Below are 144,179 nucleotides of genomic sequence, written 5' to 3' on the forward strand. Positions count from 1 at the left end.
ACAGTATCTTGTGTATAATATTGGGTATGACATGTCGATGGCCTTGTCGGCACCTATGTATTTATATAAAAAAAATGAATTAGTTATGCGAGTTAAGTTCTAATATTATTACTTATATATATAGATATGGCCTGTAATGGCCCGTGATAAATTTAATAATAAACAAGGATAAGGTACGTGGCGCTCGATTGAGTAGAGCCTGGGTACCAGTCGTGGCCCTCCGGTTTGGGTCATGACAAACTTGGTAATGTTGCATCAATACACAACCCAATACAACGCCCGAAGCGTCACAATAGATATCATAACCATCGGTTCCCTCTGGGAGTGCCAAAATCGGTGCTGAAGCCAGTCTGTCCTTCAATGCCTAGGAACTCCGCTCACAAGCATCAGTCTACTGAAACTTAGCTCCCTTCTAAGTCAACTTTGTCGATGGTGCTGAAAGAGAAGAAAATCCCTCTACAAATCTCCTGTAATAACCTTCCAAACCCAAGAAGCTACGAACAACAGTTGGTGTCGTGGGTCTAGGCCAAGTCTCCACTGCCTCAATCTTCTGTGTATCAACCCGAATACCTTCACCTGAAATAATAATGCCCAAGGAAACCTACAGAATTCAACCAACCTACAATTTAGAATTAACTGCGGTGATTTATGCACTAAAGATGTGGATGCACTATTTGTATGGTATTCATGTTGATATCTATACGGATCATAAGAGCATTCAGTATATCTTCAAGCAAAAGGAATTGAATTTACATTAGAGGAGATGGTTAGAGCTACTAAAAGACTATGACATTGATATTTTATACCATCTGAGGAAGGCGAATGTAGTAGCCGACTCCCTCAGCCGTAGATCTATGGGTAGCCTGTCATATTTACAGCCAGGGAAGAGTGGAATAGCCCATGAGATTCATCAGCTGGCTAGTCTTGGAGTTCGATTACTGGACTCAGGTCATACTGGAGTTACTATTCACGACACGTCAACATCCTCTTTTGTAACTGAAGTAAAGGAATGCCAGTACGAGGATCCTGTGTTAGATCATTACAAAGATGCAGGCCCTCAAAATGAGAAGACACCATTTGATATTTCAGGAGATGGAGTCCTCAGATATCAAGGACGATTTTGTGTCCCTAATGTTACAGGGCTGCGCCAGCAGGACATGGGAGAAACTCACTATTTTCGTTATTCTATTCACCCTAGAGCGACAAAGATGTATCATGATATTAGGAAAATATACTGGTGGGACTAAATGAAGAAGGATATAGCAGCGTTTGTTTCTCAATGTCCTAATTGTCAGCAGGTTAAGATTGAGCATCAAAAACCCGGTAGAGTATTGCAGGCTATAGAGATTCCGACTTGGAAATGGGAAGTAATTAATAAAGATTTCGTCATAGGCTTACCTCGTACCCAACGACTACGTATTCAGCAGAGGATTATGCAAGGCTCTACGTTAAGGAGATGGTGCAACTTCATGGTGTCCCTATATCTATTATCTAAGATAGATGTGCTCAGTTTACAGTTAATTTTTGGAGGTCCTTCCAAAAAGGATTGGGGATTCAGGTAAGTCTTAGTACATCATTTCATCCCTAGACAGATGGTCAGGTTGAGCGTACTATTCAGACTCTGGAAGATATGTTACGGGCTTGTGTAATAGACTTCAGGGGTAGCTGGGATGATCATCTTTCGCTGATTGAGTTCACATATAATAATAGTTATCATTCCAGTATTCAGATGGCTCCATACGAAACTCTCTATGGATGGAAGTGTAGGTCACCTATAAAATGGTTCTAGATTGGGGATACTAAGTTAGTAGGAGCAGAGTTGGTACAATAGGCAATCGAGAAGACTAAGCTTATACAGGAAAGGTTTTTAGCAGCTCAAAGCCGTTAGAAGTCTTATGCGGATAATCGATGACAAGACTTGGAGTTTTAGGTTGATGACTGGGTATTCCTAAAGGTATCACCGATGAGAGGCGTTATGAGGTTCGGTAAGAAAATGAAAACTTAGCCTCGGTACAGTGGACTATATGAGATCATACGTAGAGTAGGCCAGGTAGCGTATGAGTTAGACTTGCCTTCTAACTTGGAGTCTGTACATCTAGTATTTCATGTGTCTATGCTCCGTAAGTGTATCATAGATCCTTCTAAAGTCATGGCAGTTGATGATGTTCAGGTCACAGAGCAGTTATTATATGAGGAAGCTCCCATTGCTATACTAGATAGACAAGTTCGGAGATTGAGAACTAAGGACGTAGTTTCGGTTAAAGCATTTTGGAGAAATAATAATGTGGAATAGATGACTTGGGAAGCAGAAGAAGACATGAAGTTTATGTATTCTTACTTATTTCCGCTTCCATAGGAGGATCACACTGAGACATCACAACCTTTAGGTACGTGTATGGATTCTTGTGTTAGTTACTGTCATTGGTCGTGTGAGGCCATTGTTATGATTGATGATTGTGGTCCTATGTGGCATTGTATTATTGGGGGTTTTTATGTGAAAGGTTGGTAATAGTACTGTTACAAAGGGGACTCTGCCAAAATTTAGGAGTTTAACATTCGAGGACTAAGGGATGAGAGATGAGTGACCTAGGATATTAAGAAGTTAGAACTCTGATGGCTCTAATGCCCTAGGGAGGAAACCGCGGATAGTACGTGATATTTTGGGGAAGTTAGTATAGTGAAATAGAAAGTTAAAAATCCGGTTAATAAGTTTACAACCAGAAGGTGCCAGTGCCTAAAAGATTGATTAACAGACTCGTAGGTGATGAATGAAATAGGAAGTAGTTTTAAGGAGGGAGGGTGTCTTAACCCCGTGAGAGCCCACTAGTTGTTCCATTGGAGTATAGTCGGGAAGGTATATTCATTTAGAATTGTTGAGTATTTCATGCAGGTCTTGCAAGTTTAAACATTCGAGAACGAATGTTTCTAAGAGGGGAAGGACGTTACATCCCGCGTTTTCGTACGTTAAAGTTTCGTCTTAAGTTAATCGACGTAAGCTCGAGAATAAGATTATTTTTGAGTATATAAGTATTTATGTTATTATAACAGGTGTTAAGTAAGTGTCGTGAAGGTTAGAGGTTAAACAAATCGAAGAAAATGAGTTTTGTTGAAGTTTGACAATTTGGGATAAAATACGGTCCAAGCTATAATACCCCATATTTATAGACTAGTGCCATACAATATACCACATGACCATGATAGTAAGGTATATAAAGTATGTTAAAAGTGATTAGTATTTTAAGTAATTTGAGATAATTCCTAATTATATTGGTAATGGATTAATTATTGATTTTAGTGGGAAGTTAAGTAATTAATTAGAAATTGGTGGATAAGTATTTGGTGGAAACATCCTCCCAAACGTGGCAGCAAGTGAGATTCTTAATCAAGCCTAATAGTGACTAGGTAATCTATGTAGCTAGGTGGCATATTTAGGGGATTCTTTGGCAAAGTAATCACATAAAGTGGGGCCCACACCCATGATGATAAAGACATCTCCCTACATAATTAAAGTGAGATGTATTTACTTGCTAGTAACGGATGGAAAGCCTCAAAAAGCATACATACGACCCACAAAATGCTATAAGCAGCAAGACTTGAAATTCTAAGGAAGCACGGTACAACTTTTCTCAAAGAAATCATACAAATTTTCCTTACTTCGATCCCGTCGTTACGTGTTTTGTCACGATTGACGTGTGTTAGAGGGATTGTCAATAGAATCAGCTCAGGTATGTTAAGGTTATCCCTCCTTTCCTTTTGGCATGATCCATACGATACAAATGAAACGAGCAAACGCACAATTTTCATAAATGCCACTATTCTTAAAAGTACTAGAGGTTCCTATGTTCTTGATTCCCCATGTGTACTATTATTCTATCGTTTGTTCATGGGTCTCAAAAAATACGTAAGTTGATAAAGCTTATTTCATGATATTAATCGAAGGCATAATCATTTTATGACATTCCGTGAGATCTTATTAACTTACTTGTTATGCATTGCATTCTTTTATACATATACATTGACCCATGATCAGATGACGTTATATACGTGTATATTATATGTATATGGGATATGGGAAAAGGTTACAGCGTTATATATGCACCACCACCTGATCAGTTGGTATACGTTGATGATTTCGCCCAATGAGGCCAAGATAATATGATGGGATGCCCTCAAAGGCCTGATGACGTTATGTACGTATATACCTATACATGATATGACATTTTTACGCATGTGCATGACATTATAAATATTTCATGATTCACACAACTATTCAGACTTACAGGTTGGGTCCTTTATTCCATGTTTCATTCACATCTTTTGTATACTCATTTTCATGCCTTACATACTCGGTATATTATTCGTACTGACGCCCCTATTGTCTGGGGCCTGCATTTCATGCCCGCAGGTGCAAGTAGACAGGCTGACGGTCCCCCTTCTTAGGATCCTAGCTCAGTGAGAGTTGGTGTGCTCCACTTGATCCGGAGCTGCTATTGATTTTGGTACGCTATTTGTGTATGTAGATATGGGTATAACGGGGCCCAGTCCCGTCCTTTATACAATTGTACACTCTATTAGAGGTCTGTAGACAGTTATATATAGTCGAATAGTGTGTGGCCTTGTCAGCTTGCCCTACTGTATTTCGTATATATATGTACATATGTCTTTTGGGCACGTTTTCTCGCGTATGTTATTCACATAATTCAGTAGTTTACTGCCAGACGTTATGCATTTTCTACACTTATTTCATGTTTTATCTTAGACGTATGCTTAGGAGTGATATACAGGTAGGCTCGGGCACTTGTCATGGCCCATCGATTTGGGTCGTGACAGTATATTTTCTAGATTGCTCATGCACTTGTGACGCCAGATTTTGGGAGATCTTTGGCATTTATGTACTGCTGTATTTATCATTTCTTTCACCACCATAGATGTTCTTATTATGATGGTACTTTGTTTCAAAGAGATGTTACAGTTGCATAAAATCTAATTTAAATTGTTCTTTAAAAAGGAAAACCTCCATTTTAACAATGTTTAAAAGGGGTAAGTAAACAGTAGTTTCACTTGTGGGCTTGCCTAACGGCGGTGTTAGGTGCAATCATGACCTATTACAAAATTGGGTCGTGACAAGAAGCTATTATGGTTAGAAGTTATTGTTGTGAACATCTGAGTTATGTGGTATATCATGTGATTACATTATGGGTTATGGTTCTGACTTATACAGTGTGTAGGTGCGATATTCGGGTCTTGAAAGGAATTCCGTGTCATGACCCAAACCGATAGGCCGTGACGAGTGCCCGAGTTCTACCTATCGAACACCCCTAAGAATTCATCTAAGATATAAACATGAAATAAGTGTAGGTCATACATAAAGTCTGGAATTAAACTACTAATTCATATGAACAACCTACGTGAGAAAACATGCCCAAAAGATATATATATATATATATATATACACACACAAAAGACATATATATATATATATATATATACGGAATACGGTAGGGCTAGCCGACAAGGCCACATACTATCTAACTATACATGACTATCTACAGACCTCTATTAGAGTATACAATTGTATAAAGGATGGGACTGGGCCCTGTCGTACCCATATATGTATGCAAACACATCATATCAAAACTCAAAGCAGCTCCGGATCAAATGGAACACACCAACTCTCGTTGATCAAGGATCCTAAGAAGGGGGACCGTTAGCCTGTCTACCTGCACCTGCGGGCATGAAACGCAGCGTCCCCAGGCAAAAAGGGACGTTAGTACGAATAATATACTGAATATGTAAAACATGAAAATCAGTACATAAAAGACATAGATGAAACATGGGGTAAAGAATTCTACGTGTGAGTCTAAATAACTTTGTGAATCCTGAAATATTTATAATGTCATGCACGTGCGTGTAAATGTCGTATCATGCATAGGTATAGGAGTACATAATATCATCAAGCCTCTGAGGGCATCCCATCATATCATCTCGTCCACTGTGGGTAAAATCATCAACATATACCAGCTGATCAGGTGGTGGTGTGTATATAACGCCTTAACCTTTTCTCATATCCCATATACATATAATATATGCGTATTTAACGAATTCTGGTCATGGGTCAATGAACATGTACAAATGCATGAAATGCGTGAGAAATACGTTAATAAGATTTCTCGAATATCATAAAATTAATATTCCTTTCAGACAAACTTTATCAAATACGTATTTTTCCGGGACCCATGAACAGAGGATATAATAATAATTCACATGGGTAATCAAGAATATAGACACCCCTAGTATTTCTATGAATAGAGTCATTTATGAAAGTTGCGTATTTTGCTTGTATCGTTTGTATCATTTGGATCATGCCAAAAGGAAAGAAAGGATGGCCTTAACATACCTCAAGTCGTCAATGCAACTCAACAACAAGCTTATGAAAACTAGTGCGACAACCCTATAACAAAGAAATACGTGTACAATTTAGATGGCGGTAGTATATTGCGTATCTCAAACGATAACTCGATTCTAAAATAAAACGAGCAGCATTTTCCCTGATTTTACTGCTCCCTCAAGCCTACTATAGGCGAGATACAAACATAATACAATCAGCAACTCAAAACCAACCTAATTACAATCAGGGACCTTCAATACAACAAAACCCCCAAATATACCATAATACACCCAACCAACAAGTTATCAATCAGCTTGTAACTACAACGACGAGCGACCAACCTACTACCCTACCACATGTGGCATTTCTCCACGCCCTTTTTATCCTTCCAAACTCTATAAATCAGCAATACAATAGACAACCCAAAAGCAACACGAAACATCCCACAAAACAGTTCACTATAAGTCAAATAACTCGAACTCACGGCTTCCAATCACCGTCCCATGAGGTATAACTATTAGGAAACGAATTTGTCAACTTTTCTTGATATTTTAAAGCTTAAATATAGAAATTAGGAATTTTTATTAACTATTAAATACATTCCAAAACTCAAACTACAAATAAAAAGAGAGGCGATATAGCGATACTTACGTCATAGGGATCGTTTTAATGTTATCGCTTCTTGATTTGGTGTCCGAGATGATAGTCTTGTTTGAAGCAATATTAGAGAGCTCAAGGATCGTTTATGGTGCCCTCTAGTTAGATTCTATGTAAAATGAAGAGAGAGAGAGAGAGAGAGAGAGAGAGAGAGAGAGAGAGAGAGAGAGAGAGAGAGAGAGACCATTTAAAAAATATATATCAACTTTTGAAAAGTCAAAAGGTGCTAGCTTGGCACTCTCTGATTCACCCATCTTCCAATACTTATATCTTTTTATCCAGATATTGTATAAACAAACGGTTAATAACATTGGAAACTACTTTTCAAGACCTTCAATTTGGTATATAATATGTCCCAAAAGACCTCATATAGCACACTAAATTTATTTCTCAAATAGCTCTGTTATAGGGCAAATTCTTAGTTGGTTTTTCCGCAACTTTAATCCGATTTTTCCCAAACTTTATGTGTTTTATCCAAACACCATATATAGTCATATTATGACTTTAAACTCATTTAAATCATAATTAATAAGTCTCATATTCATTATATGTCACCTTGGGACATACAGGGTGTAACAATCTTCCCCTCTTAGAAACATTCGTCCTCGAATGTTAAACTCCTAGAGATTTATAGAAATTTTGGTAGAGTCTCCTCTGTAACGGTACCACTACCAACATGTCAGACAGAAAACCCAACAATACAAAGCGACACAGGTCCACAATCATCAATAACACTAATGGTCTCGCACGACCAATGACAATAACTAACATAAGAATCAAGTACCATATACGTACCTAAGGTTGTGATGTCTCAGTCCGATCCTCCTACGGAGGCGGAAACAAGTGAGGATACCAAGACTTCCTGTCTTCTTCAGCTTCCCAAGTCATCTCTTCCGCATTATTGTTCCTCCAAACTACTTTAACCGAAGATACGTCTTTAGTTCTCAATCTCCGAACTTGTCTATCTAGTATAGCAATGGGAGCCTCCTAATATGATAGATGCTCTGTTACCTGAATATCGTCAATTGGAACGACTCTAGAAATATCTCTAATACACTTTTGGAGCATAGACACATGAAAAACTGGATGTACTGACTCCAAGTTGGAAGGCAAGTCTAACTCATATGCTACCTGGCCTACTCTGCGTATGATCTTATAAGGACCAATGTACCGAGGGCTAAGATTTTATTTCTTACCGAATCTCATAATGCCTTTCATCGGTGATACCTTTAGGAATACCCAGTCATCTATCTGAAACTCCAAGTATCGTCGTCGATTATCTGCATATGACTTCTGACGACTCTGAGCTGCTAATAGCCTTTCCCGTATAAGCTTAATCTTCTCAACTGCCTGTTGTACCAACTCTGGTCCTACTAACTTAGTTTCCCCAACCTCGAACCATCTGATAGGTGACCTACACTTTCGTCCGTAAAGAGCTTCGTATGGAGCCATCTGAATGTTAGAATGATAACTATTATTATATGTGTACTCAATAAATTGAAGATGATCATCCCAGTTACCCTTGAAGTCCATCACACAAGCCCGTAGCATATCCTCTAGTGTCTGAATAGTACGCTCAGCCTGACCGTTTGTTTGGGGATGAAATGATGTACTAAGACTTATTTGAGTCCCCAATCCTTTTTGGAAGGACCTCCATAAATTAGCTGTAAATTGAGCACCTCTATCTGAGATAATAGATATAGGGACACCATGAAGTCGTATTATCTACTTAATGTAGATCCTTGTATAATCCTCTGCTGAATACGTAGTGTTGACAAGCAGAAAATGGGCTGATTTTGCAAGTCTATCAATAATAACCCATATAGAATCGAACTTACGCTGGGTACGGGGTAAGCCTATGATGAAATCCATGTAAATCACTTCCCAATTCCAAGTCGGAATCTCTATAGCCTGAAAAAATCCACCAGGTTTCTGATGCTCAATCTTAACCTACTGACAATTTGGGCACTGAACAACAAACTCTACTATATCCTTCTTCATTCCGTCCCACCAGTATATTCCCCTGATATCATGATACATCTTCGTCGTTCCTGGATGAATGGAATAACGAGAATAGTGAGCTTCTCCCATAACCTGCTGGTACAACCTTACTACATTAGGAACACATAATCGACCTCGATATCTGAGGACTCAATCTCCTGTAATCTCCAATGGTGTCTTCTCTTTTTTAGGGGTTGTATCTCTGTAGTGAGCTAGCACATGATCTTCATACTGGTGTTCCTTCACTTCAGTTACTAGAGAAGATGTTGTCGTGTCCTGAATAGTAACTCCGGTACCACCTGAATCTAATAATCGAACTCCAAAATTAGCTAGCTGATGAATCTCACAAGTTATCTCACTCTTCTCTGGCTGTAAATGTGATAAGTTACCCATAGATCTACGACTAAGGGCGTCGGCTACTACATTCGCCTTTCCTGGATGGTATAAAATATCAACATCATAGTCTTTTAGTAGCTCCAACCATTGCCTCTGACGTAAATTCAATTCCTTTTACTTGAATATATACTGAAGGCTCTTATGGTCCGTATAGATATCAACATGAATGCCATACAAATAGTGCCTCCACATCTTTAGTACATGAATCACTGCGGCTAACTCTAAATCGTGGGTGGGGTAATTCTTCTCGTGGTTTCTTAGTTGTCTAGAAGCATAATCGATAACCTTACCATGTTGCATCAATACACAACCCAATCTAATGCCTGAAGTGTCACAATAGATAACATAACCATCGGTCACTTCTGGAAGTGTCAGAACCGGTGCTGAAGTCAATATGTCCTTCAATGCCTGGAAACTCCGCTCACAAGCATCAGTCCACTAAAACTTGGTTGCCTTTTGAGTCAACTTTGTCAATGGTGCTGAAAGGGAAGAAAACCCCTCAACAAATCTCCTATAATAACCTGCCAAACCCAGGAAGCTATGAACCTATGTTGGTGTCGTGGGTCTAGGCAAAGTCTTAACTGCCTCAATCTTCTGTGTATCGACCCGGATACCCTCACCCGAAATAATATGACCAAGGAAGGCTACAAAATTCAACCAGAATTCACATTTAGAGAATTTTGCATACAACTTCCTTTCTTGTAGATCTCTGAGCACAGTACGCAAATGATCTGCATGCTCAGTCTCTGAACGAGAATAAACCAAAATATCATCTATAAATACAATCACAAACAGATCTAGAAAGGGTCCGAACACACGGTTCATCAAGTCCATGAATACCGCTGGGGCATTAGTCAAACCGAATGACATAACACGAAACTCAGAGTGTCTGTATCTGGTCCTGAATGCTATCTTCGAAATATCCTTTTCTCCAACCCTTATTTAATGGTACCCCAACCTCAAGTCTATCTTTGAGAAACACCTGGCACCCTGCAACTGATCAAATAAATCATCAATCCTCCGGAGTGGGTACTTATTCTTGATCGTCTCCTTATTCAAATGTCTGTAATCAATACACATTCGCAAGGAACCATCTTTCTTTCTCACAAATAACACAGGTGCTTCCCACGGTGATGTACTGGGTCTGATAAAGCCTTTTTCAAGAAAATCCCTCAGTTGTTCTTTCAACTCTCTCAGCTCTGCAAGTGTCATTCTATAAGGAGGAATAGATATCGGCTGAGTATCTGGTAATGTGTCAATAGCAAACTCAATCTCCCGCTCTGATGGAAGGCCTGGAAGCTCATCGGGAAAAACATCGGGAAACTCATTAACCACCGGAATAGATTGAAGGGTCGGTGACTCTGCTTTCACATCTTGTACCCGAACTAAGTGATAAATATAGCCTTTTCTGATCATCTTCCTTGCCTTGAGATAGGAAATAAACCTACCTCTCGGCGATGCAGTATTACCTTTCCAATCTAGAACTGGCTTCCCTGGAAACTGGAACCGAACCATCTTTGATCTATAATCAACGTTAGCATAACAAGAAGCCAACCAATCCATACTTATTATAACATCAAATTCTATCATATCTAGCTCAATCAGGTCCGTTACTGTAGAACGACTAAGAACTCCTACTATATAATCTCAATATACCCCTCTAGCTATCATTGGATCTCTAGCAGGTGTAGACACATCAAAAGGTTTAATCAACTCAGGTTCTATCCCAAACTTTCTAGCAACCAACAGAGAGACATACGATAAGGTGGAACCTGGATCAATCAATGCATATACATCATATGAAGAAACTGATAATATACCTGTAACAACATTAGGTGACGACTCCTGATCCTGTCGACCCGCTAATGCATAAATGCGGTTCTGAGGACCGCTCGAGCTAGATGCTCCACCTCTGCCTCTACCACGATCGGCTGGTACTTGTGATACTTCCCCAGTGGGGCATACTGATGATGATGAACCAGCTATAGATCACGCTAGCTGAACTATACCTGCACCACCTCTCATCGAATAATCTCTCATAACGTGGCCTGGATAACCACAAGTATAACAAACACTCAACCCCACGAGGCACTGCCCGACATGATGCTTACCACACTGAGCACATCATGGCAAGGGTGGCCTCATCTGACTTGACTCACCCTTATACTGAGAACGAGAGGCCCTGGAACTCTAACTGGGCCCTGAATATGTGGAACGATCAAATCTCCTACCGGAAAACTGATGGGGTGCACTAGTTGATGGCTGAGATGGATACCTCGGGTAATGCTGTCTCTGACCACCTCGAAACTCACCAGAAGGACCTGAAGATCTCGCTCTCTTACTCTGGTCCCTATCATGCTCACGATCGGCCCTCTGCTTCTGCTTGCTCTCCTCTACATCCTGAGCGTATGCCTGAATATGAGAAATATCAATGCCTGGATGAAGTGAGATCGACATACAGTCATCGAGCAGGTGCGGCTCCAACCCCATCACGAACCGGTGACCCCGATCCTCCATCTTAGCTACAATAGTGGGAGCATACCTAGCCAAAGAATCAAACTGAAGGCTGCACTCCCGAACACTTATATTACCATGTCGAAGGGTCAAGAACCTATCAACTCTGGCCCGTCTAAGCTCTGGTGGCAAATAATGATGAAGAAAAGCCTCTGTAAAATCCTGCCATACTGCTGGAAGGGCATCCTCACCTCTGGACAACTCCCAAGACTCGTACCAATTAATTGCAACGTCCCGAAGTCTATAGGAAGCTAGCTCAACTGACTCAGTCGCAGTGGCCTTCATTACCCTCAAAGTTCTCTGCATCCTATCGATAAATACCTGAGGGTCCTCGTTTGGATCTACTCCAGTGAATATCGTAGGGTCCAAATTAATGAAAACACGAACCCTCGCACTAATGGCCTTATCTGTATGAACAATACCTACCTCCTAGCGCCGAGCCTGTACGGCCACTAATCGAGTCAATAGCTAAATAATATCTCTCATCTCCTGACCCGGTGCATCTGAATGAAGAGCTGGGGGTACTAAAGTGGGTGCTGGAGCTGGTGCCCCTCGGATCTCCTCTGGAGAGGGCAGGGTATGTGAAGTCTGAGACGGAGTCTCACTATGCGACTCTCCCCGAGACCTGGTAACTCGTGGCGCTCTACTTGTAGTCTCATCATCCACGGGCTTGCCCTTCTGGGCGGCTGTAGCCTTCTTGGGCATCGCTGAAAACATAACATATTGTTAGGAAAATGAATTCTTATATTGCACGATCTAAGATAAGAAAGAAAAGTAACCATCCTAAATATCTTGTAGCCTCATGTCTATAAGTGTGGTGCACAACACACCCATAAACAAGACTCTACTAGACACGGTATGTAGACAATCCTAGGACAGAACTGCTCTGATACCACTTTTGTCACGACCCAAACCGATGGGCCGTGATGAGTGCCCGAGTTCTACCTATCGAACACCCTCTAAGCATTCGTCTAAGATATAAACATGAAATAAGTGTACGTCATGCATAAAGTCTGAAATTAAACTACTAATTCATATGAACAACCTACGTGAGAAAACATGCCCAAAAGATATATATATATATATATATATACACACACGTCATGCATAAAGTCTGAAATTAAACTACTAATTCATATGAACAACCTACGTGAGAAAACATGCCCAAAAGACATATATATATATATATATATATATATATATATATATGTATATATAGGGCTAGCCGACAAGGCCACATACTATCTAACTATACATGACTGTATACAGACCTCTATTAGAGTGTACAACTGTATAAAGGACGGGACTGGGACCCATCGTACCCATATATGTATGCAAACACATCATATCAAAACTCAAAGCAGCTCCGGATCAAATGGAGTACATCAACTCTCGTTGATCAAGGATCCTAAGAAGAGGGACCGTTAGCCTGTCTACCGGCACCTGCGGGCATGAAACACAGCGTCCCCAGGCAAAAAGGGATGTCAGTACGAATAATGTACTGAGTATGTAAAGCATGAAAATCAGTACATAAAAGACATAGATGAAACATGGGGTAAAGAATTCTACGTGTGAGTCTAAATAACTTTGTGAATCCTAAAATATTTATAATGTCATGCACGTGCGTGTAAATATCGTATCATGCATAGGTATAGGTGTACATAACATCATCAAGCCTCTAAGGGCATCCCACCATATCATCTCGGCCACTGTGGGTAAAATCATCAACATATACTAGCTGATCAGGTAGTGGTGTGTATATAACGCCTTAACCTTTTCTCATATCCCATATACATATAATATACGCGTATATAACGCCTTCTGGTCATGGGTCAATGTACATGTATTAATGCATGAAATGCATAAGAAATACGTTAATAAGATTTCTCGAATATCATAAAATTAATATTCCTTTCGGACAAACTTTATCAAATACGTATTTTTCCGGGACCCATGAACAGAGGATATAATAATAATTCACATGGGTAATCAAGAATATAGACACCCCTAGTATTTATATGGATAGAGTCATTTATGAAAGTTGGGTATTTTGCTTGTATCATTTGTATCATTTGGATCATGCCAAAAGGAAAGAAGGGATGGCTTTAACATACCTCAAGTAGTCAATGCAACTCAACAACAAGCTTATGACAACTAGCGCGACAACCCTATAACAAAAAAATGCGTGTACAATTTAGATGGCGGTAATATATTACGTATCTCAAACGATAACTCGATTCTAAAATAAAACGAGCAGCATTTCCCCTGATTTTATTGCTCCCTCAAGCCTATTATAGGTGAGATACAAACATAATATAATCAGCAACTCAAAACCAACCTAATTACAATCCGGGACTTTCAATACAACAAAACCCCCAAATATACCATAGTACATCCAACCAACAAGTTATCAATCAGCCTGTAACTACAACGACAAGCAGCCAACCTACTACCCTACCACATGTGGCGTTTCTCCACGCCCTTTTTATCCTTCCAAACTCCATAAATCAGCAGCACAATAGACAACCCAAAAGCAACACGAAACATCCCACAAAACAGTCCACTATAAGTCAAATAACTCGAACTCACGGCTTCTGATCACCGTCCCGTGAGGTCTAACTATTAGGAAACGAATTTATCAACTTTTCTTGATATTTTAAAGCTTAAATACAGAAATTAGGAATTTTTATTAACTATTAAATACATTCTAAAACTCAAACTACAAAGAAAAAGAGAGGCGATATAGCGATACTTACATCATAGGGATCGTTTTAATGTTATCGCTTCTTGATTTGGTGTCCGAGATGATAGTCTTGTTTGAAGTAATATTAGAGAGCTCAAGAACCTTTTATGGTGTCCTATGGTCAGATGCTATGTAAAATTAAGAGAGAGAGAGAGAGACGAGTTTAAAAAAATACATCAACTTTTGAAAAGTCAAAAGGTGCTAGCTTGGCACCCTCTGATTCGTCCATCTTCCGACGCTTATATCTTTTTATTCGGATATCGTATGAATAAACGGTTAAGAGTGTTAGAAACTAATTTCCAAGACCTTCAATTTGGTATATAATATATCCCAAAAGACCTCATATAGTACACTAAATTTATTTCTCAAAAATCTTTGTTATATGGCAAATTCTTAGTTGGTTTTTCCGCAACTTTAATCTGATTTTTCCCAAACTTTATATGTTTTATCCAAAAATCATATATAGTCATATTATGACTTTAAACTCATTTAAATCATTATTAACAAGTTTCATATTCATTATAAGTCACCTTGGGACGTACAGGGTGTAACATTCCGAATGTTGGAAATTGGGTTTTAAGGTTAATGGACTAAGGTTAAAGTAAGGATCCTCTGTTAAGTGGTGTTGTTGGGCTTATATAGATTGGAGTGACGTGGTATCACCCATGGTTATGTGTATGATGAGGGTATTTGGCGATTTGATGGCTTTGGAATGACTCTTGGTACGTTCGAGGACGAACATATGTTTAAGTGGGGGAGAATGTAACGACCCGGCCTGTCATTTTGAGATTTAGCGTTCCATTTGGTGGTTTAAGACTTTGAGTAACTTCATATTATGTATTATGACTTGCGTGTACAGTTGGTTTCGGTTTTTGAGCGATTCGAGATTAATTTGGAAGAATGATTCTCGTTTTAGAAGTTTTAAGTTGGAAGAGTTGACCAAGGTTTGACTTTTGGGTAAACGGACTCGAAATTGAGTTTTAATTATTCTTGTAGGTTTGTATGATGATTTTAGATATGTTCATGAAGTTTGGTTAAATTCCGATAAGTTTTGGATAAGTTTGGGTTGTATGGTGATTGTTTTCGGTTTCAATGTCGATTTGAGCATAAAGGTTACTCTATCGAGAAAACGGCCTTTGATTCGTGTTTCGACTAAATCATTATATATGTATCGTAATTTTGGAACCATATCAACTGAAATCATCAAGTTTCGATATAGTATGAGGAATTGATGGTCATTTACTAAGAATTAGGTTGCTAGATTTTTAAGATTAATTATGAAATTGCCACTGAATTCGTATTTAAAAATCTACATTATTTTTAAATATTGAAACCAACATATCTCCTTCATTATAAGATTAAATGGAGTGATTCAAAAGCCTAACTTGACTGGAATTTCATGAAGAATCCATGTTAGGCATCAAAACCGAGTTTTGGGGATCATTTTGCACAGCAAAAATAAGGCAGAACAGTTGTGCATAAGCATATAATATCGAGGGTTTGTTCATTTGGTCATATTTTGAGTTGGGGAGCTCGGAATTGGGCAAATGTGGAGGTTATTTTCACCACATGGATTGGGGTAAGTGTTCTATACTCAATTTTTGTTATATTTTATGAATTCATATTTACTCGGTTTTTGTTATTAGCTTGAAAGCTGTGATTGATGTTCATTTGGAATATTCATTTAATCACTCTCCGTGATGTTATTCATGCTTCTTACTCTGCTGTCATTGATACGCATATGCTTGGTGAGGAAGAGTGTAAAGCACGAAGGGTAATGCCATGCCATTTCATTTACATTATCATTATCTTATTTACATTATCACGTGAGGGTGAGAGTAAAAGCACAAAGGGTGATATCGTGCCACTTCATTTATATTATATTGTGAGGATGAGAGTAAAAGCATAAATGGTGATGTCGTGACATTTCATTTACATTATCATGATCTCATATATATTATCATGTGAGGATGAGAGTAAAAGCATGAAGGGTGATGCCGTGCCATTTTATTTACATTAACATGTGAGGATGAGAGTAAAAGCACGAAGGGTGATGCCGTGCCATTTCATTTACATTATCATGTTTTTATATTATCATGCGTTCATGACACGAAGGATGTTTCCGTGCAGGCGAGGACGAAAGACATGCATTATGTTGTGATATCTTTTCCTTGTGTATATATATTCAAGCCTTTTATCTTGAGTTATTATTGTTGCACCTATGTTTTCTATGTGACTTGTCATTGTTGTTCTATCTTTGTCCTCCACCTCAAATTGTAGTTGTATTATCTATGCCTTTTATCTGCTTAACTTGCAAATATCATGTTTTTCCTTCTTGTTTGTCATACTTACATCTATGCCATTCCTCACTCGTTGCACTTTCGTATAAGCCTTCTACCATGTTATATTCATGCCTTTTATTTGTTAGCTTATAAAGATCATGTTTTTCCTCTTTTTGTTATATCTACATTTAGGCCTTCTACCATGCGAGTTAGTAAAATTTATGTTCTTCTTTCCTAATTGCTGTCATTACTTCTATGCCTTCTACCTAGTTTGTTACCGTTGTCTATATGTACTGCATTGTTCATTATTTCTACCTGTATATTTCTACTTTGTCATTATTGTTATTAGTATTTCATTCACCTGATTAGTCCCGTTATACGAATATTTGATGAGAATGAGATAAATGCACGGAGGGTGTTGCTGTGCCATTTGATTTGATATCTTGAGTACATTTCTCACACTATGAAAGTTATGGATTTACTGTCGTGGTTTGTTGGTTATTGCTATAATGAAAGGATTGGTCGTGATATTGAGGAATGTAAATTGTGATTTCTTCTAGCAATCATTTATTGCTTCACATATTTGTTTCTTGTACTCTTTTCGGTTATGTTCTAGTATTGTTTTATTGCTAGTCTTCTGCACATGTTATATCAGTGAATATTTTTTAACTAAAAAGCCTCGTCACTACTTCACCGAGGTTAATCAAGATACTTATTGAGTACATGGGGTCGGTTGTACTCATACTACACTTCTGCACCTTGCGTGCAGATCTTGGAGCGGGGCTGCGGTGGATGGCGGGAGCTGACTCTGAAGATGTTCATGCCTTCTGAGTATGACCGCCACTTGTCCTTGGGTAGTTTTAGAGTTGAATTCGGTTTATGTATATTTCAAATAGAAGTTGTATTTATTTCATATCAGTTTTTACAATAATCCAGTCTTAGTAGCTCATGACTTGTACTATCAATCCTTGGGATATTATATGGAATCTAGATATATCATTTGTTAGTCACCTTTATTTTATTGGAATTGTGTTAACTGTTAATTGGCTGACATAACTGGTTGGGTTAAGAGCCATCACAACTAGTGGATTTTGGGTCGTGACAAGTAACAGTCAAAAGTATTAAAAATATTAATAATTGAACTAGCCGTTGAACCGGCCAGGTCTTGTTAACATATTCAAGATTGACATACCTTACCGGGTTGGACCGGTCCGGTTACCCGATAGTAAAATCTTCCCTGGCACAGGCCGGTTCACGTCCAAAACCCAGCCCTGCCCGCCCCTTACCACCGGGCCGGCCCGAGCCGGTCTAAAATCTGTCCGGGCCGGTTCGACCCCTTTGACAGGTTTAATATAACATCATAGATTGAGTGAACGCATTAGGTGTTTATACCAAATCGACCAATTTAACTTTAATAGTTAAAAGTTAAGGCGAGAATACGCAGGGCAGATCTAGCCTTTGATTCGTGGGTTCGGCCGAACCCAATAGCTTTGATCTAAAATCGTATTTATGTTAAAAATAACTTATTGAATAAATATGAATTATTAATGTAGAACTCAATAACTTAAAACTGATTAGAATTTTGAACCTGTAAACTTCAAATTTTGACTCGACCTCTAAGAATACGTATCAGTTAATCATGGTTACTTAAAACTTAAGGTGAAAATACACGTCACTTAGTATGTGTATAAAAAATATATTTCTTGTATTCATTAGTTTAATAAAAAAACACTCAATTCGAGTAAGTGTTTACTAAATGACATATTGTCTTTTTTTAGGGTGAGCTGACGAGATACCCTTATTCCTCTCTTCATTCAGCGAGAAGTTGCAAAAGGCCATTATAATCTACAACTAACTCGTCTCTAAATCACCATTTCGTTTTAACATCTTAATATTCATTAAAACTAATCCAAATAATGGGTTAAAAAGGTCAAACTAGCTGTCAGTACATATATTACAAGTTGCTTAATTTATGTGGAAGTGCGTTAAAGTAATCTTTGTTCTACTTGTACATGCCTTAATGCTTAAGATTGAATCTTTTGGAAATAATAATTTGGAGTGTGTTGTAATTTCGTTCGACTTAAGATAATTTACGGTCGGATGTTCTAATATAGGTCAGATAGTGCCTCTAACAAATTCCAAGGTACATATTCAACATTTTAATTGGTTGAGTTTAAAATGACGAGAGAATGACAAAAATAGAATATTTCTGGTGCAACTGTTAATTTTTTAACCCCGATAACAGAAGTGTTGAGAAAATAACCCGCGTTAGATTGTAAAGCATGCTCGCCAAAAATTTCAGCAAGTTATATAATTGTCAGAATGTGTCAAAACCTTAATGATCGCCAGAATTTTAAGCCACAATGCTGAAAAAATCATGACCGACCACAAAATTTTTAGCATTGTGCATGAATTCTTAGTGCTTCAAAATTTTGGTGATTGCTAGAATCAATTTCTAAAATTCTGACAAGCATGCTTCAAAATTCTATTTGGAGGCTATTTTCTCAAAACCTTTTTTAATGTGATCAAAATTTAAACAATCCTGAAAAGGTTCCTCCAGTGTAATTTTAGTAAGATGACATGGGTCGTGGGCTTAAATCTTGATCTTCAAGGCCCAATTGTTGCGTATTCGCGCGTAATGATCAATCTTACTGAAGTCTATCCCGTTTCGCGCACTCTCTCTCCCCGCCACTGGTGCTTCCGTCATTTCCTCTGGGCTCTGCAAATCATCTCTTTCCGAATAATCCATTTTCAAATACATGATGCTCCTTTCAATCTCACTGCTTCCCAATTCATCAGCCTCATTCGCCACCGTAGCATTTGCCGTCCCAAAAATTCAAAGTGTTTTCAGGCAGTCCATTCGATTTAAGGTCCATGCCTTCCTAAATAAACCACTGGACTCGAGCTCTGCACCTGCCTCTAATCAACCATCCATACTTGTCGATAGTCTCAGAGTCCTCGAATGGGACAAATTATGCGATTCCGTTGCTTCCTTCGCCGGCACTTCCTTAGGCAAAGTAGCTCTCAAGGTTAACTTCTCCGTGCAATTAATTCTCGTTGTACATATACCTAGCTCATTCGTGTACAAATATTCATGTATTATGTGCAATTTTATGTATGTGCATACTGTCTGTATATACATCTGTACATCGTATATGTAATACAATGTATATGTATACCTGTGTGTGTTTACAAAAGATATATGTGTATACATAATAATATATGATTCTCAAAGGAATTTGTGGTGCAGGAACAACTAGGGTACTTGAATCAAACATTTGAAGATAGTCTCCGACTCTTAGAGGAAACCAATGCCGCTGTTGAGATGAATAAGTACGGCGCCATGATGGAATTTAACGGCATTGATATTGAACTGGTAGGTTCTTAACTTTGTTTATTGTCCATTTATCCCTATGGTGTATATTTTGTTTTTAAAAAAAACATTAGTTTGTTTCTTAATAAATCGCAATGAACAAACTGGTGAAACTTATTGTAGTTCAATTTCCTTCTTAAATTGCGAGTGCTGAAAAATCATGTTGTCTGTTTCTTTACTGTTGTTGAAGGTCAAAACTGCCTTACAAGTTGCACACAGAGGTTTTCCTGTCAGTGGGACTGAAGCAATGAACGTTGTAGCGCTACTGCAGTTTGTTGAAATGTTGCAGTCAAATGTGAAATCAGCAATCAAGCAAGACGCAGAATGGTATCAGCGCTTTATGCCTCTCACAGAAATGGTAATATAATTTCAGTAACAATGAACTTGTCTAAAATTACGTATGGCGCGTTTATCTCCAATTGTTTCTATATCTACTGCAGATTATGGAATTAAACGTAAGCAGATCACTGGTGAGGTTCATACAGCAACTGGTCGATGAAGATGGTTTCGTCAAGGATTCTGCGGTCTGTACTCATTTTTGATGAACTGCTTGGTATTTCTGCAGTTTAACATTTTTGTAGCTTGTCAAAAGCCGTAACGTAAATCACTTCCTTGACATTTTGTTCTAATCTTCTGCCCACGTGCATTGACTCTGTTATTTACTATGGTTATATTTGACTTTTACTAGTCTTATTTGAATTACTTTATTGTTGTAGAGCTCTGCCTTGAAACAATCTCGTGATCAAGTGCGCCTGCTTGAACGAAAGGTAGAGTTCATTCTTTCCCCTTCTAATTGACTGTACGTCAGGGAAATTGGTGGGTATTGCTTTTCAGAAATTTCTTCCCCCTTCAAATATTTGCTTTAGAAATCTTTTATGCAAAATTCAATTTTTTTTCTGTATATTTCTGCTCTCGTTTATCATCTGTATATGTCGGTTCATAAGCATGATCTCTTTAGTCGGATTATATTTTAAAATAAAAAACTAGGGTTTAACTATCTTATCATGTGACATGCATAATCTTAAAATAATGGACTTAAGTTGTTATGTCGTTAATCCTTTAGTTGATGCAAAAGGAAGTCGGTGAATCTTTTGGTTGCATATTTGAGCTGACATCCTTAACATTCTTTTTGGTTATACATGGAGGCGGTAAGTACATTCTACCAACAACCTGTAGGTTGTTACCTGGGCGTATATCTTTTCATAGCTAAAATCCTCTTATTCCAGTTAGTAATTGTTATCAATTCATCTCTTTGTGGAGAAAATTACCATGCAGTGAGGCTGATGCAAGTTTGATCTGTTGTCTCTGGGTATGGAGTAGGCATGGTAATAAAGTTTGGTTGTTCTTTGGCACGAGAACATCTAGAAAATGATAGAGGGATTGCAGGAATTATTATCTTTAAGAAAAGCAGAAATTCTTACAAGTGTCAGGAACTATTTGCCACTTTGTTGCACTTCTGTTAGGGGAATACTCACATTGCTGATGGGGTGTGAGATTGGCTGTCCTTTTGATGTTTCCTGCCCCGACACTATCTGCTTGGACACTAACCTATTGCATTCTCTTGTATCTTCAGTTATACCAGTTGATGGAGAGCATAATCAGGAATGGAGTGGAAGAAGCATCTTCTATGGTAACGGCCTTTGTCCTATTCATTCAGTTCCAACTGCACAACTTTAAGTCACTCTAATAACCAACTAGTTTTCCACATATTATTTAGAAACTTGAGCTTTGAATGTGGTAATGAAATAAAACAGTTTCTCTACCTGAGAGTGTGACCTTAACGTTGGATGAGGGTGTGCCTTTCTGGATTTGTCATAGCACCTTGCTAACCTGATATATTTACTCAGGAAGTGAGTGAAATTGATGGCAGATTGTGCATTAGATCAGGATTTAATCAGCGAATGAGCTTTGAGGGACTACTGTTGTCCAGGTGTGTTAATATCTTAAAGTTTCCTCCCTTATTGGGGCTTATGTAAATAATTCTGTGTAATGTTTCTAATTTTTTGTGTCTTTTTCTGTCCCTATCTCGAAAGCTCTATGTTGGTAGAACATGCAAAGCAGAAGTTGGTGACATCATTTTTTTGATAAGTAGAAGTTGATGGCATCATAAATTAGGAAATGACATAAGCAAAGAATTACTGCTTTGAGTAAATTCCACAATTCATGAGGAACTTGTCAGAAGCTCTGCTGCTGAAATTGGGTTTGAATTATTCATTTCTTTCATTTCCTTCCTGCAGGAATTCCACAGTTTTATGGCGTCGTCATTCTACTGTTGAGTTATAGTGTGCTTGATATTTTGAAAAATAAAAACAGGTGCTTATTGAAAGGATGAGAAACACGAGCTTCTCAAAACCCTCTGATATGGCATTATCTAATGACCAATTCAAAATCAGTTCTAATTCTCTGAACTATTTGATAGCTATAAGATTCGTTGCACAAAAACTGGATAAATCCCTTTTACAAGTTGAAGACAAGCTATTAGGAAACTCCTGTAATGGCATTCAATCAGCTGTATAAAATTTGATCCTGTTAAAAAAAGTTTAAAATTCGATGTTCAGGTACTCCAGAAGTGCACCAAAAAAAACATGATATTTTCAATAGGGATGAGATGCTCTACTCTTTTAAGATCTGTTTCTTCCACTCCAAATTATTGTGGGATTACTAGAAAGTGCTGTGAAAAAGTTGCAAAAAGAAGAAAAAAGTGTCTCCCCTGACTTTTTTTTTAAAAATAGAGTCTACCCTGACTTTCTATACAAGAGTTTCTATGAACTGTAACAGGGTTTCATTGATGTTAAACAAAAAACAAGCACTCAGAAAATGCTGTGATTAAATCCAAAATTGTCGCGGGGTTACTTTCCAAACATCATCTCTCTTTTTTTAATGTTTCTTGTCCTGCTCCAGAAAGGGTTATTCACATTGCCTGGCATATCCAAGCGAATTCCCCTTGAATTAAGCATCATATTCCACTGTCTTGATGCAATTTCAAACTACCACATCTTCTTCTACTTGGCTACTCGGCAAGCACCAACTAGTGTGTTGGGACTTCTTTTTCTCAAATTGTATGCTGTAAGAATATGTAAGAATAGCTTGCAGTGCTCTTGTTTGCTCCAAGAAGGTTGACACTTGGGTGCTGTAGACTCCCAAAGAGCCCCCTCTGGAAAGTCCAGCATTTTCTTTTACAAAAGATTCAAGAGACAGTTCAATGGAGAGTTTCCATTTCCAGCAGCCCTTTCTTCTCCCTCTGATTCTATTAGCAAGTTGGTTATACATTATTGCATCTATGTAAATTCATTTATTTCACTTATTTAAAACAAAATAAGATATTATTCCCTCAGTTAAGCCTAAAAGTCGTAATTATTATATTCAGACAGTGCTTTCTTGGGCCATATAATATTTTACAAGTATTGTGGGGAAAAAAAGAACTGCTGCTAGTTCACCATGGATAAGTTTGACACTATTCACGTCATTAGTTCCTCACCTGTATAGTATTATCCATCATCTCTGAGTGGTGATAGTCAATTTCAGTGCTTCAGGTACTGGAAGTGTTGTAGAACCTCTCTCAGCAGTTCCAATGAATGATGCACTCCAGCAAGCCAAGGCATCTGTGGCAAAGGCTGAAGCTGATGTGCTCTTGAAGATAGCACAGAAGGTTTTGCTTAACTTATGCTTCTCGCTCCCCCCCCCTCCTGTTGTCTTATATGGATATTAACCAGTGGTTTCTTATTTCTATGCAGATGCAAGAAGAAATTGATAACATAGAAAGCATTTTCAGCATTATGGTTAGGCTAGATGTGGTAGGTTCTATTATTTCGTTTTCGATTATGTTTTCTTCTGATTTCTGTACTTCATTTAAAAGACGATCTATATGATTATTTGATACTATATATGGTACCCAAAACGAGCTTCACATCGGTTGGAGATACATTTTGAAATGGGTTTATAAGGCTCTGAATCCTATACTATTAACAACTTCAGCTTAAGCTTTTGTGTTAAGTGAGAAAGAGATCTAGTTGGATGAACAAGGATGAAACACTATAAGTTGTTCAGTGGCCAGAGTTGCGGCATCCAACAATTGTCCTGTTATACCTTACTGATTGAGTACTACTTTTTTGAGCAGATATATTATGCCGATTGTTACTTTTGCCATTTCTTTATAAAATGTCATAATATGACTGGTAACATCTGAATAATTAAAAGTTCCTAGAAATATTTATTGCTCCTCTTTATTCTTTTGTTGTTTCTCCAACTCGAAGATGTTTGACATTGGTGTCTGAGGCCTTCCAATTTAATGCTCTTTGATCTATTATGTCGAGTAGAAAATTGTTCACAAGTTGACCACTTAGTCGGATTTATTTGATGTCACGTATATTTAGTGTTTATTTTATTTTGTTCTGTTCGTGTTTCATTGTCATTCTCATATCCATAGATCAACGCAAGAGCACGATATAGTCTTGCATTTGGAGGTGCTTGTCCAGACTTATATTTGCAACAAGATAAGGATAGCTTTGCAGCTACTGATGCTTCGTTGGAAGCAAGAGCCTCAGTGGCATTGCATCCTACACGGAGGAGATGGACAGTGTATCTACCTAAAGCTTATCATCCTTTATTACTTCAAAAGCATCAGCAGGCTCTACAGAAGGCCATGAAAGATGTCAAGAATGCCAATGCGGTAAGTCACTCTCCATATCACATGCATATGGAACACAGAAAAGTGTTAGATTCTCCTAGCACTTCAAAGGTGCCCTCTTATAGCCTGTCTTTGAAACATGGACAGCTTGCAATATAATCTGGTCGTACTTGCATCAGGCCATCTCTCTTTATGGTGGTTTTTATCTTATTAGATAAAAAAGAATATCCATAAGTTCCCTACATGAATCTCCTTCCATTTGAGTCGGAAGCTAAAAGAGTGCCGAGATTATAGCCGAGTCTCATGAAGTATATAAAGATTTTCTATTAAAAAATTCATTAATTTATCATCACTGCTTTTGTGCCAATGGACCTCCTTTTGGATTTAAGCATTAGTGATTTGTGCGAGTGGTTAGGATTTAGTAAGATGACGCCTTAGTCTTTTCTCTTTTAACGGTGGGATATGGCTTTTGGTAAGCCTGTTCCACTTCCATCTCTTTTTTTTTGAGATGGTAACATATTGTATATTATAATAAAATCAGTACATAGGTTGTACTGAAACCATATTTGTAGCCAAAAGAAAAAAACTTGGTCCTCAGGCCTAACAAGATTCTAGGACGTCTAGGATTGAAACAGTATGTTCTGCGTAGATCTGTTTACACCAAAAGCAAAAAAGCAAAACACAAGTAAGCTTGATCTTCTGCACAGAGTTTCTTCTATCCTCAAAACATCTGGAATTCCTTTCTTTCCAGATTGTCCACCAAATACATGCTGGGATAGTTCTCCATCTATCTCTGTCTCTTGTTCCAGTTCCATCTTCATCCCAACTGAAAAGAACTTCAGTAATCTTACTAGACATTGTCCAAGCTATGCCCCTGAGATTAATAAAGATGTCAGTTATCTTGCAATGTAAAAATAGATGGCTAACTGTCTCAATATCTTCTCCACATAAGTGACATCTTGAGCACAATTGAATCCCTCTCTTTATAAGATTGTCTTGTGTCAGAACAGCCTCCTTTGCTAGTAACCAAGAAAAACATGCTACCTTATAGGGAATCTTGATTTTCCATATATGCTTCCAAGGCCAGTTATTAATCTGTTGGTTAGCTTGATTCAGGATCTTGTATGCTGCATTCACCTTATAGATGTCACTGTTATTTCCCTGCCACCTTATTGTGTCCACCCCACTCTGTAAACCTATGAATCTTTCCAGATGTTTGTAGAAGTCAGTCATTCTAGCCACCTCCCAATCATTCAAACTTCTTCTAAAAACAAGTGTCCATCCTTGGGGGACCACATTTCAGCTACTGTGTTGTGTTGATGTTGTGCCAGAACATACATATGAGGGTATCCTTTAAGCATCCATCTCCCAACCAGTTATCTTTCCAGAAGGAGGTTTTATTGCCATATCTATTCCAATTATTATCTTACATGGCCTCCTTAGAGTTGACCTTCTTTAACTAAATAATGCAACCTTTTTTTATAAGGAAAAAAAGAGGTTGCATTATTTAGTCAAGGAAGGTCTACTCTAAGGTGGCCATATAATGCAACCTGTGAAGTTCATGAAGTCTGAGGGTGAGCCTGGTGGGAGTTCCTAGAAGTGGAAAGTGGATCTCGGTGGAATTTCTTTTGTATTCCTTTCAAATGGTTATAGGTTTGATAGAGAACTTTAAGAAAGTTTTGTTGGGATATAAGTTGTTAGAGACTCTAACTGGATGAAACAGTTACTGCTGCTGTTAACATCTGCGAATAAATTTATATAAGCCTTACTAGAATTGTCAATCTAGAGATGCCATGTCAATGCATCATAACAGCTAGATGCTTTGCAATGTTTTGAATAGCCTTTCTTCTCATACTCTATCATATGTCAGCTCCGTTTGCTGTATTCTCATAGCAGTTTTATGGATTCTCATTGTTGTGATAACTTAGGGTTGATTTTCACTTAGTTGAATAACTTTGAGTTCACAAAGAGTTCGGTTGGTGTTTTGTGTATAGGAAGTTAGGAGGAGGAAGCAGCAGGGAGAAAACATTATTTTGAGAGAAGAAACCAATTCGAATTTACAGTCCTTGGAAGCAAAGGTAATATTTTGAACATGATCACTGAATTTGATGGTGAATGCAAAATTTCCATTGTAGATTAATGAGGTACTTTTTACCTGTTGACTTCAGGTTGCTAAGTTGAAAGAAGAACCTCCAGTTCCTGTTGACATATATGTTGCTCACAACGCCCGAGTTTTGGTTATAACTGGTCCGAATACTGGGGGTAAAACCATTTGCTTGAAGACTGTGGGTTTGGCTGCTTTGATGGCAAAATCTGGTCAGCACAAATACTATATATTTACTTTGTTCATCAAGTCAACAACTCACAAAATGCAAACTTTCCTTAACCTCAATATATCTACTAGACATTATATAATGAAACATCAGAAGTCATCAGTTACCAGTATCTTATACAAAGAGGTAATTGAGCACCTATCAAAACAGGAAAAAAGAGAGGTAGTTTTACTTACTTTCCCAAGGTAAGTTACAGCTAATTTTCCAAGTTATGACTTTCTTTCTCTTATTACTCAATGCCTGTAAACTTTACCCCGTCAGACTAGTTAACAGTCCACATGATCTCTTTTAATGGGTGAAATAGTCAATCAAGACCAACCTTGCCCGGATCTGAAACATCTTAAGTTTGTTTTCTTCTGTTATTACTCTTGCAGTCATCCTTCATTCGTTAATTTCATTTTGCTCACTCTTCAGCAGGACCATCAGTATAGCCAACCTAAACTGGGGTACAAAAATTGTATACATGCCTGACATCCTGTCCATCTTCATTTCTCTGCCTTGATATTATCCTAATATTGAATTAGCATTTCTGCCAAATGATTATTGACAGTTTCTCTTGGCCATGTTTCTCGTTCCTCCAGAAATCACATGCTACCTATACTAGCGCACCTCGACTATTTCATGAGGCACATGCATCCTCTGACCAGTACATGTTTTGGATAACTCTGCTCACAAAAGGCTTAAACAGATGGGAAAAAAATCACCTAACTTTTTCTTCCCCTATTGGGATTTGATCCCTGGTTCCCATGATCTTCATTCCAGCTTCGTTGACCGTTAGGCTACACCGTTGGGTGCAGCTTTGCACCTAACTTCATTGTTACTGTCTCTCTCTCGACTCTTCATATCACACTTTATTGGCACTGCCTAATTTCTGTATGAAAATCATCTTTGATAATGATAAAGTCACTAATCACATCAAGCTCTCTCAGTACATTTTAGAGGTATAATGAGAAAAGGAAATAAAGCAGGCGATTGCTTAGCAGAATTATGTAATTAAACTTATATTGTGGTGATAGAAGAAGTGCTGGTCCACAAATTGTGGTTGATATTATAACTTCTGATATGCATAATAATCATCTGAATGAAGATATTTCTATTTGAGTAGCTTTTTATAGCTGGTCATATAACTTATGCGAGATTACTTTTGGGAACCTCAAGTACTAATGCTTAATCCTCAACTCAAAACCAACTCTTGAAGGAGGTGACTTTATTGGTCTTTTAGCTTGAAAGCATCTGAAGTTGAATGCCACCGAGTTGGGATTAGTGTTGATTGTTGACTCGTGAAAAAATACTTAGAACTTTTGCCTTTTTTCCTTTTTAAGAAAGTTTGCTCTCAAGTTGAATCGCCTAAGGTGAGCATCATGTATTCAGAACGAAGAAAACGCTGTTTTCTCAAATTATTATCTATATATTTTTTCCTATGTTATTTCAACTTTGTTATTACCATTATTTCTTTTTTGTCATCCTACGATTTCTGTTATGATTTATTCAAGAGGCGCTTATTTCAGTAAGCATATTAGTAGGTAGTACGTTTTCTGAGAACAAAAACTCTAGGTGTTGCACTAAAGTACTTGTGTTTATGTGATCTAATATTGAAGTGCATAACTTTTATAATCGCACTAGATTTGCAGGTCTTTATGTGTTAGCATCAGAACCAGTGAAGATCCCTTGGTTTGATTTTGTATTTGCTGATATTGGTGATGAGCAGTCCTTATCCCAATCACTGTCTACCTTCTCGGGGCATCTGAAACAAATTAGTGTAAGTTAAATGAAGTTCCCTCTGGAAATTTTGGCTTTTCCTTTACTAGCCTGACATGATGTAGCCGAGTAGATTTGTTGCTGCTTACCCTTTTCCTTGAGGATGAACATTTGAAGCTATATAAAATCAAGAAATTATCTAGATTGTACATGTATAAAGGCCCTTGTTTAATTTAAATATCGACCACCATCCTGGTATATGCTCTGTTCCTCTAGTGTAGGAACTATAGATCTGGTTTATATTGCAGCTCTCCAGGAGCAAACCACACGCATAGTAATAATGCGAAGAAAGTGAGCAGTGTCAGCTTAGGTACCCATGTTACATTACCTAAACCTGGTAACTTTTTAGCATGGAAGTTCTTGTCAAATAAAGGGGGAGAGAGGAAGGATTCATTTTGTTTGTTTGAACTCTCAGCAGGTGATTGTTAATTTCAGACAGTCGACTGATTGTGGATAAATGAGGAGCTTGTCTAGTGTGTAGACATTTGTCAAATTTGCTTTTGAACATGAACTGAGAAATTAAACTTTTGCTTGCATGCTACAGTTCCCATAGTGATGCATTGCACCTGCTTTCAGGTGTTATGTGAAAGTGAAATGAAAGCCGGGTTGCTATCAAGTGAAGAAAAAGGGACATAAGACATTTTAGGTATTGAAGGTAAAATTATACCACGAAGTAGCATTGTAGGCCTTCCAAGCCAATTACTGATGGTGACAGAGGGACAGTTAATATTGCTAGGCATAAGATGATGTCATGGAGCTAAGCAAAAGATATACAGGATTAATATGCGCTAAACTATTCCATATGTGAATATTATACCAGCTGTATTACATGGATTCTGGCAGAGGATGTTTGGTATATTGGTAGCAAAAGATTTTGGCATAATGAATCTGCTGATTTAAGAGTCAAAATTGATAATGAAGAAATTGAAGACGTAGTCAAGATAGTACCTGTGGAACAGTGGCGAAGCCAAGAAATTCAATAAGGGTGTTCAAAGTCTATTTTTTAATCAATAACAAGTAATATTTTACCCTAGTACATAGTATAATTTTTCGGCGAAGGGTGTTCAGTTGAGCACCCTTGGCCATACATAGCTTTGTCCTTGCTGTGGAAAGTAGATTCATATTTGAAATGGTATGAGCTTAATCAAGGAAGGTGTGTTAATCCACCTATTGAGAAAAGGGATATTACAAGAAATGAATAGGAAGAGCCAAAGAGGAGGGTCCAAAGTTACAACCGATATAGCTGTACTCCCTCTGTTCTGAATTTCACTTACATAATTCAATATTTTGACGTTCAAGTTGATTACACTTGTCATCATTTCCAGTATGGTGGTTCAAGGACTTTGTTTTCTTTTTTTAAAGAAAAAGAATACTTTAGAAATTTATAAATGATAAAACTGTCAGTATCTGAATTCAAAATATTGGAAGGTGTTTGATAACTTAGGGGCATATTAGTCTGTCAAAAGCTAACTAGGTTGAATGAACTGGGACAGAAGGTGAAAGAAAACATTAGATAATAACTTTGGCTAAATAGTGAACATCCCTGGATGGAGCTGACAGAAAAAAAAAACAGATTATCTGTTAGTGATATAAAGAAGATAATGCTTAGCTGACTGGCATGTTATATCCAAGCTGTAACCATGCAGATGGACTAAGCATTCTGTATTGCTACCGTGTATACTTACTGAATCAGTTGATATAGTTATAAGATCCTTAATGTTATAATAGGTTGTTTCTGCTTCCTAGGGATTCTTTAGCATCTCGCACAGGAGGCCTGTTGTACCAGGCTATCAGCTACATTGATGGATTGATTTAGCGGAATTTGGCTCATAGTACTTTAATGATTGTATGGGGTGCTAAATCTTTGTCCAATATTAGATTATTTGTTGTCCATGATTCTCGATGCTTTTGCCAAAAAAGAAAAAAGAATTAGGAAAGCTTGACTCCCTTTTCAAATGCTCTTTGACTTTCTTTTCCTAAGGTCTTCTTTTTCCCGAGGTCAATATTCAAACTAATCTTAGGAAATTTTGAGGTCGAATCTTTAATGCAAAATGTAATACTCCCTCCGTTCCAGTTTATGTGAACCTATTTCCTTTTTAGTCCGTTCCAAAAAGAATGACCCCTTTCTAAATTTGGAAACAATTTTGCTTAAACTTACAATTCTACCCTTAATGAGTAGCTTTTATAACCACACAAATACTCTGGGCCCCTTTTTGACTTGTTTAGGACCACAAATTCCAAAAGTCTTCATTTTTTCTTAAACTCCTTGCCCAGTCAAACAGGTTCACATAAATTGGAACGGAGGGAGTATAAGCTTAAATTTACTGTCACCATTCTTGATCAAAGACAAATCCAATTCAGTGCATTTATCAATTAGTTGAACTCTTGAATGAGTCTCTACTCTTTAGTGATATTATTGGCAATTATTCTCCAGCTACAGTTAATGTCATTTGAAGTGTTCCTTTAAATCCAAATGCAAAAATTTTATATAATTTTTTTGTCCAAATCTGCAGAAAATCCGGTCTCACTCAACAGACATGTCACTTGTGCTATTAGATGAAGTATGTACTGGGACTTCAGCAGTTATTCATTTGTTCTTTCAGAGGCACAGCCATATTGTTGCTATGAACAAGTAAAATTATTCATGGAAAGTATGGACATTTTCCTTCGTAAAGAAAGTGTGTATTCTTTATCTTGTAGGTAGGGGCGGGGACAAATCCTCTAGAAGGAGCTGCACTTGGGATGTCATTACTGGAATCTTTTGCAGAAGCTGGGAGTTTGTTGACTATAGCTACAACACATCATGGAGAACTTAAAACCCTTAAATACAGGTGCTCAATGCTAAGATGGAGCTTTTATATGAGACAAAAGACTCACCTCCTCTAACATCTTGGTGCTACAATGAACTTGACAGCAATCATGCCTTTGAAAATGCATGTATGGAGTTTGACGAAATGAAGTTGAAACCAACCTATAGGATTCTTTGGGGAATACCAGGTTGTCCTTGTATCCATGTGCTAGTTTCTTGATTAGCTTGGAGTTTCTTACCTATGACTAATAATAGGATGTCATGTTACTTCTGTGGTGAAAAGAAGAGAAGAAATACTTCTTACTTGGGCTTAGAAAAAAAAAAAGATGATACCTCTTTGGTCTCAGATCAAATATTTCAGGGTCACAATCTCAATGTCATAAAGTATTATTGAAATGCAGTTTTCCTATTTATTATACTTCTCTACTGTTATACTTTAGCCTGTTGTTGAAAACCTATACACTTCCAATCATCAACAGATATTCCTCAGATAACCCCGTTTTCATCTCATCATAGAAATAGTACCAAGTAAAACCATGGTATACTCTCTAATCAATCAATTTGTACACTGTTATTTAATAACCATGGAGTTTTGGGATTGCACTGTCCTGTACAAATAAATATGCAGATATTCTATGATAAATTGTTTATTCTGGTTCAAATATACTTTGCACTATCACATATGTAAATACTCACTCCATCTCCAAAAACTGGACCTACTTAGTAGTTGTAGAGTCAAGAGCGAGCTTGTTTCATCGCGATCCTTTTATTGTTTCTTGTATTTTGAACTCTTGCATATGTGTTTAAAATTTCTTCTTATGCAGTTTCCACATCTGCACAATTCAAATTAATAGACATTTGAACTGGGACTGGGTTAAGCCGATGCACTCCATATTCAGTTACCTTTTTATGTGACCGGTGAAAGGGCCAGGGGTGCAATGACAAGAGAAATCAGGGATAACTGCATATTGTATTATCAATTGACAAATTTCGGAGGATATTCTCTCCATTCATGGAATTTTTAAAAATCTACAATAGATAGTTTTTGATGCTTTGATGTCTTCTTAACATTAGGTGATCTTGTCATTGAGTTTTTTGGTAGTATCTCTTATTTTCAGACTTCTCCAACTGCAGGACGTTCAAATGCGATCAATATAGCCGAAAGGCTCAGGATACCTGATGTCATTGTGCACAAGGCTCGTGAACTTTACGGAGCTGCTAGTGCAGAAATCAATGAGGTACTTGCATATGATACCATTAACTTTGTATTCAGGATTTGATACTTGTAATTGATAAAAGATTTGCGTGTAATCTTAGTAGTCTGCCTTATATCGCTAATGTGCACATATCCTTTAATTTTTGTTCCATATATAGATGGCTTACCAAGATCCTAGATTTATTGCCACTCTGTAGAAACATCTGTACCAAGAAATTTGCTGACCTTTGTTTAGCTTCTATTGATTTTGGTTTCATTAATAATTTCAATTGGTACTGGAAATTAAAAGTTCCTTTCTTATCTTATGCACTAGTGTTAGAATTATGCACAAGAAAAGGATTTAGTTCAAACGCAATGCAAGTAATTCCTTATGACATCATATTTGCGCATCTGAACATGCATGAATTTTCTTTTTCTTTATCACTTCGATTTGTAAAGACTAGCAAGTGCTTTTCTCAGAGGTTTAATTAACATTGTACTGCAGGTTATACTTGACATGGAGAGATTTAAGCAGAACTTTCATGAGCAAGTTCGTGAATCACAACATCTTCTGAAGTGAGGATCCTTTGCTTACCTTAGCTGAATTGGCATGAAATTTCATCCAAAAAGCAATCTCCACTTTAATGCTGAATTCCATATAGCCTCAGAATTCACCAAAATAGATTTATCCTCCTCATGCAGTAGTTTTGGTCGTTGAAACTGTTTCAAGATTGATTTGGTTCCATTATAGATCTCAATTTCTCTGCATGGTAGGTATTTAGCATGAGGATCTGATCCAACCTAATCAAGGAGAAACAAGTTAATGGAAGTAAATCACGCACTCTATGGCAATCAGATACCCTGTCCCTTGGTACTGGGATAGCCTAATACTAGTTGGCATCTACCTGAATCTAAGATGCTAGAATGAGATAAGTGTGTGTGTGGATAGAGAAAAAGGGAAGATATGGGGTAGTAGAAGGTAATTGAAATATGGTAACTACGGTAATTCTCACCTGCAAAAGCAGGGAAATAGCGATAAAAGTCTGGCTTGGTCTGCATAAGAAGAGTGCAAATCATGAAAGTTATGGTGTTGGGGGGCAGTAGTTGGTGGAATGTTTACCGGTGGCGGATTTGGTGGAAGTTTGATGGAAAGGGTTTCAGGTTGAGCTTGATTTATGGTCTGTTAGATATACTGATGGTGGCCGGAAAATTTTGTGAAAGCAGTTCTAATCAATGCTATTACTAGAATTCCGCTGTTGCATTTTACATTCAATTAGTTTCACCATCTTGAATGAAATCAGCAAGAAAGAATAAAGGAAAGAGAAACATAGAAAGCCAAGGAAAGTAAATGAATTGTTTCCAATGTTGGAAAGTGTGGAATTCCTGTCCAGTTTTGTGTGCCAGTGGCTCTTGTAAGCACAAAGGTTAGATTGTCTGTCTCGTTAATCATAGATTCATATCCTACAGTTCTTCAATGTATGAGTAATAGTTAATACCATTGCATCCTTATTCATAACATTTAGGATTAGAAAGAAACAAAGAAGTTTAGTACTTGCATGATGTAATTAGCAATGGTGTTTGTCATCTGTCAATATTAATCCCTTCTAATTTTGTCCACTTGAAAAATAATCTCCTTTACTTTCCATCTGAGATACCAGACAAGGAAAAAGGGTAAATACTTCCAGAAGGGAGGAAATCCATCAACCCCTCCATTCTTCATCCTTCCCCCTTTTTGTTAGGATTTCCTTTTGGCTGAGGCAGAAAAGGAAAAAGGAAGGGCGTGATGATGATTGTACCTTGTCCCTTTACTTGCACTAAGTGGATCTCTCTGTTCCCTTTCTAGTTGACTGGCATGTATGTAGAGGAAAATGGAGAACCTCATTTTCTAATAAGAAATTTGTTTAACAGGGAGCTGCTGCTCAGTTGCACGTTCTCACCGTCTTATTATATGTGACGGTATTTGATTACACAGTGTGTAAGATTTTAATTTGACTGATTGCATTAGTGATAGTGGAAGAAAAATATTAAATGATGGTTGAAAAGTTAGTTTGATTGGAAAGGCATCATATCAAAGTTCAGATTTTAAAACTTCCTCTTTATAGAAATAAGTTGGAACTTCGTAAAATGAAAAGAGTGTCATATGAATTGAAACAAAGGGAGTAACTTCATCTGATGGGGATCTCTGCTGGTCCTTTACAGTTTTAGAAGTTTGCTATGATTTAGAAGATTTCACATTTCATTTCTTCAAGGATTGTGTTTTAAGGAAGCCTTTAGGTCTTTTTTCTTGCAGTAAACTGATTATTGAAAATTTACTTTCTCACATGTATTTGTCCTCTGTCGATTTGGTTTAGGCTCACTAGAGGTCTCCATAACAAGTTGCTTTTAGCCAGAAAGAAAGTGAAAGAACACAGCATTAATCAAAGATATAGAAAGGTACATGAAATATCTGAGGCAGCAGCAGCAGCACGATCTTCCATTCACAAGATAGCACGAGAATATCGTGCAGTTTCAAGTCAACCATCCCAGAAAATATTGGAAAGTAATGGACACACATCAGCTACGAAGAGTGAAGCTAAAGAGGAAAAAAGTAAAATTTCAGAGGCTACTTCTCCTGTGTTCTCTGCCAGTACATCCAGGTTACCTGTTTCAGGTAACATAACATTCCTCTTTTTTTTCTCCTTTTTTTTCTTTTTTGAGGTGATCATCCATTTTTTGTCAACGGTTTGCGAGCTTATATTATGTTTCCTTTATTTTACATGGGTCAAATATCTACAACTGTTGGTAATTATTGTTTTGCCTATGTTGCAGAAAGAAGGAAACTTCCAAGTGTTGGTGATTCAGTCCTTGTTCCTTCACTTAATAAGCAAGCTTTAGTCCTAAAAGTGGATCCTTCTAGAGAAGAACTATTAGTACAAGCTGGTAACATGAAGCTTAAGCTTAAATTAACAGATGTATTGGCCAGGTAGGCTTTTCACATCTCCCTCATGCAGTAAGAAGTATCCTTGGGACTGGCACTTGAAACCCAGTTTCTCGCCACCTCTCAATTGGTATGAAAGAACAGTTAGGCTTGCTAAACGTGGAGTAAGAATGGTTGATGGGTATATGTTCTCACTATTCCGTTTTAATAATAAATTAGTGCAGTAGACTGCGGACATATTTGAATAGCCCGAGCATTTTTTTTTTTTTGGGGGTCATAAGGTGTCAAGTGCTAAAGAAACATCCGTCAACCCTTACCTGAGCTTATATCCAGTTACCCGAGATGTATGCCATGCTATTTGACTAGGTACTTTTACCATTGAGATCTTTTCAATGAGGAAATGTACTCAAAGTTTGCAGCTGCGCCATTCTCATGATGTTTTGGCGTTTTAAAGGGGGGAGAAGGTTCCTTCAAAGAATATGCCCAATGTTAGTAAGCAAGCAATAACTTCTAGCAAATACACATCGTCACATGCGAGGCAGCGTGGCAGGGCCAAATATGGAACTTTGCTGAGGTTGCTATGTGGGTGATGCCAACGTTGTGGGGAACTTCTGATTGGTCCTCATTCAGTACTTATTGGTTTGAGCTTGTCAAGTCAACTGCTAGATTCTGATTTCTGAGTAACATTATCAATTCTTTTGCACTAGGTTGCTTAGTTGCCTCGGCAGTTGTGTGTACTTGTTAACTCCGTTGTCCGCAAAAAGGTACAGAATTTTATACTTTCCACTTCCCTAAATGATATTAAAGCTACCTAATTAATATAGTCGCTATTCCCTGTCTCCACCTTTAATATTCGATTTTGACTGCAGATGAAGAGTGTGAAGTCCTCACATGCATAGTCGTCGGTTTTACTTCAATTAGGTAATTACTCATTAACCTAAATGCCTGGTGACGACTTGGAGCATACGTTTTGTATGCCCTAAAACAAATGTATGCTAAAACAATATAAGCAGCAAAAATGTATGCCCTGCATTTCGATAATATGAGACTTGGAGCATACGTTTTGTATTCAAGGTTCTGCCATCACATAAATAAAAGAAGTGCAACTTGGATTGCGAGGCGACGTTCTTAACTGGAGTACAGAAGAGATTGAGGAATTCCGTCTTATTCTTCTACCTAAGTGTAGCTCTTAAAAGTACAGAACATAACTGAAGCACATTACTGAAGGTACACAAACATCAGTTCGATGCAACTTGGATTGAATCTAAACCGCTCTATCTAAGGACCCGTTTGGCCATAGATTTTGCCAACTTAAACTTGGTTTTATTTGGCAAACACATGTTTGGCCATAAATTTTGCCTACATTTTAGTCAAATCACAAGTCCCAAATCCCAAAATCAGCTCAATAGCTGGTTTTGGGCCAAAATATCACTATTATATTTTTTAAAAATTGTTCCAAACTTTTGTATTTTTTAAAAGAGCCCACCATTTATTATTTTGTAACGATGTTGCTTCGTCTTCTCGGTCATCTGATGGTGTATCATGTAATTCATTATAAAAATGATAATTTTGTGTCAAATTTATTTATGTTCAGGACTATGGTTTGCGATAATATAATGAATGTTATTGATAATGGTACTGTTGGGTATTTGTGATAATTTTTAGAATTTGTAGGTATAAGTCATGTTTCATGTTTTTCCAAATCAAACTTTACCCAAAACAGATGTTCAAACACATTTTCATCTTCAAACCAAACTTCACCCAAATCAGATTTTTCAGAATAAATTTGAAAATCTATGGTCAAACGCTAGCTAAGTTTATTCAAGATTTTCAGCTGCGCCAATATGGCCGATGCTAGTAATTCCATTGTCACATGCGACTGCGAGGCAGTGTGGCCAAAATATGGGATTGCTCTGTCGATCCTATCGTGATGGAGAACTTCTGATTGCTCGTCGTTCTGTCGCTCTTACATTTATTTGAGTATGCCAAATTTGACAAAAGTCAGCTGCTAGATTCTGAGTGACATTATAGTCCATTTATTTGCGCTAGGTTTGCTTAGTTGCCTCGATAGGTGGGTACTTATTTACTCCTTGTCTAACAAAAGGTAGAGAATATTAGTATTATACGTACTACTTACCACCATTCCGTAGATGAAGTTGACATCAACCTAATTGATTAATTAGTCGCGCAATATTTCCTATTTTTATCTTTAACTAGTAAATATTTACGACATGATATTTTTTCTAATACCTAAATATTAAAAGAGTTGCCGATAGTAGACAATTTTGTATCTCCATCTCAATTATTTTTTAAAAATTTCTAGTTGATACGTTTAGTAAAGTACTTCTATTTTCACAATTTAGGAAATTTAATAAGTCTATATATAAGTAATATTTTACTTTTCTTTACCTTTATAAAAAGATAAAAAAAAATAGTTCTAATTCTTGAAATACCAACAAAAATAAAAGCAAAAACAACTTATCATTTACTACTTCCCATTACCTTGACATTTTTGAATTCCCCGTCTCCCTTTTTGTCATTTTTCTTGTTGATAATCTACCTTTGATTTTTTTAAAATCTTTTTTTCTATCGTTTTTTATTTTGATATTTTTTTTCATGTACTCCTACCTTATATTTATTTTAATTAATTCCAACATTATCTTCCCGTTCCCACCTTTTCTCAGTTTCTTTTCATTTTTTTCACCTTGCTTTCCTTTTTTTTTTTTTCTTCTTCCTTTCTTCTCGTACTCATATCATTCAATTCATCCAGCAAAATAAAAAATCGATATCCTTCCTTAAATAATGTAAGTCAAATCCCCTTTCTGCTCTTACTAATTAAGTCATTATATCTCTTGATCAATTTTTTCGTATATTATATTTTTATTATATAAAAAAAAAAGTCAAAAATCACTTTGTAAGTAATCTTAATTATACCTCTCACTCATCCTTTCTCACACACATCTCTTTATAAAAGTAATCTGATATTAAAAATAAAAGTTAGACATTTAAATGTTTAACAAAATATAGTATAAGTTGTATCCAAAATACACTTTTTTTTTTCTTGTTTCATTTCTTTTCTATTATTTCACACTCTTTAATTCTTCCATAAAATCAGAAATCATTATCCTTCCTTAAAAAACCAAATCAACAATCCCCTTCTTACCAATCTTATGAAAATTTTCAAAAAATTATTACTCTCTTAATTGATTCCTCTTACCGTTCTGATACGCCTATTATATATATATATATATATACACACACATCATTGATGATAGCGTCTTCATCAAGCTTGTATTCGACTTCCCAAATACTGTTATTTGTAGCGACATATGTTCTTCTCTTCCCCATTCCTTAATGAACAGCCAAAAGATTTACAAATGAAAGAACCTTCGGGAGGAAAAAAAAAAAAATTTTCTATAGAGTGCTTCAAATAAAAAGGAGAGAATGAAAATGAATGATTATAGATGAAAAGAAGAGAGTTATGTGATTGAGAAGAAATGCTTAGTATTTATAGTAACCAAAAGAAAAAAGCTTACCAATACAATTGATAACTTGAGTAATAGGAATGGATAGTAACGTATTTGAGCAATTATTGTAGTATAATTAGCATTATGATATTATTGCTTATGTCACAACTGTAATTTAATTGCAGAAAACATATATTTATTAGAAAAATAAGAGAAAGGGCAAAAAATTGAGAAAAAAGATAAGTATTTTTCTTTGCCAAAGACAGGTGCAGTATTCTTTTTCACTCCTTTATTTATATAGATATATAGATATATGACTCAACATGTATGTGCACATGACATGAAGCCAAAGTCATTTTTTGTCGTTTAAGGTTTTATTTGTAAATATTTGATTAAAATTATCTTTATTTCCTCCTCAAATGAGATATTAATGACAATGTACTCTCTTGTGGTAATAAGGTATATTTGAAGTAAATTAATACTCCATCCTTTTTCTTTTGCGCCGAATTTGTTTAACTAAATGACAAATAATTATGACCCCAGACTAGTAAATAAAAAATAAATAAGGACTGAAAGTGTCCTTAAGACTTGGAGCATACGTTTCGTATTCGAGGTTGTCCCATCAGTCCATCACATTAGTATTATAATAGTCAGTACCTTCAATAAAAAAAATGGCAACTTGGACTTTGTTAACTGAACAGAACATAACAAAATTGCACATTACTGAATATGCTATTACAACTTGGATTGAATCTAAACTGCTACTCTCTCTGTGTGGGTGTCGACATCAGTTGCTGCAACCCACCCAAAATCCGAACTACCATCCAGGAAATAAAGCATAAAAACAAGGAAAATACAGCAGAGGAACATAGGAATAGGGCCAAAGATCCACAAAAATAGAGGAAACGAAAAGTAAAATGCGCGCAGTCCAAGTGACCAGAAATAGCTGCCTCGATTCACTGTCCTCCCTACATATTCCGCCGTCACAATATGTCTTGAACAATCCAACTTCTTGTAAGGCACGTTAATAAGTATACTAGCGTGACTATAATACCTAATTGATTGCACGTTAAACAAAAATGCAACCATAAAACATACCAATATAGAGAAGAATTTAATTGATAAGCAAAGATCGCTCTTATCGCCGTAAACATGAAATCCGATAGAACGACCTTTGCTTCCGCCAGTCATTAAGACTGCGATTAGGGAACTAAGCATAATAGCAGTAGATGCTAAAAGGGTTGACGCCATTATGTTGTTCCTTAACGTTTGTACTGCTAGAACTCCATTCTTGGATGAGTCCTGCACTATCATTCATTGATTTATTAGAAATTTCAAAATATTACTCTACGATATAATTTGATTCAATATAAAGTCTAAATCCAAATATAAATTAAAGGTATAATTCTTTATAAAATAAACTTATAAAAAGTGTCATACAAATCGAGACAGAAACAGAAGTCCGTAGTAGTATATAAAAACTAGTTGGTGCAAAAGTTTGCCTCTGAGGGTCTCTAAAAACAGTCTGGTAAGTGTTGGGTGTGTGTGAACAAGGTCTCACGTATAATGTAGGAAAAAAAAAAGCTACTTATAAGGAGTTGCATACAGACAATGATGTGAGGCTTTTTTGGAAAAAATCGAATTTGATATGAAGCGAACAATATCGCACCTTATTAAGAGTATCTTTGGGTCATTTTAGCCCAACAGTAAGCTCTGCATAGACAGAGCCCTCCCCACATGGTTGCAACAGTTTGCATGTTGTTGTTGTGGTGCAACAGTTTCTAATTAAACACGTATACATGGTTGCATGCAACAATTATCTCTGGGAAGAAGATTAAATGGATTGGAATTAGTAAATGAAAGGGAAATTAGACGAATTTACCTCCATCATAGCACGAACCCAGAAGTGACGATTAATGGAATTAATGCCGATAACCGTACGATTAGGGTGTTTAAGAATGCGATTAAGAAGCCATATGTGATAAGCCACCATAAATAGCAATCCTACTGGTACCAAGACATAATCCAGAATTTCTTTCTCCATTCGAATGGAGTTTCGATTTGAAGTGACAAATCTCTAAAGTGAATGTATTGGTCTCCACTATTCTTGTTTGGCCTTAGCTTTTTATTGTGCTGTAAATTTGTGTAATCTAATTCTACTACTCCCATGCCTTAAATGGAGGGAGAGGGAGAGGGAGAGGGAGAGTCCAATTGTGACACGAATCTCACTAGCTACCTCGGCTTTTGAGTAGTTGAGTGGTGTACTGGTGCCTCGTAATTCGACTAAAAATTAATATCAGCAAAAGTGTAACTCTTTAGTTAATTTATTTATTCTTTTCTGACAAACAAAAGTCAGATCTAGTAGGCGTAAGAGAAAGTTCAGGGAAAAGAACAAAACGTATATTCTTGGTGCCCTATTTTACTAATCTACTGATTTATTATGTGGTACTAGTTACTACTTTATCCTATCTCAATTTATGTGGCAGAGTTAGGATTACGAGAGTTAAAAAAAGTTTTTCTTTAACTGTAATAATTTTATATGTCTTTTAGATATTTTGAGTTATTAATTATGTAATTTATAGTACTTCTTACGTAGTTTCCAAATATATAATGGTTCTTAATTTTTTTTTCTATACAATATTTGAAACTTATTTATTATAATCCAAATTTTATATATTACCAGCCCTAAATAAATTTTTCTTACAATTTATATACAATATTTTATTAGTGTCTTAAATTAGAAGATTCTTTGCTTGGAAAATGACGTAACTGAAGGAAACGAAATTCGCATTGTCCTTCCATATGAATAAGACTCCTTCGAGTTGTGTGTTATCTATGTTAAGCCATAATTAGCGCAATTCCTCTCTCTTTGCCATAATTACCTATTTTAAGAAAAGAATAATGTATGGTATAACAACATACAAATTAAAAATAAATTTCGTACAAATTTAATACAAAATTTGTTATATCTACAACAACATACATACTAAAAATAAATTTCATACAACTAATTATACAGTATACAGCTTATTTACAACTTATCTAAAACCTTCATGTATCACTCTTACCCAGTTAAATACAACTACAACATCATACAACTTAAATTTAATTTTCATACAAATTTTATATAATATGTCTTTTATATGTATTTTGTATATAAATTATACATATTTTGTATTGGTGTGTTCTTCTGCTTCTTCTTCTTCAAATTTCAATCTAAAAATCCAACCAAATCAAATCTAATATTCACCAAATACCCTCAAAATCGAGATATAAACTCCATAGAATATTCTCAATCGTTTGCAATAACACTCAATCCAAACAAAAATATTTTTTAAAAATTCGAAATCGAATTCAAAGTTTCGAAGCCTTTTAATTGTTGTCAATGGTGGAGAGTCAAACACCTTCAAAATTTAATGATTAACAATTTTAATTTGAACAATCCCACGAAATAACTAATATACATCTACGACTAGCACGCCATCCGAATACCAACAAGAAAAGGGGAAGCCCAAAAAAGCTCCAAATTTCAGCCATAGCAAAATTCAAATCGATAAAAAATTAATCTCTTTCTTCACCATTGTTAGAGATAATTATGATCTTTAGAAGAAAAAACTTGTAGGATCGGTGTAGAAAGGGGGTTGATTTCAAAGAGAGAAAGGGGAAAATCCTTTAGAAAGATTGGGCTTTGTCTGGGTAACTAATGAATTATGAGGATTTTTAGGGATTTACTAAATTAATAGGCTACAATCAAGGGATACTCATTTAAAACTAATTTGTATATAATTGATAAATTATATATGACCATGTAATTAAGTTAAAATTTGATTAGGGAGGGTAAATAAGTTTCATATATAGTACAGGTAGGTAAAAATCACGAAAGGGACAACTATCAGGCCCAAGTGACAAATAAAAAGGATGGTTGGAATTTAGTCAAACCTGTATGGGTCAAAATCTGCCCAAGAATATTTAAGATAAGATAACACTAAAGAAAGAGTCCTCGAGTCGTCATCAGTCGAGGTTTTGTCGTCGAGATGTTAACAATGGTCGAGGTCGAGCACCGTTGACGAAGTTGTAACGACTAGTTTTCGAAATAGGATATTAAAGAGAATATTCTAGTGAATATTCTCTGCACTTATACTATTAGGGTTTATTAGGAAAATATATCATATAAATAGAAAAAGAGATAATGATATGGGGCATCTGACATTCATTTGATAAGAACAGACTTTTGACAAAAGATTCTCTCTCACTAAGATACAAACACTACCTTTTCATCAAGATTCCCATTCATATTATTCTGTAACGACCTGATTGGTCATTTTCAACTCTAGCAGGTCGTTCAACGGTTTGAGACCTTGAGTAGCTTCACTTCATATTTTATGACTTGTACGTGTGGTCGGAATTAAATTTCGGGAGATTCGGAGTTCATTCGGATGGAAAAATTTTAAATTCAGAAACTTTAAGTTGGAATAGTTGATCAAAGTTTGAATTTTGTGTAAACGACTTCGGAATCGAGATTTGAAGGTTCCAATAGGTAAGTATGATGATTTCGTACTTGGGCGTATATTCGGGGTTGAGTATCGGGTGATCCGGGATCATTTTAGCGCTTATTATGAAAAGTTGGCAATTCAAAGGTTTTAGAATCTCCTAAGTTTGGTTTGAAGTGGACTTTCATGTTATCGATGTCCGTTTGGGGTTCTGAGCCTTGGAATAGGTTCGTATCTGACGAACGCAAAACCGGTGTATAAAACTTAGGCTCGCTAGTCAAAAAATAGTATAGTATTAAATCGTCTCCACAAGGATTGGGTTAAATAATATTCTAATAAATTTTCGGCTCAACACTATCCGGGATAATAAATCTTTGATTGATGTTATTATCGACTTTAAATAAAACTAAGATTATCAATTTTAAGAAACTAATGACACTTTAATGACTAGTAGCAACGCTTGAGTATCAGGGTGAGAAGTAAGGGTTGTGACAAGATATGTGATCAACTATTGTTTCGGGTAACTCTAGGTTAAGTTCATTCTTAACTTCTATTGACTCCTTCGATTTCAACAGATGATTAGGCTACTTTAAGGATTCAAATTCTTCTTCCGAATGAATGAGATTCCTTAGATCAATCTAATAACAGGTCCTATGAACATATGCACAAAAATAGTGAATGAATGATCTTTTGAAGAACACCTCTCGATTATTCTTCTAAACTGGGTTAATTGATAACTCTCTAAGCTCTTTCGATTACCTAGAAGAGGCGTAAAATCAACCCAAACAATATGGCACAATGCGAATAGCAGTAACAATTCTCTGTCGATTAAAGTAAAACTATAATAAGCATTGCAATTCAATTAATAACTCATTCAATGAATTCGGGCAGTTAACATAGAGTAAAACCTATAACGATAGTCAAATCACAACATTCGTCAATAACCCTAAGAAAGATTACTCCATAATGGAGAAAATATTCATCGCAAGAGTATTAGAAGAACAAGAAAATATTACAATTCCCAAATTCAAACAAACTTTCGTATGGAATGAATTGAATCAAGTATTTTGCGAGTTCGTTGCTTCCTTGTCTTCTTCTCTCCCAAAAGTTCCTCTAAAAATCCAAGATACCCCATTTTTAGACGAGCTCGGCTTCATATAGGTCAAGAGGAGTTGCCTCCAAAATTACAAAAATAGGCTTGAGAAATTTTTCGGACCGGACGTTTGCGGCCGCGCACCTGGGCAGGTGATCGTGCATATGGCCGCGTACTTTGGATAGTGTTATGCTCTACTTGCGTGCCCAGTGCGCGACTGCGTACCTGGGTGGCTTCCTTCTCTATTCTTCGTTTCTCTTCGTTAAGTGCATTATTGTCCGTTGATCCTCGATTACGATCCCAACTTAATCCATGGGCTTTTACTCAGACTTCAAAGCTCCAGAATAGATTGAATTAGCTCTACAGCCTCATCGTATCTCGGAATCGCTCCTACAAAGCATAAAACATACACTCGGTGCAAAATAATACTATTTAAAGCTCAAACACTAGTAAATTGCAGCGAATTATAGTGCAATTAATGGACAAAATGCGCAATTATAGCCTACCATCAACACCTCACACTTAAACCCTTTGCTCGTCCTCGAGCAATCAAACTACACTTCACTTAAAATATGACCTTTTTCAACAACTCTCAAGACTCATCACACCAAGACTCTTTAAAATATATTAAGCACAATATTGTAACATCGTAACCTCAAGATTTGACTCAAAAACACCAAGCATTATCTATAACCCGCTCACTTACTCTAACACAGAGGTCAAGCATTACCTTTCCTTTGTGAATCCAGTGCCCTCATACAACCATAGAGAGTAATTCCACACATAAAAGACACGAAGAACAATTAGGAACTCAAGATAGAAAGAATTCACTCACTCTCAGAAATAACATTCATATGCCACAAAAGACGTACCATAGGCTTGCCCGTAGTGTACTACTCTACTAATTGATTTCATTTAGTCAAAGATCAATAGGAATTTAATTGGTTGTAATGTAGGCTGCGGGACAGGTAGAATACATTTGGATATGAGAGTGATTACACCTCCCTAAGCACTTTTAATATATATACTTAACCATTCAAGACCCAACACTTATGTCAAACCATACTCCACCTTCACATCAATATATATTTTAACTCCCTACTTCTTTAAGCACAATTACATTAAGGGTCACCACTATCAAAGAATATTTTGCACAACAATTCACTTTTTTTTTTCAATTCAAGTGGCTCTTACTTTTTCAAACTAGTGCACATGTCTCCTTATTTCATTAGTTCCACTCAAAAGCCAAACCAACCACGCCGTACTTCAACTTTTACAAAGTTCACAACAATTTCAAGTGCTCATGAGAGGTAAAAGGTTCAAATAGAGGGTCATTTCAAACAAAATGGGTAAGGCTTGTAATGTGGTTGCCAAAGAAACAAGATTACAGGCTCAAAGGTATTAACTAAGATACATAACAATTAGGTGGATAAGGCACATAACTGGCTCAACAAAAAAATGCTTATATTAATTCCAAGACTGAATAAACTACCATTTTGCTTTGCAAACACATAGGGCAAGTTCTAGACATCAAATGCAATGCACAAAATAACACAAAACCTCACCCACACATGGCACATACTCACTCAGGATCGGACTCATCAAGACACTCTAGTCAAAGCAGTCAAGCAAAGTCAAGAACATGCAATTTAAGGTACTTCTACGAGAGTCAGAAACTGAGTCTAAGCGTCACAACTAGAGCACTCACTATTCTCCAAGCATAAAAGAGTCAATATATGTTGCCTTCCATTTAAATTAGATCTCAAGGTACCTACTCCTAACAAAAAAAATAAAGCTAACTACACCTGGTTCAATTAAAACCCTTGGAAAAGAACCGCAGCATAAAGAAAAACCAAGGGGGAATTAATACACTACCTAACAAGAGAAAATCTTTTTGTCTTTTTCTTTCGACTTTAATCCCTTAAGAAACCCGTCGAATGATATCCATCGTCGGAAAAAATCAAGAATTTTAAATTTTTTATGTATTTTTGTTTTTTCATCTATCTCTAACTACAACTACCAAAAACAAAACTCACATACATACAACATACAAATATTCCCCACCCCACACTTTAAATGGTGGCATGTCCCCATGACACATAAAGTAAAATGCAAAGATAAAGAAAACTCCCCTGATCAAGTCAGTCCGTGTCGGAGACGGTTCCGGGATCCAGATGACAAGCCCGACCAAATTCACGTAGCCATGCCATAATCTTCCTCTCAGATTTGGCATTCTGTGTAGCAAGGGCATCCACTCGAGCTCCCAAGTTAGTGACAGAGGTACACATCCCCGCCATTTCCTACTTTAAGGTGCTCATTCTTGTGTCCTAACCGCCACCTGAAGTTACCCCAAACACCCGGCTCATGTGGTGGAGAAGCAGCGACATCCTCATTGCCCTCTTCGGGCACATCAGATTCCTCGCTATCCACCTCAGCGGGCCCATCAGGGTCCTTCCTGATTACAACTTTATCAGCCCAAAATTTATGTTCGCACTTTACTTTTCCATCCAAGTCCTTATTTTCCGGTACTCGTGCCTTACGACATAACCGAGTGACTAATGATGGGAAAAAGAACCCATACCTCTACATAAGACAAAGAATCAACATGTCGGCCTGAAGGATCTGAGCCACATCAAAATCGTGGTCATTGACAAAGGACCAAATTAGAGTCGCCCGAGGACCATTCAACTTAGTGGTGTTTCCTAAAGGCAGCGGACGATTATTGATAACGTAAAGCCAGCACTTCCCTTCAAAGGTCAGCGAAGCTGGGTGAAATTTTTGCCCTTTATCCACACTACCTCCTTGTCAGGTACACAAATAATTGCGAAGAACAGACGCCACATGTATGGTTCTTTGCTGTGCGTGGCGTAGTAGTCAACATCCGGATCTTTCACGAATTCCGGGAAATGATAGGCCCTTCGGATGGCCTCTTTGGAGAAGTCCACCCTCTTCTTCTTGACTGTGCAGACATGGGCATCATGTTCTGGGCAGTTTGCATAGAACTCCCGAACAACCATTAAGTTCACCTCGTCAGGTTCTTCAAAAAAATATCCCTAAGCCGCGCCTGACCAATTCATGATACATACGGGGACAGTCATTCTAGAGGGACCCAATATCAATTCCCCTCTCCAGTATGGGCTTCTTTCTTGCCTTGTGTTGTAATCGTTCCTGGGCTTCCTAGGAGATGAACTTCTTCTGATCATATGGGCGAGCAGATGCCGAAGCTCGTGACCGGGATGTGCCCGCTTGACCACTTGTGGAGGCACCTGTGATTTTTCATTTCTTGGATAGCGCCATAGTACCTGCAACAAACCGCCAACTATTAGCTAATGAATCACATGGAGAACCAAGAGAGGCTACTCAGACTTCACCCTTACACTTGGTCACAACATTACACCTATAATCTTATTGAGGCAATTAACAAACACTTAACAAGCACAGTTCTTCCGAACCCCCCCCCTCCCCCCACAAATCAATTTCAGCCCTAATTAGACCAAGGATACACCAATGTCACACCCATCCACTTTATGGCCAGTCTCTATGTTGAAACTCGTCTTCCACCCCTATAAGAAAAGGATCATAAAAAGAAAGAAAACAAAAAACAAAAATATGCTACAACACAAGCAAAATAAAATACAATAAACTAAGAAAAGAGAGAGAGAAAGCATCTCACTTACCGAAGGGGACTCGGGAGAGAAAACTCGTAAGGTTGGGTGAAGGGAGAAGAGGAGGGGGTGGTGTGGTGATGTGTGTCTTACAGAGAGAGGATGAGAGAAGGGGGGTCGAATTAGGGTTGTTTAGTGTAGGGGGAAAAAGAGGAAAAATTTACCTGATGCGGGACGTGCGCGGACGCGCATCTGATGGGGTGCCCGCGCACCTGGTCGCACATTTTCACTAGTGTAACCGGTGTATAAAACTTAGGCTCTCTAGTCAAATATAGTATAATATTAAATCGTCTCCACAAGGATTGGGTTAAATAATGTTCTAATAAATCTTCGGCTCAACACTATCCAGGATAATAAACCTTTGATTGATGTTATTATCGACTACAAATAAAACTAAAATTATCAATTTTAAGAAACTAATGACACTTTAATGACTAGTAGCAACGATTGAATATCAGGGTGAGAAGTAAGGGTTGTGACAAGATATGTGATCAACTATTATTCCGAGTAACTCTAGGTTAAGTTCATTCTTAACTTCTATTGACTCCTTCAATTTCAACAAATGATTAGGCTACTTTAGGGATTCAAATTCTTCTTCCGAATGAATGAAATTCCTTTGATCAATCTAATAACAGGTCCTATGAACATGTGCACAAAAATAGTGAATGGATGATCTTTCGAAGAACACCTCTCGATTATTCTTCTAAACTGGGTTAATTGATAACTCTCTAAGCTCTTTCGATTACCTAGAAGAGGCGTAAAATCAACCCAAACAATATGGCACAATGCGAATAGCAGTAACAATTCTCTGTCGATTAAAGTAAAACCATAATAAGCCTTGCAATTCAATTAATAACTCATTCAATGAATTTGGGCAGTTAATATAAAGTAAAACCCAAAACGTTAGTCAAATCACAACATCCGTCAATAATCCTAAGAAAGATTACTCCATAATGGAGAAAATATTCATCGCAAGAGTATTAGAAGAATAAGAAAACATTACAATTCTCAAATTAGAACAAACTTTCGTATTGAATGAATTGGATCAAGTATTTTGCGATTATGTTGCTTCCTTGCCTTCTTGTCTCCCAAACTTTCCTCTAAAAATCCAATATACCCCCCTTTTAGATGAGCTGGGCTTCATATAGATCAAGAGGAGTCACCTCCGAAGTTACAAAAATAGTCTTGAGAAATTTTTCGTATCGGACATGCACGGCCGCGCACCTGGGTAGGTGATCGGGCATATGGCCGCGCACTTTGGAAAGTGTTCTGCTCTACTTGCGCACCCAGTGCGTGACCGCGCACCTGGGTGGCTTCCTGCTCCATTCTTTGCTTCTCTTCGTTAAGTGCATTATTGTCCGTTGATCCTCGATTACGATTCCAACTTAATCCATAGGCTTTTACTCAGACTTCAAAGCTCCAGAATAGCTCGAATTAGCTCCACTCGGAATCGCTCCTACAAAGCATAAAACACACACTTAGTGCAAAATAATACCATTTAAAGCTCAAACTCTAGTAAAGTGCAGCTAATTAGAATGCAATTAATGGCCAAAATGCGTAATTATAGCCTACCATCAGTATCGTGATCTATGACTTGTACGTAAAGCTTGGCGTCATTTCGGAATATTTAACTGTAATTCAGACGCGTTCATCGAAGTTTGAATGTTTGAAAGTTAAAAGGAAGATTTGATCGTCGATTCATGATTTTGATGTAGTTTGGTGTGATTTGAGGCCACGAGCAGCTTCATATTATGTTTTGAGACTGGTTTGTGTAATTGGATGAGGTCCCGGGGGCCTCGGGTGTATTTTGGATGTGTTTGGGTTTTGTTGTGCTCTTATTAGATGTTTCACCGTCGTTTTCTTGGGTATAAAGGATACTATATTAAGCAAATAATCTTTGATTTATGATTTGATTGAATCATTAAATCTATATCGTAATTACGGAGTCATATCAACAACAATCATCGAATTCTGATGTCATATGAGAGAGTTATGCCCATTTCCGTATCGGAAAATATTGCCGGTGCTCAGGTATCGCAATTGCGAACATTTGTTCGTAATTGCGAAGATTGTAGATTTTTGCCTTGGTTCTCAATTATGACCATTTTTTCGCAATTGCGAAGCCTGTAGATTTTTGCCTTGGTTCGCAATTGTGAAGTTTGTAGATTTTTGCCTTGCTTCGCAATTGCAAATACTTGTCCGCAATTGCGAGGGTCCGCAAATGCGAACCCTGTGTCGCAAATGCGACATCTGCACTTGGTCAAAGGGTTGGGAGGCAGGATTTTGGAGACATTCTCTCATTTTTGGAACCCTAGGCTCGGTAGGAGGCGATTTTGAAGAGGGATTTTCATCTACAATCTTTGGGTAAGTAATTTTGTTCAATTTTCAACTATTTTACATGGATTATATACAGATTTTAACATGAAATTTGTGGTAATTGTGGGATTTTTAAAGAAAAAACTAGGAATCGTATTTTTTGATTTTGACCACAAAATTGGACAAGGAATTTGGAATAAATTATATATTTGAGTTCATGATGTTATGGGCAAAGTTTATCTTCAAAAATTTTTAGAATCCGGACACGTGGGTCCGAGGGTTGACTTTATTGATTTTTTGAGCGGAGTTGGTAATTGTTATAAATTGATTAATTATAAGCATTGGAGTATATTTTAATTAATTTGCACATTGTTTGACTAGTTTCGAATCGTTTGGCTTTGAGTCGAGGTGTTAGAGAGGCATTGGAGCCGATTATGGATCTTCGGAGTGAGGTTAGTCTCTTGTCTAACCCTGTAAGGGGAAATATATCTCGTAGGTATTATATTCTTATGTGCTGCATGTTCTGGGAGATATGCATGTATGAGATGATGAGTGTCTGTGCATATGCTAGGATTCCTGATTTGTCCGGGTGGACTTAGGTTTACGCCATGCTTTAATTGTACTATTTGAGTTATCCTTTCCTGTTTAATTCCTTTATTTTGCGTTACGACTTGAGACTAGGCTTGCGTAGAGTGATAGACTCACTATTATAAGAGATTTGACGAGCTACTTGATTAGACGCAGAATAATTGTGCTTCCCTTACTAATTTCTCTCGCGTTGTGTGTTTTCATCGAAAAGCTTATTTAAATTTCATAACTCACACGTATATTCATGAGTGGGGTCAACGACCCGTTAAATCTTCTTATTCTTATAGGATCGGGTCATTTGACTCGGCAGGATTATGTACCACACTCTGATGGGATCGGACCGTTCGCCTCGGCAGGATTATGTACCACACTCTTATGGGATTGGGTCATTTGCCTCAACAGGATTATGTACCACACTCTTATGGGATCGGGCCGTTCGCCTCGGTAGTATCATATTCTTATGGGATCGGGCCGTTCGCCTCGGCAACATCATATTCTAATGGGATCAGGTTGTTCGCCTCGACATTTCTATAAATACTCTTATGGGATCGGGTTGTTCGCCTCGGCAGCTTCATGAAACACTCTTATGGGATCGGGTCGTTCACCTCGGCAGGATTATGCACCACACTCTTATGGGATCGGACCATTCACCTTGGCAGTATCATATTCTTATGGGATCGAGTCGTTCGCCTCGGCAACATCATATTCTAATGGGATCAGGTCGTTCGCCTCGGCATTTCTATAAATACTCTTATGGGATCGGGCCGTTCGCCTTGGCAGCTTCATGAAACACTCTTATGGGATTGGGTCGTTCGCCTCGGTAGCATCGTGCGTAATATTTGACAAGAAACCATCGTATCTGTGAGTTTTCCTGATTTGAGTTATGATGATCTATCTGGTGGGAACCATTTTACATATATACTCCTGTTGAGGAGGTGACCGATAATTGAGAGCTTGAGTTTACTGTTTAGAGGAGGATTGTACCACGTACCTATATTTGTTTATATTATTTATTTACCCTGGCTCATATTTGTTTACTTCCTACTGTATTTGATTTATTAGACCACTAGTAAGTGTCGATGTTGACCCCTCATCACTACTTCTCCGATGTTAGGTTAGATACTTACTGGGTATGCGTTAATTTACGTACTCATGCTACACTTGTTGCACTTATTGTGCATGTATATATATATATATATATATATATATATATATATATATATATATATATATATGTCGGGTGGTCTTTGGGGCGCAAATGCGCGGTTATTGCGGGGACTTCACGGTGAGCTGCATTATATGTTACGACCCGTAGCATATGGAGTCTCCGTCTTAATTAGTTATATTATCCTGTCTATTTTGTACTCCACACAGATGTTGTATTGTTATTGTACCTTCTAGTAGGTGGTCATGCACTTGTGACACCGAATTTTGGGGATTCCTAGTGGATGTTCATTATTGTAGTTCATGTTATTATTATCATTTCACCTTGTAATTTATATTTTATACGAGATTTGGTAAAACAAATCACAGGTTTCTACGAGTACCAGATTTCACTCTATTTATTTAAATGGGATTTATGAATTTAAAAATAATAAAATAAGTAATAAAGTTGATAATTCACCGTTGGCTTGCCTGACGGCGACGTTGAGCGCCATCACGGCCTATAGTGGATTTTGGGATCGTGACAGATTCCATACTTTTCCATCAGATTCGAGAATAATTCGAGCATTCTAGAATTTGTCTATCACTCAACATTGTCAGGAAGGACAATCATCTAGTTCATCCTTTATTGGGTAAATCACTTATCCTATTTACTTAAATACCATTTATTGTTATTTATTACTATTTATTGCTACATTATTGCTCATACTTTTCGGGACAGTTAATGCACACTGCTATCAATCTACCACTAGATCTGTTTAACATTAGTCATTCTTTCGGAACTCACATCTAGAAATATTATTATTAACTAGGTTTAACCCATAAAATTTAATTATTTTATCTAAAAGTTACATTTTTGGACAAATAATTTGGCGCCATCTGTGGGGATTTCTTAGTTAAGCTGTTAGTTTCTTCTAGATCTACAGCCAACACGGGTCACTAACGTAAAAAAAAAAACAAGATCTCCTTTCTTTGTACATGCAAAATCCCAACATGGCAGGTAACCGAGAAGAAAGGATGAGAATAATAAGTGACCTCCCAACTAATCTCATGAACCTCATGAAACGACAGACGAAGATGCAACGCCCAATGCCTCCCCTAGGTGAGATGGGTTACTACCTCCTTACTGCAGCATCATAAAATCTCTTGGTAAGGGAGCCTCCACATCTATGGGGGAAAAGACGCCCCTAGCTGTAAAAAAATCTCCTCAAAGCATGGCTAACTGACACGACAAGACTTCCCGGGACGCGGCTAGAGAAAATAAAAGGACTGCAATATACAACCAGTAGGCGAGCAGTGCAACCAACTCCCTCCTCCTCCAACGACAAGTATTACTCACAATGTCATTAATAATGCAGGTGACAACGCCCTCGCAAACATTTTGAAAAGGATGGAGGAAATATAGAATGAGAACAAGGTACTCCAAGATCAAATGAAAGAATACCAGGAAAGGGTCGATAAAATACCGGGCTTCCCCAAGCTGTTGCCAAAGAGAGATGCCAACCGGTACATCGAACAGCCGTACAGTGATGACGCAGCCCCACATGTTATACCAAAAACTTTTAAAATGCTGCCCTACCTCAAGATATATGATGGCATCACAACTGACCCCGAAGATCATGTGACTCATTACGTCACCGCCGTAAAAGGCAACGACCTCGCTAAGGAACATGTGTCTTACATTTTGCTGAAAAAAGTTCGGAGAAATCCTCATTAGAGGAGCATTAACATGGTATTTGCAGCAACCGACACGATCCATCGAAACTTTTAAAGAAACGGCCGACAAGTTCGTAATGGCCCACGCTGGAGACAAAAAGGTCGAGGCTAGAGTGAACGACATATTTGCCATCAAAAAATCTCTGGGAGAGGGATTAAGGAACTTCCTTGCCCAGTTCAATAGAGTAAGGATGAATTTGCCAAACATGTCTGAAGGGATGGCGGTCGCAGCCTTTCAGAATAGGTTGAGCAGGGATGGCTCAAGAGTAACAAGGAAATTGTAAAGCCGATTGATGAGGTATCCCCCAACCATATGGGATGAGATCCACAATGCTTATTGCGCTGAAGTCCGTGTAGATGAGGACGACCTCAACGGGCCAAACCACCGGCTAACCTCAATACAAGCGGAGTCAAGAAAAGATCGAAGAGAGAATGCTAGAAGAAATCACCCGATCCCACGGCCTAACAGGGAACGGCACCAACCATACATCAGGATGGCCATCGCCTCCTCTCCTCGCTATGAAGAAGGTCCATCCAGACCCAGAACGGTAACTCATCGGAACGACTGAGGTGTGCCCCCTTACTTTTTGCTCACAACTTTTGTGTGTTACCCACAAAGATAGTATACGCCCTGGAGAAACTTAGACCAAAGTGAAGTGGCCGCCGAAGATGAGATCAGACCCTAATGCCAGAAAGTCTGATGCCCTCTGTGAGTTCTACCAAGAACGAGTGCACAAAACGGAAGATTGCATCGCCCTAAGGTAGGAGGTCGTGAATATGCTATGTCAAGGATATCTTAAAGAGTTGCTAAACGACAAGGGAAGAACCAATTTCGCCAGAGGGAGCGAACATCAAGGGCCACCTAAACCACCCTCACCAGCCCGTACCATCAACATGATCATTGGAGATGACGCCTCTATCAACAACATGAAGTTTGCCACTACACACAAACTCAAGCGATCCATCACCCATGAATGGTACGATGAGATCAATGAAAGTATCATCTTCGACAAGTCAAATGCCGACGGTTTAGTCTTCCCTCATCATGACGCTCTCGTCATTACTCTGCGAATTTTGGATACTGATGTTAAACATATTATGTTGATGACGGAAGTGGCGCGAACATCATCCATCCCCGAGTACTTACCCAAATGAAGCTCGAGGATAGGATAATGTCGTGCTGCATCACACTAACTTGTTTTATCAATGCAGTATAATGGACATCCGGAGAAATTACTCTCCCCGTTTTGGCCAACAGCGTAACTCTAGAAATAACATTCCATATCATGAACCAAGACACTGCGTACAACGCTATAGTAGGTCGACCGTGGATACACCCCCAACAAGGTCGTCCCCTCCAATTTATACCAAGTCATCAAATTTCCAACTCCATGGGGGATATTCAGCGTACGAGGAGAGCAACGTACATCCTGGGAATGCTACCGCATTGCTTTAGACAGCACAACCTCCCAACAAAGGAAGGACAAATAAAAAGAGGAATAACAATCAGCAGGATCGAGGTCGATACATGACGAGGTCGTAGAAGGTATCCGAGATCCCAACGTAGTCGAAGTCGCAGGGTCGACCATAGAAGACCTCGACCCCATTCAATTAGACTCCAACGACCACAACAACAAGGCCTATATCGGTTGCAAGCTACACGACCCAGGTAAATTCAGGAAATTCTTAAAAACTAACGTAGATTTGTTTGCTTTCAGCTATGCAGATATACTAGGTATCCCAAAGGAAATTTTCACAGACAAACTGAACGTCGACCCATTCCACCCCACCCCCCAGTAAGACAGGTCAGGCGTAAGTTTAATTCCGCAATTAATGGCACGGTACGTGAAGATGTGGAAAACCTGTTGGAAAATGGCTCCATCAGGGAGTCGAAGTAGCCCTGTTGGGTCGCCAACGTAGTAATGGTGAAAAAGAAGAATGTGAAATAGCAGATGTGCATGGATTTCACATATTTAACAAAGCATACCCCAAGGATTCGTTTTATTACCACATATCGACCAACTCATCGATGCAACGGCCGGGCATGAATTATTGAGCTTCTTGGATGCTTATTCAGGTTATAATCAAATACTCATGGAAGAAGAGGATAAGGAAAAAACCACATTCATCACCCATTAGGCGACGTACTACTACAGGGTCATGCCCTTTGGGCTAAAGAACGCTAGGGCAACTTACCAAAGGTTGGTGATAAGGATATTCAAGGACCAGCTCGGCAAAACGATGGAAGTCTATATAGATGACATATTGGTCAAGTACAAAAGGAAAGAAGATCACTTCGACCATCTGAGAGAAACCTTTGACATACTCAGACGATACAGAATGAAACTGAACCCCGAAAAGTGTGCATTTGGCGTGACCTCAGAAAATTTTTTAGGTTTCCTAGTATCATAGTGAGGGATCGAGGTCAATCCTGATCAAAACAAAGCCATCGAGGGGATACTGAAACACTTGACCACCAAAAAGCAGGTTCAAAGTTTGACTATCCGTATCGCCGCCCTATCAAGGTTCATTTCACGATCATCGTATAAGTGTCACATATTCTTTGGCATGCTTAAGAAGGATAACGGCCTCCAATGGACCTTTGAGTACGTCCAAGCCCTGAAGGAATTCAAAGCATACTTGTCATCACCACCATTGCTTTCAAAATCGGGGCCAAGGAAACATCTCCTCGTTAACCTCATTGTATCCGAAGTAGCTGTGAGCGCAGTTCTGGTTAGAGAAAATAAAGGTATGCAATCCCCCATCTATTATATTAGCAAGACATTGGTCGACGCCGAGACGAGGTATCCTCACCTCGAAAAATTGGCCCTGGCCTTAGTCTTAGCTTCGCGAAAGCTTAGACCGTATTTCCAATGCCATCCCATATCGGTCATCACGACTTTCCCCCTAAGAAGCATAATGCATAAACTGGAGCTATCGGGAAGGCTGGCCAAATGGGCCATCGAACTAAGCGAGCACGATATCACGTACCAGCCGCGAACAATGATAAAGTCACAAGTGCTTGCTAAGTTCGTCGCCGACTTCAACGCAAAAGTAATGCCCAAAGTTGAAAGAGAAGCCGCCCACACTTCCCCCCAAACACAAGACCTCTAGGTCTTATACACCGATGGCGCGTCCAACGCGTCAGGGTCCAGACTGGGACTCGTACTCGAGTCCCGACCGACGAAGTAATTTGTCGTTCCATAAGGTGCCCGAATATGACTAACAACGAGGCCGAGTATGAGGCCGTAATTGCAGGTTTTAGGCTAGCACTCAAGTATAGGGCGAAACAGTTAAAACTACGCTGTGATTCCCAACTCGTAGTCAAGCAAGTCACATGGACTTTCCAAATAGAGGAACAAAGATTGCAAAAGTATCAGACCGAAATTTGCAAGTTGCTGCTCGAGTTCGACAAATGTCAACTCGACCAAGTTCCACGAGCATAGAATGCTGAGGCAGACGACCTCACTAAGCTATCCGCAGGCACCAAAAACATTACAACCGGAGACAAAAGCATAGTCCACCTCCTCAACTCGTCGCTAGACCAAGTCGAGGTAAGAACCATAAACTTAACTTGGGACTATCGCAATCGTATTATTACATGCGTGTAGGATGGCATACTCCTAGATGATAAAAAAGGCGAAGAAACTAAGAATGAAAGTGTCAAGATACAATATCATCCACAACGACCTGTATAACATAACTTACGGCGGCCTTCTGGAAAAATGCTTGCACCCAAACCAAACTCGATGCGCCCATGAAGAGGTCCACGAGGGCCATTGTGGAGCTCACTCCGGTAATCGGGCTCTGGTCAGATGCCTCATATGGTAGGATACTACTGGACCACTATGGAAAAGGAGGCCGCAGACTTCGTAAAAAAATGCGAGCAATGCCAAAAGTACGCCCCAATGATTCACCAGGCGGGAGATCACCTCCACTCAGTCACCTCACCTTGGTCGTTCATCAAATGGGGAATGCACATCGTGAGCCCCCTCCCGACAGGACGAGGTAACGTACGATTCCTTTTGGTTTTAACTGACTACTTTTCTAAGTGGGTGGAAGCAAGAGCATTTACCCAAATATGGGAACAGGAAGTAATCGCCTTTATATGGAGGAACATCATATGTCGGTTCGACCTCCCTAAAGAGATCAGCTGCGACAACAGACCCCAATTCATGGGAAAGAAAACCGCCGAGTTCTTTGAGAAATGGAATATCAAAAGGATACTCGCGATGCCATACCACCCCGCAGGCAACGGGAAAGCGGAGTCCTCCAACAAGTCGAAACTGAACATCATGAAGAAAAAGCTTGAAAATGCCAAGGGACTGTGGCCGAAAATATTACTAGAAGTGTTGTGGACTTATCGAACAACTCCGAAAACGAGCACAAGAGAGACACCCTACTCTTTGATCTATGGGACCGAGGCAGTAATACCAGTCGAGGTTGGTAAGCCCAGTCTAAGGTATTCCCATGAGAGCGGCATAAGCAATGATGATGGCCGAAGACATGAACTCGACGAAGTCGACGAACTAAGAGATATGGCTTATATAATAATGATTGCCCAAAAACAGCAAGCAGAGCGTTATTATAACAAGAAAGCAAAGGTCAAGCCGCTCAAAATCGGAGACTACGTACTGAAAGCTAAAACCCAAGCAAGCAAAGATCCTAGGGAAGGTAAGCTGGGCACATATTGGGACGGTCCGTACAAAATCACAGCAAAAGCAAATAAAGGATCATTTCAGCTAGAAACAATGGAAGGAAAGCTACTACCAAACAACTGAAATATCAGCCACCTCAAGTACTTCAGCTTTTAAAGGAAAGAGTGCCCCCAAGTCGTACTCTTTTTTCCCTCACTTGAGTTTTGTCTAATTGGGTTTTCTCAAGGAGGTTTTTAATGAGGCGATGAAGGGAACACCCCAAGTTGCAGTACGCAAAGGCAAGGCCCCGATTTCTATTTTATTGCTCAACCTCTCACTACTCTCCAGATCGACCAATGAAGGGACTAGGTAAACCGGGACTGGGACTGGAACGCCAGCCAACACCCAAAGTCTGTAACTTTCTCCAAGTATGTAACAAATGCAACAATGTCAAGGCAATAAACTTTACACTTACCAGCGCATTCTCTCAAAGTTAGGTTATGCTCGACCTCGCTCGAACTAACACCTACCGGCCCTCATCCATAATTAATTTAGGTTATGTTCGACTTCGCTCGAACTAACACCTACTGGGCCCTCAACCATAATTAATTTAGGTTATGCTCGACCTCGCTCGAACTAACACCTACCGGCCCTCGGCCATAATTAATTTAGGTTATGTTCGACCTCGCTCGAGCTAAAACCTACCGACCCTCGGCCATAATTAAGTTAGGTTATGTTTGACCTCGCTCGAACTAACACCTACGTGCCCTCGACCGTAATTGATTTTAGGTTATGTTCGCCCTCGCACGAGCTAACACTTACCGGCCCTTGGCCATAATTAAAATTAGGTTATGTTCGACCTCGCTCGAACTAACACCTACCGGCTCTCAGTTATAACTAAACTCAGGATGTATTTGACCTCGCTCGAACTAACATCTATCGACCCTCAGCTGCAACTAAGTTCAAATATGTTCGACCTCGCTCGAACAAAAAATAGAAGCAAAAAACACACAAGTATAGAAAAACTAACCACATAAAAGGAAACAGATGCAAACAATAAGAGGATTCCATAATCATACTTAAACATTTTTTACAAAGTCTCGTGGAGACGCCTACAAAAACACACAAGCTTACAACAAAATAAGGAAAGAAGGAGAAAAACTACTCGTCGCCGCCATCGGGGCCTTCAGCACCATCGCCCTGACCACCTGGGTCTTCTCGATCTCCCCCTTCATCATCACCATCGCCCTCAGGGTATACAGTATCATACCAGGCATTTTCTTAAAACTGGTCCACATCCCTATCCCTCTTAACGTCACCTGCCTCAGGCGTGCAGGATCATATCCACAGGCGACCCGAGCCTCGCGGGCCTTAATACAAACATCATCAAAGGCGGCCACAGAAACAGACCCTACCTTATACAAATCGCGGAACACATCCAACTAAGCTTCAGCATGAATCCATTCCTCGTACAGGTATCGAGGAGCATTTGGGAAATTTGAAGTGCGATAGGATGACGACTGTGCGAGCAGTTGAGCCTTTTCATCCTCTAAGGCGGCCACCCGGTCCTGGAGGAGGAAGTTATCTTTTTCCAGCTCTCCGATCCTCTCCTCCAATCTATATTCTTTTGCCTTCGCCGTAGATTGGTAAATCTCTCGCTCGGCCCGGAGAGTCCTATTTGCCAACTCTAACATCTCCGACTTTCTCTGAGCCTCCAAATGGCAAGACTCCGCCTTCTCAAGCTCGTTCTGTTTCTCGGCAACCTCGCTATGAAGGACCTTCATCTATAGGCGGCACTCTTCCAAATATATGCGCAACTCGATCACTTGCATCTGGAGGTCACCATATTGGGCCTCTACGGTTCTGCTGACCTTGAGCTCTTCCTACTTACTTCTCAACGTCCCCTCAAGGACACTGCACTTCTCAATGACTCTCACCAATTCGTCATCCTTCTCTTTAAATTCATCGCGAAGGGTCTGCATATTTCCTCCCTCACCAGACCGCCTGCAAAACTCCTGGTACTTGTCGTGGTACTCGAAATATTTGCGTTGTAACCTTGCAAATATTGCCTTATGCTTCTCCTCCCTTCCGGCGCTTTCAATCTCCAAGATCATGATCTGTAGTCATAAAAAGAAAGAAAAAGAAGAAAAACAAAAATGAGAACGCCCCCACTAACAAAGGTAAAGCACTAAACAAAATTTTTTAAACATAACAGACAGAAAAACGAAGCCCTAAAATACTTACCCTGAGAGCAAGGTCGTCTATGCTCCTCGACAAGGTAACATTATCCAGCTCATTGAGGGTTTCGCCCTCCATGTCGGAGCAATGGTTCGCGTAGATCCCTCCAGCCTCACCTCGAGCTGGGTAAACCCTTCCTCCATCATCCCCAGCTCTGCAGCGTCAATGTCTGAACCCGTCTCATAGCCGTTTTCGGCAACACCTTTTCCTCTCCCATAGGCCGTTGAATAAAGATCATTAGCCAGTTGCGAGGTCGACGACCCTTTTTACCGCGAAGTATCAGAATTCCTAGCGGTCGGTCCTTCGGTTTCCGTTATCGCAGAAGGGAGAGATACACCCTTGCCAACCTCGAAAACTCAGAAGTCGGCCCAACATCGTCTTCTATGACAATAGTTGCCGTCTCATGAAGCGTGAAGCCATCTATCATCGAGTCAACGGCCTGGGCAACCCCGTCGCCCACGTCCACCGATCTCCTCTTATGGGGCATCAGGTCCCCATCACCTGGCAATGACTCCTCCTCGTCGTCTATGAGACGATACAAGGGAGAAGACGAAGCTTCCGCTGCCGAAGTCTCCACATATAAAGAAGGAGTTGATGCAGAAGTATCAGCATGTGGGACCGAGGAACGACCAAAATCAGCCGCGGTCGTAGAAGGGGTAGGAGCTAAAGAGGCGGCAACTTTCCTCTTACAAAACGCATGTGCGGGAACTCTCGACCTCCTCGAGTACCCCTAGCTGAAATTAAGGGAAGCACAAAAGGATCACCAAAACAACTACACAAGCGAAATAACCAACAAAACAAAGACAAAGGCTACTTACTAGTCGAGGGGGTAGCCGGCCCAAACCTCTTGAAGAAGCCCGGCCACTCGCGAATTCCCACGATGTGAGGGAGGAGCTGGCCGACCCAACTAAAAATGTCCTCGACCAAAGGGGTAGGCGAGATCTTGGCTGCATAAGAATAGGACGAGAGGTCAGAATCCACAACTAAGCAAAGTAAACCAAATACCTACGTGCAAGGGAGCGAGGCGCTTACGAGTGCAATTCCAAGCTTCAGGTAAGTCGTCGAAGTTAGCTACCACGTCTTCAATTCTAACAAAGAAGAAGTTGAGCCAGAAGAGGCAGTTAGCCAGAGATTCAGCATCGTCCCCATGTAAAAGTTGGGGGCAAATAAGTGCATCAGAATTCGAAGTGTGATCTCGACCCTGGCCAACTCAACGAACTTGGTGAGCATCCTTATGAGCTTGTAAACATACGGCGCGACTTGAGCCGGGCAAATGCCGTAGAAGCGACAGAATTCCTCCACCAGCGGGAGGAGAGAAAAAGTGTAGCTAACGTGAAAGGGGTAGGCGTAGAATGCGCAATACCCAGGACGGTGGTGTTGCACCGCATCCCACCCCACGGGGATCAATTTGACGTGGTCAGGAAGGTCGTACTTTGCTTTAAGCTCTGACAAATCAGCCTCCTTCATCGTTGATTTAAAGGTTCCGGGTTCGGCTTCATGCAATTTTGAGAAATTAGAATTGACATCGGGGTTGCGAGGAACTATCTCTTCCACAGTCGGAAAGCCTCTGTCTCTGTGGCAGTGGGAGCGTTCTCCACATGAGGAGGAAAGAGAATTGCCAGAAGGACCGAATCACTTCCCTCATTGGGCCCAGAAGGTATGTTAGACATATTTTCAACAAAAGAAAGGAAGGTATCAAACAACGGAGAATCGAAAACGATAGAGATCGTTGGAACAGGAAGAAAAAATGCACAACAATGGAGGAGGAAGAAGAAGGTATAGAGTTTTGGTGCAAGCATATCGCAAAGGTTGAAATTATACCCACACACTCTTATTTATAAAAATTCAAGCGTCAAAACCAAGAAATTGATTCATCATTACCTGGCACCGTAACCGAAGAGGCAGATCCAATCAAAAGACGCACGCAAACGGAGCAACGCATCAGAAAAATGCGTCATAATGACGCACGACGTCATGACGTCACCCTGATTCATGGACCGCACAACTCCGAAGTTTGCGGTTCACAAGGGGCCACGCTACCAACTCGCCCCAATCATCACGACCCGGTCAGCTTGTCCAATCGTTTCAACCATAGTAAACAGAATCCGCTCATCAAGCCCGCACGAGGCTGGCCTTAATAATCAGAGGGACTAACTGTATGGGTCAAAATCTGCCCTAGAATATTTAAGATAAGATAACACTAAAGAAAGAGTCCTCGAGTCGTCATCAGTCGAGGTCGACTAGGAAGCAACGAGATTCGTGGTCGAGATGTCAATAATGGTCGAGGTCGAGCACCGTTGACGAAGCTGTAACGGCTAGTTTTCGAAACAAGATATTAAAGAGAATATTCTAGTGAATATTCTCTGTACTTGTACTATTACGGTTTATTAGAAAAATGTCTCATATAAATAGAAAAATAGACAATGATATGGGGCAAGTGACATTCATTTGATAAGAACAAGCTTTTGATAAAAGATTCTCTCTCTCACTAAAATACAAACACTACATTTTCATCAAGATTCTCGTTCATATTATTCCATACTTTTTCATCAGATCCGAGAATAATTTGACCATTCTAGGATTTGTCAGTCACTTATCATTGTCAGGGACAATCATCTAGTTCATCCTTTATTGGGTGAATCACTTCTCCTATTTACTTAAATATCATTTATTGTTATATACTGCTATTTATTGCTATATTATTGCTCATACTTTTCGGGATAATTAATGCACACGTCTATCAATCACCAGATTTGTTAAACCTAAATGAATGGCGAAGCCCCAGTTTTCTCTGTTAAAGCAATTTAGTATTGACTACTGGCTATTGCGGTCTAAACTTTTATTTTCTTAATGCTCCCCTTTTAACACATTACTAATCAGGAGTGAATAATAATTCTTGTGTCAGTGGCGTTAGATGCAATACTGCGGTTTTATCCGACTCTTTTGAAAATTGATGAATGACGAGAGACAATTAAATGTAAACTAATGGTGCCCTTCGTCATTTTGCATTTAGTGGAGTCATTAATGGTCACATGAAATTAGCAGTCACCCATTAATAAATTGCTTCTTAGCGTCACCAACCCATTAACGGAAACTGCTTTTGACGCAAAGTTCAATTCTAGAATACTACGCATTATTCCATCATGTCATGTTTACGTGTCATTAGGGGTTCATGGTTTTTTCCCAAAAATAAAAAATAAAAAAAATAAAACCAAACCAAGTAAGCCGGTTCTTCAAATATTGAAATAAAACCAAATCAATTAAGTCGGATTTTTATCGATTCGATTTTTATCGGTTTTAGTTAGTTTTTCGATTTTTTCGGTTATTTATCGAATTTTTTCTTAAATATAAGACTACACTACCAAACACATTCCGGAGACTATTTTTAACGTAACACTATCAAACCAATTGCTCTTTAAGAAATCTATCATTTACCAAGATATATTAATGATAATTGAATCAACTAGTGATGAATAATTTAAGTACTCAATTAAAAATCAATTATTTTTAACATAAAATAAATTCTTGTACTTAGCAAAAGAAAGCTACCAATCAAACTAGAATGTAAAGGCAAAGAATTAGATTATTATAATAGCAAAAAACTAGACTAAAAATATAAACGATTAATATGTACCATAAAATTTTAAAAACTTTATATAAAAATATACATACATATAGGTGTAATAATAAATTTAAATAGTTACTTCTATAGTCGGTTTGGTTCGGATTTTTTCAGTTATTTTTTTACTAAAACCAAAACCAAACCAAATTTGATCGGTTTTTAAAATTCAAAACCAAAACCAAACCAAACCAAACCTAAAAAGTATCAATTTTTTTGGTTGGTTTGGTTCGATTTTTCGGGTTTTTATGAACACCCCTACTTGTCATTTAAAAGTTTCACCCGTTAAAAAAATTATTTAATAGCATTAGTCATAAAGGGTATTTGCTAAATTATCCTTATCCCTTCTATAACTGTGTAACTTAATAATTATATTTTTGAAATAATAAGCTTGGAATAGAAAAAATAATTAATTGCTAAGTTTTCAAAAATGACATATCTCGGACAAATAGTTTATGGCTATAATGACAAATAAAAAGGCCAAAATGGGTATGGATACCTGCAGCATGCTCATTTTAAATGTTATACTTGGGCCAAGTTTAACAATTCCAATATTTGGTTTTTTCCAAAACAGAAGCCTGTCTCAGAGGATGATGATCTAAATCAGTTCTTCACTGGCCAGATTTTAGACAAAATTGCACTCTCGGACAAGATGGCAACAATGAATACAGAGATCATAGATATTACATTGATACGATCCATTCAGGTGGTTAAAGGGTCGTCTTTTCAAGGACCTTTAGCAGCACAATGAAGGATAGTCAATATTGAAAATCAATTCCATGACCACTGTAATAGTAACCCACAAGATCATTTTGTCGATCAGATTGGACTTGAAGATTTTTCATAATGCATTCTTCCCCAGCTCCAATTAAACCAGAGGCGAAACTGCGGGGCACAATTTATAGTTGTTAGGAAAACATTGATCATCATAGAGAGTAAAATAACTTTATACAACGACATAATTATAGTCTCTGCAGGAAGGAAGAGGAACCATGTTTCATAATTGTCAGTACACAAGCATATAAGTACTTATATAACACTAAAGCAAAACACTCAATTTTTTTCCCAAAAAATGGAGCCAAAAGCAAAAAAAGAAAAACAAATTTCTAGCATATATGGTACCAGAATTGGTCAGCTGTGGACCATCATATTCGTATTATTTAGTATATTTTGGTTGTTACCAAGGACTATGAAGGAAGTAATCACGAGCTGGTTATTACAGAGGATCGACAGTGAAAGGAGGCAGCCTGGGAAATATCACCACAATGCCTCTTTTGGCGCTTATGGACTGAAAGAAATAAAAGATCGTTTCATAATAATAAAAACGATGTGAAGATCCTTTTCTTATTATACTAGCATTTTTTGTATAAAGAGAGAATACCTTGTTGAATACGTAGTTGGCCAACTTGATAGATGTGCTTGAGTGATGGAATTTTTTTGAAAAAATTATTCAGCGCAAACAGCTTAACAACTGCAGAGAGCTAACGTCCGGCTACTAGCAGGAAACAAGAAATTCCGTACCCCCTTGCCCTAAATGAGAGAGGATCTGGACACAAAATCAAACAACCAACCCAGGGGAACTAGCTGTTGAAACAAGTGGCATAAAATGACTCAACTTACCTTCAATCGGCAAAGCGTCACCAATAATAGCAAAAAATAACACAGCATAGAACCTTAACGTACACGGAGCATATATGCATATGCTGCTTTTTGAATGCATATGCAAATGCATACCATATTAGGAAATATAATGGCAAAGGTATCCTTATAACCTGAGTATTTAATTTGTGTAACACAACTAGAGCAACAGACTCAAATATGGGGTCGGATAATGAGGGATCAAACGTTCTTGAAAGAAAAAGTATTTTGGTTATGATCCAGCAGTCATAAAAGAAGGGAACATGACTCAAAATGTTAGAGACCTGTAACATAAATTACCAAAAGCCCATTAAGAAATTCCAATATTTATTAGCATACCATGTTCGCTAAGAGTAAGCTAAAGCATAGAGAGAAGTAATGCTTATGCTGGCAGACCAGTAAAAGAAGGGAATATAAGCAGTTACCTCAAAAAAATTTGATCTCCTCAAGCATCAATGTGCATATCCTATTAGAGTGACTTCAGTTCTAACTTCAGCCGTTACACCTTAAAATAACTAGAGAGAGAGGAAGGATTGACGTCTTTGAAATCAGATATACAAGAATGAAAAGACTATGTTTTCTATTTTTGTTTTTATGAAGAGGTGAAAATACTATGCAACTTATCAAGAAAGAAAAAAATAAAGAAAAAACGAATGAAGGGACTATGCACTTGTAAGCCAACTAACCTGTACTCCAGGATCAAACGCTCCAAAGTTGAACTGTATACTTTGAATAAGAAAACAAGGGGGAAAAGATGAATCCGCATAAACCAATTTCAAATCAAACATCCAACTTTGGGTGGAGTGTCGTTTGGCACCAGCAATATAAGCATTCATCATTGGATTCTACATATGTACAACTACATAGTCTACATTGTTCCAGTGGGATCCGCCAACAATATATAAATGAACCACTACAATTGGATACACCAAACAGACTCAACCTAGTAACTAAAATACCCATCGTTAAAACCTGCAAATGGCATTCGGCACCACAACAAATCAATGACAAACATATATATGTGCAAGTGAAAGATATCATAATTCTGTCCATGATTTATACGAACAATTTGTGCCTACTCTGATACCATGTGGAGATGTGTGACTATTTCATCTAAAAGCTTAATTGTTAGACAGAAAACACTTTTATTTATTTAATTATACCTTCGACAGTATGGACCATTCAAAAACAACAAAATATCGTTGCACTTTATCAGCCAACACTGGTAAAGAATGAACTAACACAATGCACTATTGACCAAAATAGAACAAATTTGATTACTCTAGTTTACTCCCCACCCCCTTGCGGAGCCTAACATATTGTCAAGCTTATCGAAGCATATTTATTCCTCTCTAGTAATTACAAAAACAACCAAAACTAAAATTCTGAAGTACCAAATTAAACCAGAATCAACCATAAGAACCAAGAGTGAATCATTTTTGGCTAGTAAAACAAGCTGCAAACAAGAAGAGGGTTACAACCAAAAGAAGATAGATTATCAAGTAAAACAGGAGATAAATGCATATCTGCTAGACACCAAACTTAGTACATGGACAAGAAAGAGTGGTTAAATTGAAGTGTTATTGCTTAATTTTGTTGATAACAGGTATACGATATGTGTCTAAACTTCATATATTGCCAAAATCACCAAAGAGGAGTTATCGCAGGCGTAAAATAAATAAAGAGAAAAAAAAAAACATCAGGGAGAAGCGGAGACCGGATTTGAAGCTTATGGGTTGAAGATTCTACTTCTTTTAAGTTACTGAGTTCTAAATTAATAATTTATGCATATTCAATAAACGAAAATAGGATTTGGATCAAAATTATTGAGTTTGGCCGAACCGTTCGGCTGTCTCTGCTCCTGCCACCAGGTTCTGATGAGAGGTAAAATTACAATACTTCAACTGTTGTTTAAACGGCTAGCTACCTGAATTCCAAGATCGGTACTCCAACTTACCTTTTTGGCTCTATAGGTGAAATGGGGATGGCGGAGTGCGGCGGAAAAGGAGGGTTCTGACTTCTAGCCTGTGGAAGAATCTTGTGAGTTCTCCGAAATACCCCCGTGCTCCGTAGTGGAGATTAAATAAATAAATTAAGTATATTCAAAATTTAACAACAACCGAGTATATTCAAAACTTAAATGCTTCATAATATCCTAGCTGCAAAACTCAGATTATTTTAAGAGATTATTACACAAATAGACGGCCAGATTCACTATTACTTTATCTAGTCGGTATACATAGATTATACATAGTTATGCATCTATTATATATAAATAATACATATATTATATATTCACTGGCTATTTTTAATTTAAAAGATTTGGTGAGCGGCTATTTAGGTTAATTGAGTTAAATATGTTGGTAATGAACTTTATAAAATTTAAACTTCTCGGTAATATTAAAAGAGAAACTTTTACGGGTATGTTTCGACTTGTTTCTAAGATAATACTTATTGATTAGGATAAAATAAGAAAAGTTGGACCTTTTTAATTTTAATTTACAACTTTTGATAGAAAGAGAATTTGTTTTTTGGAAACAGTTTAGCAAATATACTTGAAAGAAGGAGGAAATACTTTTCACATATAAAAGTTAAACGGAAGGACCATAAACAATTTAAGCACGGAAATTAATTCTCTATTTGCAAATTACTACTACTAAGTATTTCTCCCTCCATTTCAATTTATGTGAATCTATTTCCTTTTTAGTCTGTGTCAAAAAGAATTACTTATTTCCTTATTTGGAAACAATTTATCTTTATTCAATGATTTATAGCCACACAAAATATATGTGACTCATTTTACACCACAAGTTCAAAAGTCTTTTTTCTTTTTTTAAATTTTGTGTCCGGTCAAATAAGTTCACCTAAATTGAAATGGAGGACTAACTATTATGTTATAAAAAAATTATTACATCATTGGGAAAAGGGAGAGTGGAAAGAGGAAGGGGGATATTACGCTACACGGTTTGAACTTTTCATATCAATTGTAAAATATAAAAAGCTCACCAAGTGAACTAGCCTTAACTTGAACCTTTGTTTGTTATCTTATCTTTTCTTTTTTTTCTCGAAGATATCTCAGCTACTTCGATAGGTAGTTTCTTGCATGATAAATACTGTGAGGTCTGTAATTCACATGATCAGTTGACTATTATAATTTGAGGACTACTATGATACAACTCAATGGATGGAGACTGTAATTATGATTTAAGAACGAGAAATGTATATTTTTAGTTGCTTCGAAAATAAATTATATATTATTTGTATGTATAATATACAAACAAAGATACATATTGTATACGCTTTTATGCAATCAGTTTAGTATTTTGCCAGCGCTCCTGGGCTTTACAAAAGCACGTTAGAATTTTGGCCCATAAATTGGTGGAATAGAAGCCCAAATTATCGGATCCACCAAACCAATAAGCACGACAAAAACGGGTGTTAGTAAAGAAGTAAACGGCTCTAACAAAGACGAAAGCCACGTTTCCCAAATACAGCGCTGTTATTGACACGTGCCAACACCTGGTAGGTCTTTCAAGTCTATTTATTTTTTTATTTTTTTCCTTCTCTATTTTAACGTTACAAAACGACGACCTTGACCAAAAGCTCCCCACGATAAAAGGAAAAAAGAAAAATATAAAGGTTATAGAAGAGTCCAAAGGAGCGGGAAGATGCACCCTCCGTCTCACTCGCAATTAAGCCAAAGCCATTCAAAAAGATTAAACGACGTCGTAATAACAATAACAAAAGTCGAAAAGGACAAAATAAAATTTTCATTTCGCAGAAATTTCATGTACATTTACATTTACGTCCAACGGTCCACATGAGAATCGGATCACAGCATCTTATCCGTGTCGCCTCACTCTATAAATACTCTTCCTACTTCTTCCCATTCCTTTGCTTCACTCTGAAAAAGTCCCAGAGAGAGAAACTGTGTTTTGTGTGTGTGTGTGTGTGAGAGAGAGAGAGAGAGAGAGAGAGAGAGAGAGAGAGAGAGAGCGCTCGGGTAGGAGGAATAGCTTTGCGAGGTGGTCTTCATTTCGGTTACTGCGTAAGTTCTTTCTCGGGTCTCTTTAATTTCATGATTTGGCCTCTTTTTCCTATTTTCTGTTTTTTTTTTAATAAATAATTTGTTGTAGAAGTAGCTCAGAATCAGGTAGCTGCAATATCTACCTGTTTTATTTATTTATTTATAATTATGTCCTAGATCTTGAGATATTCCTCGTTAGATTTGGTTTATTCTCTGCTAAATGTTTGTGGGAGATAAATATCTGTACGCTGATGGAATTGGAAACTTTTTACTGTTCCTATACGCCCTATTTTGTCAATCTTTTAATGGAGCTTAATTTTAGGTGTAATTTGGAGGTGAAAAATGACTTTTGTCATACACACCTAACCAGATAATTTATGAAATTACATGTAACGAACAATTTCTTGCACTTAGTGTTAATAGAACACTTCAGATTTACTCTAGATGTTTAAGTGGAGAGGGTTAATATGATGTCTTTTGAATCAAAGACCTTTATCGTGGCCTCCATTTTTTATTTTCTTTATGACAGTAGTGTTCGGGCCAGTTTGCAGCCATCAACTATTCTGTCAGTTAACTGCTTCCTCCCACAATTGGCTCACCAATACTTAGGCTGATAGGAAGAAACCACCTATTGTTTTTCTCTCTGTTGGGTTTTGAACTTGAGACCTCAAGTTTCCTCTCCCACTTCATTGACCATTAGGCCACCCCTTTGGGTGCAACTGCCAGTTGATCAAGTATTTTATGCTAAGCTTTTCTATTTCTTTCTAAATTGAGGTCTGCTTAGAGTTGATTTTCAATAGGAAAAGATTTAAGATGGTTTTAGTCCTTTGAAATCATTTTATTCCATAACCGTCCCATCAATCTTGACGGATCTCGTACTTGTTGGGTCTACAGAGCATCGGGGCAAGGCAAGTGGGGTGTGCATATCTTCTCAAACTCAAGTTTGCTGATCAACTGAAGAATGGAGGTACTTGGAAAATCTATGGTAGCAGTGCCTACAAATGTTATATATCTGTCGACTATTCTTGGCCAAGATGGCCCAAACCCTGTTCACAAATGCGATTGGAAATGTGCAAATGAACATGTTTGTGGGAACATGTACCGCTGCCGTCTAACTGGGCTGACACACATTTGTGACAAAAACTGTAACCAGCGAATAGTGTATGATAATCATAACTCTCTTTGCAGAGTTAGCAAGCAGATTTTCCCTTTAACATCAGCTGAAGTGCAGGCTGTGAAAGGTGTACGGAGGAAGTTTGATGCTGAAAGTTCCCCTTCTGATAGCTGTGCCTTTAAGCGCAGAAGGGATGCACATTTCCATCCATCACCATTTGAGAGATCTTTCACTGCTGTCAGTCCCATTTGCAGTCAAGTTGGAGATGGAATGGACATGAGCTAGATATAATAAATTTCCTTCCTTTCGTCTGTTTTAAAATTTCCTGTCTTTCGGGACAGGAATAAGAACAATTTTATAATTTACATGGCAGACCTGGTTGTCTTGCCATTTGTAGGTGGCACTTATATTGGACAATCCTATGGACTGTAGCTCTATGGTAACTATTTAGGAGTAACAATATTATGTCTACAAATGTTGATGTGCGCTCAAGTTGATGCCACATGAGGCTTTAACTATATGCAGTGCAGCTATTTGTATAACCTTAACTATATATGGTTTTACTGTCTAGTCACTTTTAAGTATTATTCTTTTTCGGGTTGTCAAATGCCTGTATTGGCTTGCTGGACTTCTTTAGTCGCCTACTAATTACTGTGATTAACTTTGGGAGGTTTATTGGAATCCAGTCAGTGGAAATATAGTACTTTGTTTGCTTTCCTACAGGAACTTGCCCCATCAGATGAAGAACACTCTTTTCAGTGAGCTCATTAAAGCTCACCTACTTTTATAGCTTTAACTTCCTACTTGTTTGGCAGGTTTTGGAGGAGAGCTCTATTTTCCTTCATACCTGTTGCATTAGTCTCTTCTTAATTCACTTTTTAAATTTGTTCATACATGGCATCCTAAAAATGGTTTTACTTTTGCAGGAACTCAAGCATTTACTGTGAGTCGAGATATAGCTTGTTATATTGTTGAGTTATTATTTGTCTGAATTCATTAGCAGAATCATGAGTTTCTTACTGAGTTTGTTCTTTTCTTATTCAGCAGATCTGTGCTCTTCCACGAGGTCTGAAGTCTGAACAAATAGAACCAGTTACAAACCTTGAACTCTTGAACATGTGGATGATCTAACAAAATCAATTGGTTTTTGCTAACCACGTTAAAGTGTAACTCTATCCTGCTTAGCATTGTCAGTAATATCATGTCTGATATTGGTAAAGCAAGGTCCTATTTGGTTGAAAGGGCTTGGAGTCAGAAGTCTGGTGTTTACTCCTGCCTATCTGTATCTGCTTTTTCTGATGGTGTTACCTGAAGAAGAATCTTTAGCCAGCCAAATCAAGGGGTGTCTGCTAATCACAATAAAATGACTACCCTGCGGTTCAATTTGCTCCTCTATTATTGCGAAAGAACGATCCTATTTGGTTGAAAGGGCTTGGAGTCAGAAGTCTGGTGTTTACTCCTGCCCATCTGTATCTGCTTTTTCTGATGGTGTTACCTGAAGAAGAATCTTTAGCCAGCCAATTCAAGGGGTGTCTGCTAATCACAATAAAATGACTACCCTGCTGTTCAATTTGCTCCTCTATTATTGCGAAAGAACGATCATGTTTCAGGTCATTCAGAAAGGCTACACTTGCTGTATGTTCCCTATTTCTTTGTGCTTTGAATTCTAAATTGGCGCTTCCAATCAGTGTAGTATTTGCTTATATGCTGCATTCTTGGCTTCTTGCTACTTTTCAGGAAATCTACAAGGTGAATGGCAGTGACCAGAAAAAGTCGGGTCTCTAGCTGCAGCGTAGCCCTATTTCGTTTTAAGCAATGTCAGTGGGATTGGCTGTGGTGAATTTTAGGAGTCATCATACGAGTCAAATATGATTTCCACTAAAATGTCTTCTAGGAAAAACTCGGGGAATGCATCTTCGTCAATTGTGTATGGCCATGAAGATCTGTTGCAACAAAGCTCCATTGAGAGCTTCCTCTTCCACTTGGTCAGCGACTAAGGAGGCATGCCTCACCACCATCTGGTGGAGTGTATGTATTGAAAGAAACAACAGAATTTCTTAAGGCAAAAATAGGAACATACTTGGCCTTAAAAAACATAGATGCATTTCTTTGTTAGCTTTTTGGTGCGAACTCAGCATTGTACATGATGCAGATGCAATGATTGAGATCCGATAGGGTGTTTGCAGTCTCTGTAATTTCCTATATAGCACTGGAGTGTGAGTTTACCATTTATAAAACATTTGTCATTACTTATAAAAAAAATGCTTCTTTGTCAATATCACAGTACGTTGCTCCTTGGGTTATTCTTCCATTTTTTGGTTCTAATCTGACTATTGTAGTATTTGCTGGCTTTTCATAGTGATGGAAACAAAATACTTGAAGGAAGAATAAAGGAGTTCATCAATTATAATTGCTAGTTATGTCCCTCATATTAATTAATTGTTTTGGCAACTTTTTCTTCGATTGATTGACAAGGATAAGCAGGAAAAGATGTTTGTTGGTTTTTGATCATTTGTTCCCGTTTGTCAGAGCCGCCAAAGACCACAGTAACTTACTCTCTCCGAGAGAAGTGTGCTCTCTTTCAGTAATTTTTGCAGTTTGTTATTTTAATCGTTAATACAGCGTATAAAATCCTTGAATAGATTATGAAATTGACTTTGCCGCCAGTCCAAAACTACCTCCATTTTAAATTGGCTATTGGAGTTGGTTGAGTTGGTACGTACGATCTGTCGACATCCACTTACAGTGGCAACAAGAAGAGAGCCCATTTCCATTTAATTCAAAAGCATAAAAAGACCAAGGAAAGAAATCGTTCCTGCACAACCTAACCAATGACATGTTGCTTCGTCGCAAATTCACTTTCACTATGTTTAATAAATAAAAGGGAGCTAACCGACTAAGAAAAATATTATTAAATAAACGTCAGAATTTATCCAGATTCAACCCATATATCAAATCATGTCATTTACTATGATTACATAACAAACAAGGAAATGATACAAAATAATGTATTACAATCTTAATAGAAGAGAATGATCATATAAAGATCTTTCCTTGTGCCGAGTGTCTATCGGAGACAACGTCTTTATCTTTATAAGATAGGGGTAAGATCTGTGTACATATTATCCTCCGCAAACATCACTTGCGAAATTTCACTTGGTTTGTTGTTATTATTGTTGATTATGTAAAGATTACGTCTTAATATAAAAATATGTAAAATGTATAATATAATTAAAAGAATATCGTATGTAAAAATGTATATTAATTCATCATGCCTAAATGATAATTTTTTGCAAATGACACGTCATATCATATACTACTTGTTGCTTCGACGCATGGATAGAGAGCAGATCCAACCGAAATGTGCAAGTCATTGGTTAATATTGCAAAGGAATGTTAGTGTCTCAGCGACAGTTGGATCCTACAACGATTCCAATGTCTATAATGGTAAAGCTTAAGCTTGACACTTTGTTCCACACTTAGTAACGAAGACTAGTTATCTATATTATCTTGATTTCTTTTTTAATTTATGGGAATCTAGATACCCTTTTCATATGGTCTAACCTTTTTAGAAACTACAAACAAAACCGATTCTTTATCTGATGATTCTATATGGTTTTCACAGACATGCATCCTCGAAGTTGCTAAAGAAAGGAATTGCCTCTTATTGGGGCCATCCAAGATACAAAGAAATGCTAAATCCAGAGGTGTGATGTTGCAGCTGATGAATTAGCAAAGCAACTTAACAGTTTGGATTTTGTATCAAATATGTAGAATTCCTTTCCACCTACAAATATGATAGGGTGTTCCATTTTTGTATTCAAAAACTACCCCCCCACCCACCCCACCCCCCACCACCACCACCCCCCCACAATATCCCTACCTCTATTTTCCATAAATATAGGACACAATCATAGACTAACGACCATAATAATATGCTGACCATAACTTCCTGGAAAAAGCTTTCAGTTTCATTGCTTTTCTGCGCCTTCTTCTCTCATTCTTTTGCCAGCACTTTCACCATTACTAACAATTGTCCTTATACAATATGGCCTGGTACACTGTCTGGTTCTTCATCACCTAAACTTTCCACGACTGGCTTTCAATTGAATGCTGGCCAAAGCGTCAGAATTCCAAGTGTCCCGGGATGGTCAGGTCGAATTTGGGCAAGAACTGGCTGCACTTTTGATGCCTCTGGCGTTGGCTCTTGTCAAACAGGTGACTGTGGTGGAAAGCTCGAATGTGATGGCCTTGGTGCCACACCACCTGCCTCTCTCTTCGAGATAACTCTGGGTACAGGAGAGGCCAAAGATTTCTACGACGTTAGCATAGTTGATGGTTACAATCTGCCAATGGTTGCAGCCCCAGAGGGAGTCCATGGAGGATGCAATATCACTGGATGTGTATCCAATCTTAACATGGGTATGTTCTGTGTAGTTGCGTACTGAACATGATTAGAAGATTATTTTTATAGCAATAATGTTCTGGCCACCTTGCAAGCACCTTGACTATCCCACCAGATACCTTCACCTTCACCAGCACAAGCACCAAGAAACTGTGCCCACCACGACTTAGGCAGTCAATTGACTAACATCTTTGGGTGCAAATATACTGGGATGCATTTAACAGATAAGACTAACAGATATCTATTCAAAAATCTAACAGGTTGTCCAAAAGAACTTCAAGTGGTGGGTGGAGATGGAGAAGGAAATGTAGTAGCATGCAAGAGTGCATGTGAGGCCTTTGGTTTAGATCAGTATTGCTGTGCCGGTGAGTTTGCCAATCCAACAACTTGTCGTCCATCATTCTATTCTAGCATCTTCAAGAGAGCTTGTCCAAGGGCTTATAGCTATGCATATGATGATGGCACCAGCACTTTTACCTGCAAGGCTGACGACTACTCAATCATCTTCTGCCCCATGAACGGGTAATGTGTATAAACATATCTCATTATCCATACACTATATCTTACGTTTTCCATCTTCCCCTAATCTACCACTATTGGATTGTGAAACAGGATAAAGAGACCCAACGGTGGAGAAACAACTCCACCTATTGAAGAAAGCAAAATGGAAAAGTTATCAGGGACAGTTTCTTCAAGCATTCTCCTTCCATTCCCGATGCTGATTGTGCTGTTAATTTTCAGCACATATCTCCAGACATAAGTCAGAACAGCACAAATCAGGACATGGTATGTCATAACAAGAGAACATTTAAGGAATGATATCTGGAGAAATAGTTGGGGCATTCCTGAGGAAACTTAGAGCAAAACCATACAGACAGCAACCTGTTTAAAATAGGCAGTATCTTGTATTTAAACATTCTCTTTACTTGTTTTTTAAGTATCACATTACACACTAACAAAATGTAGAAAATCGGATGAATTGCTGTTCTTTGTTAAATTGAATCAACACACATTTAAAATTCACCTGCAAAGTGAGAAATGCAAAGGAAAAGCAATCAAAATCTGAGATTAAAGTTCGTCGATGACAGAACCTCTAAACGAAATATGGGGATATTTAGGGTTGAGATGGTGGATTTTCCACAGCGATGTGAAAATCTTGCAAATTAATATGATCTGGTCAGTACCAATATTCTCGTTTTTTAAGACTACTTTTATAAGCTCTTACAAATTTATGACTAGTATTTGTGTAGGCAAAGCACAGGAAAAACAGGAAACAAAAAGAGGAAAAGAAAATATGAGAATACATAAAGTATGAATGAAATATGTACAATCATATCTTATTTTTTGCTCTTGCTTTTCTTCGGTGCTTGAGGTTTCTTTTTAACTTTATTTGATATCTTCACTCCCTTCTTGCCCTTCTTTTGTTCCGTAGCCTGCAGAGACAGCTTGGATCTCAATATATGACCTAGAAATTGAAGCAACTCTCAGTGATAAACAAAAAGAACAAAGCATACCGATGCTTTTTTAGCTTTTGCTTTGACATTTCCATTGATCTGATGATCAACATTCTCATTCTGGTCGCCTTGGGAAGCTGGTCTTCGCAAATTTTCAGCCTCCTCGTCCGAATCAAATGTGAAACCATCAAGAGTCCCTATCAAAGTCAGAAGGATCGATTCAAATTGGACTGTAAATGGCTTAGTTCCCAAAGTGAAACACTAGAAGACATATGACATCTACTTTCTATAAAAGCAGATATTTCAGATAGAACCTTGACCTTCAACCATGGTTTCAGCTTCGTAAACATTTGATTGTGGCTTCAGTTGTATGAAGTCATTCATGATGGCATCCACCTGATCAGAGAGCACATAATCATTCAACTAACAGCATAAATCTTACTTATTTCTAAAAATTTTAGGACACGCTTTGATAAAATGGAAAGTAAAATGAGAGACAAGTCATAAACCCCTGCCAGAATAGCAAATCTAAAGTTACACCATGGATAGAATAGCTGATTAATCAGTAAGCAAGCCAAAGAAACAAACCTTTGCTTCTGTCTGTCCAAAGCTTACCTACAAAAGAGCACAATTTTATTAGATATACATATGTGGAGGTGGGTGCATTTGTGCATGTGTGTGTATGGGGGAGATAGGTAAAGACAGCAGAAAATTGCTAGAGACAAGAGCGCCATACCACACAAAACGTCCTGGAAGGCAATATTGTCGTTTTATATATGGTTCCTGAGATATAAATGAACTGAAGCATTCAGAACAAACTTTTCCAGAGTAATAAGATTACAAGAAAACTTTTGTGGAAATTGCTAGTACCCAAGCCTAAAGCAGAAAATGTGGTTGTGTTTTCATGTGCTTTAAACATATGGGCTAAAGTGATATGATAGCATATTGATTCAAATTAATAAATTTTGTCAAGCTAGAGCAATAATGATGTTGATTGTTTGAAACATATTAAAAAGCAACCACGAAAGTGACTTGCAAGAAATTGGTAAACAAAGGTTTCAGAAACATGTTTATACCTTTCAAATCGAAAAGCATTTCATGTTTTCCTGATGGACCGTCTGAAATAACTATCCTCCCAACAGCACCCATATCACCACTCAGATCTATGGAATCACCTTCACACTCCACAAGTGCCTATGTCAAGAAAGGAATCTAAGGTGTGATGCAAAGCTTCACAGGATTAACGGAAAATAACAGAGGATTGGGGAAAGAAGAAACAAAAGCAAAAACAAGTACAATATTAACAATCCATTAATTGTACCAACATCCAACTTGTTAAAAATTCCATAGAAGTGGCAACCTGCTAATGCCTAAGCACAAATTTTTTATTTATTCTTGATAATGGTGTTGCTAGCTAGTGGACGCCTCCATTAATCTACCGGATACCTGTTATCTCTCACCAGCACAAATAAGGCAACTTTGCCTCCCAAAAGATTAAGCAAATGGGAAGAATTCAACTAGTGTCACCTAAATGACTTTGTTTTGGACTTAGTACAGTGAACTTTTTAGATGCCAAACTGGAATAAGCCACCATATCCTCTTCCTCTGACATTTAGACAAACTTCTCAGCTCAGGAGAAAAACTGAAATGGGGTGTGCCCTCAGGATCTTGACTAGTGGTAAGCGCAGCACATGATGTGTGGGTTAAGTGCACATCACAAGTTCGAACCCTACCACAAACAAACGTCTTTAAGTGGAGAAGGGTAGAGGAGCGGGCCCATGATCCATCGTGTTGCGCACTCGGGGATTTCTTCGTTATAAAGGACAAAAAAACTGAAAGGGGTGAAAACTAGTAAACTCTGAACTTATTAGCAGATTTGAGAAGGAAATTTGCTGAAAGGAAAAGAATAAAGAGAAAAACAAACAAACCATAGTAATAACCTCCACACCAACATAGTCACCACACCCTGCTTACTTTACCTTTGTCCTTTGTACTTTCTCGGGAAGCACCAAAGGCAGCCTTGAAGATGACAACTACACAATGATCATAAAAGTGAATGAGTGAGCATTCAACATAAACAAAGATCCATCAAGGATTACTAAAGTTTCTCACATTTGGTACACTTTGTTTCTCTGGAATATTTTCCTCCACAGCATCCATGTCTTCCTTCTCTATACCATTTCAAACAACATATTACAAAGAAAAACAAATAAAATGTCAGGAGAACCAACAGCTCTTACAAGATAAAGAGAGCAAAACCCTAATGTAAGCTTAAATAGACACTTGCTCCAAATGTTTTGAGATCCATTCATCTCTTATATACTAAGTTATGGTTAGAATGTTCAGAAGCCAGAAACAGCGGACTTACCTTCCTTTAGCTGACTCTCTAGTTTTTTCTTCTTTTCCGGATCCTCTTTCTTCAGCTTTTTCTTTGGAGATTTTGATGTAGAAGGTACATCATTTTCTTCTTCTTTTATAGGCTTAGCATCGTGTATAAGCAACTCTTTATCAAGGACTTCCTTCACTTTTATGGAACTGCAATCATGAGAAGATTCAGAATCTGATGACAACGTCAAGACTGAATGACTAGGTTCCTGCATGAATCAAAATTATGCTTGAGATAGAATTAAGATCACTGCCGTTAACAGTATTTGCATCAAAGTTATCAATAAAATGTATGGGAGAAGACTGTGAGGATCAAGCCAAATGTCGCTAAACTTCAGGCAACTGATCAAAAGGTGGAAAAGAGATGCCTATACCATATTGTGATAATTTTCATAAGGATGGCCAAAACAAATCACCACTTGCAGCAATTGCCAAAACTAATGACAAGTACTCGTACTACCTTTTACTGATACCTAGAAAAAGAAAAGTGTTTATGTGACTCCAAAAGATTACATTGGGAAAGGATAGAGATATGTCAAAAGGTTTTTTTGTTAATAATAGTTTTTCTTATAGGAGAGATATGTCAAAAGGTTTTAATCTGCACAAGTTAGTCCCAGAACAAATTCCGGATAGAGTAGTTATTTCAAAATATTACAATCTGCCTGGTTAACACTTGCATGGGGAGGGGAGGGCTCACCGGATCAGTGGATTAAGCTGGAAACAGACGGTAGATCGAGAAGTGACGGGAGGTTTGATTTTGGGAGAAGAAGACAAAATTTTATCAGGAGGAAAAGACGTGAATGGGTTAGTGATGCGGGCTGGAAAGGTAGAATGGGTCGGTACTCTCTTAACAATCATAGGGTCGGAAAAGATTTCAGCAAGCATAGTCCTGGGCCTCCACACATGGGCCCAGCAACTTTTTCCAATTCTATTAGAATCGATCCAAAGGGCCATATCAAGCTGCGTCCGTTAAGGCTCCTAAACATATGGGAGCAGTCACTCCTCCTTCTTCTGCCAATGATGCCTCACACAGTGTTATTTCTTCACCAAGCACTAGGGACTTGTGCCCCTCTTCGGCCACTGTTCCAGGGGCAGCACCGGCTAAAGCTGGCGGTGTTATTCCATGGCCCCCCGCCTCTGATGGACCCAGCTCCATCGCCCCCTCATCTCCCACTGTGCTTAGATGTTCTGAGGTTACAATACAATCTCCTCCAAGAGAGGCATTAATTCCTGAGGTTGGTGCCTCTCAAAGAAACGACGTAATCCACCCGGCACTCAGAATTCCTATTACTAGCAATGCTATGGCCTTGCATTCCTCCGGTAGGGGCAAGGAAAAGGTAATTACAGAAGACGCATGTCCAATTTTGTCACGGATTGGAGAAGGGGATATGTCCTTATGGATGGAGGATAAACTAGTAAACTTTGGGAAGTTCTTAGGTATTTCTTTTGAAGGGAAGGAAGATAGGGTGCTAGAACTGTTGAGGGATATTGAGAAACAACCTTGTTACGAAGGCGCGGGGAGGAAGTTGGGTAAAGGTGCTAATCAAAATAAAATAGGGGATGTAATGGTGTATCAGAGAAGGGGTCGAGTGTGTGACATGGAGAAAGGGACCTCGGTTAGGAGGGGTGGGGAAATGGGGGCTATTGTTGCTTATGGAAGTTAAGATCCTTTCATGGAATGTCAGGGGGATGAATGACCCAAACAAAAGGGCCATCATCAAAATGGGAGTTAGGGAGTGGGGTGCCAACCTAGTTTGTTTTCAGGAGACCAAAATGAAAGTTTTGTCGGATGCGATCGTGAGAAGTGTCTGGGGAGGTAGTTGGGTGAAATATGATTGGGTCCCAGCAGCGGGAAGTGCCGGGGGCATTCTACTCATGTGGGATGATAGAAGCTTGGAGGTAAAGGAGATTAGGAAAGGAGTTTTCTCTTTGGCAGCTCTTGTCAAAGATAGAGTGAGTGGGGTGGAGTGGGGATTTGGGGGAGTGTATGGGCCGGTAGGGGAAGAGTCCAAGGTGTCTTTCTGGGAGGAACTGGCCAATATTATGGGGGAATGGGACATTCCATGGGTTCTAGGGGGAGACTTTAACACTATTAGATTTCCGGAGGAGAGATTAGGGTGCAGTGTGATTTCGAGGGCCATGGAGGAGTTTTCTGACTTCATCAATGATCACTTTCTCATTGACCTTCCTCTGTCAGGGGAAAAGTTTACTTGGGCCAGGGCGGAGGATTCCAACTCAAGGTCTAGACTTGATAGATTCCTGACATCTCCCTCGTGGGATGAGCTGGTGCCGAATGTGCTGCAGATTCCTTTACCCAGGTTGACTTCAGATCATTTGCCTATTTTGCTAGATGGATGCAGAGGGAGGGGGTGCGTGCTCCCTTCCGATTCGAAAATATGTGGTTGAAAGTGCCAGGATTCGGGGACAAGGTGAAAGAAATGTGGACAGGCTACGGGGTATCAGGGTCACCTTCATACCGTCTTTCGAAGAAACTCAAATTGCTAAAGGGAGATATTATTAGGTGGAATAAGGAGGTTTTGGGGAGGGTAGAGGTTAAAATGAGGGAGCTTATGCATGAATTGGGGGACTGAGAAAGAGGGGAAGGGGCGGGGGAGTTAGACGAATCTGAGAAAGAGAGATTGGAGGAGGTTAAAAGGGAAATAGTCGAGTTAGCAATAGCTCAGGAGACTAGTTGGCGGCAAAAATCGAGGGTGCTCTGGTTAAAAGAGGGGGGATTCGAATACCAAGTTTTTCCATAGGGTGGCGATCGCAAATCGAAGGAGAAACTTCATAGAGTCTTTAGTTGTGGATGGGGTGAGGATTGAGGGAGAGGAGGAGGTAAAAGGGGCGATAACAGGGTTTTATGAGAACTTATATAAAGAGGAAGTTAGTTGGAGGCCGACTTTGGGGGGAGTAGAGTTCAACCATATAGGGGAGGGAGACAGCGAGTGGCTAGAAAGGGCTTTCGAGGAGGAGGAGGTGCACGAGGCTGTGTCGTGTTGTGCTGGTGATAAGGCCCCCGGGCCTGATGGTTTCTCCTTGGCTTTCTTTCAGTTCTTCTGGGACACCATCAAGGAGGAGTTGATGGAAGCCATTGAATACTTCCATGCGAATGGTGTTTTCGAGAGAAGTATCAATGCTTCCTTTATTACTATTGTGCCCAAGAAAGAAGGTGCATCTTGTATCAGAGACTACAGGCCTATTAGTCTCGTGGGGAGCATTTACAAGATTATTTCTAAAGTGCTTTCCAACAGATTTAAGAAGGTACTTGACATGACTGTTTCGTCCTCCCAGAATGCGTTTGTGGAAGGTAGGCAGATACTGGATACTGCCTTGGTGGCAAATGAACTTGTAGACTCCAGAAGGAAAGATAGAGAACCCGGCTTACTATGCAAGTTGGATCTTGAGAAGGCTTTCGACCATGTCAATTGGGAGCTCCTGGAATTCATTATGATGCGGATGGGGTTTGGGGAAAGATGGAGGGGATGGATAAAGTTCTGCATTTCCTCAGTCAGATTCTCTGTCCTGGTTAATGGTAGCCCGTGTGGTTTCTTTGGCAGCTCCAGGGGTCTCAGGCAAGGTGATCCCCTATCCCCATGTTATTCATTCTAGTGATGGATGCTCTGAGCAAGATGATGGATCGTGCGGCGGGCGGAGGTTTCTTGAGAGGATTCTCAGCTCCGATTGGGGTGCTCAGTGCCCAAAGAGTCTCACATTTGCTTTTTGCGGATGACACACTGGTTTTCTATGATGCCGACATGAATCAGTTGACCTGCCTGAAGCAGGTCCTGCAGTGGTTTCAGTTAGTATCAGGACTCAAAATCAACATCGGCAAGTGTGAGATTTTCCCGGTAGGTGTGGTTACTAATATTGATGCCTTGTCTGGTGTTCTCAGATGCAAGGTGGGTTCCCTTCCCACTACTTACCTGGGTCTCACTTTGGGCGCTTCATATAAGGATACTACAGTTTGGAATCCAGTGATCGAACGGGTTGAAAAAAGATTAGCAGGGTGGCAGAAATGGTATTTGTCAAAAGGAAGTAAGGAAGTGCTTATCAAAAGCACTTTATCGAGTATGCCCACCTATTACTTATCACTGTTGCAAGCACCGGTGAGCATCACAGAAAAACTGGAGCGACTTCAAAGGAACTTTCTGTGGGATGCGGCGGATGGAACTAGAAAGTTTCATCTAGTGAATTGGCAGACAGTCACTTCCCCAAAGAAGTGGGGTGGACTTGGAGTGAAAGATCTTAGGGTTTTTAACAGAGCTTTAATGGGAAAGTGGTTGTGGAGATTCGGGGTAGAAGAGCATGCTCTATGGAGGGAGGTCATAGTAGAAAAGTACGACTCAACGGGAGGGGGTTGGAGGACCAAGGCGATCACAACACCTTTCGGGTGTGGCATGTGGAGGAGTATCATGAAGAATTGGAAAGCATTCAGTGGCAACATCACTTACAGGGTGGGAGATGGAAGGAGAATCAGCTTTTGGAATCATAGGTGGTGTGGAGAGGATACTCTCAAGGTCTTCTTCCCCCACGTCTTCAGTGTTTCAAACCACAAAGAACTGATGGTCCAACAGATTCGCAAGGAGCTTGAAGGGGGTTAGTATGGGACCTCTCATTCAGGAGGAACATGCAAGATTGGGAGACTGCGGAGCTCCAAGTTTTGTTGGCGCTGCTATACGGGCAAGACAGGCTTCAGCCATCCTGTGACTCTTGGAGATGGGGCTTGCGTGGCGATGGTTTGTTCAACGTAAAGTCCTTTTACCAGAGTATGTTGGTGAGAGAGGAGACCACTTTTCCATACTCCTCGATCTGGATTCCTAAGGCGCCCACGAAGGTGTGCTTTTTTGCATGGCTAGCGGCAAGGAGAGTGATCTTGACTGCTGAAAATCTCCGAAAGAGGGGAATTACACTTGTTAGTTGGTGCTACATGTGCAAAAGCTCAGGGGAATAAGTTGATCACCTTATGTTGCATTGCCCTGTGTCCTCTGCTCTGTGGAGGGCAATCCTGAATCTTTTTGGTGTTCAATGGGTGATGCCAAGCACTGTAAAGGAAATATTACATAGCCGGGGCGGTTTTCGAAGAAGAAGAAAGCAGAAGGCGTGGAAGTTCGCCCCGTTAGCTCTCATGTGAGTAGTATGGGGGGAGAGAAATAGGAGAGCTTTTGAGGAGATTGAGTCTCCTTTTTCACATCTTAAGAATAGTCTTTTATCTTTGATCGCTTTTTGGTGCACTCATTTAGCCCCTACTTGTATAGAAGATTGGGCGTTTTTTTGTAGAGAATCATGTTCTGATATAAATTCTCTACGTCTTTGGTATACTTCGTGTATACGGGAGTTCTCTCCCTTTTGATTAATACAATTTACCTTATCAAAAAAAAAACACTTGCATCATTCTAGCATACTAAGAGGTTTGAACTACTAGGCTGTTCCTGGAGCCTAGAACAGTATTTCCACCCAAACTTAACTGCTAGCTAGTGGACATCTTTTGCTTCATAAGGAGAGAATACTATCAAGAAATATATTATGCTAAACTAGATATGCATTTTCGGGCTACATCGCTGTCATTTTCCAGAGTGAATGCTTACAAGAACAATTTTAGGAGAATAATTGCTCTATCAAAAAACTATAATAGTACTGATAGATCTAGGCTCTTTTAGCCATTTACTCTTCATTTACCAGAAAATGACTAAATATTTGACTGACAGGCTGTTGAAGTCCCTATTCTCTTGTGTCTGATGTATTGATGTCTATCAATGGAGCAATTATTGACTGCACCATCTCCAAAGTATGACTGGTATAAAGCCAGCAAGAGCTAGGGGCATAAACAAACATAAAAGCAAAGATCAAGGGTCTCATTTAAGCTGCATAAGCAAATACATAGCATCAAGGGGAATCGCACAAGTCGAACAATGTAGTGGCTGCTTTAGCATTCTTTAAGTATTACACTCACTATCCATATTTTCTCTGTCAATTATAAAAGTTAAACTTCCACGACTGATGTTAATTCAGTAAATTAAAGAATAAAGACAGCTGATAGGAAGCTGCTTACTTTATCTGTAAAAGCCTTCTCTAGCGCTCTTCTCTTTGTAAATACCTTGTCCGTGCTTTTTCCTGTACCATTGGGAAAGAGAAGATCTTTACTGGTCCTATCATCTTAAATTTCTCACTTTCAAGCTGATGCAGTTGAATCACTTGGTAGAATGGATTAGCTAAATACCTTCTTTTTCACTCTGATTTTCCTTCTTTCTCTTCCTAGTAGGTGTGTGATCTACTTTTGCATTTTTAATTGGAGAATTTACTTCAGACATCTTGTTGAGCTGACATTCCTCCCCATCCTGACTGCTTTTGGCCTCTGAAAGTGATGCTTTATCCTTCTGAAACAGTTTACTAAGATTGACGCTATCCTCATCATCACTTAGACGGCTGTTATCTAAGGGAGATTCAGATCCGGACGATAAGGTTATCCGAGCAGGCGCCTGCTTGAATTTAACAGTAGATTTCTTGGTTATTGCCAGGAAAATGGTACAACAGCAAACAAATAATAACTAAACAATGCACACGCTTTCAACAAACGTACATGGAGAATGAATAAACTTCAAAATAACAGTCTTATACTTCAATAATGATCCTATATTATCAACCTTGACAATAATTAACACCAACCAAAAGCTGGATCGGATGCAATGGCGGAGCCAGGAATTTAGAAAAAGATACTAGAATGTCACACTTAAAACTTGAACTTATGACCTGAAGCAATTTTTAAACCCCTTCGCCACTACACTTGAATCTTCCCTCATGTCAAGGGAACTCAACAGTTTATATATAAACTAAGAAAAACTCGTTTTTTCCCTATTTGTGCAGTAAAAATTTTCGATGAAGGGGATTCAATTGAACCCCCTTGGCTTTACATAGCTCTGCCCCTGAGGGATGCAACTAAGTGGGCGTTTGGACATAAGAATTGTAAAATTCCAAAAAAAAAGTGAAAAAGTTTTTCAAGTGAAAATAGTATTTGAAAATTAGAGCTATGTTTGGACATGAATATAATTTTGGGTTGTTTTTGAAGTTTTGTGAGTAATTTGAGTGAAAATTTTGAAAAAAAGCTTTTTGGAGTTTTTCAAAATTTCGAAAAATTCCAAAATGCATCTTCAAGTGAAAATTGAAAATTTTATGAACAAAGCTGATTTCGAAAAAAAGTGAAAATTTTTTGAAAAAAAGGAAAAAATTTCTTATGTCCAAACGGGCTCTAAGTAATCGTGAGTGAATGACTAGTGAGTCTGCACCTAATTCCTTCAGCTTGACCTCTATATCTAGTCCAGAAAGTTTTTTTCAATAAATATTTACACTAAATTTAGCACCGATTACCACAAAGGTACAATGGGTGCACTATTTACTACACCTATGTACTTGAATCCGGTTCTGTCTAGAAGCAATATGGAACATTAATCCGAAGTGATAGCAACGATACATTAGCAATCAAAAGCGTTTTAAACTCAGTCATACGACAAGGAAATGTTCAATTAATTAAGCAGTGAGTCATTGCATAGAATCGATTCCGAGCACCGCACAGCGCGCAAAAATGTATGAATTGCAAGGTAAACAAAACATATATACCTGAAAAGAGCGGAGCCAGTCTGGAGATTCTTCTCTTGAGTCGCTCATTTTTTGAGGTTTTGACAATAATTTCAGTGGATGCTAGGGCGGCTCTAGGGTAAGGCAGGCCAAACCCTTGCGTTACAGCTTGTTTCGATGGTTAATGGTTCAGCTCATCCGGTTATTTTATAAAATTTGTATCATACCAATTCTTTGATTATTCTATACTATGTATAACTAAAATTAGACTTTTCGAAACCGTCTCAATCAGGTCAGTTTCTCTTCATTATCGGTACTGTTCAGTTAATTTTCGATATTTTTTAAAATATCACGTAAAAATTACTAGTAAAAATAAAATATCATAATATACATATTTTCATTGGAATTAGCAAAGCTCTCTAAATAATTTTACTGTTTAAATGGTGATGATTTAAGAAAACATGAAAGATGGCCAGAGTATAGATCCATCAACTACTCTACAACATTGTAAAAAAAACTAAACAAAGACAAAGAAAAGATAAATCACGCGAGTAGAAAAATATTAACTAAGCTGAGAGCCTGAGACTCGTAAATAAAGTTTATAGAAGATTAAATATTTAAAAAAATAAATATATATTATATGAAAGAAAACAAATTCAATACATTGTAGTTTGCTACTCATAACCGCTATAATACTTTGTATCTTGCTAGTGAATATGTTCGAAATAATTTAATTTCACTAAGAGTAACATATTAGGTTTGGGAATTAGGATTTTGATTTTAATTACTTGTGGGCTTGTAACAATTTTTATAATTCTTAGGCCCAAGAAAAATTTTAATTATTATTTTTAAACTTAACATATATATTTTTCACATGTAAATTTATTCGGTACGGTTCAGTATTTTTTTCGGTTTATTTTCATACAATAAAAAATCTACCCTAATTATTGGTACGGTTGTAGATTTTATAAAAACCTACGGTTTTATTAATAGAAACCTAAAAGTCAGTTCGGTTCAGTCGGTTTAGTCGATTTTCAAATATCCATTGACACCGCTATTGTTACCTATTGTATTGTATATTGTTACTTTAAATACTATATTTGTTTTGATTGTTACTTAAATTTTATTGCGTATCGTTAAATTCGTCGTTACATAACGATGAAATATGCCACTTTATGTAACGACTGATTTGGTGTGGTTGCGTCGTTATCTTGTCTTTTTCTCTCATCTCACCTTTCATTATTAACTAATTTTATTTTATCATTTATCCTACATTTTTATATAATAAATTTATCTTGTATCATAATTTTTCTTTATATTATTGCAAATTTATTCTTCATATTGCTGGTGCATGATATCATTAAACAACGATAAACGATACAATCTATCCAAATATTGTATTCATCAAACGATACAGTACAATACAATACGATACATTATGAAACGATGTGTAACAACCATCCAAACAAGATGTTAGGCCTCAAAAATATATAATTTAGGCAAAAAGGCCCCCTAACTTTCAAAATTCCTATATGAACACTTCAACTTGAGCATAAGTGAACTAATAAACACCTCCGACCATTGAATCATAGCGCGTGCATTACAATTTCACAAACGTGGCAACCCAGTCAGCAATAAACGAATTAAAACCCGCCACGTGTCATTTTTGAAAAGACCCTAAAACACTCATTTTCAGTCGTCTCTGTCAAAGAACTCTACATTTTCAATTGTTCTTCTCAAATGGAGTCTGCTCAAATGGAGTGAATGATTGTCATAGGATTTTTCGCCCATTAAATCATCTGCATAGCTATGCCAAGAGCCCGCCAAACCCCCAAGCCATCATTTTCAATGGTCAATGTGTGACTCAACCATAGAACCTTTAAATACCACTAAATAACTCATTTTCACTGTTATCGATAGCTTTGCTAGCATATTCGATCTAAAATACTTTGCCGTCTGGCGAGAATATCGTCACTGATAAGTCACAACCTGCTGCTATGTTGCTCATATTTAAAGTTTTGATTCCTTTGTTGTGAAATACTATGGATTTTATTGATTTAATTTTAAGTTCAATTTTTTTTTGCTTTGGAACTATGAACGACGGAACATACAGAGGAAGAGGAAAAGATTTTTCTTTTGTGTCAAGACAAAAGAAAAATTGGAAGGAAAGGGGAAGTGTTAACGGAAAAAATAAAAGAAAAAGGAAGAGATAAGAGGATTGTGATGACATGGGTGTACCTGGAGGCATTTGGGCTTTTCTTTTCATTTTTAGTTTCTGTCTTTTTATAGTATTTTTTATTTCAGTAAAGTAAATTTACGCGTCTAATTTGCGTGATTGGTACGCACTATTGCCACATCACATACGGCGTTGCCACACAAGCATGGTCAACCGTCAGAGGTATTTAATAATACTTATTCTCTTAACTTTGAATATCTAAATGGAAAAGTTGTAAGTTTATTTACCGGAATGACAATCGGGTGCAAGTTTAAGTGACCAGGAAGCCTTTTTGCCTATAATTTATAATTATATATTAGTTAATAAAAAAATCAAATTTTATATTTTTAAAATTTTGATAGAGATAGGTTTGAATGAGTTACTTCCTCTGTTTTTTTTGTTGTTGTTGTTTTTACACATATTAAAAAATTCATCTTTTAACATTAATTAGTATTACACTAACCATATTAAATATTTGAGTTATTTAGATTATATGTAAATAATCTTAAAATTTAAATCTTATCGATAAATATAGATAACCATTGGGTATTAATTAAGAAACACTACATGAAAAAGATTAACCATTTCTCAAATCTCCTAATTATAATGCTATTTTTCTTTTTTGGTACCATTCTCGCATGTGTTATTGGATCCTAAAAATAGTCAGAAAGCAAAATAATAACTCATATTTATGGCAAAATAATCAAAGGTTGAGACTATGACGGACTCTTTTGATACTACTACTTGAACTCTTATGTGTTGATATCTTTCAAAACATATTTTTTATTTTAGTTCAGTTTCTAAAATAATAATTATTTTTATAATACTGTAAGTGAAAATATTATCCTTAATTCAAAATTCATTTAGTCGGCTATCTAAAAATTTAAAAAATTCTTTAGCCAATGACTTTTTTTTTCAGTATGACTCCATTTTGATATTTGATGTTAACTGATGTTTGGCATATTTCGATATGTGTTGATGTTACTTTACCCATGTTTTAACCACTTCTTGATGTTATTTGATCTTTAAAATTCCCAACATGGTTTAATTATTAGTTTTATGACTAATTAAGTTATGTGTGACGATTTAAGGTGTTTGGAGTGCAAAATATGAAGAAAAGGTGGTCTAGCCAGAGGAAGAAGGGTTGGATGCGTCGCATCCAACCTAGAAAAACTACATCTTTCGTGCACCCTTAGTAGTGAAGTCGGCCCATAGCGTCCGCCATAGCATCCGAGACTGGGAAGTAGAAGAGAAGGGTAGATGCGTCGCGTCCACCCTAGCATGCGAAGCTGAGAAGTGGAGGACGAGGTGGATGCGACGCATCCACCCTAGCATCAATCCCTGAAGCTGATTTGGATTAGAAATAGGAGAACTTTGGCCCACGACTTTGGAACGCAATATATAAGCCAAAAATGCCTCTTTTAGGTCATCTAACATATTGGGAAGGAGGAAAAAAGCCACGACAAAGCTGTGGAGGCCGGAATTCATCAAGTTCCATCTTTCTCCCACCAAACTTAGTAATTTTTATGTTTCTTTATATGATTTGTTGTTTGGCTACCATGTCTATGTGGAGCTAAACTTCACGTTCTAGGGTTGTGGTTCTTTCATGACTATTGTTATTCGGATATTGATTTTGACTTCTTGATTTATCATATTAGTTTATTTATTCAATCTTGCACTTAATTATTTAATTGCTTGATCACCAATTGAATATTATCTACGAATCTAGAATTGAACTCGAAAGTGGGAATTCTATATTGCATATAGGATTGAGTAGGGCAAGTTCTTGAACTCGGGCATCGGGGAACGGATTCGTGGTTAGGATAGATATATACCTAATTGCCTTGCTTGGTTGATTTACAGGAATTATAAATGCGTTCTTGTTGATTCTAACTCCATAGACATATAGGCGTTAGGTTAGCTTGAATAGGCGAGTAAGAACTCGACAGATTCTTATGAGCATTAACCCTGTCAACCAATAAGCTAGATAAATTAGTCGGTCAATTCAATTGAAGAATACAATAGGATTGTTAGATAGCCCATAACCCTAGATCGTTTTCATTATATTGATATCATTAAAACCTGCTCTTTCTCTGTTCAAAGTTTATTATTTATATTTTTCTTATTTAATTAGTTTAGAATAAAATATTTTTAGGTTTAATTCTTGTTTAGATAATTGGGATAGTCTAATTTAGTTAATAGTTAATCATAAGTCCTCGTGGGTTCGACATCCGACTTTTAGTCACTTTATTACTTGACGACCACGTATACTTGCGTGAGTGTGTTTGGTCGCAACAAGTTTTTGGCGCCGTTGCCGGGGACTTAGAAATTTGCTATTTTTCTAGATTAGACATTTTTTTATCTATTCATGTTTTTTTTATTATTTTATTTTAGTTAGTATTTTTTATTTATTTTAGCATGGCATCTTGGAATAAAAATTGTTCGAATGATGGTTATTCTTATTTTGATGATCCTTGTCCATATTGTGGAGGACCCCACTGGTGGAAAAATTGTCAGAATGTTCCCAGGAGCGAGTTGTGCGCACAATCTCAATCCTTTGAGTGGAATATTTGTAATATGTGTGGTGGTCAAGATGGCCATTGGGATGGTTGTCCTAATTTTGTTCATCCTTCTCTGAGCCCTTATTATGATCTTTCTAATAATATTTCTGAGTTTGATAGGGGCAATGAAGTGCAGGATATGGAGCCTGATGCATATATTAGGGATATTCTGAGGCAAGTAGCAGAGCAACAGGATGAACTCAAAAAAGATATGAAAAGAATGAAGGCCAATATGGAAGAATTGAATGAAGAGAGCGAGTACCAGCAAGAGAAAATTTTTGAAAAAGAGAGATTTTGAGCCAAACTTGGCTGGCAGAACAGGCTGAAAAGTTAGAAATATATGAAGCTCAACATGAGGAACTTACTGATGGGATGAGACACTTTATAGAGGGAAGATCTAAACTGGGACAAGGGATCTATAAATTTGTCACTACTATTCACGACTTGCAAGATAAATTAAATGCAAAGGTTGTTGCGTCTATCGCCCAACAAAATAGTAATGAGTTGTCAGAAGCTGAAAAGGAGCTTATACGCCAAATTGAGGAGCTAAAAGTGGAGAGCCAATCATTCGAGCATATTTCTGTTGATGATGCCCATGTTGAGAAAAGTACACTAGAGCCATGCGAGGTAGCAGATAATGTTATATTTGAAGACTCTAATGTGTGCACATATGAGGATATAAATAGTAATACAATTCTAAAGTTGGGGCGTGTTGGTCCTCATTCTAAACATTTTTCGACATTGTATTTGGATGATGACATGGAAATCGAGTCATCTAAGCCTTTGGAGGAGTCAATGGAAGAGGAACATGATGCCTATATTTTTGAATTTGTCATGCCAAAAAGCAAAAAATACATTCCTCATCTAAAGGCCGAGAAGTGTAGAGTGAAAAATTTATTACTTGGCCTGGTTATCTTTGTAGCCCCACCACTGGAGCATAGCCGCAAACTGGATGCCATGTTAGGGGCTCAATTCCTAAGTTCGAGGTGGAGGCAAAAAGTGGTTCACGTCGTGCCGCTACGTTAAATCAGGCGCTTGTTGGGAGGCAACCCAGCGTTACTGCTTTCTTTTATTTTTGTTTACTTTTTATTTTATTTTATTTTTATTATTTTGTAGTATTTATTTTTGTTTTGTAGGATTATGAGCATAGGAAGCAAAGCCATTAGAAGAGTGCAAAAGCGAGCTAGATGGTGAGGACTAAGTGTGGGGTGCCCACACAAAGGACGATACCTGGGGGAAGTCTGAGTACCTCGTGAGCCGCTATTGCTTCGGCCTTTGGCCTACCAGGGAGTCTCGTTTACCCTCTTATTATTTATAATGTGCATTGAGGACATTGCAAAATTTTAAGTGTGGGGTGAGGAGATCGTTTGGATGAGTTTCTGTGCTATTTTAGCTTAGTTGTAGTACTCATTCTTAAGTGTAGTAGCTTTTGTGAAAAAAAAAACGAAAAAGTAGAAAAATTGGACTTTTCCCGACGATTGATCTCCTAGACAGTTTTCTTGAGGGATTAAAGTCTAAACAAAAATTCAAAATATGTCTTTTATCTTTCTTTAGGTAGTAATAATCCCCTGTGGTTTTTCTTTGTGCCTCGGTTCTTTTTCATGGGATGTAGTTTGAACCGGGTAATTTTATTTTCTTTTTAGAGTAGAGTAGGAATGTAGGGAATAAAAGGAGGAAGAATGATGAACCTAGGTGACCTTGACTTGGTTGATAATGGCATATTTAGGCTTTTACATATGTAATATCTTCCCTTCTCACTCTGAAATTATTGATGATGCCTTGTTAAAATGGATAGCATGTTTTGTGGCGCCTATTTCTCATTTTCTTGACTTGTGTTCACTTTGCGCTTAATGCTTAATATCTCGTTGCTCCGTGAATACTTGCATTGTTTGAGAGTCGGAATGTGACCGTCCTTAATGAGTCATGTGCCATGTGTGGTAAGGTTTTTGTGTAGTCCATGTAGTGTACTTGTGTCTAGAACTTGCCCAGTATGTGAGTTGAAGCGAAATTTTAGGTGATGCTCGGTTTGAAAAATGATTTTAGGCTTTCTTTGATCTTTTTGAGCTTATTGCTTATCACAAATAAAATCTATCCCTAGTTAACCCTTTTGAGCCTGTAGACCTTTTATTTGGTACCCACATTACAAGCCTATACCCTTTTTATTCTTAATTGATATTGTTTTGATCCTTTTACCTCTTAAAGCACTTTAATTGTTAGATGAGCGCTAAAAGAAGTAAGAAGGGACTAAGTGTGGGGTGACTTTTGAGTGAAACCAATGAAAGAAAGAAGGGTGCACTTATTTTGTAAAATAATACACCACTAGCGAAAAGTGAAAAAAAAAAAAGAGAAAAATCTGGAAAAAAAAAGAAAGAAAAATATAAATGAATAAATTGTTGTCTTGTTCTTGCTAGTGGGTATGAATTAAAGTAGTGCTTAAAGAAAGAGGAAATATTGTTTGAAGTGATATTATTGGTGAAATTGAAAGGGTGGTTGAAGAATTCGCGCTTAAGTTATTTGATGGTGTGTTAAAGTGCTTAGGAGGGTGAGTCACTATTCCTTAAATATATCCTACCCGTCCCTTAGCCCACATTACAACCATGAAAAAGTCCTAATTGATTTTAGATCGAGCGAGCTTACATTAGTAGAGATTTACATTAAGGGCAAGCCTATGGTACCAACTACATGCATGTGACTTCTTTTGTGAGAGTGAGCGATTTTCTTTGTGAGCATGAGATTCGAATGTGTGGATTGATTCTACTCTCTCTGCTTTTGTTGTGAGGGCACATGGTTTCACTAGGGATAGGTAACGTTATTAGACTTCTCTATGATGTTGGTTGTTCAAGCCATGAGTGCATTGTGACATTGAGTCGGTTTTTGAGGTTAGGATTGTTGTGAGCATGTTGTCTTTGTTCGAATATGTTTAAAGAAGGGCATAAGAAAAGGGAAGTGTGTTGATGCATAGTCTAGAGCCTAATTGTTGCAAATAACCATGATCATAGGTGCAGTGTGCTTTGAATGATAAGAGCTTAATTTTGTTTCGTCTACTATAGGAAGGTTTGTTCGAGGACGAACAAAGGTTTAAGTGTGGGGTAGTGATGTTTGGCATATTTCGATATGTGTTGATGTTACTTTACCCATGTTTTAACCACTTCTTGATGTTATTTGATCTTTAAAATTCCCAACATGGTTTAATTATTGGTTTTATGACTAATTAAGTTATGTGTGACGATTTAAGGTGTTTGGAGTGCAAAATATGAAGAAAAGGTGGTCTAGCCAGAGGAAGAAGGGTTGGATGCGTCGCATCCAACCTAGAAAAACTACATCTTTCGTGCACCCTTAGCAGTGAAGTCGGCCCATAGCGTCCGCCATAGCATCCGAGACTGGGAAGTAGAAGAGAAGGGTGGATGCGTCGCGTCCACCCTAGCATGCGAAGCTGAGAAGTGGAGGACGAGGTGGATGCGACGCATCCACCCTAGCATCAATCCCTGAAGCTGATTTGGATTAGAAATAGGAGAACTTTGGCCCACGACTTTGGAACGCAATATATAAGCCAAAAATGCCTCTTTTAGGTCATCTAACATATTGGAAAGGAGGAAAAAAGCCACGACAAAGCTGTGGAGGCCGGAATTCATCAAGTTCCATCTTTCTCCCACCAAACTTAGTAATTTTTATGTTTCTTTATATGATTTGTTGTTTGGCTACCATGTCTATGTGGAGCTAAACTTCACGTTCTAGGGTTGTGGTTCTTTCATGACTATTGTTATTCGGATATTGATTTTGACTTCTTGATTTATCATATTAGTTTATTTATTCAATCTTGCACTTAATTATTTAATTGCTTGATCACCAATTGAATATTATCTACGAATCTAGAATTGAACTCGAAAGTGGGAATTTTATATTGCATATAGGATTGAGTAGGGCAAGTTCTTGAACTCGGGCATCGGGGAACGGATTCGTGGTTAGGATAGACATATACCTAATTGCCTTGCTTGGTTGATTTACAGGAATTATAAATGCGTTCTTGTTGATTCTAACTCCATAGACATATAGGCGTTAGGTTAGCTTGAATAGGCGAGTAAGAACTCGACAGATTCTTATGAGCATTAACCCTGTCAACCAATAAGCTAGATAAATTAGTCGGTCAATTCAATTGAAGAATACAATAGGATTGTTAGATAGCCCATAACCCTAGATCGTTTTCATTATATTGATATCATTAAAATCTGCTCTTTCTCTGTTCAAAGTTTATTATTTATATTTTTCTTATTTAATTAGTTTAGAATAAAATATTTTTAGGTTTAATTCTTGTTTAGATAATTGGGATAGTCTAATTTAGTTAATAGTTAATCATAAGTCCTCGTGGGTTCGACATCCGACTTTTAGTCACTTTATTACTTGACGACCGCGTATACTTGCGTGAGTGTGTTTGGCCGCAACATTAACCATGTTAAATATATGAGTTATTTGAAATATATATATGGATAACCTTAAAATTTAAACATTCTAGATAATTATAGATAATCATTAGATATTAATTAAGAAACATTACATGAAAAAAGACTAACATTTTCTCAAATCTTGTAGTGATAATTTTATTCTTGCACCATTCTCATTGGTGTCATTGGAACCTAAAAATAGTCAAAAAAGTAAAATAATAACTCGTATTTATGGCAAAGCACAAAGGTTGACATAATATGAATGATTCTTTGGTTACGCCGCGACTCTTTTACTACGACTTGAACTTTTAATTGGTATGTTGTTATCTTTCAAAAGATATTTCTATTTTGAAATTCCAATTTCTAAAATTATATACATATATATATATATATATATATATATATATATATATATATATATATATATATATATATATATATATATATATATATATATATATATATATATAATGATTATCTTTATAATGATGCAAGTGAAAATATTATCCTTAATTTAAAATTTACTTTAACTGGCTATCTAAAAATTTAAATGATTCTTTAGTCGGTGAAAATTTATTTTAGTATGACTCCATTTTGAGTTTATCGATATCTCTAGCCACATATTTTGAATTTTGAATACCCTATATATACAATTTTTTTGTTCTTTGAATCATTAAATGTTAAATTAGTTGATTGTTATTATATAATATTGCATATATTATTTTAAAATTGCAAAGTAATTTTTTATCGACACCATGCTTGGCTTAACCTCAATGCAAACTACTCAAATTGCATTTTAATGCATTCAAATATAATATCAGGTTGCTAGTAATAGTGATTTTTTAAAAACAATACACAATGTAAATTAAAAAAAAAAAATTCTAAGATATCCTTATCTTATAATCTATGTATTTAAGTTGAAAAAAATATTTAAAATTGATAAGATCAGCTTTTAAATTTTTTATACTCAACAAAGATGAAATAAAAGGAGAAATTCGTTGTCATCTCTTATTTATGGTTTTTAGATTTTTCATACATTTTTTTCTATATTTATTTTCTTTTATCTTATTTTATATGTCTTTCTTTCTTTTGTTACAAAAAACTAATTTATTTCGCTATAAAGGGACGAGTTATAATAGAAATTGTCTACATAAGATCTTTATTTATATTTTTAGTCTTTAGTTGAAATTTTTTCATATTTCTCTTTTGTCTTTATCTAATCAACCTAAAAAGGTTCTCACCTAACCACTTAAATTAAAAATTAAAGGATGTGTAATTTATATATAATCCATATATAATATGTGTATAATCGTGTGATGCCGGTATATCATCTATATATATTAGCTATAAAAAGTAAATAATAATTATGGTAGGATATTTATGTAAATATTCAATAAGATTTCGGTTTCTTGATTTTATCCATGATATGACTTTTATTATAATAATTTTTAAAACTCTCTACTAAAATTCAAAAAAATCTTATTTTTTTATTTTTAAAATTATATTATATTTTAAAAAATAATCCCATTTCTAAATAATTTGTTTACATTTAAAAAATATCATACCGAGTTTTTTTTAAAATATACTTTTTGTTATACTTGAAAATCGCTATAGAAACTATCAATTAGAAACCAATATCCCTCTTGTTGAATTCGAGAAAAAAAAAACCTTTCACATAGTCTAATGATTCAAAACTAATATTCTTCAACGAAAAAAATATTATACCCTTGCAATGTTGGCTTGACTGCAACTAATGAAGACGTTTCAGCTTATACCCATCAATTCTTAGAAGGTGCTAAATTAAAATAAATGATAACAATTGTATAGCCAAAATTTTGTTATCTTGATGTCCTTTTTTATAAGTTGACTCTTCAAACAAACATTCTTAAAAAATAATTAAAAAATAACTTTTTTTTTAATATTGACTGATATTAATTAGCAATGAAATTGACTATATTACATTTACTATCTCTTCATATTTTATTTTTATTTATTTTAATATTTGACATAGTGTCATTTTGGGATTTGGGATGTAATGATTAGCAACTCCCAGAACCGAAGCAACCAGAAGAACTCATTGAACACTTTTGTGAGCATCAAAGACTACTTCAAAAATTCAGCAAGAAATCTCAATTTGTCATGTAATTTAAAAACGTCAGCACACTATAAAATAGAGCTAAAAAATTTCAACATTTCCTCTCCAGTTTTTTATTTTATAAAAATAATTAACATGAATTATAGGAGATGAAATGATCATCATATTTTATAACAAGTAGTGCGTGGACTACTAGAGAAGTGAAACGCAAATATGAAACGGATGAAATTGCATTGGGAAATAAATATAACACATACTCCAACACTATTTACTTCAAGAAAATTTTGAAAAAAAATAATTAATTCACTCTTGAAATCTGAAAAAATCAAATATTTCGGACCACAAAAAAGGGCCAAAAAATCAGATAAAGTGGACGGAGGCAGTAATATGATAAATCTTTTCTCTCATTAAATTAAATAATATATTTACCTTTTTATCAATTTTACTTTTCTTCTATGTATACTTTTTTTTTCATGTTTCTCACGATTTTACTTTCTAATTTTAACTCAGATTCTCTAAATTAGCTATTCCTTTTACCACATTCATACGTCAAAAAGCAAGTTCTTTTGTGTCTCTTTTTTTAACTAAGAAAGTTTTTAGGCAAGTGTCCCATGTTAAAAAAAATCAATGAGTAATGCGCTTACCCCTTTATCATTTTTACCTAATACCATATTTTTGTATAGAGGAGAATTAATATCATGACATGAGCCTATCTGACACATCATGTGTGTGCGTGTTGCGCTCACATTAGGCCTTTTTAGAGTCTTATTATTTTATGAATTTTATGAAAAAATTTCAAGGATCTTTTGATATATTTTAATTTTAGCCACCAATTTCATTGAGACCATTGTCGCACAAAAATGTTATTTAACCAACCTCATTCGCATTTGTTAACTGGATGGCACATTCGATATCTTTAGTGTTCTTGTCATTATTGTCTTATCTTAATTGGAACTTGATAAGTGGAGATTTTTACTACTTATTAGCCCCTTTTTGCTTTTGTTTTAGTCCGAAAGTATTGATTTATGTTCCCGAAACTAATGAAAGTGTGCAAATTACAAGAATATTGGAAGATTGGTATCCAATGATGAAATCCGATTCAAAAAGGAGTATTCCGAATCACAAGGAAAGAAGGGGTGCAGAACTTAAGAAGTGCGGTCCGCAGAAGAAAGTACGGACCGCAAAGTTTCATCTGTGATCGCAAAATAAGTGAAAGAGCCCAACAAAGTTCTAGCTAATTGTGATGACCCAAAAATGTCATCTTTAATTTAAACGTTCATTTACGTGTTCTATGAAAATGTTGAGAGCTTACCTGCTACGAGTTATGTATCACCTGAATAGTTGATGTTAATGGCGTTCCTTTTCTAGTAATATATTGCTTATGATGCTACTGTTAGTATTGTTTTCATGTTGTGTTACGTTGATTGGATTATGTATGTGTTGTTAGGATTGGTTTCTGGGATTCTCTGGCAGGTGGATAGGCCTAGTTATAAAGGTAACTCTGGCAAAAAATTTGGAAATTTTGGGAGTTAGTAAAAATTCGGGAAATTGAAATGGGTGAAAGAAGAGATAAGTTATGTTATGTGCTTGGAGGCGTACTCTACTTCTCATTTGAGGACTATTAATATTATGAATACCAATTGGATATAATAACAAGTGTACGAGGCATATTATAAGAGATGTGAGGTCTAAGGAGAGGCCTAAGTCTAAGTCAAGTTGGAAAATTTCATAATAGACTAAAGTTTCAAATGGGTACGTACAGGACCAAACTTTGAACGAGCATATCTACCTATATATAAGGAATTATGTAATTATCTACCTATCAAATGAAAGATCTTCGAGTCTAGTTTCTAACTCTTCAAACCGTTCGTCATTTGAATATCGTATGAGAGAGTTATGCCCAATTCCGTGTCAGAAAATATTTCCCATCGTCAGTGTCTAGGGCAGCGTGGGGCGCTATCCCTGGTGCTGGGACAATCTGAGGTACTGGAAATGACGCCACAGGCAGCGCCCCATGCCACATGTGGCGCCCCGGACATTAAAACCCTATAAAACGGGGAGTTTAGCCATTTTTACTCATTTTTGAGTTTGGGGAGCTCAGTTTAGGTGTTTTTTGGGCGATTTTCACAAGAAAATATTGAGGTAACTGTTCCTTATCCTATATTAATTATATTTCATAATTCCATACTTATTTACATCATGAATCCGTGAATTTATGGAAGAAAAATCAGATTTTTACAAAATTTTTCAAAAATGTAAAATGAAGACTTGAGGTCAATCCGATGTCGGAATTCGATAATTTTTATATGGTTGAACTCGTATTGGAACGAGTGTTCGGATTTCATGATTTTTTTGGATTCAAGATATGGGTCCCACTGTCGAAATTTAACATGAATTTTAGATTTTTATTCGAAAAATTAGTAAATTCATATGGAATTAATTCCTAGGATTCGTGTTGAGTATATTGAATTGTTTGTGACTAGAATTAAATCTTTCAGACACGAATTTGCGAGGCAAAGATTTATTGGAATCTTGAAATTTGATTGCGAAATGAGGTAAGTGTCGTGGTTAACCTTGGCTTGAGGTAATAGAACCCTTGAATTATTTATTATGTGAAATTCATGTGAACGACGTTTAGGCGAGGTGACGAGTGTCTAGACGTTGTCAAATTAATTATTTTTCTAATTATTTGAAAATTATAAATTATTTTAAACCATGAATTAATTATTATATTAACTGTTTCTCTCATATTCCTTGCTCAATATTATGCTTTGAATCCATGCTATAATTGCTACATGCTTATTTGATTTATGTGACTTAATTTCTACTTGACATTTAGCATACTAATTATTAAATTATCTATTTCCTCCTTAATTTCCACAATTAATTGCTAACTTTTCATCACTTATTTCTAAATAAATCATAACTATTGTATGCTTGTTGTCTTATAATTTTATATTAATTATTGCATTTATTGGAGTAATTTTTTTTATAAGAATTGGTAAATCATATTATTTGAGGAGCGGGTTGCACGCCGCAACATAAATAAAAGTAAATATATTGGAAGAGCGGATTGCACGCCGCAACAGAATTGATTGAAATGAATATATTGGAGGAACGGGTTGCACGCCGCAACAAAATTAATTGAAATGAATATATTGGAGGAACGGGTTGCACGCCGCAACAGAATTGATTGAAATGAATATATTGGAGGAACGAGTTGCACACCACAAACAAAATTGATTAAAATGAATATATTGGAGGATTGGATTACACGCCGTAACAGAATTAATTTAAATAAATATATTGGAGGATCGGGTTGCACGACGCAACAGAATTGAATATGAATATATTGTGGGATCGGGTTGCACGCCGCAACAGAAACTGATTGAAATAATAATTGGTTATGACTACCGAGTTGGCTTCAACTGTTAAAAAGAAACACCTGTTTTATTTCTATTATTGTTGTTATTATTGTTATTGTGTATAGGTTAATGTATGTGACCTGCCTTAGCCTCGTCACTACTTCGTCGAGGTTAGGCTCGGCACTTACTGGGTACATGGGGTCGGTTGTACTCATACTACACTCTGCACTTCTTGTGCAGATACTGAAGTTGGTCCCAGCGGCGTATAGTAGATTTGCTCAGATTTAGCTATTCGCAGGAGACTTGAGGTATAGCTGCATGGCGTTCGCAGTTCTGAAGTCCCCTTCCACTTTATCATAGCTGTGTATTTCTTTCAGACAACTTTATTTTTATTTAGACCTTTATTTGTATTATTCTAGTAGCTCGTGCACTTGTGACACCAGTTCTGGGATGGTATTTAAACATCGCTATTATTATGGATTATTCACTACATTTCAGACCTTACTTCCGCATTTGTTTCTTTGTTATTAATTAATTTAAAATTGTTTAAAAATGACTAATATATTCTAATGTTGGCTTGCCTAGCAAGTGAAATGTCAGGCGCCATCACGATCCCGAAGGTGGAAATTTTGGGTGTGACTCTAATGCGCGGATCGCACATGAATTGTGCGGCCGCAAAACAAGGTTTGCACTGACAAATGATTCAAAGTCTAGAGAGTGTGCAACTGACCAAGACCCGAGCCTTGACTGAAATGCGAACAACACAAGAAATGTGCGGCCGCAGAAGATGCTTTGAAGCCGCAGACTAGAATTGTGCGGCTGCAGAATTCAAGACCTACTAGCTGAAGATATCTGCGGTCACATGGAATTGTGCGTCCACATGACCTACCGAGGGGCATTATTGTCAGCGAATTTTGGGCCACTATAAATAGATGAGTTTCACATTTTTAGGTTAAGTTTCGAAGTTTGAGCTGTTGTAACCGTTATATTTTGCCATTTTAGGAAGTTTGTGATTATTTTTGTCACGACCCAAAATCCATTATAGATCGTGATGGCGCCTAACGCCGCCGTTAGGCAAGCCAGCGGTAATTTACTAAATTAATTACTCATTTCTATTACTTTTGAAATCATAATTTCCATTAATTAAATAGTATGAAATAGAATTTATAGGGTGAAACAATGTAAATTACGTGAACTACCATACTAAACATCCAGTAGGAACCCCCAAAACCTGGTGTCACAAGTTGTCACTCCCCAAAACCGAGGAGCGCGACCGGCGCTCAACCGAGTGAATCCGACTGAGCAAGCATGTTAGATTTTATTCTACCCAAATTCATTCGTGAACAAAGAGGAGATGTACTCCGTTAATCAAGTACTGAAGAGATTTCATTAGCCGCTTCTATTTCATTCCCATTAACATTATTCAATATTTCCAAAATAGTACGAGTTTATAGATTTAACGAAAAATATGTTGCCAAATACCAACAGTTCTAATCCAATTCCCAACATCAAATACCACCCACAACCTGTCTACAGAGCCTCTAAGTACAACTGAAGAGTAATATGGAAATGCCGGCAACAAGGCCTCGGCTATACCTCAACCACAAAGTACATGAGAAACAAAAGATACATGACCCCGAAATGAAGTGGGGCTCACCAAATCGGCTGAAAGGAGTGTACTGCTATCACTGATCAATGCCACCTGCTGTAGAACCACCTGCATCCATTAAAGATGCAGCGCCCCTGACAAAAGGGACGTTAGTACTATCGAATAGCACTAGTATGTATAGCTAGAAATCCTCTTTCAAATTAGAATGCCCATATGCTCTATACGTGGAACACATAATATAATGTAATTGAAACAACCTGTACAAACAAGGACAACAAAAAGAGGGCACCTATTGTATGCATTAATAATGTGTCTCATTGGACCGTCCTTAGTGTTCACATATCATATTATACACTTATGCGTTTCATAGACCATCCATAGTATCTATTCATACCGTACATCCATACCTCTTATACACAATGCACCTATGCGTTTCATAGACCGTCCACAGGATTTCATATCACAATGGATTTCATGACACAATGTACCTATGCGTTCATAGACCGTCCACATGATTTCATATCACAATGTACCTATGCGTTCATAGACCGTCCACAGGATTTCATAACACAATGTACTTATGCGTTTCATAGACCGTCCACAGGATTTCATAACACAATGTACCTATGCGTTTCATAGATTGTCCACAGGATTTCATAACACAATATACTTCATAACACAATGTACCTATGCATTTCATAGACCGTCCACCTGATTTCATAACACAATATACCTATGCGTTTCATAGACAGTCCATAGGGTTTCATATCACAATATACCTATGGTTTCATAGACCGTCCATAGGGTTTCATAACACGTTATACCTATGTGTTTCATAAACCGTCCATAGGGTTTCATAACACGTTATACCTATGCGTTTCATAGACCGTCCATAGGGTTTCATAACATATTGGAAACAAAAGTACAAATACGTACATCTCATAACCTTTCGCATCATATATCACCTAATCCGTACTTTCAACCACTTACAACATTATTATTTTATTGGCTTCCTTGGCCATACATATGATTCTTTACTCATGGTGCAATGGCCGTATTTCATATTCCACACTTTCATTTCTTCCCTTTCATAGATCATCATCATAATTATCAACAAGTAGAATATTCCGGAAATCACACCTTTAAATTCATTAGTAATGAAGGCTTTTAAACACAATCGATTTCTTTCCAATAATTGGAGTAAAATGATTGGCAATCAAAGTACAAGTTAAAATCATACCCAATTTCCACTCACGAATATGTAAGAACGCAAAACACATTGAAAATTACTTACAAAGCATAGCATTAGCTAAAACGGCCACATATGGCCATCACTTGAGTTCAGAAACTTTTAGCCGATTATATTGTCGAAGTCAATTTTGGAATAGTTGAGTCAAAGCTCATTTCAAAATCTTTCTCATATTATTTCATTTCATTGACATCACTGGTCACAAGTATAACTTTCACTATTGGCACGTTGGCCACACTTTATATTCCCAATTTACTGATTTCACTTCCAACCATCTTTATAGGTTATCAACAATAAGACATTCCCAATCAAGACTTTAGGTACACATATGAGCAATTACGAGTCTTAAGAATATTGGGATTTTCTCACACAATTTGGCATACTAACTTTCATTTGAAATACAATTCAAGCCACCACATCTTACTACACAACCCATACTTTGAAACTCACAAAAACATTATGGAATTCAATTCCAAGAGAGAAAGTTTAGCCAACATACCTCAATTGAGCTTTCCTTAAATTACTATAACGTTCCGAAAATTCTAGCAATCCCAATCTATTTGAGACATAACAAAATTGAACCATAATTAGGAAGATATTCATGGTCTCAGCTCATTTGAGCATTTTATCAAACACTAAGTGTGGATTAAGGTTTAAGGTCCTTTTATGGAGGATTACATCATCCCACAACCCAATCTTTACCATTTTTAGCTCAACAATCTTTCTACACCCTTTGATAACACATGCATGTAAAATAATCAACTCTCATGCAATTATCTTGGTAATTACCCATGTTCAGATGATTTCGAAATTAGGGTTTAGGGTATAGAATCTTACCTCTAGGATGAAGACCTAGTGAGCTTGCCTTCTTAATCTTCCAAAACTTGAGCAAGAATTGAAGAACAAATATTGGAGAATACCTTCTCACTCTAGGGCACCCTCTCTCACTCTAAAATGTCAGATTATAGCTCAAAAATGACCCAAAGAGTGTATTTAATGAAATAGGATCGGGTTTTAAAAACCCAAAAATAGAGCTCCGGAACAAGGTATGCGATCGCATATGCGATCTCATAACCGATATGCGGACCGCATATCGATCGCATAGTTGGTTATAAAATAGCCAAAAGAATTATTTGTGTATGTGGTCACTATGCGGTCCACATAACAGTTATGCAGTCGCATAGTCGACCGCATAATTGCTTCCAATTGGTCCAATTAACTGCCTCACTCTGCGGCCATTATGTGATCCGCAGAGTTATTCTGCGGTCGCATAATGGACCGCAGAAATGCAGTTTTCCGCCCAAATTTTTCCTTTACTTTCCAAATTTTACCGGCACTATGAAACATTATTTTCTTTGCAAATTTTACCAGGCTTTACACTTAAGTTCTTCAAAATTTTCCGGGGTGTTACACAAGTGCATGAGCATCAACTAGGAAAAGAAATATGATAAATGGAACATCTGTCTGGAATACAAATTAGACAGAAGTATAAAAATAACTTTGATGGAGACTTTGTATGCTGCGAATTCGTAACATGGGATGCAGCTCACCGTAAGTCCTCGCAATAGTCGCTCCTCTGCGCCCAGAAGACCACTAGACTTATACGTATCTGCACAAAATGTGCAGCAAGTATAGTATGAGTACGTAAATAAATGCGTACCCAGTAAGTATCAAGCCTAACCTCGAAAAAGTAGTGACGAGAGGTCGACATCGACACTTACTAAAGGTCCAATAAAACAACATAATAAAGGCGTAAACATTCAATTATTCCTTTTGAAAGCATAAGTTTCTCGATCTTGTATTCCACATTAATATCTTAGAAAATTGTCAAGTGTCAACACCAATTAAGTAAGAAATGCCATAAAATGTCGGGCTCCAGTGGAAGGTTTATCTTGTGAATATTCGAACTACTAGCGTTAACGCACGATTCTGCCGAGGTCGTTCGACCCGATCCGGAATAACGTGTACTCTGCCGAGGGACGTGCGGCATGATCCATAGATGTATCTATACTGCCGAGGCGTTCGGCCCACTCTATAAGAAATGAGGACACTTTATGAACCTCCGGAATGAGAAGCTATCACAAGGCTAACACATAAGGATATAAAATTTTTATTAACGGTCGAGTAATTTACACAAAATTTAAGTATATGAAATTTCGGTCTTTTACTATTTTCTCTAACAATTTCCAATATGATTCAAGTACTTCAATTAATAAAAAATGCAAACGTTACAAGTAATTCATGATTTGGGTCCTAACTACCCGGACATAGCATAATTAGTAGCTACGCACGGACTCTCGTCACTTCGTGCTTACGTCGCCCCCACAATTAGTAGTAAATGTTTATTTAAATCACCTATAGGGTAAATTTCCTCTTACAAGGTTAGACAAGAGATTTACCTCGCTCTGAAGTTCCATAGCCGGCTCCAATACCACTCTAACACCACAAAACGATGCCTGTCGATCCAAAGCTATGCAAACAATGTGCAAATAAATCAATATTTATTCTAATACCCATAACTAATCAATTTAAACAATTTCCAACTCCGTTCGAAAAATCGATAAAATCCACCCTCGTGCCCACGTGCCCGGATTTCGAAATTTTTCGGAGATAAGCTTTATCCATAACACCACGAACTCAAATATATCATTTATTCCAAATTCTATGTCCAATTTCGTGGTAAAAATCCAAAAATACCAATTTCTAGGTTTTTCTTCAAAATCCCAAATTCCTACCAATTTTCATGTTTAAATCCATATATAAACCAAGTATTTAACTCACAATAGGTGGGAATCGCTTACCTCGTGTTACTTGATGAAAATCCCTCCTTGAAGCTCTCCAAGAATCGCCCCAACCAAGTGGAAATGAGAGGAAATGGGCCAAAATCACGTACTTAAGCAAACCTTCTGCCCAGCGATCACTGCACCTGCGGTCACTTGGCCGCTTCTGCAGTTCCGCAGGTGCGGCCACAAATTCCGCTTTTGCATTTTCCCTTAAGGCCTCCTGCCTCCGCATCTGAGGGCCAAGCTCCGCTTCTGCGGAGTCGCACCTGCGATCAAAAATCCGCTTCTGCGGTCTCGCAGGTGCGACCAAAACCTCGCACCTACGCCTCCAACCCAGCTCCCCTCTAGCCGCTTCTGCGGTCCCCTTCCTCGCTTCTGCAAGGCCGCTTCTGCGATGAATCTTCCGCAGAAGCGGTTACACCAGCAACAGAAAATTCCAGCAACTTCAACAAGGCTCCAATCGATCTGAACTCACTCGAGCCACTCGAGGCCTTAACTAAATATACCAACACGTCCCAAAATACCACATGAACTTAGTCGAACCTTCAAATCACATTAAATAACATCAAAATAATGAACCACACCTCGAATCAAACTTATAAACTTTCAAATTTCCACATTCTATATCTTATGCTAAAACGTACCAAATCAAGTCCGATTGACCTCAAATTTTGCACACAAGTCATAATTGACATTACGGACCTACTCCCACTTCCGGAATCGGAATCCGACCCCGATATCAAAAAGTCCACTATCGGTCAAACTTCCCAAAAATCATCAAATTTCCAACTTTCGCCAATTGACGTCGAAATGACCTACGAACCTCCAAATCAACATTCGTACACGCTCCTAAGACCAAAATCACCATACGGAACTATTCCCATGCTCGAAATCCCAAACAGACATCGATAACATAAAAATCCACTTCAACCCAAACTTAGGAAATTATTAAGCCTTCAAAATACTAACCTTTCGTGATAAATGCCGAAATACTCTCGGGCTACCTGATACTTGACCCGAACATACGCCCAAGTCCAAAATCATCATACGAACCTATTGGAACCTTAAATTCCTGATTCTGAGGCCGTTTACTAAAAATCCAAACCTTAGTCAATTCTTCCAACTTAAAGCTTCTGAATTTAGAATTTTCTTCCCAAATCAACTCCAAACCTCCCAAAATTCGATTCTGACCACGCGTACAAGTCATAATACGTGAAGTGAAGATACTAAAGGCCTCAAACCGCCGAACGACGCGCTAGAGCTCAAAACGACCGGTCGGGTCGTTACATTCTCCCCCACTTAAACATACGTTCGTCCTTAAACGTGCTAAGAGATGCTCCAGAGTTGTCCAAAATTATTGTTTAACACCTTGTGCACCTACCCATGCCATCACAATCCCAGTTTGGCACCTCAGCTCGAGCCGGACTGAAGGTCCTCCATTTTATTCAATCAATAAACCTTAGAACCAAATTCTAACCTCTAAATTTCTTTACAATACCTGATTCTAACATACCAATACTGTATCAATCACTACACACTGTACTAAAACATGATTGTGCACCTATGCTAAAATCACACTGCGCACCACATAAGTCATTTGCCCATAGTAACTTCCCCCAACCACAATAATTGAAATGTTTTTGAAGCTGATGCCCGCAATACACCTCATAACACATATAAGCCCGGTTCCAATCCTCCCGATACAATCGCGACAAAAGAGAAGTGTAAAACTCATAACCTCCTGCTGAATCAATGATTAGTGGAGTCTCTCCTCCTGACAAGAACCATTACCTCATTATGAACTGAATAGCGATATTTTCTCTTTAATGTACCTTATATAAACTTGGTCATACTAACTTCAGGTCCAATAACCTCGTCTCACCCAGTACAAACTGCTCTGGCAACAAGCCACCTCAGACGCTGCCAAAAGTCTCATATGATGCCCACAATACGCCAACAAGCTACGAACTCGAATATAACTCATAAGGAAGAACGATCATTGACAGGGAATTACCCAGCCTGCATAACGAATAAAACGGCCGAATAGGTGTTATGCCCCTACCTCAAGGATGAAAACAAAGCATACAAAATGAGCATAAGGAACCATGCTCAACATCTCACTGTTGCGGCGTGCAACCCGATCCAAACATTATATATCCGTGGAGGCGTGCCACCCGATCCGCACATAAAATCAAGAAGAAAACACATACATCAAGCCGTAATGCTTATACTTACAAAATGCCCGAATATCGACCACAAGAACGCCTAGTGCATAGTACAAATCCTGGGAAGGCGAATAGCGCCACACGCTACGAAACTCAAGCACAACTAAGGTGCGATAAATGACCTGCATCTCGAGAGCTATCCTAATCATATAACACCGCAAGCTACACGGGACCTCAACACATGCGCGAATAATCAAGCCGTCTCACAACCCACGTGGCACACTATAGGCTACACGGAATAACTGACGGTGAAAATAACATCCAATGCCCGACGACTCCTTCATAAGCAATGTTATGACGAATGAACACGTCTGACCTTACGTAGAGCACACATTCACATTAGACCCACCAACGGACCTCAAATCGATTCTGATCATACCATACTAGGCTAACAACCTTTCAAGGATCCACATTGGCCCTATCCGCACATCCATACCACCCATCGTTAAAATTTCGTAAAACAAATTAAGAATCCGCAATTTAATACACAAGGCCTCTTACACAGTACGCCGTCCTCAGGTCACACTAAAGAAAATGCCAGCTTACTCTGAAAACCTGCTCATCCGAGCTCATGACATTCTAATCAACACCGAACCACAACCTTGACCTTCAACTTCCAATTCCCATGCCACTCACTGCACCTATCATGCTGCTATGTGATAATACACGTATTCACCATAACCCTTAAACTACTAGTGGAATAAGTCACTCCATTGGCTAGAAACCTTTCACTTAGCTCATTTCCGAAGAACCAATGCAGCACGCAATTGAATTCCTAGACCGCAGAGATATACCAACCTCAAGTCGCGATCTAAATTGCCATAACTTTTACGGAATTCGTTTACACAATAAGACCGTTTGAATTAAATACCTCCCAAATCAATCAAGTTATGGTTGATGTCAAGCCCACGAGTACAACCACAAACCATATGTATAACTTCACATTGAAGGAACTGATTACTGCCACAATCATGCTGGTTCAACCATTACTAACCGACCCAACTTCTTAAAATTCACTCTTGACTTACCTTAAAAATACTAGCAGTTCCATTCAAACATAACGAACTAAATCCCCACTCATACCGAGTGGCCCGTATGACGAGACCACATTGTCTCAATACTCATAACTCATCTCATACCTTCCTCATGCGCACAATGGCATTTCCAACTAGTATACATGTTCCGCAAGACCTCTCGAAAATCCGAAGTTATTTCTTCCTTTCCTCCAATACCGCACCGCATACCCGATGATAACATAAAATACTCCAAGTCCCGTTAACAATCCCCTGCAGAAACTCGATCCTTAACCACACAACGAACCCGAAATCCTTAGGTACTGAACTTAAATTCTCGAACTCACTGGACCATTATTAAGAGTCACTCACTCTGACCCGGTCTAGAATATAACCAAACTTCATTGCTATGCAAGCACATGAATACCCTCTCAAAGAAGAAACCGAATGAATTCATTTCCTTGTACATTACACCCACAAGAAGCATAAACTCTAAGTCTTCCCAAAACCTGCACCCGAATCAATAAGACGAAGTGCGGCACACATTCATCAAGTTCCGTGCTCGAATTACTCCTGATGTTTTCTTTTCTTGGTCATGAATAGTTAACCAATGCACTGATAGCCAGAACCCGCACAAGCAAACAACCACGCGATCAAATCGTAGATGGTGGGTCTCCCCCACTTAGCTTTAAGCTACTATTACTTAATGTAGAGCCTGCAATGATTCCTCCTTCTCAATTACCGTGATCTTGCACCGTTAACCCGCCAAATTTCTCGAAGTGTTTTGTTAAATCTCTTCATGAACATTTTGAGTCATCGGCCACGATCTCATATCCGACCTCTTTCCACGACGTTGTATACATACGTTCCTTCCCCATTAACATCAACTGAGAGTTCAACAATATCATCCATACTCAAGTCATATCGTATCTGAAACGGTAATCAAATCTTCATACCCCTCTCCATTTCAAGCAACCCCCCCTTCGGCCATATTAAACCTTTCTCCGTACAGTAACCATCATCCCCAATAATATACGTAGACCAAATCTCCTTCCATTGCGATTTCCAAACTGTTCAACACTTTCTCAAGGTACGTGGCTATCCTACCACCGAATCCATATGCTACTCTACCTCTCCCACTTTGGTCAAACCATCTCCTTTAAGCAACCTCCCGACTTCCGCTTCTCATACTTGACCTGCTAGTAAATTAACCACCGCAAGACACTTCCCACACGTCCTTCCTCATTCCTCGTTTCCTAATTGTTGTATCAAATTGAAATCCATATCTGTAGCACATGAACTAACAAATTACTACCAATTCTACCATACCAAGCCCAAACATACATAGTCCGATTGCCTTTCCTTTGCTGGAATTAAACACCGAACCTCTAAATCATGCGCTGATAAATCCTCATCTCAAGTCTTTCACTGCCTCGACACATAAACAAGCACCCTACCATTACACCAACACCGTGCGATAACAACACGTGAACATCATAACAATCTATGCATAACCTCAAAACCATAGGAAATATAGATACTGAGTTGAAACACCAGAACATCCTTCCGCAAGGCGATGATAGATAGCCCGCTCGAATATGCAGGGAAAACATCTTGCACCATGTCTGCAGTACCACTACAACACCTCAATGCCCAATTGATAACTAGCGCTTCATGTCGCGTAAGAATGAGTAGGAAGGAAATAGAGGCACAAGCCTCAATGGAATCAAACCGCACGATAAGGAATCAATAAGGGAAATGCTCTTAACAGCACTGTAGCCTCTTGAAGATAAGTACAGACGTCTTTGTACCGATCCGTAAGACTCTGCTAGACTTACTCATGACTCGTGAGACCTACGCGAACCTAGTGCTCTGATACCATATTGTCACGACCCAAAATCCACTATAGATCGTGATGGCGCCTAACGCTGCTGTCAGGCAAGCCAATGGTAATTTACTAAATTAATTACTCATTTCTATTACTTTTGAAATCATAATTTTCATTAATTAAATAGTATGAAATAGAATTTATAGGGTGAAACAATGTAAATTACGTGAACTACCATACTAAACATCTAGTATGAACCCCCAAATCCCAGTGTCACAAGTGTATGAGCATCAACTAGGAAACAAATATGATAAATGCAACATCTGTCTGGAATACAAATTAGACAGAAGTATGTAAATAACTTTAATGGAGACTTTGTATGCTGCGGATTCGTAACATGGGATGCAGCTCACCGTAAGACCGCGCAATAGCCGCGCCTCTGCGCCCAGAAGACCACTAGACTTATACGTACCTACACAAAATGTGCAACAAGTGTAGTATGAGTACGTAAATCAACGCGTACCCGGTAAGTATCAAGCCTAACCTCGAAGAAGTAGTGACGAGAGATCGACATCGATACTTACTAAAGGTCCAATAAAATAATATAATAAAAGCGTAAGGAGATATGAAGTGCACAACAATAGTGGGGTAAATCTGTAAGGTTTATAATCTTCCAATTATTCCTTTTAAAGCATAAGTTTCTCGATCTTATATTCTACATTAATATCTTAGAAAATTGCCAAGTGTCAATACCAATTAAGTAAGAAATGCCATAAAATGCCGGGCTTCAGCGGAAGGTTTATCTTGTGAATATTCGAACTACTAGCGATAACGCACGATACTGCCGAGGGACGTGCGGCATGATCCATAGATGCATTTATACTGCCGAGGCTTCGGCCCGCTCCACATGAAATGAGGACACTTTATGAACCTCCGGAATGAGAAGCTATCACAAAGCTAACACATAAGGATGTACAATTTTTATTAACGGTCTAGTAATTTGCACAAAATTCAAGTATGTGAAATTTCGGTCTTTTTCCTATTTCCTCTAACAATTTCCAATATGATTCAAGTACTTCAATTAATAAAGGATGCAAACGTTACAAGTAATTCATGATTTGGGTCCTAACTACCCGGACATAGCATAATTAGTTTCTACGCATGGACTCTCGTCACTTCGTGCGTACGTAGCTCCCACAATTAGTAGCAAATATTTATTTAAATCACCTATGGGGTAAATTCCATCTTACAAGGTTAGACAAGAGACTTAGCTCACTCCGAAGTTCCATAGTCGGCTCCAATGCCACTCTAACACCACAAACTGATGCCTGCCGATCCAAAGCTATGCAAATAATGTGCAAATAAATTAATATTTGTTCTAATACCCATAAATAATCAATTTAAATAGTTTTCAACTCCGCTCGAAAAATCGATAAAATTCACTCTCGTGCCCAAGTGCCCGGATTCTGAAATTTTTAGGAGATAAATTTTACCCATAACACCACGAACTCAAATATATCATTTATTCCAAATTCTATGTCCAATTTTGTGGTAACAATTCAAAAATACCAATTTCTAGGTTCTTCTTCAAAATCCCAAATTCCTACCAATTTCTATATTTAAATCCATATATAAACCAAGTATTTAACTTATAATAGGTGGGAATCACTTACCTCGTGTTACTTGATGAAAATTCCTTCTTGAAGCTCTCCAAGAATCGCCCCAACCAAGTGGAAATGAGAGGAAATGGGCCAAAATCCCGTACTTAAGCAAACCTTCTGCCCAGCGATCACCGCACTTGTGGTCACTTGGCCGCTTCTGCGGTTCCGCAGGTGCGGCCACAAATTCCGCTTCTGCGGTTTCCCCTAAGGCCTCCTGCCTCCGCATCTGCGGACCATGCTCCGCTTCTGCGAAGTTGCACCTATGATCAAAAATCTGCTTCTGCGGTCTAGCAGGGGCGGCCAAAACCTCGCACCTGCGCCTCCAACCCAGCTCCCCTCTAGCCGCTTCTGCGGTCCCCTTCCTCACTTCTGCGAGGCCGCTTCTGCAATGAATCTTCTGCAGAAGCGGTTACACCAGCAACAGAAAATTCCAGCAACTTCAACAAGGCTCCAATCGATTCGAACTCATCCGAGCCACTCAGGGCCTTAACCAAATATACCAACACGTCCCAAAATATCACACGAACTTAGTCGAACCTTCATATCACGTTAAATAATATCAAAATCATGAACCGTGCCTCGAATCAAACTTATAAACTTTCAAATTTCCACATTCTATATCTTTTGCCGAAACGTATCAAATCAAGTCCGATTGACCTCAAATTTTGCACACAAGTCATAATTGACATTACAGACCTACTCCCACTTCCGGAATCGGAAACCGATCCCGATATCAAAAAGTTCATTATCGGTCAAACTTCCTAAAAATCATTAAATTTTCAACTTTCGCCAATTGACGTCGAAATGACCTACGGACCTCCAAATCAACAATCAGACACGCTCATGAGAGCAAAATCACCATAAAAAACTATTCCGAGGCTCGGAATCCCAAACGGATTTCGATAACATAAAAATCCACTTCAACCCAAACTTAGAAAATTATTAAGCCTTCAAAATACTAACCTTTCGTGATAAGTGCCGAAATACTCTCGGGTCACCCGATACTCGACCCGAACATACGCCCAAGTTCGAAATCATCATACGAACCTATTGGAACCTTAAATTATTTATTCTGAGGTTGTTTACTAAAAATCCAAACCTTAGCCAATTCTTCCAACTTAAAGCTTTTGAATTTAGAACTTTCTTCCCGAATCAACTTCAAACCTCCCGAAATTCGATTCTGACCACGCGTACAAGACATAATACCTGAAGTGAAGCTACTCAAGGCCTCAAACCGCCGAACGATGCGCTAGAGCTCAAAACGACCGATCGAATCGTTACAATTTTAGGTCTCAAATATCATATTTTATCATTTTAATCTTAGATTATGAGTTTAATTAGTATTTCTTCTTTGTTTTCTTTATTTCTCACTATGAGTAGCTAGATTCTTACTTAGGTTGTCACTCAACCCTAGTGTGTAAACGTTATGGGTATTTAATTTAATGCTTATTTATGACTGGGTGCTGATTATTTAGCTTAGTTTATGCTTCAAATTTAGAATTAATGGTTGCAAATATTGATTATGCCATTTTGACTTGGTCTCAACTTGAGAAAGAGGGACCTAGTATAGGATAACTTGGCTAACAAGGAATTGGGCTAATTGAGAGTTTGATTAGCCTAATTAAAGGGTTCAAACTAGAGATAGTGAAAACCCGACTTGAGCTCATATCAACTATTTAGTTTGATACCCATTTGGGCTTGAGAAAGTCAAATTGTACAAAGTCACTCTTTGACCGAGAGGTATTGAGTGGGTAATGTAGAGTTGAGAGCTATAATACACCCCAATCAACAAAACAAGTGTTAATGTATTTAACCCATTAGGCGAACACCTAGGTTACAGTCACATCCCTAGGCTTTTTAACTATTTGAAAAAATACCAAAAACACTCATTCGCTTCTAGTTTCTTTTCTTAGCTTATAATTGCTAGAGTAAAATTAGAATTAGAAATCAAAACATGTTATTTGGAAGCATAATTTAGTTATTCCATTTGCTTTCGTCAAGTGTATACTCCTAACACCCATATTAACTCTCTGTGGAAATCAACCCTGACTCTTGTTGGGTACTCTTCTTCCAACGACCGTTTTCACTCACTATTGAGTGCGGATTGGACGTGGATGAGAACTCTATAAAATTTAATTGAGAATGTCAAGAATGGATGGGTGGCTCAAGAAGGGTGCTAGTAAAATCTTGATTTAGGCCCTCGAGATTTTTGAGGCCGAAAAAATTTTTAATACTGAATTTTATGATTTTATTTTAGCTTAGACAATATTAAAGTTTGCAGAAAAATAAAAAGTATAAAAAATTTGTAAAAAGGAAAGAAAAAGAGATTGTCTATAATTTAACAGTAAAATACTTTAGAACCTTGAATTAAACTACTTATATTTTTGTATTGGTAAATATAATTTTTTACAACAATATCAAAGGAATTAAATTGTAAATACATGCCTAATATTTTATTTATTCAAATTATCATTTACTAATATAAATAATATTATTACTATGCAAAGCTAAAGGTTTTATATCATTTAAGAATATTATATTATAACAACAAGCACGAAAAAAATGGTAATAGTAGATTTTTTGCATATGTATGGGTGCATACATATATGAATTCTAGCATAAAAAAATATAAGTCCTTTTTATTAAAATTTGACTTTATACCACTAATTTTATTGAGCCGCCTTCGGCTAAAGCCCTCGCCTAGAAAAAAGAAAACTCACAAGCTTGAAGTCTTCCGAGCTGTGGCAGAAACAGGTTGCAAGGGACAGTGAAAAGTTAAAATAGGAGTATAAGAACCTTTTACTTTTTTCTTTCTTTTTCTTTTTACCTTTTGACCAAACTCAATCTATTTTTACAAGGCTTGCTATATGACTGCTGTTTGCTTATAATGACTTAATTATGGCAAGTGCAAATTCAAGCAACCAATGTATATCCGTAATGAAACAGCGGTTGATGACATTTTCAGATGAATTTAAGTAGAGTAACATTGGTATGAATTTTTATCCCATCACATAATTTAATTTGTTAATTTGTCTTTTATTCTAATTTACCAATTAATGCTAGTATTAAATATTATTAAACTAAAGTTACAACTTAATAGTTACATTTTCATATAGTATCATCTAGGCCAAATGAATCGATCTGTGCATGTAAATATTTTGGTGATTGAAGGTATTAAAACGAAGCGAAGAAAGATAGACTAAAATCACATGTAACGAAATTGTGTCAAGAGACCTATAGAATTTGGAATCAATATAAACTTAACTAATGATTGTCACGATCCTAATTTCCCCTCCGTAGTATGTCGTGACGGCACCTAATCTCCAAGACTAGGTAAGCCTAACAAGTATGCGGAATAACTAAAATATTAAGCTAAAGCTCAAAACGTCAACAACTGTAATAAATAAAAACTGTAACTCAAGTATAAACAACTCCCAAAACCCGGTAGATATAAGTCACAAGCTCTAAAGAGAAATACTAAATATCCTTATACATCATAGTCTAATGAGGATAAGGAAACAATATGATAAAGATAAAGGGGGACTCCGAGGTCTGCGGACGCTGGCAGATGTACCTTGAAGTCTCTACGTACGGACTAGCTCACTGATACCTGGTGTGGTAGGTAGTACCTGGATCTGCACAAAAAGATGTGCAGAAATGTAGTATGAGTACACCACAACGGTACTCAGTAAGTGCCAAGCCTAACCTCGGTAGAGTAGTGACGAGGTCAAGTCAGGGCCCTACTGGAAATAATAAGAAACAAGGCAGAGATATAATAATATAATAAAATGACAGAGAAGTGAAACAATGAGAATTTACGGAAGGTAATAACACGGAATCAAAGAAGGACAAATACAACATGAAAGGAACGCATAAATCTTACAAGTTAAGGAACAACAACAACCACAACAATACGGCAAATAGAGGAAATCAACAGGGGCACTCCCGAGGTACCGCCTTTGTCACGACCCAAAATCTATTAAAGGTCGTGATGGCACCGGACACCACTGTCAGGCAAGCCAAAAATAAATACTTAATTTGGTTCTCATTTTTAATATTTTAGAAATCATATTTTTCTTCAATTAAACAGTAAAAGATGGAATCTACAGTGTAAATAATAATATTTTACAACAATTTCAATACAAGACAACCCAAATCACCCCCAAAATCCGGTGTCACAATTGCATGAGCCTCAACTAGGAATGCAAAATAAAATACAACATCTGTCTGTAATATAAATTCGGACAGGAGAAATATAAATATTCTGAAGGAGACTCTGCTGGCTGCGGACTCGTAACGTAGAATGCAGCTCACCTAATTTTTCGCAATAACTGCGCCTCTGCGCCCACAAGGTCACTAGACATATATGCACATGCACAAAAATATGCAGCAAGTGTAGTATGAGTACGTAAATCAACGCGTACCCAGTAAGTATCCCGCCTAACCTCGAATAAATAGTGACGAGGGGTCGACTTCAACACTTACTATGAGCTATAAATAAAATATCAATGATATAATTAAGCATGGATTACGTAGAATGATTGTAAGCTCAATATCATGAAATAAGTAAACAATTCTTTTGTTAATAAGAAATTTCTAAATTTATTTTCGTCATTTAACATTTTTGGACCTCGGGCCAATGAAAGCAATATCAATTATTATCAATTCCAAAGATATATCATGCACAAATCATGTCGAGGTTGTACGACCCGATCCAACATAAATATTTAAATTGTGCATTGCCGAGGGTCGAACGATGCGAACCATAGATGCATATGTTTAACCTGTCGAGGCGTTCGGCCCGCTCCATAAAAGAGAAAATACAATTTAAAACAACCAAATTCAAGATTTATTAAGGCAACTATTCAAGAAATACAAATTCTAAGAAAAATGGAGTTTAACCTTTTAAAGTTCCTTTACCAAGTTTCGATATGATTTAAGCAATTTAAATTAACAAGTAGGATGCAAGCATCGCAATTATAACATGATCTGGGTCCTAGACTACCCGGACATATGCATATTAGTAGCTACGCACGGACTCTCGTCACCTCGTGCGTATGTAGCCCCCACAAATAGAAGCACATATTGAATTATATCACATATGGGGTTAATTCCCTCTTACAAGGTTAGAAAGGAGACTTACCTCACTCCGACGTTCCAAAACTAGCTTCAACGCCGTCCTAACAACTCAAGCCGGTGACCGCCGATCCAAAACTAGTCAAATAAGACGCGACCCAATCAAAATATACTCTAATACTCATAATTAATCAATTTATAATAATTTTTAACTCCGCTTGAAAAATTGATAAAGCAACCTCTGGGGCCCACGAGCCCGGATTCCGAAAATTTTCGAAGACACACACTACCCATAGCACTATGAACTCAAATATATAATTTATTCTCAATTTCATGCCCAAATTCATGATCAAAATTCAAGAATACCAATTTCTAGGTTTTTTTCTGCAAAATCCCAAATTTCTACAAATTTTTATGCTTGAATCCATGTATAAATCTTGTATTTAACTCACAATACGCGGGAATCACTTACCTTGACATAAATGATTAAAATCTCTCCTTCAAGCTCTCCAAAATCGCCCCAACCAAGTGAAAAATGGGTGCAAAATGAGCCAAGTCCCGTTCTTAAATCAATTTGTCCAGCCGACCTTCCGCACATGTGGTACATCAGCCGCACCTGCGGCTCCGCATCTGCGGAAGTCCCATCGCAGATGCGGCTCCAGCTCACACCAACAGCCCTCACTTCTGCGCGCAAGGTACCGCTCGTGCGCTCATGCTTCTACAGTCACCAAGCACTTCAGCGCTCGCGCACCTGCGCGATTATGCCCGCTTCTGCGGCCCAGGCCTTTTTGGCCAGCCTCCGCTTCTGCGACCCTCGTGGCCACTTCTGCGGCTCCGCACCTGCGGCTCTAACCTCGCAGGTGCGGTTATACCAGAAGACAGCAGCCTCAGCATTTCTTCCAAGTCCAAATTAGATACGTTAACCATCCGGAATCCACCTGAGGCCCTCGAGACTCCAACCAAATATACCAACACGTCCCAAAACACATTACAAACTTAGTCGAGCCTTTAAATCACATCAAATAATGCTAAAAATATGAATCACCCTCCAATTCAAACTTAATGAACTTTGAAACTTCAAACTTCTACCTTCGATGCCGAAACCTATCAAATAACGTCCGATTGACCTCAAATTTTGCACACAAGTCATAATTGACATTACAGACCTACTCCAACTCTCGAAATCGGATTCCAACCCCCATATCAAAAAGTCCACTCCCGGTCAAACTTTTCAAAAACCTTCAAATTTCCATTTTCACCAAATGACCCCGAAACGACCTACGGACCTCCAAATCAACTTCTGGACGCGCCCATAAGTCAAGAATCACCATACGGAGATATTTCCAGGCTCGGAATCCCAATCGGACATCGATAATATTGAAATGTACTTCAACCCAAATTTATGAAATCATTCCAAAATGCCAACTTCTACAATAGGCGTCGAAACGCTCCCGGGTCATCCAAAAACCGATCAAGACATACGCCCAAGTCCAATATCATCATACGAACCTGTTGGAACCTTCAAATCACGATTCCGAGGTCGTTTACTCAAAAATCACCCCTTAGTCAATTCCTCCAACTTAAAGCTTCCGAAATTAGAATTTTCTTTCCAAATCAACTCCGAACTTTCTAAAATTAAATTTCGACCCCGCGTACAAGTCATAATACCTGAAGTGAAGCTGCTCAGGGTCTCAAACCGTTGAATGAAGCGCTAGAGCTCAAAACGACCGGTCGGGTCGTTACAGCCTCGTAGTCCTAAAAGTAAATATCTCACAATAAGGGTGGCAAGTGGGCTAGTCCGGGCCCGGGCCGGGGGCTATGTGGGCTGGGACCGGTAGGACCACTAGAGTTGGGCTTGGGCCGGTCTCATGGGTCGGTTCTTGCCTAGGGACCGTTAGGATTGGGAACGTTTGGCCCGCCAAGGAACCGAGACTGGACCGGTCCCTTGGCGGGCCCAACGGATTTTTTTAAAAAAAAAAATACTAGCCTTTTGGATATTTTAAAAAAGAGCTGTTGGGATTTAAAAAATAGTTGTTGGATATTTAAAAAATATTCATTTAACCCCCCAACTTAGTTTTAACCCCAAACTTTTTATAATTATATTTTTCCCTATTTTCAACTATAAATACCCCCTCATTATTTTATTTTCTTACAAAATCAATATCAATCTATCATAATCTCTCTCTAATTTTCTTCTATACTTGCTACTATTGCTTACTTTATTCCAAAAAATAGTCAAAAAATATTGAGGTTGTTACAATTTATGAAAAAATTGTGAAGTTGGTGAATTGAAGTCTTCAAATCTTCAATGATAATCAATTTTCAACAAGTTGTTTGTCAATTCGGTAAACTCATTCCAACTCTTAAGTCTTAATATTATAGTTTTGTTTGTTTTATTTATTTGTTGTTACTTGATTAATTAAGATGTCTTCATTAAGAAATATTTTTAGTAAAAATAAGAATAAGGGAAAATCCAAGACTGGTGAATCTAGTGGTACTGTTGTTCCTCTTCCCCTGCCCCCGGCTCCCCGAACCAAACCCCATACCCGTCTTACATCTGCTATTCTTGATACCGATAATAGTTTATTACAATTTACCGAGACTGAATTTTGCCATAATATTGCACCCGGTGAACATTAAGACCATGAATTAATGAATGCTCTCTATTCTAATAATTATAATACTATTGATGAAAATGATGATGAGGAAATTGATCTTGATAAAACTCAACTGGATGATGATACACCCACTAGTCCTGCTCTTGATGTTAACCCAACTAGTGATAACGCTGCTAATCCAAATGATGATCATCTGATACTCCCGTTACTACCCCTACTTTTCTAGACAACCTACCAAATGGCAGGAAACATCTCATGTTTGGCCATTTTTTACTTAAGTAGTTCCACAAAATAAGGCTAAATGTAAAACTTGTGGTATGGAGTTAGCTTTTAAATATTTTGGATCGTGGGGCGTGACGAGATCTTTGGCTAGACACATAAAAAAAATACCCTAAAGATAATGTCATACATCAACGTCTGAAAGCTTTGGCCGAGGGGAAAGGTGTACCTAGTCCTAGTTAGGCTGACCCTAGTACCGGTTCAAATTAATTTTAATCGGGAATTAACACTGTTACCGGTGGTATTTTATATTATGATCCAAAAAAAGATCGGGAAGAATTGGCAAAAATGGTAATTGTTATGTGCTTACCCTATAGTTTTCCTTCTGACCCTGTGTTTGTGCATTATATTAGAAAAAGTTTTAATCCTACTTATAAAGGTTTTCCTCGCACAACCATAAAGAGCGATATTTATAAATATAAGCATGAATATGAACATGTTTGCGTTATTTATTTACTCATATAAATTATCGTGTTGCTATTACAACAGATATTGGTAGAAGTAACAATGACTGTGATTACCTTACTGTTACATGTCATTGGATTGATGAGAATTGGATAATGCAAAAACGCATAATTGCTTATAGAATAATGGCTTTACGTCACACATGGCAGTTTATTGCTAGCATAGTTACGAATATTTGCAGATATTTTTGCATTAGTGATAAAATAATGTCGGTTTCAATGGATAATGCTACTAATAACACAAATGCTATAGACTTGCTTACCACTACGCTAAATCCTGCATTTAGTAACATTTTTCATGTTAGATGTATTTGTCATATTTTCCATTTAATTGTGGGTGATGGTATGAGAATTTTAAATATTCAAATTGAAAAGGTTAAAATGGCTCTTAATTGGCTTTTTCATTCAAACCGTAGAAGTAGACTTAGAGAATATTTTAAAAGATGCGATGAATGTGGCCTAATAGAAAGAAAGGTTCCTAAACCTTGTCCAACTAGATGGAATTACATGTATGAAAGCTTGGTTGTTGCATATGAATATAGAAATCCCATAAACTCAATATTTAATGCACATGTAAGTGATGATGACGAGCACCTTACGAATGGGGATTGGGCTAATGTTAAAATGCTTGTTGATTTTTTAGAAAAATTTCATATTGCTACAAATGAATTTTCTGGTCAATATTATCCTACTATTTCTAACTGTTTAGTTTATATTGCAGAACTTGCAAATTTGTTTGCTCATTTTTTAAATGGTGGGGAAATTTATAAACTTGCTATTGATTCTATGAGAAAAAAGTTTAAAAAATATTTTTTCCCTATTCCCCCTATTTATGGTGTTGCTACTTTGTTAAATCCTTGTATGAAATCAGGAGGTCCTCAATTTTGGTATGAAACTGTTTATAATGGTTTAGCACTTGAAGATGATGAGTTGCCTAAACTTTCGGAAGCAATAACCTCAATTAAAATAAATGCTCAAACTATTTATAATGCTTATCAAGTTGCATTAAATCATGCTAGACCAAATGTTCCAACTCCGTCTTCTTCTGATTCTCAATTATCTAAAAGAACTGCGGGAGTAAGAGCACTTAGTGCTTGGACGGGGTTTATGGATTCTTTTGGTTCTAGTAGTAATGATTTTTCACAACTAAATGAGCTTGAAGTTTATTTGTCGCAGCAAATTGAGGAAGTGAATCCCGACGGCTCCTTTAATATTTTGCAATGGTGGAAGGACAAAGAAAAATACTTTCCGGTTCTTTCAAGGATGGCCCGAGATCTTTTAACTATTCAAGCTTCAATAGTGGCATCGGAGAGCGCTTTCAGTCAAGAAAGACTTCAAATCGATGATTATAGAGCGTTTATGAGGGAGAGCTTGGAAAAATCAGTACTTTTCAGAGATTAGATCCGTTCGGAGAGAAGAAATTTTGGACTTGCTGAATCACAACCAGAGGAAGACGAAGTTTTCGAAAAAATGCTAGCTGAACTTGCTGGGGATGCTTCTTCGCCCGACAATGGAAGCGGCGATGACCAAGCTAACTTTCCGCCACCACCAACGAAAATTCCTACGAACCTTGAAGGATTTATGAAGTTTATAAGATATAGAATGTAATTTGTATGAACAAAAATTAGTATGTATTATGTAACTTGTATTTTGGCACATCTTTGATTAGTTCCTTTTTCTTCTCAATGGTGGTATTAGCACCTTGTTGTTCTCATTCCATGGGGGGGGGAGGGGGGGAAAGTCTAAGAAAGATATTGCAATATTTTTTATTGCTATAATAAAATTATAAGGCATTGCTTTGAATATCTTTTAATAATATTTTTGTCTTTAAATTTGAATTTAAAAAGTAGGTCACAATTCTATAATAAATTTACAAGGCATTGACTTAGATATTTTTTTAACATCTTTGTCTCTAATTTCTATTTAATTTTTAAAAAAAATCACAACTTAGCCGTTGGGCCCACTTAACCCACTTAGCACGCGGGCTCGACCCGTTTAGCCCGAGAACATGAGTTCGTGGGCCCGGTCTCGGGCCGGTTCCTACAAAAAGACCGTTTAGCCTGTTTATTTAAGGACCGGGACTGCGGCCCACAAGACCGGCCCACTTGGCCCGTTTAGGGCCCGGACCGGCCCACTTGCCACCCCTATCTAATAATCTTTCCTTATATCACTGCGAGAGCCTTTATATTTTGTTTTGAAAATTATTTTTCCGAACTTGCATCCCGCATTTTAGCCCACCTTATCACACCGCATGACTTCTAGTAGTTCCCCTACTAGCCACCCTTATCAAGCCCACCTTATCTCACTGCATGCATTTCAATACCGAAACCTTATACCACCGCATGTGTATTAATAATCACAATGGAACGGCAGAAACCTCGTGCAAACAATAACAACCGCACGGTAGAAACCTCATGCAACAATAACAACCGCACGGCAGAAACCTTGTGCAACGACCAAACAATCATCTCAACAATAATCACGGAAACCAAAACATAACAACTAGAACAATGATATTTCAAGGATAGCAATTTCAAGTAAAGAATACAACAATTAAATAAGGAATATGGAATCGAGAAAGCAGGTAATTCAACTAAGCATATAGTACAAGTTGCAAATAAGAGATAAGACAAGTGGACATGTGAAATTAGGCTAAACATGATGACTATACATGCTAAAGTAACTCAATTAAGGCATAAAAAGGAAGCTGCTTAGATAAAACCGGAATTTCAATATTTAGCCCGTGTATGCACTCGTCACCTCGCGTACATGGCCCTCACATATCACAAATTATCACAACCATACCAAATTCTAAGGGGAATTTCCCCCCACAAGGTTAGATAAGTCACTTACCTCAAACCTCGCTTAATCAATCGATAAGAAGGCCTTTCCCTCGACTTTCCAACTCTGATCGGCTCGAATCTAGCCAAAATAATTTCATACTATAAATATAACTATAGGAAACTAATTTAAATAATGAAATTATGACTTTAGCAAATAATTGAAAAATTGCTACAAAAGGTCGACCCGAACCCACGTCTCGGAATCCGACCAAAATCATAATATTCGAATACCCATTCAATAACGAGTCCAACCATACAAGAATTACTTAAATTCGACTTCAAATCGCCTTTCAAAACTCAAACATTTAGTCTAGGAAGTTTTTACCATTCCGCCCCCAAATTTCCAACTCAAATCCCTAATTAGATGATGAAAATGGTAATAGATTCATGAAATATAGTCCAATCCGGGTTAGAATCACTTACCCCAACAATCTCCTTGAAGAACCCTCGAAAAATCGCCTTCCACCGAGCTCTCTTGGTCCAAAATATGAAAAATGAGATGAACCCTCAATTTTGAAACTTTAATTATTTCCAGTTGTTATCCTTCTTCGCGAACGCGGAATGTGCCTCGTGTTCGCGAACACAAAATTCTCAGCTGCCAGATTCCTCTTCGCGAACGCGATGTATACTGAGCCTAGGCCTACGCGAACGCGACCCCTCATATGCGAACGCGGCGAACAACTTCTTACACCTTCGCGAACGCATGGCCATCTTCGCGAACGTGAAGAACAAACCTCACCTGCCTCCCAGATACCCTTCGCGAATGCGAGATCTCTCTCGCAAACGCAATGAAGGAAACCAGATATCAGAAAATTCAGCAGCTTCAACAATCCTTAAGGTTTCGAAGTGCGCCGAACATGGTTTGAATCGCACCCCGAGGCCCCCGGGACCTCAACCAATTATACCAACAAGTCCTAAAACATTATACGAACTTAGTCGAGGCCTCAATTCACATCAAACAATCTCAAAAATACGAATTGCGCATCGATTCAAGCCTAATGAACTTTTGAACTTCTAACTTCCACATCCAATGCCGAAACCTATCAAATCAAGTTCGATTGACCTCAAATTTTGTACACAAGTCATAATTGACATTAAAGACCTACTTCAACTTTCGGAATCGGAATCCGACTCCGATATCAAAAAGTTCACTCCCGATCAAACTTTCTAAAATCTTCCAATTTTCCAACTTTCGCCAATTAACGCCGATATGACCTACAGACCTCCAAATCAACGTCCGGACATGCTCCTAAGACCAAAATCACCATACAGAGCTATTGGAACCATCGAAACTCCATTCCGGAGTCGTCTTCACATAAGTCAAACTACGATCAACTCCTACGACTTAAATTTCTATTTTATGGACTATGTGTCCCATTCCACTCCAAAACTCATCCAAACCCGACACCAAGCGTCTCGGCAAGTCACATAAACACAAAATAAAGTAGAGGGAGCAATATTTAGGGGATAGAGGCTAATACTCTCAAAACGACCGGCCGGGTCGTTACATCCTCCCCCTCTTCAAACAAACGTTCGTCCTCGAACGAGTATAGAGACATACCTAAAGTGGTAAAAAGATGAGGATAATGGCTACAAATATCATGCTCGGTCTCCCTAGTCGCCTCCTCGACTGGCTGACCCCTCCACTGAACCTAGGGGTGTCAATGGTTCGGTTCGGATGGTTATTTTATAAAATTTGTACCATACCAATTTTTGGTTATTCTATTATGCATAACCAAAATTAGAATTTTCAAAACCGTCTCAATCATGTCGGTTTTGTCTTCGGTATCGGTACAGTTCGGTTAATGTTCGGTATTTTTTTTTAAATGTCATGTAAAAGTCACTAGTAGAAGTATAATGTAATAACATACATACTTTTATAGGACTTAGCAAACTCTCTAGATATTTTTACTCTTTAAAGGGTGATGAATTAAGAAAATATTAAAGATGGCCAGAGTATAGATCCATCAACTATTCTACAATAGCGTAAAAGAAACTAAACAAAGATATTAACCGAGTGAAAAGATATTAACCAAGCTGGAACTCAAGAATAAAGTCTATATTCAAAAAGATAAATCTAAATCATATAAAAGGAAACATATTCAATATATTGTAGTTTGCTACTAATCGCTAAAATAGCTTTTGTCTTGCTAGTGATATGTTGGAAATAATTTAGTTTCAATAAGAGTAGCACTATAGGTTTGGGAATTAAGATTTTGAATTTAATTACTTGTTTGCTTGTAACCGTTTTAACAATTCCAAGGCCCAAGGAAAATTTTAATACATTATTATTCTTAAACTTAATATATAAATATATTTTTCACATGTAAATTTATTCGGTACGGTTCGGTATTTTTTCGATTTATTTTTATAAAATAAAAAACCTATCTTAATTATCGGTACGGTTATAGATTTATATAAAAACCTACGGTTTTCTTTAAAGAAACCTAGAATCGGTTCGGTTCGGTACGGTTCGATCGGTTTAGTCGGTTTTTAAATATCCATTAACACTCTTAATTGAACCTTCACTGAAGCGATGTTCTTCGACCTCAACTTCCGAACCTGCCTGTCCAAAATAGCCACCGGTTCCTCAACATAAGATAGATTCTTGTCCAAATGGACTGAGCTGAAGTCTAACACATGAGACAGATCACCGTGATACTTTCGGAGCATGAAAACATGGAACACTAGATGAACTGCAGAGAGATTAGGTGGTAGTGCAAGTCTGTAAGCCACCTCTCCAACCCTCTCAAGAATCTCAAAAGGCGCGATATACCTAGGGCTCAACTTGCCCTTCCTCCCGAACCTCATAACGCCCTTCATGGGGGAAACCCGAAGCAAGGTGATAGAATAATCGAAGTGAAAAGATCAATATAAGATAAAAGAAACCTACAAATATGAATGTAAAAAGTAAAAGAGTAATACTAATGTGACCGACACGAAATTGAGACACTCCCGCTTAAATACTTACCTTCTACCTTAATTCCTAACCTTCGCGCCCTCCTGTCAAGGGTCATGTCCTCAGTAAGCTGAAAGTGCGCAATGTCATGCCTAATCACCTCTCTCAAATACTTCCTAGACCTACATCTATCTCTCTTCCGCCCCACCAACCTTCCGCACCTCCTCATCGGGGAATCTATACTCCTCCTCTTCACATGCCCATAACATCTTAACCTAGCTTTCCACATCTTATCCTCTATTGGGGACACTCTCACCTTGTTTCAAATAACTTCATTCCTAATCTTATCTCTTGTAGTGTGCCCACATATACATCTCATCATCCTCATTTCTACTACTTTCATCTGTTGTACATGGGCATTCTTGATCGGCCAACACTCCTCACCATACAACATAGTTGGTCTAACCACTACTCTGCAAAACTTGCCTTTGAGTCTTGGTGGTACCTTCTTATCACACAAAACCCCGAAATCGAGCCTCTATTTTATCCACCCCGCTTCAGTTCGATGTGTGACATCCTCGTCTATCTCACCGTTACTAGAAATTATAAATACGAGGTACTTGAAACTCCCTTTCTTGGGAATTACTTGTGCATCTAGCCTCACTTCTACGTCCTCTTCCTGAGTCACGCCGATGAACTTGCACTCCAAGTACTCTATTTTAGTCCTTCTCAACTTGAAACCTTTTGACTTTAAGGTTCCTCTACAGACCTCCAGACTCGCATTAACACCGACCCGCATCTCGTCAATCAGTATTATATCATCCGCAAGTAACATACACCATGGTACCTCCCCTTGAATGTGCCGCATTAGAACATCTATCGCTAAGGCAAATAAAAATGGGATAAAAGCAGATCCCTGATACAAACCCATCATAACTGGAAAATGTTCCGAGTCCCTTCCCACCATCCTAACCTGGGTCGTAGCACCACCATACATATCCTGAATCACCCTAGTATAAGCTGAAGGCACACCTCTAACCTCCAAACATCTCCATAGCACCTCATCTAGGACTTTATCGTATGCTTTCTCTAGGCCAATGAATACCTTGTGCAAGTCGCTCTTCCTATCTCTATACTACTCCACCAGTCTCCTGATAAGGTGAATGTCTTCAGTAGTCGATTGTGACGGCATAAATTGGAACTGATTCTTAGAGATAGATATACTTCTTCTCACCCTTACTTCCACCACCCTCTCCCAGACATTCATAGTGTGACTTAGCATCTTGATACCCCTGTAGTTGTTGCAGTTTTGGATATCACCCTTATTCTTATACACTGGAATCACCGTAATCCACCTTCATTCTTTGGGCATCTTCGTCGTCCTAAAAATAATATTAAACAACCTAGTAAGCCACTCTAAACTTCTAAAATTCCACCAGGATCTTATCTAGCCCCGTCGTTTTCCCCTACTCATCTTACGCATAGCCCCTACAACCTCTTCAACCTTTATACGCTTGCAATATCTAAAATCTCGATAACTCTCGAAGTGCTCCAAGTCCCCCAGCACAATGCTTTTATACCCCATCTATGGAAGTACGTTGCCATCTTCTTCTAATATGTGCGTCATCCACCAATACTTTGCTATCCTAATATTTAATGTACTTCACTTGGTCTAGGTCACGTGCCTTCCTCTCCCTTACCTTATCTAGCTTGTACAACTTCTTGTCCCCGCCTTTGGCCTCAAGTTCATCATATAATCGACTAAACGTTGAAATCTTGGCCTCCGTAATAACTAACTTTGCCTCTTTCTTAGCCTTCTTGTACTCTTCTCCATTAGTTCTCCTTTCCTCCTCATCTTTGATCTCCAATAATTTCAAATACGTAGGTTTTTTATCTTCCACTTTACCCTGGACTTGTACATTCCACCACCAGTCCCCTTTAATAGCACTAGGGTGACCCTTCGAAACTACTTTTGTAACGACCCAACCGGTCGTTTTGAGAATTAGCATCCCGTTCGGTGACTTAAGGTCTCGAGAAGCTTCATATTATGTGTTACGACTTGCGTGTGTGGTCGAGTTTGGTTTTTGGATGATTCGGGGTCAATTTAGAAGAAGGATTCTTGTTTTAGAAGCTTAAGCGGTAAGAGTGGACCGTAGTTTTTGACTATTGTGTAGACGAATCCGAAATGACATTTTGATGATTCTAATAGCTCTGTATGGTGATTTGAGTCTTAGGAGCATATCCGAATGTTGATTTGAAGGTCCGAAGGTCATTTCAACATTAATTGGCGGAAGTTGGAAAGTTGGAAAATTTTTGAAAGTTTTACCGGGAGTGGACTTTTTGATATCGGGGTCGGATTCTGATTTCGGAAGTTGGAGTAGGTCTGTAATGTCATTCATGGCTTATATGAAAAATTTGAGGTCAAACCGACTTGATTTGTTAGGTTTTGGCATCGAATGTAGAAGTTAAAAGTTTATAAGTTCATTAGTCTTGAATCAATGCGTGATTCGTGGTTTTAGTGTTGTTTATGTGATTTGAAGGCCCGACTAAGTTCGTATCGTGTTTTAAGACTTGTCGGTATGTCTGATTGAGGTCCCGAGGGCCTCAGGTGGATTTCGGATGGTTATCGAAATTAAATTCGATTTAGTGTAATGGCTGAAGTTTTATGGTATCTCGGTCTGGTTTCCGTGTGCGCGATCGCGTGGACAGGACCACGATCACGTAGGCTATTTTGTTGGGCAGCGGAAGTTTTTTCTATACGATCACAAGTTTTGGGATACGATCGCGTAAGCTGGAGGAAGCAGTGCATCGCGAACACTTGGACTAAGTCACGCCCGCGAAGAGGAAATGAGGCAACTCGGTTCCACGTGGTTGTTATTCGCGAACGCAAAAGTGTGTTTGCGATCGCGTAGTTCTGTGCTGAGTAGTCATCGCGATCGCGTAAGGTTAAATTTTGGGGCAGCATAGTTGTGCTTCGTGATCGCGAAGCAATTTTCGCGATCGCAATTAAGGACATCTGGGCAGACTTAAATATTTCAAAAACTAGGGTTTGAGTTTATTTCACAAATTTGATTTTGGGAGCTCGGTTGGAGGCGATTCTTGGAGAAATTTTTAAGGGAGTGATTGGGGTAAGTGATTCTTACTTAGTTTTGGTAAAATTTCATGTTTATGTCTTTCATTTCATCATTTAATTAGTGATTTGGATTGAAAAATTGGAAAAAAGTGGGGGAAAGTTCTTAGGCCAAATTTTGGGGATTTGAACGAGATTTTGGTATCAGATTTGTGTAATTCTTGTATGGTTGGACTCCATATTAAATGGGTATTTGGTTTTTATAATTTTTGGTCGGGTTCTGAGACGCGGGCTCGGGTCGACTTTTTGGAGTGATTTTTCAATTCTTAGCTAAGATCATTATTTCATTATTTAAATTAGTTTCCTATAGTTATATTTAAAGTATGAAATTGTTTTGGCTAGATTTAAGCCGTTCGGAGTTGGATAATCGAGGGAAAGGCCTTCTAATTTGAGCATGGGTTGAGGTAAGTATCTTGCCTAACTTTGTGTGGGGGAACTACCCCTTAGGATTCGAGTCTTTTGTGATAATTGTGTCATGTGAAGGCTGATTACGCGAGGTGATGAGTATGTACCCGGACCTATTTGTGAAAATTTGACCGTCTAGTGCTCTTAGGTTCTTATGTGCATTAAATATGAAGTTGTTTTGTCATGTTAAATCCCCCATTTACTAAATTTGCCTTACGTGTTTTAATTGGAATTAATTGCTTCATGTTCTACCCTTATGCCGATTAAACTCTTATGTGCCTTAACTGAAGTTGTTGCCTCTTTTATCGTCATGCTATCTTTCCGTAATTGCTTAACCTTAATTGAAATCATTGTTATATTTTCGTAACTGCTTAAACCTTAATTTAAATCATTATTATCTCTTTCATAATTGCTTAGCCTTAATGGAAGTTTGTTACCCCTTTCATTGTTGACGTATTCTTATTTGGGGTCATTGATTTATGCTATCTCTCTTGTTGTCGAATTACACTTTCGTGGAATCATTGTTACACCTTACCTCTCCCTTGTTGAACTATTCTTGTTGAGAATATTATTTCTCTTTTGTGTCTTCCTCTGTGAGTTCGTTCTTCCGTTTCTTGGTGTTATGAAATTCTTGTGTTGATTTACTTGTCGTATTCTCGTGTTATTGTTGTTGTTGCTGTTGTATTCCGTGTTGTTGGGACGAGAGCTATACGTGGTTGTGATATTGAAATTGTTTTGATAAAATGTTGTGGCATGTGGGCACAAATGGTGAAAGTCATTTATTTGAGTTGTTAAGTTTTTGGCATACGTGTTTTGTTGAGAAAATTGTTATGTGTTTGCACGAGGTTTCTGCCGTGCGGTTATTATTGTGTTTGCACGAGGTTTTTGCCATGCGGTTGTTATTGTATTTGCACGAGGTTTCTGTCGTGCGGTTGTTATTGTGTTTGCATGAGGTTTCTGCCGTGCGATTGTTATTGTGTTTGCACGAGGTTTCTGCCGTGCGGTTGTTATTGTGTTTGCACGAGGTTTCTGCCATGCAATTGTTATTTTGTTGCATGAGGTTTCTGTCGTGGTATTGTTATTGATACGCATGCGGTGGTATAAGGTCTGGGTGTTGAAACGCATGCGGTGAGATAAGGTAGGCTTGAAACGCGTGGCTAGTAGGGGAACTACTAGAAGTTATGCGGTGTGATAAGGTGGGCTAAAATGCGGATGTTATTTCGGGAAAATGATTTTTAAAAACTAAATATAAAAGCTCCCGCGGTGATATAAGGAAAGTTGTGATTCATTTACGATTTGAGACTACGAGGCGGTACCTCGGGAGTGTTCTTGTTGTCATTTCCCCTTTTCTGTGCACTTGTCTTTGATTGTTGTTTTCCTTAGCATACTATTAATTATTTTCCTCCGTGTTGCACTATTTGCTCAGCTCTGTGTAGCTAATCTTATTGTGCTGGTTGCTGCGTCAAACTTCATTGCTGCTTCTGTTACACCGTACATTTCATGGTGATCGTTGCTTATGTGCCATTCATTGACTCTACTCTTATTTGTTGACTGTAATTATGGTAGAACACTTGCACAAGTATACACGTAGTTAAATCACTCATATCGATTTTAAAAGTTGAATTCTGACGACATTAACCATTATACATACTCTTGTCTTCTTGCCTTCTGCGTGAGAATTATTCTATTGGCACGTGAGTTGTCCGTGCGGTTATGAGTTGTAATGTGGGTACAAGATGCCAAGTGATTAGGGTTCATGAATTGGGACCCGTGAACTGTGATTATGAGATTCGGTACCTCATGGAAATGCTTGAACAGATTTGGTGTGAAAGCGGTTGTTCTCATTTAGTTGTTGCTGGTTTTCCCTTTATTTGGTTTCCCCGGACTTAGACTGTGATTAGTTACTCTACAACATTATTACCTGACTGCTTCTTGTTGAATATTGTTGTTACTAGTGTATCGTTGCAAGTATTGTCTTGTATTCCTTATCATGCTTAGCTTTATATTAATATTGTCTTTCTGTTAGTTCATCTATACACTTGTTCAGTTTGTTTAGTCCAATAGGTGTCTTGACTGTCCCTCGTCACTACTCCACTGAGGTTAGTCTTGATACTTACTGGGTACCGCTGTGGTATAATCATACTACACTTCTGCACATTTTTGTGTAGATCCAGGTGCCTCGGTTGTTGTTGATTATTAGCTGGTTGGTCGAGCTGTGGAGACTCAAGGTAAACCTGCCGTCGCGTTCGCAAGCCTCGGAGTCACCTTATAATATTTTCATTGTACTGTTTAATTCCATCCGAGCAATTGTATTTAGGGATTTTCTAGTAAACTCAGTAGAGCTTATGACTTGTGCTACCGGTTTTGGGAATTGTAATTTGTATAAGATTTTTATCTCGTATTTTTTATTTGATGGTTGAATTCTTCTAATTATTTAGTAAGTGTTAGGCTTACCTAGTCCTAGAGATTAGGCATTGTCACGACATCCTACGGAGGAAAATTGGGTCGTGACAACATTATACCATATTAACTTCTTCTTCTTTTTTACTTTTATTCTGCTTAGTATGAATTTAGATAGAGAAGTGACGATTCGTATAGTCTCATCCCAATTGTTCTTGTTGGTCATATAACATCATTGAGGTGTAGCATTATGTATAATCATATTGAATTATCCCTTTTATAATTTCCTTTATGAAAGCACTTAAAAAGTAGGGAAAATATCTAAATTTATTCTTGAATTTTGTGAAATGATTCAAATTTATCTAATGTTAATAGTTGGAGTCAAATGTATTATTGCTATCGTAATATTGGTTCAAGTTATCTGGACTTCTCATCCAGAATTCCACTCTATTATTACTAATGTATGGCGGGATAACAATAATTTACTAAAAGCCATAACAATTCAACTTTGGAATAAAGAAACTTTTGGAATTCTTTTTAAACGTAAAAGAATTATCCTAGCTTGCCTTCAAGGACTCCAATCCTCTACTCACTACCCACGAGCTGTAACGACCCAGTCGGTCGTTTCGAGAGTTATAGCCCCGTTTTCCCCATTTCTACTTCTTTTTGTGTTATTCAGCTATATTATGTTATATCGGGTGAGTTTCGGATGGTTAACGGGTTGGATTAAGGACTTGGAACTCTGCTGGAATTTTTCTGATGCACCATCTGGTTTCCTTCATCGCGTTAGCGAAGAGGAACTGAGAGACTGGCAATATTTGCTCTTCGCATTCGTGAAGAGAAGAACGCGTTCACGAAGGGTGGACTGGGTGTGCATCGTGAACGCGAGAGGTGCTACACATTCGCGAATAAGAGAGGAAGCAGCCAAGGACCCCAGGAAAATGGTCTACACGTTCGCATAGGGGGTATCGCGTTCGCGTAGTGAAGGGGAACGAAGCACCGCATTCGCGATGGGTTGAACGCGTTCGCGTAGAAGGCATAGGCATTTTGTGTTTTGCGAATGCGAGGGTGATATCGCGTTCGCGAAGGAGGAATTTGGACAGGAGCTATTTTGTACTTCGCGAACGCGAGGCACTGACCGCGTTCGCGAAGAAGAAAAGCCTGTGCAGTGAGTTTAAGTTCTAAAAATGGGACTTCGTCCCATTTTCAGTTTTTGACGATTTGGAGCTCGGATTGAGGCATTTTTTGGGTGATTTTCAGAGGAAATAACGAGGTAAGTGTTCTTAACTCAATATTGGTTAAATTACCCGAATCCATGGTTGGTTTTATCATTTAATTGGTGAATTGAGTTGGGAAAATTTAAAAACCCTCTTGGTTTAAATTGAAGATTTGAGGGTCGAGTTGGGGTCGGATTTTGGTAAAATTGGTATGGTTAGACTCGTGGTTGAATGGGCTTCCGAATTTTGCAACTTTTGTCGAGTTCCGAGACGTGGGCCCCACGAGCGATTTTTGGATTTTTATGGAAAATCATTATTATCTTATGGAATTAATTCTAATGAATTTTATTGACTGAACGAATTATTTATGACTATATTCGAGGCGTTTGGAGACCAATTCACGAGGAAAGGACATTGCAGAATAAGAATTTCACAGCTTGAAGTAAGTAACGATTGTAAATCTAGTCCTGAGGGTATGAAACCCCAGATTTCGTATCATTCTACTATTTTGAGGTGGCGCACATGCTAGGTGACGGGCGTGTGGGCGTGCACCGTTGGGGACTTGTGACTTGGTCTGACCTGTAGCAACTGTAGAGTTGCATATTGTGTTGAAACTATATGATACTTATATGTTTTAGAAAGATTTTCTGTAAATTGGGTTGAATGCAATGTTTGGGCCTGACGCCAGTGCTATTTGGACCCTTAGGGGATTTTTCTTACTATACTCTCATTTTTTTCAATTGAAAAATCTATACTCAGCCATGTTTATACTTGTTTACTGCATAACTTAGTTTTATGACTCTATTTTGATGCATATAAATATTTTGGGCTGAATGCCTTATTTTACTGAAATGCCCGAGGGGCTTGAAAGGTTTATGATTGAGTGAGGCCGAGGGCCTGATTGGTGAGGATGAGTATGGATCGGGGTAGCCCGCCTGCAGCATACTTTATTATTATAGCACGTGAGTTGTCCATGTAGCACGTGAGTTGTCCGTGCAGATTATAATGCTTGGGCTGAAGGAGCCCCTCCGGAGTCTGTACATGCCCCCAGTGAGCGTAGGTACCTACTAAGTACGAGTGCCGAGTGCTGAGTGACTGGGAGGCATGAGTGATTGTGAGGTATGCCGAGTGGCAAGATTGATTGTGAGGCATGGCCGAGTGGCACGAGTGACTGTGAGGTTTGCCCGAGGGGCTGTTTATGAGTGATGTTTTGCCCGCGGGGCTGTTTATGATTTCACCATTTTTGTTCACCTTTACATCTTCCCTTTGTTTGAAAACTGTTGAAAAATATCTTTAAATGATTTTTACTGGAACTGGGTTTAAACGAGATGTTTTGATTCAAATCCTGATTTTTAAAGCATGTGGTATTTTACTGAGTTTTCCTGATATGAATGTTGTATACTTTATTGCTCGTCACTACTGCTCAGTATTTATTTATCGTTGTCACTTACTGAGTTGGCGTACTCACGTTACTCCTTGCACCTTGTGTGCAAATTCATTTGTAGCTGGACACGGTAGCGGTTATTGATTGTTCTAGTTGCAGATTTTCTTGGAGATAACAAGGTAGCTGTTTGGCGATCGTAGCCCCTGCTCTTCTCCCTCTTATCTTCCTCTAGTTGTATTTAGTTATTTTCTAGGCTGAGTTAGCCTTGATATTGTTAGACGGTTTGTAGTAGATGCTCATGACTAGCGACACCCCGATATCGGGTTTTTCATTCCGCACTTTTATTTTGATTGGAACACCTTTACGAAGGTTTTTATGTTAAATAACATTGGAATTATTTTTGAAATGAAAGTATCGGTTTGTTTTGGAAATGAGTTGGCTTGCCTAGTTCCACGATAGGCGCCATCACGACAGGGCTTAGTTTGGGTCGTGACAGATTGGTATCAGAGCCTAGGTTACATAGGTCTCACAAGTCATGAGCGAGTTTAGTAGAGTTTTGCGGATCGGTACAGAGACGTCTGTACTTATCTTCAAGAGGCTGCAGAACCTTTAGGAAACTCCATATTCTTGAATTCTTGTCGTGCGAATCTGTTGATTCTAGTAACTAAACATCTGTTTTTTCATTCTCTCACAGCTGGTGAGGACTCGTACTACCGGTCAGGAGGGCCAGCCACCAGTACCACCAGCCAGGGCCGCGAGAGGCCGAGGCCGCGGTAGAGGCCGTGGTAGGGGCAGAGGTGCAGCCCGTACAGCAGCTGGGGCAGTACCTGCAGATCCACCGGTTGTCCCAGATCAGGACCAAGTTCCAGTTGTTGATGCACCAGCTCAGGCACCACCTGTGCCTATTGTGATTCCAGGCCTTCAGGAGGCCCTATCTCAGATTCTGAAAGCGTGTACCGGCCTTGCCCAAGCGATCTCTATTTTGACGGTCGCAGCCACTTCTCAGGCCAGAGGAGGCACTCAGACTCCTGAGCAGGTTATTCAGGGACTTCAGACATCGGAGGCACTGCCAGCCCAGCCGGTTGCAGTTGCTCAGGATTATGTAGTTCCTGCTATGCCTGAGGATGATCAGCGTAGGTTGGAGAGGTTTGGGAGACTCCAGCCACCACCTTTCAGTGGCACAGAGAAAGAGGATGCTCAGGAATTTTTGGACATGTGTCAGAGGATACTCCGTACTGTTGGTATTTTGGAGACTTATGGGGTCTCGTTCACTACCTTTCAGTTTTCTGGGACTGCACTCAGATGGTGGGAGACTTACAAGAGGCGTGGGCCTATTGGCGCAGCACCCCTTACTTGGCAGCAGTTCTTCGGGGTCTTTTTGGAGAAGTTCGTGCCTCGATCCCGCAGAGAGGAGCTGCGTAGACAGTTTGAGCGACTTTGCTAGGGTGATATGTCTGTGACACAGTATGAGATGTGATTCTCTGAGTTGGCCCGTCAGGCTATCTGGTTGGTTCCCACGGACAGAGAGAGGATCATGAGGTTTATTGATGGCCTCACTTATCAGCTACAATTGCTCATGAATAGGGAGTGGATTTCAGGTGCTACCTTTGATGAGGTTGTTGATAATGCTAGGCAGATTGAGATGGTTCACGATCAGGAGAGGGTTGAGAGGGAGGCCAAGAGGCCTCGTGGTTAGGGTGGATTCAACGGTGCTCCTTTAGGGGGTCAGTTCCAGCACGGTAGAGGTCGTCATTTCATACATGCTCAGTCAGCTCGGCCACTTCATCGGGGTGCATCATCTGGCCATAGTTCTCACAGTTCTCATCAGGGACACACATCACTTAGTGCCCTTACAGTTCAGAGTCCGTCCCGTGCTCCACCTGTTCAGGGCTCTTCCATGCCAGGTTCTTCTACCAGTTATCCCGGTGCTAGGGGTTCCCTTCAGTTTTCGCCGCCAGCACCAGGGAGTTGTTTTGAGTGTGGGAGCTTGGGCATACGTGGAGGCAGTGTCCTCGTCGTCATGGAGGTCTATCTCAGCAGAGGAGTCAGCCTCCGACTACAGCACTAGTTACCTCACCACCCGCCCAGTCAGCTCGGGGTGGAGGTCAGTCAGCTAGGGGTCGCCCTAAAGGGGGAGGCAGATCAGGGGGTGGCCAGGCCCGTTTCTATGCCCTCCCTGCCAGACTAGATGCTATTGCTTCAGATGCTATGATTAAAGGTATTGTCTCAGTTTGTCACAAAGATGCCTCAGTATTATTTGACCCTGGTTCCATGTATTCATATGTTTCCTCGTATTTCGCCCATTTTCTAGATATGCCCAGTGAGTCTCTAGTTTTTTCTGTTCACGTATCTACTCCTGTGGGCGATACTATTATTGTGGATCGTGTATATCGGTCATGTGTGGTGACTATTGGGGGTCTGGAGACCCAAATGGACCTTTTGCTGCTCAGTATGGTTGACTTTGATGTGATATTGGGTATGGATTGGTTATCTCCATGTCATTTTGTTCTAGATTGTCACACTAAGACGATGACGTTGACTGTGCCGGGAATTTCGAGGGTTGAGTGGAGCGGTTCTATAGATTATGTACCAAGTAGGGTGATTTCATATTTGAAGGCTCAACGCATGGTTGAGAAGGGTTGCCTATCTTATTTGGCTTTTGTGAGGGATGTTAGTGCAGAGACTCCTCTCATTGATTCTGTTCCAGTGGTACGCGATTTTCCGGATGTGTTTCCTGCAGACCTGTCGGGCATACCTCATGATAGGGATATTGACTTTAGTATTGATTTGGTGCCGGGCACTCAGCCCATTTCTATTCCACCTTATCGTATGGCACCGACGGAGTTGAAGGAATTGAAAGAACAACTTCAGGAATTCCTTGATAAGGGGTTTATTCGGCCTAGTGTGTCACCTTGGGGTGCAACAGTTCTATTTGTGAAGAAAGAGGATAGTTCCATGAGAATGTGTATTAATTACAGGCAGTTGAACAAGGTCACAGTCAAGAATAAGTATCCTTTGCCTCGTATTGATGATTTATTTAACCAGCTTTAGGGAGCGAGGGTGTTCTCCAAGATTGATTTGAGGTCCGGTTATCACCAGCTGAAAATTCGGGATTCAGATATTCTTAAGACAACTTTCATGACCCGATATGTCCATTATGAGTTCTTGGTGATGTCTTTTAGGCTGACCAATGCCCCACAACGTTCATGCATTTGATGAACAGTGTATTCCAACCCTATTTGGACTCATTCATTATTGTATTCATTGATGACATCCTGGTGTACTCTTGTAGCCAGGAGGAGCACGCTCAGTATTTGAAGATTGTATTACAAAGATTGAGGGAGGAAAAGCTTTATGCAAAGTTCTCCAAATATGAATTTTGGCTCAATTCAGTAGCATTCTTGGGGCACGTGGTGTCCAGTGAGGGTATTCAGGTGGATCTGAAGAAGATAGAGGCAATGCATAGTTGGCCTAGACCGTCCTCAGCCACGAAGATTAGGAGCTTTCTTGGTTTTGCTGGTTATTACCGTCGCTTTGTGGAGGGATTTTCATCTATTGCATCTCCCTTAACCAAATTGACCCAAAAGGGTGCTCCATTCAGGTGGTCGAATGAGTGTGAGGAGAGCTTTCAGAAGCTCAAGACTGCTTTTTCCACAGCTCCAGTGTTGGTTCTGCCATCAGCTTCAAGTTCTTACACCGTGTATTGTGATGCCTCGAGGATAGGCATTGGTTGTGTTTTGATGCAGGAGGGTAGGGTGATTGCCTATGCCTCGCGCCAGTTGAAGATCCATGAGAAGAACTATCATGTCCATGATCTTGAGTTAGCAACCATTGTTCACGCCTTGAAGATTTGGCGTCATTATTTGTATGGGGTTCATCGTGAGATCTATATTGATCACCGGAGTCTACAATATCTGTTAAAGCAGAAGGATCTTAATTTGCGTCAGCGGAGATGGTTGGAGCTTCTTAAAGACTATGATATCACTATTTTGTACCATCCGGGAAAGGCCAATGTTGTGGCCGATGCTTTGAGTCGTCGGGCAGAGAGTTTGGGGAGTTTAGCATATCTTCCAGCAGCAGAGAGACCTTTGGCATTGGATGTTCAGGCCTTAGCGGGCCAGCTTGTCAGATTGGATATTTCGGAGCCTAGTCGGGTATTGGCTTGTGTAGTCTCCAGATCTTCTCTTTATGACCGTATCAGGGAACGTCAGTATGATGACCCCCACTTGCTCATTCTTCAGGATAGGGTTCAGAGAGGTGATGCTAGGGATGTGACTATTGGTGATGATGGCCTAATGTAGATGGGCTTCGAGAGTAGATTCTTGAGGAGGCCCACAACTCGCGATATTCCATCCATCCGGGTGCTGCGAAGATGTACCAGGATTTGAGGCAGCACTATTGGTGGAGGCAGATGAAGAAGGATATAGTTGGGTTTGTGGCTCGGTGTCTCAACTGTCAGCAGGTTAAGTATGAGCAACAGAGACCGGGTGACTTGCTTCAGAGATTAGAGATCCCAGAGTAGAAGTGGGAGCGGATCACCATGGACTTTGTAGTTGGGCTCCCATGGACTTCAAGGAAGTTCGATGCTATTTGGGTTATTTTGGATCGGCTAACCAAGTCTGCGCACTTCATTCCAGTTGGTACACTTACTCTTCAGAGCGGTTGGCTGAGATTTACATCTGAGAGATCGTTCGCCTACATGGTGTCCCAGTTTCCATCATTTCAGATAGGGGTACTCAGTTCACATCGCAGTTTTGGAGGGTCGTGCAGCGAGAGTTGGGTACTCAGGTTGAGTTGATCACATCTTTTCACCCTCGGACGGACGGGCAGTCCGAGCGCACTATTCATATATTGGAGGACATGTTGCATGCTTGTGTCATTGACTTTGGGGGTTCATGGGACTTGTTTCTTCCACTCGCGGAGTTTGCATATAACAACAGTTCTCAGTCGAGTATTCAGATGGCTCCGTACGAGGCTTTATATGGGAGGAGGTGTAGATCTCCGGTTGGATAGTTTGAGCCGGGTGAGGCTAGGCTCTTAGGTACAGACTTGGTCCATGATGCATTAGATAAGGTGAAATTGATTCAGGAGCGGCTTCGCACGGCGAAGTCTAGGCAGAAGAGCTACGCGGATAGGAAGGTCCGTGATGTGTATTTTATGGTTGGGGAGAAGGTTTTGCTGAAGGTATCACCCATGAAGGGTGTTATGAGGTTTGGGAATAGGGGCAAGTTGAGCCCCCGGTTCATTGGGCCTTTTGAGATGCTTCATAGGATTGGGGAGGTGGCTTATAAGCTTGCCTTGCCACCCAGCTTATCGAGTGTGCATCCAGTGTGCATCCAGTGTTTCATGTTTCCATGCTCCGGAAGTATATTGGAGATCCGTCCCATGATTTGGATTTCAGCACGGTTCAGTTGGAGGGTGATATGACTTATGATGTGGAGCCGGTGGCTATTTTGGATCGACAGGTTCGAAGGTTGAGGTCAAAGGATATAGCTTAAGTGAAGGTGCAAGGGAGAGGTCAGCCTGTGGAGGAGGCCACCTGGGAGACTGAGCGGGAGATGCGGAGCAGATATCCATGCCTATTCGAGACTCCATGTATGTTTCTAGACCCGTTCGAGGACGAACATATGTTTAAGAGGGGGAGGATGTAACGACCCAGCCGGTCGTTTCGAGAGTTATAGCCCCATTTTCCCCATTTCTACTTCTTTTTGTGTTATTCAGCTATATTATTTTATATCGGGTGAGTTTTGGATGGTAAACGGGTTGGATTATGGACTTAGAACTGTGCTGGAATTTTTCTGATGCACTATCTAGTTTCCTTCATCGCGTTCGCGGGTGGAGCCTCGCGTTCTCGAAGAGGAACTGAGAGGCTGGCAATATTTGCTCTTCACGTTCGCGAAGAGAAGAACGCATTCGCGAAGGGTGGACTGGGTGTGCATCACGAACGCGAGAGGTGCTACAAGTTCGCGAAGATGAGAGGAAGCAACCAAGGGACCCAGGCAATTGGTCTACGCGTTCGCGTAGGGGGTGTCGCATTTGCGTAGTGAGGGGGAACGAAGCACTGCGTTCACATAGAAGGCATTGAGGCAGAGGCATTTTATGCTTCGCGAACACGAGGGTGATGTCGCGTTCGCGAAGGAGGAATTTGGACGAGAGCTATTTTGTGCTTCGCAAACGCGAGGCACTGACCGTGTTCGCGAAGAAAAAAATCCCGGGCAGTGAGTTTAAGTTCTGAAATCAGTTTTTGACAATTTGGAGCTCGGATTGAGGCGATTTTTGGGTGATTTTTAGAGAAAACAACGAGGTAAGTGTTCTTAACTCAATATTGGTTAAATTATCCGAATCCATGATTGTTTTTATCATTTAATTGGTGAATTAAGTTGGAAAAATTTGAAAACCCTCTTGGTTTAAATTGAAGATTTGAGGGTCGAGTTGGGGTCGGATTTTGGTAAAACTGGTACGGTTAGACTCGTGGTTGAATCATCTTCCAGATTTTGTAACTTTTGTTGAGTTCCGATACATGGGCCCCATAGGCAATTTTTGAGCTAATTTTTGAATTTTTATGGAAAATTATTATTTTCTTATGGAATTAATTCTAATAAATTTTATTGACTGAACGAATTATTTATGACCAGATTCGAGGCGTTTGGAGACCAATTCATGAGGAAAGGACATTGCAGAATAAGAATTTCACGGCTTGAAGTAAGTAACGATTGTAAATCTAGTCTTGAGGGTATGAAACCCCGGATTTCGTATCATTCTACTATTTTGAGGTGGTGCACATGCTAGGTGACGGGCGTGTGGGCGTGCACCGTTGGGGACTTGTGACTTGGTCCGTCC

The 144,179-nt window shown here is 38.4% G+C and overlaps 6 protein-coding genes and 1 long non-coding RNA gene across 20 annotated transcripts; 4 read left to right on the plus strand and 3 right to left on the minus strand.

Annotated features, from left to right (window-relative positions):
- Positions 1–854: 854 nt before the first annotated feature.
- On the plus strand, positions 855–1,247 carry LOC138908189 (uncharacterized). Its single transcript, XM_070198837.1, has one exon. The coding sequence runs from the start codon at positions 855–857 to the stop codon at positions 1,245–1,247; it is 393 nt and encodes a 130-aa protein (XP_070054938.1).
- Positions 1,248–19,634: 18,387 nt separating this feature from the next.
- Positions 19,635–37,128, plus strand: LOC104119994 (uncharacterized). Of its 5 annotated transcripts, XR_691571.4 has the most exons (21): positions 19,637–20,010; positions 20,232–20,357; positions 20,545–20,712; positions 20,795–20,878; positions 21,071–21,121; positions 21,928–21,984; positions 22,202–22,284; positions 23,880–24,003; positions 24,089–24,148; positions 24,781–25,023; positions 26,976–27,059; positions 27,150–27,297; positions 28,946–29,073; positions 31,586–31,633; positions 31,773–31,903; positions 31,987–32,069; positions 33,016–33,119; positions 33,582–33,652; positions 35,428–35,726; positions 35,885–36,757; positions 36,863–37,128. XR_691571.4 is itself a non-coding variant. In XM_009631638.4 (20 exons), exons 1-20 carry the CDS (start codon positions 19,741–19,743, stop codon positions 36,040–36,042), a joined length of 2,520 nt encoding a protein of 839 aa, XP_009629933.1. In that variant the 5' UTR covers positions 19,637–19,740; the 3' UTR covers positions 36,043–36,816. The 5 variants fall into 5 exon arrangements, 1 of the variants encoding a protein (XP_009629933.1); XR_011414859.1 differs by lacking the exons at positions 35,885–36,757; positions 36,863–37,128 and adding an exon at positions 33,851–34,500 and having other exon boundaries at positions 19,635–20,010; positions 35,428–35,610; XR_011414858.1 differs by lacking the exon at positions 31,586–31,633 and having other exon boundaries at positions 19,636–20,010.
- Positions 37,129–40,145: 3,017 nt separating this feature from the next.
- Positions 40,146–41,725, minus strand: LOC104119992 (uncharacterized). The gene is made up of 2 exons (XM_009631637.4): positions 41,343–41,725; positions 40,146–40,762 (listed from the first exon to the last, which is right to left on the minus strand). The coding sequence occupies exons 1-2, from the start codon at positions 41,502–41,504 to the stop codon at positions 40,214–40,216; spliced, it is 711 nt and encodes a 236-aa protein (XP_009629932.1). The 5' UTR covers positions 41,505–41,725; the 3' UTR covers positions 40,146–40,213.
- A 23,739-nt stretch (positions 41,726–65,464) lies between these two features.
- Positions 65,465–68,773, minus strand: LOC104120345 (uncharacterized). 4 transcript variants are annotated; one of them, XR_001974039.3, is made up of 3 exons: positions 66,368–68,709; positions 66,168–66,274; positions 65,465–65,871 (listed from the first exon to the last, which is right to left on the minus strand). It is a non-coding gene; the product is annotated as an uncharacterized lncRNA (long non-coding RNA). The 4 variants fall into 4 exon arrangements; XR_011414860.1 differs by lacking the exon at positions 66,168–66,274 and having other exon boundaries at positions 67,050–68,773; XR_691631.4 differs by lacking the exon at positions 66,168–66,274 and having other exon boundaries at positions 66,368–68,773.
- Positions 68,774–70,596: 1,823 nt separating this feature from the next.
- Positions 70,597–77,193, plus strand: LOC104120347 (pathogenesis-related thaumatin-like protein 3.5). Of its 6 annotated transcripts, none has more exons than XM_070197286.1 (7): positions 70,606–70,672; positions 71,546–71,618; positions 72,810–73,400; positions 73,503–74,334; positions 75,391–76,187; positions 76,431–76,692; positions 76,783–77,193. In XM_070197286.1, the coding sequence occupies exons 5-7, from the start codon at positions 75,701–75,703 to the stop codon at positions 76,928–76,930; spliced, it is 897 nt and encodes a 298-aa protein (XP_070053387.1). In that variant the 5' UTR covers positions 70,606–70,672; positions 71,546–71,618; positions 72,810–73,400; positions 73,503–74,334; positions 75,391–75,700; the 3' UTR covers positions 76,931–77,193. The 6 variants fall into 6 exon arrangements, with proteins under 6 accessions (XP_070053390.1, XP_070053389.1, XP_070053387.1 ...); XM_070197287.1 differs by having other exon boundaries at positions 72,813–73,400; XM_070197289.1 differs by lacking the exon at positions 71,546–71,618 and having other exon boundaries at positions 70,597–70,672; positions 72,813–73,400.
- LOC104120346 (uncharacterized) lies at positions 71,613–72,352 on the plus strand. Its single transcript, XM_070197290.1, has one exon. The coding sequence runs from the start codon at positions 71,613–71,615 to the stop codon at positions 72,048–72,050; it is 438 nt and encodes a 145-aa protein (XP_070053391.1). The 3' UTR covers positions 72,051–72,352.
- Positions 77,194–77,303: 110 nt separating the features above from the next.
- Positions 77,304–87,767, minus strand: LOC104120348 (DNA-binding protein BIN4). 2 transcript variants are annotated; one of them, XM_009632094.4, is made up of 12 exons: positions 87,624–87,767; positions 86,230–86,488; positions 86,062–86,123; positions 79,993–80,218; positions 79,737–79,795; positions 79,604–79,657; positions 78,701–78,818; positions 78,361–78,407; positions 78,213–78,239; positions 77,945–78,020; positions 77,685–77,821; positions 77,304–77,603 (listed from the first exon to the last, which is right to left on the minus strand). In XM_009632094.4, exons 1-12 carry the CDS (start codon positions 87,669–87,671, stop codon positions 77,508–77,510), a joined length of 1,209 nt encoding a protein of 402 aa, XP_009630389.1. In that variant the 5' UTR covers positions 87,672–87,767; the 3' UTR covers positions 77,304–77,507. The 2 variants fall into 2 exon arrangements, with proteins under 2 accessions (XP_009630389.1, XP_009630388.1); XM_009632093.4 differs by having other exon boundaries at positions 77,939–78,020.
- Between the last annotated feature and the right edge of the window lie 56,412 nt (positions 87,768–144,179).

Source organism: Nicotiana tomentosiformis, chromosome 3 (genome assembly GCF_000390325.3).
Source record: "Nicotiana tomentosiformis chromosome 3, ASM39032v3, whole genome shotgun sequence".
Classification (NCBI taxonomy): Eukaryota; Viridiplantae; Streptophyta; class Magnoliopsida; order Solanales; family Solanaceae; genus Nicotiana; species Nicotiana tomentosiformis.

Excerpts from the sequence above, each read along its gene's own strand:
- LOC138908189 (XM_070198837.1), top strand. The coding sequence starts at position 855 with ATGGGTAGCCTGTCATATTTACAGCCAGGGAAGAGTGGAATAGCCCAT.
- LOC104119994 (XM_009631638.4), top strand. The coding sequence starts at position 19,741 with ATGATGCTCCTTTCAATCTCACTGCTTCCCAATTCATCAGCCTCATTC. Across the intron at positions 20,011-20,231 it reads TAGGCAAAGTAGCTCTCAAG|GAACAACTAGGGTACTTGAA; the intron begins GTTAACTTCTCC and ends TTTGTGGTGCAG. Across the intron at positions 35,727-35,884 it reads ATCCAGGTTACCTGTTTCAG|AAAGAAGGAAACTTCCAAGT; the intron begins GTAACATAACAT and ends CCTATGTTGCAG.
- LOC104119992 (XM_009631637.4), bottom strand. The coding sequence starts at position 41,504 with ATGGAGAAAGAAATTCTGGATTATGTCTTGGTACCAGTAGGATTGCTA. Across the intron at positions 40,763-41,342 it reads GGGTTCGTGCTATGATGGAG|GACTCATCCAAGAATGGAGT; the intron begins GTAAATTCGTCT and ends ATGATAGTGCAG.
- LOC104120346 (XM_070197290.1), top strand. The coding sequence starts at position 71,613 with ATGGAGGTACTTGGAAAATCTATGGTAGCAGTGCCTACAAATGTTATA.
- LOC104120347 (XM_070197289.1), top strand. The coding sequence starts at position 75,701 with ATGCTGACCATAACTTCCTGGAAAAAGCTTTCAGTTTCATTGCTTTTC. Across the intron at positions 76,188-76,430 it reads TGTATCCAATCTTAACATGG|GTTGTCCAAAAGAACTTCAA; the intron begins GTATGTTCTGTG and ends AAAATCTAACAG. Across the intron at positions 76,693-76,782 it reads ATCTTCTGCCCCATGAACGG|GATAAAGAGACCCAACGGTG; the intron begins GTAATGTGTATA and ends ATTGTGAAACAG.
- LOC104120348 (XM_009632093.4), bottom strand. The coding sequence starts at position 87,671 with ATGAGCGACTCAAGAGAAGAATCTCCAGACTGGCTCCGCTCTTTTCAG. Across the intron at positions 86,489-87,623 it reads ACTGGCTCCGCTCTTTTCAG|GCGCCTGCTCGGATAACCTT; the intron begins GTATATATGTTT and ends AAATTCAAGCAG. Across the intron at positions 77,604-77,684 it reads CAAAAGCTAAAAAAGCATCG|GCTACGGAACAAAAGAAGGG; the intron begins GTATGCTTTGTT and ends CTGTCTCTGCAG.